The 135,737-nt window shown below is 53.9% G+C and overlaps 7 protein-coding genes, 5 long non-coding RNA genes and 3 other non-coding genes across 24 annotated transcripts; 5 read left to right on the top strand and 10 right to left on the bottom strand.

Moving 5' to 3' along the window:
• Positions 1-15,963: 15,963 nt before the first annotated feature.
• On the top strand, positions 15,964-27,658 carry LOC102159203 (uncharacterized). Of its 3 annotated transcripts, none has more exons than XR_014803270.1 (3): positions 15,964-16,438; positions 17,232-22,087; positions 27,360-27,658. It is a non-coding gene; the product is annotated as an uncharacterized LOC102159203 (long non-coding RNA). The 3 variants fall into 3 exon arrangements; XR_014803269.1 differs by having other exon boundaries at positions 26,226-27,658; XR_303394.4 differs by lacking the exon at positions 27,360-27,658 and having other exon boundaries at positions 17,232-22,343.
• Positions 27,659-41,026: 13,368 nt separating this feature from the next.
• HOXC4 (homeobox C4) lies at positions 41,027-44,206 on the bottom strand. Of its 2 annotated transcripts, none has more exons than XM_084955836.1 (3): positions 42,701-43,199; positions 42,537-42,585; positions 41,027-42,207 (listed from the first exon to the last, which is right to left on the bottom strand). In XM_084955836.1, exons 2-3 carry the CDS (start codon positions 42,538-42,540, stop codon positions 41,852-41,854), a joined length of 360 nt encoding a protein of 119 aa, XP_084811962.1. In that variant the 5' UTR covers positions 42,541-42,585; positions 42,701-43,199; the 3' UTR covers positions 41,027-41,851. The 2 variants fall into 2 exon arrangements, with proteins under 2 accessions (XP_084811962.1, XP_020947388.1); XM_021091729.2 differs by lacking the exon at positions 42,537-42,585 and adding an exon at positions 43,787-44,206 and having other exon boundaries at positions 41,709-42,207; positions 42,701-43,145.
• An 8,641-nt stretch (positions 44,207-52,847) lies between these two features.
• On the bottom strand, positions 52,848-58,391 carry LOC146403197 (uncharacterized). Its single transcript, XR_014803278.1, has 3 exons — positions 58,320-58,391; positions 55,074-56,656; positions 52,848-53,221 (listed from the first exon to the last, which is right to left on the bottom strand). It is a non-coding gene; the product is annotated as an uncharacterized LOC146403197 (long non-coding RNA).
• A 2,688-nt stretch (positions 58,392-61,079) lies between these two features.
• HOXC5 (homeobox C5) lies at positions 61,080-63,405 on the bottom strand. The gene is made up of 2 exons (XM_003126202.4): positions 62,878-63,405; positions 61,080-62,178 (listed from the first exon to the last, which is right to left on the bottom strand). The coding sequence occupies exons 1-2, from the start codon at positions 63,329-63,331 to the stop codon at positions 61,964-61,966; spliced, it is 669 nt and encodes a 222-aa protein (XP_003126250.1). The 5' UTR covers positions 63,332-63,405; the 3' UTR covers positions 61,080-61,963.
• Positions 62,416-62,503, bottom strand: MIR615 (microRNA mir-615). The gene has a single exon (NR_038610.1). It is a non-coding gene; the product is annotated as a microRNA mir-615 (primary transcript).
• A 2,343-nt stretch (positions 63,406-65,748) lies between the features above and the next one.
• On the bottom strand, positions 65,749-79,092 carry HOXC6 (homeobox C6). Of its 3 annotated transcripts, none has more exons than XM_021091735.2 (3): positions 78,912-79,092; positions 67,656-67,881; positions 65,749-66,927 (listed from the first exon to the last, which is right to left on the bottom strand). In XM_021091735.2, the coding sequence occupies exons 2-3, from the start codon at positions 67,807-67,809 to the stop codon at positions 66,620-66,622; spliced, it is 462 nt and encodes a 153-aa protein (XP_020947394.1). In that variant the 5' UTR covers positions 67,810-67,881; positions 78,912-79,092; the 3' UTR covers positions 65,749-66,619. The 3 variants fall into 3 exon arrangements, with proteins under 3 accessions (XP_020947394.1, XP_003355472.1, XP_020947393.1); XM_021091734.2 differs by lacking the exon at positions 78,912-79,092 and adding an exon at positions 76,854-77,035 and having other exon boundaries at positions 66,476-66,927; XM_003355424.6 differs by lacking the exon at positions 78,912-79,092 and having other exon boundaries at positions 67,656-68,109.
• Positions 79,093-83,392: 4,300 nt separating this feature from the next.
• Positions 83,393-87,273, bottom strand: HOXC8 (homeobox C8). Its single transcript, XM_021091732.2, has 2 exons — positions 86,566-87,273; positions 83,393-85,151 (listed from the first exon to the last, which is right to left on the bottom strand). Exons 1-2 carry the CDS (start codon positions 86,999-87,001, stop codon positions 84,859-84,861), a joined length of 729 nt encoding a protein of 242 aa, XP_020947391.1. The 5' UTR covers positions 87,002-87,273; the 3' UTR covers positions 83,393-84,858.
• LOC106510294 (uncharacterized) lies at positions 87,212-90,527 on the top strand. Of its 2 annotated transcripts, none has more exons than XR_014803271.1 (4): positions 87,212-87,260; positions 89,685-89,782; positions 89,874-89,972; positions 90,390-90,527. It is a non-coding gene; the product is annotated as an uncharacterized LOC106510294 (long non-coding RNA). The 2 variants fall into 2 exon arrangements; XR_014803272.1 differs by lacking the exon at positions 87,212-87,260 and adding an exon at positions 87,676-87,772.
• A 2,725-nt stretch (positions 90,528-93,252) lies between these two features.
• On the bottom strand, positions 93,253-101,655 carry HOXC9 (homeobox C9). The gene is made up of 2 exons (XM_021091731.2): positions 95,739-101,655; positions 93,253-93,976 (listed from the first exon to the last, which is right to left on the bottom strand). Exons 1-2 carry the CDS (start codon positions 96,274-96,276, stop codon positions 93,732-93,734), a joined length of 783 nt encoding a protein of 260 aa, XP_020947390.1. The 5' UTR covers positions 96,277-101,655; the 3' UTR covers positions 93,253-93,731.
• LOC102167757 (uncharacterized) lies at positions 100,552-102,712 on the top strand. Its single transcript, XR_014803276.1, has 2 exons — positions 100,552-100,666; positions 101,508-102,712. It is a non-coding gene; the product is annotated as an uncharacterized LOC102167757 (transcript).
• A 1,997-nt stretch (positions 102,713-104,709) lies between these two features.
• MIR196A-2 (microRNA mir-196a-2) lies at positions 104,710-104,816 on the bottom strand. The gene has a single exon (NR_049171.1). It is a non-coding gene; the product is annotated as a microRNA mir-196a-2 (primary transcript).
• Positions 104,817-106,276: 1,460 nt separating this feature from the next.
• HOXC10 (homeobox C10) lies at positions 106,277-111,418 on the bottom strand. 3 transcript variants are annotated; one of them, XM_021091726.2, is made up of 3 exons: positions 111,218-111,418; positions 110,555-111,080; positions 106,277-107,403 (listed from the first exon to the last, which is right to left on the bottom strand). In XM_021091726.2, the coding sequence occupies exons 1-3, from the start codon at positions 111,269-111,271 to the stop codon at positions 107,126-107,128; spliced, it is 858 nt and encodes a 285-aa protein (XP_020947385.1). In that variant the 5' UTR covers positions 111,272-111,418; the 3' UTR covers positions 106,277-107,125. The 3 variants fall into 3 exon arrangements, with proteins under 3 accessions (XP_020947385.1, XP_020947384.1, XP_084811953.1); XM_084955827.1 differs by adding an exon at positions 108,056-108,145 and having other exon boundaries at positions 106,291-107,406; positions 110,555-111,400; XM_021091725.2 differs by having other exon boundaries at positions 110,555-111,418.
• A 763-nt stretch (positions 111,419-112,181) lies between these two features.
• On the top strand, positions 112,182-115,102 carry LOC110260668 (uncharacterized). Its single transcript, XR_002343965.2, has 2 exons — positions 112,182-112,619; positions 112,697-115,102. It is a non-coding gene; the product is annotated as an uncharacterized LOC110260668 (long non-coding RNA).
• Positions 115,103-120,218: 5,116 nt separating this feature from the next.
• Positions 120,219-123,846, bottom strand: HOXC11 (homeobox C11). Its single transcript, XM_021091724.2, has 2 exons — positions 122,696-123,846; positions 120,219-121,472 (listed from the first exon to the last, which is right to left on the bottom strand). The coding sequence occupies exons 1-2, from the start codon at positions 123,375-123,377 to the stop codon at positions 121,240-121,242; spliced, it is 915 nt and encodes a 304-aa protein (XP_020947383.2). The 5' UTR covers positions 123,378-123,846; the 3' UTR covers positions 120,219-121,239.
• Positions 123,847-129,270: 5,424 nt separating this feature from the next.
• On the top strand, positions 129,271-134,853 carry LOC110260667 (uncharacterized). Of its 2 annotated transcripts, XR_014803277.1 has the most exons (3): positions 129,271-129,372; positions 130,634-130,790; positions 132,573-134,853. It is a non-coding gene; the product is annotated as an uncharacterized LOC110260667 (long non-coding RNA). The 2 variants fall into 2 exon arrangements; XR_002343964.2 differs by lacking the exon at positions 129,271-129,372 and having other exon boundaries at positions 130,545-130,790.
• The last annotated feature ends 884 nt before the right edge of the window (positions 134,854-135,737 follow it).

Raw genomic sequence — 135,737 nt, 5'->3', positions numbered from 1 at the left:
AATCAAACTCCTTAAAACAGCCTACAAGGACCCATGTCACCTGGCCCCTCATTGCCTCTCTGATATCATTCCTCCCACTCTACTCCTTGCTCACTCCATTCCAGCCGCATTGGCCTCCAGGTTCCACAAAATTGCCTGGCACACACCTGCCCCAGGACCTTCGCACTAGCTGTTCCTTCTGCTTTGAATTCTCTTCCCCAAGAGATCCATCGGGCTTACTTACTCCCTCACCTCTAGGTCTATGTTCAAATGCCATATGTTCTATGAGACTTCCTTGACTACCAAATTTATTTATTTTAGATTTTATTTTATTTTTGCTTTTTAGGGCCACACCCATGGCATCTGGAAGTTCCCAGGCTAGGGGTCAAATCAGAGCTACAGCTGCCGGCCTATGCCACAGCCACAGCAATGTGGGATCTGAGCTGTGTCTATGACCTACACCTCAGCTCATGGCAATGCCAGATCCTTAACCCACTGAGTGAGGCCAGGATTGAACCTGTGTCCTCATGGATACCATTTGGATTCATTACCACTGAACCACAATGGGAACTCCAACTACCATATATAAAATTACAGACTTTCCCTTCATCCGGATCCCTCTTTCTCTGATTTTTTTTCTATAATACTTTCTTCTAATATACAGTAGAATTTTCTTATTTAATACATGTTTATTAACTGTCACTCTCTTCTCAAATGTAAACTCCATGTGGGCAAGGCTCTGTCTCGGTTTTGTTCACCAAGGTATCCCAAGAACCTAGGAGAGTGCTCAATAATAATTGCTTAATGAGTAAATGCAGAGCATGAGGCTAATCTGGGCAGGGTTTTGGGAGGGACCCATCCAAGGCTTGGGGTTCCCTTGTCCCTTATCCCCCTGTAGGCCATGAAAAAGGTCTGGGGGGGGGTGAAGGTGATGGGCCCAAGTGTAAGAGTCGGACTAGGCCATCACCCAAAACGGGGAGATTCCATTGGCAAAGTGATGGGCCTCGATTTACCCCCTGGATCTGGTGGAAGACTTGGCTTTATATTGGGATTCCATCATCTCAGGGACCAAAGTGGACTTTGGGATGACAACACCAAAGGGATGCGCCAGTCATGATCAGAGTGCTTGGAAATGATGGTAGACAGGGATCCAGAGGCCTTCGAGGTGGGGTGGGGGGGGCCGATGCTCTGGTGTCTGTAAGCGGAGGAGGGAACCTAGTCACCATTTCAGAGAGGAGGTTCCACCTCCACGGAGGGCAGAAGCAAAACCCACGAGCTGCACCTAAATTAGAAAGAACTGGAGTTAGACATCAAGAAAGGCTTCCCAAAAGTGCAACAGGCAGTGAGGGAAGGCGTGGAGCCTTGTTCTGGGGAGAAGCTGAGCAGTGCCCGACTGGGTGACACCTCAGCCGGGTGAACACGGCATGCACTGTGCATCTGTGAGGCCCTGGAATGGCAGAGCTGGGGGCCTAGAGCCCTGGAGAGGATTCCTGCCTCTGCCTGGGCCCCTGATCCCTCACTCTCCCCTGCAAGCCTTCCAAGCTCCTAAGGTGTGCAGCCATCTCGCCAGGGTGAAATTCAAAGCATTTGATCCTTCAAGACTCTGTGGATCCAGGTGCATCCTTTTACCATCCCCCCAAAAAATCTTCCGTGCTCAGCTTTTTGGTGACATCAGGATACAAGGCAGGAGAGGTAAAAAATATCTTTGGAGGGGAGTTTCCATTGTGGCTCAGCTTTAATGAACCTGATGAGTATCCATGAGGACGTGGGTTCGATCCCTGGCCTCACTCAGTGGGTTAAGGATCTGACATTGCCATGAGCTGTGGTGTAGGTAGGTCACAGACACAACTCGGGTCTGGAGTGGCTGTGGCTGTGACCAGCAGCTGTAGCTCTGATTCGACCCCTAGCCTGGAACTTTCATGCTGCTGGTGTGGCCCTACAAAAAAAAAGGAAAGAAAGAAAATACCTTTGGAGGGTTCCCCAAGACAAGTGATTGCTGTGATTGGAATGGAGAGAGGACCTGGGCGGCCTGGTAGTCCTGAAGATAGGAGGGAGACTTACTTGCCACTGTATAACTTTTGGTGTCTTTTGAATTTTCAACCATGCATAAGTATTTCCTATTTTTTTTAAAAATAAGATAATTAAAATCAGACAAAAGCAATGACAACAATAAGAACAAAGAGTCAATCCAGGGAAGTGGGCACTTGATGCCCACAAATGCTACCCTAAGGACTATGACCCTTTCTGTCCACGTGTACCCGCCTCCTCATCCAGTATCTCCATTTTCTAGAGGCTCAGAAAGGGGTGTGGCTGGTCTGATGTCACACAGCATTTGGGGTGAGCAAAGATCTGGGGGTTAACATGTCCGGACTCTCAGTGCTGACTTTCTCTCTTGGTCGTCAATGGTCCAGTCTCCCCCTTGACCTCTCCATGTTATTTGCAGGGCTGTGGCTTTGCTACCAATCAATCTTCAATGAGCTATTTTTATTTTTATTTATGTATTTATTTATTTATTTTATTTTATTTAGGGCCGCACCTGTGGCATATGGAGGTTCCCAGGCTAGGGGTCGAATCAGAGCAGTAGCTCCAGCCTATACCACAGCCACAAGGGATCTGAGCCGCATCTTTGACCTACACCACAGCTCACGGCAACGCCAGATCCTTAACCCACTGAGCGAGGCCAGGAATCGAACCCGCATCCTCACGGATGCTAGTCAGATTCATTAACCACTGAGCCAAGATGGGAACTCCCAATGAGCTATTTTTAAAGCGGCATGATCTAAAATGTCATCTTGGAGTTCCCCTTGTGGTTCAGTGGTAATGAACTGACTAGTATTCAGGAGGACGTGGGTTCAATCCCTGGCCTCGCTCAGTGGGTTAAGGATCCAGTGTGGCCATGAGCTGTGGTGTAGGTCAAAGACGTGGCTCAGGGAGTTCCCGTGGTGGCGCAGTGGTTAACGAATTCGACTAGGAACCATGAGGTTGTGGGTTCGATCCCTGTCCTTGCTCAGTGGGTTAAGGATCCGGCGTTGCCGTGAGCTGTGGTGTAGGTTGCAAATGCGGCTCGGATCCCGCGTTGCTGTGGCTCTGGCGTAGGCCAGTGGCTACAGCTCCGATTCAACCCCTAGCCTGGGAACCTCCATATGCCGCGAGAGCGGCCCAAAGAAATAGCAAAAAGACAAAAAAAAAAAAAAAGACGTGGCTCATATCCCTTGTGGTTGTGGCACAGGCCAGCAGCTACTGCTCTGATTCGACCCCTAGCCTGGGAACCTCCATGTGCTGCAAGTATAGCACTGAAAAGACTAAATAAATAAGTAAATAAAATCTCATCTTTCCCAGGGAGCCGTCTCTTCATGGAGCTCTCCTCTGTCCTCTGGTCTGGTGTCTCCTCATTTATTCCTTCCCTTCCTGCCTCCCTCCTGCTCTCCAGCACCCTCGCCCACCAAAGCGGCTCTCCCCTGAAACTTGGCCCTGCCCCAATGAGCCACGTGACCTTGAGCAAGTCGTTTAACCTTTGCGTGCCTCTGTTTCTTCAACTATAATTGAGGATCGCGACCTTCCTCCCACGGCTCTTCATTCATCCATTCGTACAACAAGCATGTGTTCTGTGCCAGGCGCTGAACCCGGCCCTGAAGATCGCATGAGACTGTGTGTGTGGAGTTAGCACAGAGACAGAGAGTTATGGCCAAGGCCGCCTCCGTTGGATGCTTTTCTGGTCTGGGCGTTCCAAGAGCCAGGCATGTCCTTGGAAGAATTGTTTCACTGTCTACTCCCAACCTCTCAGCTTCCAGCGCTGCTCCTGGGGTGAGGCTGACATCTGCCTCTGGATAAAGTGTCAGCAGCTGCAGAAAGAGCCTCTTTCCCAGGCTTTTCCACCTGGCTAGGTCCTGAGGGCAATGCTTATGCCTACAAGAAGGAATAATGCTGAAATTCGTCTAGGGGTCTTTAGGCTGCAGCTTTAAGAATATCTACTTGTCTTGTCCTATGGGGGTCCTATCCCAGGCAGCTGGGGCTGGAAATGGGGGTCAGGGAATCTGATTGGGGGCCCAGCTCTGTTCATTTCTCTCTTGCCCTGAGGACCCCTCCATGCCTCTCTGGGGATGGGCACAAAGGCAGAGGCTGGGACTGGAAACTCCTTCACATCTCTCTTCCTCTAAATGTAACCTGGGCTGTAGAGGAAGATAACTCCTTCTTTCTTTCTTTTTGCTTTTTTTGGCGGGGGGGGGGAGGGCCAACTTTCTCACCCGCGGCTAGGGGTTAAATCAGAGCTGCAGTTGCCAGCCTATGCCAGAGCCACAGCAACACAGGACCTGAGCTGTGTCTGTGACCTACACCACAGCTCAGGGCAATGCCAGATCCTTAATCCACTGAGCGAGACCAGGGATCGAACCCACGTCCTCATGGATACTAGTCCAGTTTGTTACTGCTGAGCCAAAAGAGGAACTCCCAGATGACTCTTTCTTTTAAATGATGACCACCAGCAGCATGTAGGAGCTGGTTTCAGATAGAGGAAAGAGAAGTTTCCAGGGATCTCGAAGGGTGGCTGTCCCCACTCCCTGGCTGGCCACTGAGGATGGGGTATCACTGGCAAGGAGGGGTGTTTGTAGGAAGAATATGCCGCTTCAGCCCTGGTCATGACAAAATCCCATCAAAGGGATGGTGATAGACCATGGGAATGGAAGGATCAAGTTTAGACCTAAGGAGGCACTTCCTGATAGTGGGAAAAGAAGTTTAAGGAGCGAGGTTGGGGAGGGTGAGATGGAACCACTCAGACACAGTTCTCCCAGAGGCAGGAAGAAGGATGAGATGGTCTGGGGGTTGCCAAGGATTCAGGGGTTCCATGATGCTGTAGAGCGGGCAGGGACTGGGGGTTGGGGCGGGGAGGCCATGGAGATGTCAGTTCATCCATGTCTAGAGCACAGACCCCATTGGGACCAGGCTCTCTGGAACCAATATGCCCAAACCTGGCAGACTGGAGCATCTGACTGCAGAGGACAAGTCTTTCCCTGGCAGATGGTGCCTGCACCACCCTCAGGGAAGGACAGATGCTGTAGAGCCTCAGCTAAAAAAAAAAAAAAAAAAAAAAAAAAAAAGATTCCAGACTGTATCACCTAGAAGTACTTCTTTGTGTCTAACCTCGATCTGCTTTGCTTTGATCTCAGGGCAACCCATGGTGTTGGCCCATCCCTAGAGGGCAGACCAAGGGGGGACTCAAAGCCGTGTTTTGAGGCCAAGCCTGTTGGCTGCGGGAGGCAGGACAAGTTGGCCAAACTCTCAAGCTCCTGCCTCCACTTCCGGTAAGTCCCGTAGAAAGAGGAGGGGTTCTTCCACGGAACTGCCACACTCAAGGAGATGAGCAGAAGAGCAAGGGGAGCTGAGTTCAGGGAACCCCACCTGGCGGGGGGGGGGGGGGCGGCGGGGGGGGGAGCTCTTCCGGATGCTCTGCCCCTCTTGCTCCTGAGAAAAAGACTGCAGCTTCTGGAGAAGAACAGATTCTGCCTCATTTCAGCCGCCCCAGGGCCCGGTGCAGAGCAAATACTCACAACACAGTGTTGACTGAACAAATGCCACTGGGGGCCAAGCGCCAGCCCAGCCAGCAGCTGGAGTGGGTCTTTGGGTAAAGGAGTCTGCTCTCTGGACCCCATTTCTGCATCTGTAGAATGAGGGGGCCGCTCTAGGTTATGGCAAAGGTGTTTTCAGCCCTGCTTGCCTGCTGACTCATCTGTTCCTTCCCAATTCTCCCTACATCCTCGCTTTTCCTCCCCCTTTAAGTCCCTTTCTCACACTTAACCCACGTTCTCTGCCCTCCCCTTCTCAATCTCTCTCCTCCCCCAGACAACTTGCTCCTGGTTTTCCCTTTACAGGTGTTTTTCTCTCTCTGCGTCCCGGGAGTCCTCCCCACCCCGAGCCGGCCCCCCTCCCTGGAGCCCTCTGTGTTCTGGGCTCCCTTCTCCCACCGCTCCGGGTTCTAGCGCCCCCTTCCTGGACCTCAGATGCCCGAGCCGGGAGATGGGAAGGAGAGGGGCCTTCGGGCAGCCCCTGCCCTGCCCCTGCCGCGGCCCCCCGCGGTGCCCAGGTTCCCCCAGCCCCCCGCGCGGCCGGCCCGCCCCTCTCCCAGCAGCCGGTGCCGCCGCAGCGCGCCCTCGCCCCACGCTAATGCGATCTGGAGAGACCCGGGCGGGCGGCGGGCAGTCTGGCCGAGCGTCCCGGGCGGCGCTGATGGATGGTCCCCTGACAGTAATCGCAGAATGAGGACGCGCTGGCGACGCTCTCGCCCGAGGCCCCGCTGTTTGGCGAGCCCCGGAGTCCCTCCCGCCGCAGCGCCAGCTCCCAGGCGCTGTCCCCATCCCACTGCGCGTCCAGGTGAGGGCGGAGGTGGGGGGGGCTTTCCCCGCCAGGTCTCCCCCAAAGCGCTGGTGTCTATCTGAGATTCATCCTGGGATCCTACACGCAGGTCTGTGATTCTGAACGAGCTAGCCGTCTCCTGGAGCCTCAGTTTCCCCTTCTACATGAGGGGGAATGTGGCTTGCTTGTTTTTTGTTTTTTGTTTTTTTTGTTTTTTTGGTTTTAGTCTTTTCTAGGCCTGCTCCCACGGCCTATGGAGGTTCCCAGGCTAGGGGTCGAATCGGAGCTGTAGCCCCCGGCCTACACCACAGCCACAGCAACGCAGGATCCCAGCAGCGTCTGCGAACCTACACCACAGTTCACGGCCACGCCAGATCCTTAACCCACCGAGCAAGGCCAGGGATCGAACCCGCAACCTCATGGTTCCTAGTCGTAATTGTTAACCACGGAACCACTACAGGAACTCTGAAATGTGGTCTTTTTAAACTTGGATGGAGCATATTAGCAGCAAAGGAGAAAATACTGAGGAAAATGACCACTCTCCCACTCTCCCTTAAGTAGAAATGGATTTCGACATTTTAGTTCACAGCGCTCAGAATTACTTGGGCGGATGTATGAAGCTGAAGGAGAGCTGGGTGGATATATATTCTGGGTGGAGCAGAATATATATATGTTTATGCAAGTACTCGTGTCATAGTGTTTTGGGCTAACAAGTATTTCTGAACATAAAGGAAGACAATCTCAATATTGCGTGGATGTTTGGAAAAAGAATCGTGCCAGTGCAGGTAACCCTCCAGGGAGCTGACAGCCACAAGGCCCACCCACCCATCTAGGCCCCAGTCCCTCTCAGTCTTGGGATCCCCTTCGAGCCAGGGCTGGGCTGACTGAGGGCTGTGAGGAGGGGATCCCTCGGGGAAAAGTTCCTAGAGGGTTTCCTGACCCCTCACCACTTCCAGGTGACCTTGAATTTTAGGGCTCCTCCACTCCTCCGCCCCAGGGGAGCCCCCTCAGGCAAGGGCCCCTTGAAGGGCTGGGGGCAAGGACCCAGAAGCCATTACAATTCTGAGAGCGCACCCAGACGCCTCCTCACTCCCTTTTAACCTTTCCCTCTCATCGGAAGCCAAATTGAGTTAGTCTTGAGTTTTGATTTAATTCCCGAAATGGAGTCGTAATCTGTTTAGTGTCCTTTTTCCCAAGTCCTGGGTACTGAAGTGTGTGTGGGGAGAGGGGGGAAGTTAATGAGAGAGCAGCCCTGTGGCTTGTGGCGAACCCTCACACACACGTACCCTCCAAGCACCACCGAAGGGCAGGAGACAGACACCACGGCTGAGTTGCTGAGGGCCACTGGTGGGTTAATGGGGACCATAAGGACAACCACTAATAATTGTTGGGCACCTCCATGTGCCAGTACTGAGCCAGGCCCCGCCCATGCATGTCACACTTAGGTCTCACCATTACCTTCCAGAGAGGTACCATTCATATTCCCATTGTACAGATGAAGAAACTGAGACTTAGAGAGGTTAAGTAGCTTGCTCTGCAGCCTACAGCTATTATTAAATGACAGAGCGAAACTTGGACACAAACTCTCGTCAGCCCACAGAGCCTGTGCTCTTAAGCACTTCCTTGTGTGATCTGGGGCTAGATGCTTAACTGCTATTGTCTCCAGTTCCCCTATTAATAACAACCAGGGATAATACAGATAATAAACAGGGATAATCATACAGCCCCTTCACAGAGTTGGGTGTTGATTACATCAGGTGAGGTACTGGAGTTCCTGCCATGGGGCAGTGGGTTAAGGATCTGGCGTCGTCTCTGTGTTGGCACAGGTTCCATCCCCAGCCTGGCACAGTGGGTTAAGGATCCAGCAATGCTGCGGCTGTGGAGTAGGTCACAGCTGCGGCTCAGATTCGATCCCTGGCATTTGATCCCTGGCCTGGGAACTTCCATATGGTGCAGCCATTAAAAAAAAAAAAAAAAAAAAAAAAAAAAAAAAAGAGGTAAGGTATTCACTACATTCACAGGAAGCATTTAATTTTTTAAGTACCCTAAACACTGGGGTGTGTGGTTAGGCAGGGCAAGGGGTACAATGGGATGTGATCAATGGGGTGACTAATTATTATAAATTGTTACTGTTGATAGCAGTAGTTATCATGTATTACACTACTGGGCACAGCAACCCTACAAGGAAAAGATTCTCATACCTGTTTTACAGATGAAGAAACCGAGTTTCAGATAAATTAAGTAAATGGCTTCAAGCCAACCCGTTCATAAATGGCACAACCGAGCTTATATTCAAACACCAGGCCCTTGGACTCCAAAGCATGGGGCACCCCGTGCCCCAGAGTCATCAGAGACTGGCCTTCCGGGAGGTCACGGTTAAGGCCAAGAAGCCCAAGTCACAGCTTTATGACCTGGGACCCCGATTTTCTCAGGTGAGCAATGTCTCCTTAAAGGAACTCGAGGAAAGTAAATCGCAGCTGAGACATTTTCTCCTTCCCCTCCCCTCCCCTCGCTCCCTCTTCCCTGGTTTCCTCTGCGCTCAAGTTTGTGGCCATTAAATAGAAGAGGAGAAAGTTTGAACCAGGCATGAAATATTTATCAGTTAATTACAATATGCAGATTCTGTTCCCCGGGGGTGATTTATCTTTTTGGAAATATAGGAAAAGATCCTGGAAACTTGTATCCTAATTGCTCGGCCTATTATTGTAGCAACCAGGTAGAAAGTCCATTTACTATGTAGCTACAGACGTTCCCTACTAGCTGCCTCGGCTTCTGTCACTGGTGGTCTGGGGATTATAGACTTTTCTGATGGGGCAGGAGCCTCCAAGAGGTCAATCTGTCTATTCCCCTGTGTCCTCTTGGGGTGGCCCCTCTCTAAATCCCAATAGTTGTAGGAAATGAAAAGGATGAGGGTTGGCCATTCTGAGATCTCAAGAGAAGCCATGACAGCACCCGCCCCCCTCCCCCCGCCACCCGTCCCCTTGAAGCTGCTGAGGGGGCCCCATGTTGAGAAGAAGCTCTACCCTGAGCAACCTTCCTGCTCGGCTCCCAGTTCACACACAGGAAAAGGGCCACACACCAACTGTCCTAGCATCTCTCGTATCACCTCCTAGGAGCTATCACCTCCTCAACCCCTGGCTACAAGTTAGCGTTACCTGAGGAGTTCTTAAAAACCCGGAAGCCTGGATACTACTCCAGACCAACCAAATCCGAATCTCAGAAGGTGGGGACCCAAGCATCAGTATTTCTTAAAGCTCCCCAGGGGGTTCCACCGTGCAGCAAATGATGAGACTTTTGAAGACAGCTAGAAGAGAGTGGCTGCTGGTCCAGGGGCCATGTGCACCTGCAAGATTCTGTCATTGTTATCCCTCCCTCTCAGAGGCTGGAGGAGGCGATTCCTTCACTTTTACTGGAATCTGAAGCGCCTCCTTTTCTCTCCTTACAAGAAGCTTCTAATATTAATAACTGCTATTTATCAAGCTCCTGCTGAATGCTTGGATCTATGCAAATAAAATTTAATCTGATCTACACAACAGCTCCATGAGGTCAGTGGGTATGTCCACTTTAGGGGGGTCTCAGAGAGGGTAAGTCATTTGCCTGAGGTTGTACAACCAGCAAGGGACAGGGCTGGGATTTGAATCCCAAACCCATGCTTTTAGCCACGGGGCTTCTTCACAGCCTCTTGTTTCTCAAGGCTGGACGGGAAGGGCTTCAAAGCTAGTGTCTAAAGGGCCTAGGGACTATCTTGGAGGAGGAGAAGGGAAAAGTGTCATAAGAGCCTCCACGTGGCTGGGGCAGGAAGGAGAGCGCGGTGGTGGGGAGAAGAGACAGGGCATCGGATGTGGGGTTGTGATAAGGTACCCAAAGGGGTTGTGGTGATGGCATGGGGTCCAGGAGTGGGAGTTGGCCATGAGGACGTCGGGACGAGTGAGCAGTGCCCACTGGGACAGGGTGGCTGGAGAGGGGGCCGGACCTGGTGTCGGAGGAGGGGTCTTTGTAAGGCACGCAGCGCTGAGGAATGCCTGCCATGAATACTAAGGGCAAGAAGAAGAGAAAGGGCCAGAGGGGGCTGGGTGATGTTTAGCTGCTGGGGTGATTAATGGGGGTGAACTGAGGGTGAAACTCAAACCCTTCGAACGGAGATGGTGGGGAACGGTTGTCCAAGAACAACAGTGCACTGTTTCATGGAGAAAACCAACGTCCAGACGAGGGGCGGGCGGGGAGGACGCGGGGCACGGTTGCTCCTTCCCTTTTTTTTCCCAAGGTCTCTTTATTTGCCATCAAACAGTAAATTAAAATATACTCGCCAGCTCCAGGGGACTCTCTGGCTGGGCTTCCTACCTGCCTCCCGGCTTGGGGGAGACCCAGGGATGCTTCAGTGGCCCAGAGAAAGAGCACGTGAGCTTTGAGATGGCAGTTGAGATGACTCCATGGACCACTCCACGGGGGGCAGAAAGTGGCGATGTGCTGGCCGGGCCCCTGGCCTCCTTCTGGACCAGATGGGCACCAAGAGACGCATGGAGGTGGGGCCCCCAAATGTTCCAGGGAAGGGAGTGGTGTTCCTAGAGCAGCCTTTGCCTCAGAGGGGAGAGGGGAGCCAGGGCTCCTTTTCTATGAGAGAGAGCTGGGGGAGAGAGGAGGGAAGGCCCTGGTATCGGGGTGTTGAGGCGGGTTTGAGGGATGGAGGTAAAAGTCAAGGGAAGTAGGAGGTCCGAACCCCTCCCTCATTTCCTACTTCATTCCTCATTTCTAGGTGCCCCTGTAGGAGCTGCCTTGACCTCCCCCGGTGAACCTCTTCAAAGGACAGGAAAGGAGGGAAGAGGGGATGAAGAAATGTCTCAGCGCAGAGGCAGGTGAGCTGCAGGCAGGAATTTAAAAGGAAATTAGCTCACGGGATAGTTGCCTTCCTCTCCAGGCCATTGCAGATGTGAAACAACTGGCACATCCCCCTTCCTACAGCTGTCCCAGGGTGTGGTGTGTCTTAAAGCCTTTGCCTCTTACAGGGGAGCAGGATGGGGGAATGGGAAGTCAAGAGAAGGAGCCAAGTGTGTCTTCAGGGGTCCCCAGGGGCCAAGGGAGGCCAGCATCCCCTCAGGGCAGTGGAGGCAGAACACCCACCTCTGACCCCAGATCCCTTGAGCAGTGCACCTGGCGTTCCTGCCATCAGGCCTTAATCCCTGTTTCCACACAAAGCTTGTCCCAGCAGCTTCCCTTATCGGGGTCTTGCATCCCGTCCCCACTCTTTCTAAGAGCCAAGCCTACAAGACACTTTGAAATCTGAAGTCCATGAAAGGCAGCTTATGGAGTTCAAATACCCTCGGAGGTGCACATGACCTGACTGGAAACGAGGCAGCCCCTCCACATGGGGGCCGCATTCAAGGGGCTGGCCTCAGTTTGCTTGTTCTGAGGGTAAGGCCTAACGGAGGCTGCCCCGCGCTTCCCAGAGAAGGAAATCCATGAGTCCACTGGAGGGCAACGGTCACCATCAACCTCTTAATTATGCATTAATAATTCATAGTTATTCCACACTTGCAGCTAAGCACAGACCCACTGAAATTATTTCCCGGGGAGGGACATGGTTGGTGGGGGGGAAGGGGACTTGGTGCAGCCATTATTTCCAGAGGCCCTTAAGTTCATTCCCTCTCCCAACCCAAACCTGGAAGAGATGCATGTGCTTCCTTGGCCCATTCCTCCCAGCAGCTCCCTCCACCCCATCCCCAGGAGGCAGGAAAGTGGGGAAGAGGGCATGAAGAGACTGTCTCAGTGCAAGAGGGGAGCTGCAGACCGCTGAACACAGTGCCACACTGCCTCTTGGCTCTTCCTGAGGCCAGAGGGCTGTCCACGCCAAAGTGATCTTGGACCCCGGGCCTGACTTTCTGGGGTCTCTCGGTGCCACTGTTTATACATGGGGTGCAGGAGGGGCTGGTGTGGGTGTGGCCCTCTTCTGGCTCTTCTCCCTCTTCCTCTCCATCTCCCGGGGGTTGCGCCCTCAGATGGTGGCAGAAGACTGTCCAACTCCACATGGGAAGGGAAATAGGGAGCACGCCTTCTAGTGTGGATGCCCATGGTTCCAGGAGCTGGGTTCCCGGGGCTGAGTCTGACCTCCTGAGAAGACATCTACACTGCATCGATAATGGTGGTGGCGGTGGTGGTGGGTCAAACAGGACTGAGGAGACAAACCCAACACCAGGCCCAGTTCTCTGTGCTCCTCAACACCCACGGCCCTAAATTCCCACTTCAGAGTTTTTTCAGATTTTTGAAAAATCTCTCTCTCTCTTTTTTTTTTTTTTTTTTTTTTTGGCTTTTCTAGGGCCACACCCTCAGCATATGGAGGTTCCCAGGCTAGGGGTCCAATCAGAGCTGTAGCCACCAGCCGACGCCAGAGCCCCAGCAACTCGGGATCCGAGCCTCATCTGCAACCTACACCACAGCTCACGGCAACACCGGATCCTTAATCCACTGAGCAAGGCAAGGGATCAAACCTGCAACCTCATGGTTCCTAGTCAGATATGTTAACCACTGAGCCACGACGGGAACTCCCAGATTTTTGAAAAATCTTAAAGGAACCTCAAAGAGCCGCTCAGAAACTCTCAGTTCCAGAGACTCTCCTCTGACTCAGGGAATCTGAAAAGGAGGAGAGAGCCCTTAGACCACAAAGGAGCTTTATCGTCTGGCCATTAGGAGACTCTTGATCACCATCTCTGCCCTGGAACCACCTTTTTCAAAGTGCTGGAAGGAAGAAGGAGCAAGTGGTTGGGGGAGGGAGAGGCCAAGGGGATCAGGTATTAGAAAGGATTTCCAGTCCCAGTTCTGGAGTTTTCCCATCATCCTCATCATCCACATCAAATACGCATGTCAGGCTAAATTTACAGGATGAAGGGAGTTGGAACAACTGGGACCTAAAAGCACCCTTTTCCAAATCTGTGAGTATAAGGAAGCCCTTGAAAAGCTGCTACAGATAATGTGGATGGTCAGCCAAGCACACTGGGTGAGCATCTACTGCCATGGGGACCACACACCCGCCCTTCATCCCAAGCTCTCTCCTTCCTTGGCCCCACTTTTGGTCTCAAGAGGAGGCTCCGTTAGGTGTGATCCAAGTTATCCAGATAATTAACTGTGGAAGCATGAGTTGTGTTTTCAAAAATGCCACTCCTTCGGCCTCTAAAGATGAAAAAAAAAAAAAAAATCCCTTCCCTAGCTCCTCGTATTCTCTCCTCGCCTGCCAGCATATCCTCCCAAATCCTAGTTCCAAAAACGCCCTAAACGTGGGGGGGGGGGGGCAAACTTTCCTGATTTACCGTTTTCCCCACCTGCAACCCCTGTCCCCTCCCCCCCCCAATTTTTTTCTCTCTCTCCTGAGCCTCGGCTCTTCGCTTAAAAAAAAAAAAAAAAAAAACTGAAGAAGAAGGAATTTTCAATAGTCCCACTTGTCAAGCGAAGACCATCTTTTAACCTTCAACAGCAGCGAAAGCCGTGTGAACTCTCGGTGAACCAAGATTGAAGTCATAAATCACGCGTACAAAGGCGGCTGCGGAGGCTGGCGCGGGCTGCTGCACCTTTAACGCTTTCTGGGGCTGACAGGCGGCGGCCCAGCTAAAGTTCACAGCGCCCGGGGAGGGCCCGCCCCCGCCTCCCCTCCCCTCCCCCGCTTCCCCCCCCGCCTCCCCTCCCCCTCCCCTCGCGCCCCCCTCCTCGGCTCTTCCTCCCCCCCCCCACCCCGCCCGCCGGCCAGGCCTGCGCGCGGCCGCCGGAGCCCCGTCGCCTCTCTCGCAGAGGAAGTGGGGGGGTCGTTTTCTCTCCCGCCAGCCCCTCTCCATCCCGCTGGCCGCGTACCCTCCCCCGCCCCGCTTGCTTTATTTAAACAGGCCACTAGATCCACACGGACACGATAGTTTAGTTGGGTTTGTCTTTGGCATTTTCTCCGGGACCTCAAGACATGGACCTTCCATTCCCCACCCTCCCTCTAGAACTAGCATCCTTCACCTCCGTCTATACAGGCCAAATGACACGGATCCTTAGGTTTCCAACTGGATCCGAGTCGTCGGAACCAGGAACACCTGGCTGAAACATGCCCTGTAGTTGGAAAGGGTTTTCTTTTTCTTTACCTTTTCTTTCTTTTCCTTTTGTTTCCTGTCTTTCTTTTTTAAAAGAGAGCTGGAATGACCTTCCTTGACTAGGGCGGAGAAGCTGGGTGGGGAAAAGAAAGACGGTCCTACAAGGCCCAGCTTTCAGCCCCCCTTGCAGAGATCTCCCCGAGCTGGACTGGCTTCCTTTCCTCGGCCACTTGGCCTCAGCCTCCTCCTCCTCCTCCTTCTCCTCCTCCTCCGATCGGTCCCCCCACCCCAACCCCCGTCTTCTCTTTGGTTTAATTAAAGTTCAGCGACTCCACTTGCTTCTCTCGTTTCTCTCAGCGGAAACCAGACATCCCAGCGGCCACGAGCGGAGCGGTCCCAGCACAGCCCCGGGCAGCCGGCGGGGCCTCCCCTTGCCAGCCTCCCTCCACCGCGGCGCCAGCCTCCTGGACCCGGGTCTCTTGCCCATACACCGTCCAGCAGGTGTGCAGCTGCTGGCCCAGGAGAGGAGTGACTGGGGCTGGGGGTAGTTGTGTCCTGTGTTCCCCTAGACCCTCAGGTTGGACCTGAAAGTTTAGAGGGTGGGTACACCCCGATTCAGGCAACCCATTCCCCCAAACCCAAGGCTGCCTAATCTGATATGACAAAAGCCAGGTGATGGATTTGGTATATGTTAATTCACAATGCCCTTTCCTCCAGAATTTAACTATAAGTTAATACACACCGGAAACCGCGTGCAAACACGCTCGTTAATGGGCTTAGGTATTAGCGAGTCCTAACGATGCATACAAATGTGCTCTGCCTCCGTAGGCCCCTCAAGATTTATGGGCCTTGAGCTCTCTGAAGCTGTAAACAAGGAGGGAAAAAAAGAGAAAGAGAGAGAGAGACTGGGGTGGGGGAGAGACCCAGGCCTGACTCGCCCCTCCAGGTTGTGGGAGAGAAGGGAACCTCAGCCAGTGGGTTTTTACCTATTTTCCTTCCCTTACAAGTGCGTTGTGTGGGTTCTGGCATCAGTCTGGGGGTGGTGTTTGCGCCTGAATGCTGGTGTGCGTGGGCAGTGTGTTGTTTGTGTGCTGGGGTAGGAGGATGCCAGCCTCCTGTGTGAATCGCTGTTCAGGGGCCTGAATGTAGGAGGCGTTTGTGGGCATGTACCTGTGAGTGTTTGCCTCGATAGGGGTGTGTGGGTGTGTGTGTGTGTGTGTGTGTGCGCGTGCGCGCACACGAGCTCGCACACGTGTGACAAGCAGGCCTCCCTCTGGGCCTGGCTGCTGTCCCCTAAACCGGTAAACAAATCTCTAACAACAATCATAATAACAATAAATAATAAATAACAATAAAAACAGTAGTTAACAGTCCCTCCCTAGCAGAATAACAATAAAATGCAAGAGGGGCTATTTTGAGAAGGGCACAGGGGAAGGAGTCATGATCACAGCAACTGAGGAAAGACAGGAAAGGAAGTTAGCTTCTTCCTCTGCCCTTGAGGGGCTGGGTTTGGGAACCCCCTCTCCGATGAGGTCCTCCGGCCAGAGGAGGAGAGGGAGAGCCGGGAGGCCGCTCTGTCCTGCTTGTCTTTCTCAGCTTTTGCTTTGTGCGATCAGGGGAGGAACCCCACGCAGGGGAACGGTTAGTGGCTTTGGGGTCTCTTTGGTGGCCCTGTTTGAAGGAGGAGGCAGGCCAAGGGTGCAGGGTCAGGCCCAGGGGCAGAAAGGGATGAGGCGATGACCACAGTCGGGGATCCAGGCCCGGCAAGCGGCAGAGGTGCCGGAGAGGACCAGCCGCCGGGCAGAGATCGAAGCAGAAAAACATTTATGGCCGCGCGCCCGAAAGCGGGGAGCAAGGCCGGGGCTCTGGTAGCCCTGGGAAGGTTGCCTTCCTGAGGTCTTTAAAAAAGAGGAGAGAGAGCGAGAGAGAGAGAGAGAGAGAGAAGGGAGGGGTTGGGGCGCCTTGAATTTTCCTTCCCGGGCTTGGAGCGCAGCGCATTTCTGTAAAGGAAGAGAAGAGCACCGTCCTGGATCTTTCCACGTCCGCCTCATTCTATCCAGGTACAATTTTCTGATAACCGTATTAATTTATGTATTTGGGGGAGGATGGAGTCAGAGATGTAGAGCGTCGGACGCTCTCGCGGGGGAGGAAGCTGCCCTACAGTTTCCGGCTCTAACGAAATCCCCTCCCTTTAAAAATAATTGTATTTCCCCCCCCCAAAAAAAAATCAAAGAGGAAATATAAAAACACAAATTAGCCAACTTTTTAAAAGAGAAAGAAAAGACAATGATCAGCACAAATGGCCGTGAGAACTTTTAAAAATGTTAAGTCGTAAACCTTTTCAGAGGCATGGATTCTTTTTTAACAGCCGGTGACACATCTGGTCTAAAAAGAGTCGGAGACAGACACTTTCCGGGGCGAGTCACTTCTTGAAGGCGGGTACACATACAGAGATTCAAAGGAGACCCCTGGGCGTCCTCGCTCCTCGGGTGGAGAATACTGCGACAACCAATCGGGCAAAATAACAATAAAAAGAGCAGCGGTCCAAGCGCTGAGCGCGGGGCGCGCGGAGAGGGCCCGCGTTTGGGTTCCAGGCTGCCGCCGACGAGGCAGCTGCCCAGGGCGATAGGGCTCTGCGCCGGGCGGGCTGGGCATCGGCTGGCGACCTCGCTCGGTTTCAGCCTCCCGGGCCCGGCCTGCGGTCCCCTTCTCCCCAGCAGCCGCCGCGCCCTTTCTGCTCTCTCGGCGGCTCCGATGCCCGGCGGGCCGGGGGCTTCCCTGGTGCGAGGATTTGGGGCCTACGACGAGGGACAATGACTCAAGCCAGCTTCTGCTTCATTTTTTCTCCCCTAGGCCTCTCCCCTTGCCCGAGCTCTCAGCCGCCACCAGGAGACTGACACGGAAGGGGCTTCTGGGCCGCCCCCCACCAACTCCTGCCTGGTTTCCCAAACTTCAGCGACCTCCAGCCCTCTTTGGGTGGAAAATAGCAGGGCCCAGGCACCTCTTCTTCTTGTCATTTGTGACCCGTGCTCTCATCAGGAATATCTTACAAAGAAGGAGAGGAAGAAAGGTTGGCTAGAGCCCTGTTTATATCTAGTTCTGCAGATCCCTTCACATCTGGAGAGTTTATTTATAACTCCCACTATAACTCTCTCTGTTTGGAGGCACTGGTGGCTCTATTGACAGACTGATGTCTAGAAAATATTGCTCTATCTCTAACCATATCTAAATGTGCTGCGGTTGTATGTACAGATTTATGCTGGAGGGAAATATAATTATTTCCATTGTATTTGTGCATATACAATAGTTATAGGAGCAGATTTATATATGGGAAAATATATGACTCTCTTATAGCCATCCAGCTTTATGGACATTTGATATCCTGACAGATTTATAGCTCTGAGCAGCTATATAGATAAATGCATATCGTGGAAATTATGTATCAGGAGATATATACTTATTGATTGTGATATAGAGTAGTTAGAGCATTCACTTAGCGCCCTATATGGCTATGGAGTTGTTTCTATATTATTATCACTATATATAGGCATATCTATTTATAATGACATAGTTATAAAAATAGACATAAGTAATTATAGTCCTATATGTACATGCTGCTATCTTGCTAGAGTTATAGACCCTTGTGCGTATAACTCTGTAGGGATATCTGTATGTATATAAGGGTGTAATTATCTCATGATGTGTGTGTCCTGGGGCTTAGGCCAGTCTGTCTCTGTTCAGGCATATTTATATGCAGGGGCTGGGAGAGACTTGTTCACGGAAATGTTTTCAGAGGGCCACCTCAGAGGCTGTATCTGGCCATCTAGGAAACCAGAGTTCTTTGCTTCACGGAGGGCTGGAGTTACCAAGGGGTGAACAGAGCCTAGGAAGCCTCCCGGGAGAGGAGGCAGAAGGTAGGAGATGGGGACCGGGAACAGATAGTTAAGGGGGAAAGAGGTGAAAAACGTGGGGACCGCAGAAGGCAGAACCGGTTTTGTGAGAGGCTGCAGCTTAAGGAAGGGGAGGCAGTGAAAGTCTGAGAACCCAGATACACTCTCCACCCTCCACCGAGGGAGAGGGCAGACCTTAAAGGGCCTTCAGTGTGGCGTTTAGGACACCACAAGTCAGCTCTGGCCTATCCCACGCCTGGTGCAATTTCTCTTGAACCCTAATCTTGGGATCTCAAAGGGTGAGCTTTAGGGGTGAAGAAACATAGGAGGGACAGGGCAGGAAGAGGGGGGCACTTTCGCCACCTCTGCTCTCTGGTAACAGGGCCAGGAAATCGGGGTAACGTGACCCTACAAAGCTTGTTTTCGCCTGGGCTTCCTGTGCCCCCAGAAAGTCTGGTGGATTCAGGGGTGAATTTTCCAGTTTGGGGCCTATTCTGATGGGAGTTTGGGGAGAACCCCTCCTTCTCTTCTCGGAGGCCCGGGCTTCGAGGGTCTAATTCTGCAACTGGGCCACTTCCTCTCTGTTGTTTCCCAAATTGGGGTTTCCTGGAAGCCCCCTCCAGCTCCCTAAATGCCCTGCCTTGGGCTTTTAGGGGAGAATTGGACCTTAATGAGCAAGAATGTGAACCTGAACCTCTATCCCGCACTCCTCCCACTCCCATCAACTGGCTGTCCTGCTAGCCCCCTTCCAGGCGCCACTGAGTCCAGGCTCCACAACTGTCTCCAGCCATCAGCTACCCCCCCCCCTGGGGGGGGGCGGACATTGCAGGGGGAGAGAGAGACACCCTCAACCCCATTTCTTTTTTTCTTTTTCTTTTTTTTTTTTTAACCAGGGAGTCACAGGCATCTTTGCTGAACATTTTGCCAAGAGTTTCTCTGCTCTTAGTTTCAGAGGCCAGCTGGGCTTCCAGGATCTCTGGGATGCGGGAAAGGGAGTAGAGACCCCTCGGCTGGGGTTAAAAGCCAAACGCCAGCCCCCATACAACTCTGCTCTCTGGATTGGAGTGCCAGGGCAGGGACTCTATCTGCTGCCTGGCACAGAGGAGTTGCCCAATACATACTTGTTGCAGGAAACTGAATGGCAATCAATGCAAAAGCTTTTGGCAGAGGGAGCCTCACTCTTCATGGCCTGCCCAGGCTAGCAGGCATCTGAGTACCCAGGCTGGAGCTGGGCAGGGGGATCGCGTGGCTGGTGGCTGCAGTCAGCTCTGGTAGGAGAGTAGCCTGAGCCCAGAGGTGGGGGGTTAGAGGATGGAGCCAGGAAATGGGGGAGGGGGCAAAGCAGGCTCAAGTCCCCACCCTCAGTCTCCAGGCTCCCCAGACTCCCAAGGATAGGAAAACTAAACCAGAGCGGAGCCCTGGGATGGGATGAAGTTGCCTGTGGGCCTGAGGGGCTCAAAGAGGAAGCACCACTTGATCCATTAAGAAATACACAGATGAAACAAACATAAATCAGCGGAGGCAGCCAGCCTGGCTAAAGAAAGGCCTCTGTGCCTGAGCCCTGTTCTGGGGATGCTACCAAACTGATCAGAATTCATGTTTAGGGAAAAAAAATTTTTTTTTTTTGTTCAGCCCTCTGCATGCAGAAGTTCCCAGGCCAAGGATCAAACCCATGCCACAGCAGTTGATAATGCTGGACCCTTAACCCAGTGAGCCACCAGGGAACTCCTAGAAAAGATTTTTTTTTTTAAACTTTAAAAATCTCATCAATTTTCTGATCCAGTAATGCCCCCTAATCAGGTCATTTCACACAGTTATTTCTTGTCATCCTTCCCCCTGTTTTGGTCCCTGTAGAATAGTTCCTTCTGGGAGTCTGGGGACAGGTGGTTATAAACAGTGAATGAAGTGTGATAGGCAGGTTCAGCATTTCCCCGTCTAGTGAGGATCCAGGTCTGCAGGAAAGGGTTTACTTTCCCTTCTCCCATCAAGACTTGAACCCTCACAAATTTGGTTCCTTTTTTCCCTAAGGACCCATAGAGGCAATCTGCCCGGTGTCTGGGTGAGGGACTGAGGTCCGGAGAGGAGGTGAAGGTAAACCTGGAATCTCATTTCTAGGGCCTCAGTCTTTGATAGTTTCCTCCTCAGACACCCAGTCCCCCCTGCCCAACTTCCCAACTGGGATGGAGAATGCTTTTCCTAAGGACACGCAGAGAGGGAGCTAAGGGGCTGGTATTTACATACATTTGCCTAAACAGGACTTGGGCAGGTGCCTGGGCGCTGGCCAGGAGGTGGGGGCAGTTCGCTGTAAACCTCAGGACCTGCGGGTTCACGTAACAGTTGTCTTTGGCCAAAAGGCAGGAAATGAAGAGATGCTGGCCAAGCACTGTTGAGCCTGGAGAGTTTGGATTCCTTTACTTGGGCTGGAATGACTCTTAGCTGTTTCGGGGTCCCAGACCCTTTTGAGAAGCTGATACAAACAATCCACTCTCTCCCCAGCAAATGCACGAACACCGTGTTGACGGTCACCGGGATTATATGGACCCGGGAAGCTCTGGGTTGGGTGTCCCTAATCTGTATATGTATTTACCTTTTCTTTCTGTGACCCAGTCCCAGCTGTCTGCCTCTGCCTTCCCCCAGTCCCCTTGCCTGGGAGTCAGGAAATTCCTCCCCAGGTATAAGCCCTGCCATTCCTGGCATAGCTCTTCTCCTTCTTTCCTTCAAGAGCACAGGCATCAGGCAGAGGCGTTGCACGCTTCTGCCTCTGCCGAGCTCCTTATCTGCTCTCCTGCAGAAACCAGGCAAGTGGCTGTTAACAGAAGCCTGGTCTCCACTGCCCAATTACTCCACTAATTCCTGAGGGTGGGTGGGGGGGCGTCTGGGGGGGCATCTTGGCAGCCGTGGAAGCCTGGCTATAAGGGGACCAATTCTCATCTCTAGTGGAAACTTGGAAGCAAGGAGCAAGTTGCAATTGCTATAATAATAGTCATAATAATAACAATAATAATTTATTTAGCATATCATTAGATGTGTATTTACTGTCTTCCCTCTGCTTTTTTACAAGTGTCTCCTAAGGAATTCTCACAACACCCAGGGGAAACAATCAGAAGCTAATTACCACCCTTCAGCTCCTTCTCCCCCTCCCATCCACAAAGTCACCCTCTCAGAGATGGAGCGTTTACAGAACACCCCCCCCACCGTGTTTTCACCTGCTCAACACGGTCCCCCCCAGTTCCAATTCTCCTCTCCCATTCCCAGCTTTTCCCACTCCCATTAGGGAAGTTTCTCCATAATTAGGAGGAGGAAAGGCGAGGGAGGGAAGCAGCGGAAGCCCAGAGAGTTGTGGGTATTAATATTGTTTCTTCGACATCATAAGGATATTTCGGATAATGTGGGCGGCACCGAATTCTTACTTCTCTGATTGCTCTTTGGGGGCGGAAACTGCCTGCACAGGGTTTAGAAGCTGACCAGGTTCGAAAGAGATCTTGGGATGCCCCGATGCCAAAACATCTGAATCAAGTCTAAGAAGGGTGGCCCGTCCTGCGCATGTGACAGCTACAGCCATGGCCTTCAGATTGTTCAGGCCAGACCTGGGAGATGCCAGGCCCCACAGATCTATTAGCCTCTTTTGACAATGGAAAGAAAAGGAGGCAGGAAGGAAGGAAAGAAAGAAGGCATAGGTATATGCGCGCGCGCGCGTGCGTGTGTGTGTGTGTGTAAATGTATCTGTACATACATATTCATATACTTATTTTTCCTGAGTGAATAACCGTGACAATGGCTATACTTTTAAAGATATTCATTTCTGGAGTTCCTGTCGTGGTGCAGCAGAAACGAATCCAACTAGGAACCATGAGGTTGCGGGTTTGATTCCTGGCCTTGCTCAGTGGGTTAAGGATCTGGCGTTGCTGTGAGCTGTGGTGTAGGTCGCAGACACGGCTCAGAGGAGGGCTTGCTGTGGCTGTGACACAGGCTGGCAGCTGTAGCTCCAAACAGACCCCTAGCCTGGGAACCTCCATATGCCACGGGTGTGGCCCTCGAAAGCAAAAATAAAATAAAATAAAAAATAAAATAAAAACATTCGTTTCTTTGTACTTTCAAATATAAATTCCTATCTTCCCAGAGAGTATAATTAAAAACGCAAACCAGACACATGTGTTTGAAGGACAAATTCTGGGTGGACTCTTGGACTAACTGAAAGGTGGCCTGGTGTCGCTGTGGTCTGCAGAGCACACTGCATAGTCCCTCCTGCCTTGACCCCAACCCAGGGTGGAGAATGAAGCTTCTGTGGTGATTATCTTGGTTAGAGACACCCCTGCTTGGCCTGTCATTGAGATCTTGGCTGTTGCTACTCAGACAACCCAAATGCTAAGGCCAGCGCTTCACCTCTCTGCCCAAGTACGCAAGTGCTCCTGGAAAGAAGCCAGTCTGGGCTGGGGGGTACAAGAGCCAAGTCAAGTCAATATCAAGGTGACCTGGAAAAGTTATAATCGATTCTACTTCTTACCTCTCTAAACCGTGGGTGGCATCATTGACATTCTTGGCAGGTCCCATAGCCCATTTGATGTCTTTTCCTCTTTCTATTGTTCTCACGTCTTTCTGTGGCCTCCACTTTCCCCTGTATGCCTCTGGCCTTTCCATTTGCCCAACCCGGAGTTCCTGTCATGGCACAGCGGAAACGAATCCGACCAGTAAACATGAGGTTGCGGGTTCGATCCCTGGTCTTGCTCAGTGGGTTAAGGATCCAGCATTGCCATGAGCTGTGATATAGGTCACAGATGTGGCTTAGATCTGGCATTGCTCTGGGCATGGCATAGGCTGGCAGCTACAGTTCTGATTGGACCCCTAGCCTGGGAGCGTCCATATGCCGCAGGTGTGGCCCTAAAAAGCCAGGGGAAAAAAAAAAAAAAAAAAGAGTTTTCTTAAACCATGTCATGAAGGCAGCCACTCATCCTATCTGTGAGGAAGGCCGTCTTTTATCACTAGTCCTTCTTCTTTTTTTTTTTTTTTTTTCACAGCCACACTTACAGCATATGGACGTTCCTGGGCCAGGAGTTAAATCAGAGCTGCGGCTGCTGGCCTATGCCACAGCCACAGCCATGCTGGATCCAGGCGACACCTACAACCCATGTCACAGCTTGTGGCAACACCAGATCATTAACCTACTGAATGAGGCCAGGAATTAAACCTGCATCTTCATAGGCACTATGTCAGGTTCTTAACCTGCTGAGCCCCAGGGGGAACTCCTCTCACCAGTCAGTTCTTGCGAGGTCAAATTAAGTTGGGAAAAGACTGGACTCCATTCAGGTGAGAGGATTATGCATGAATTATCAGGGTCTGGGCCTCCGATTTGTTCAGATCATGGTGATCCTTCATTCCATGACTCAGTTCCAATTCATGGGTAGTGTCCAGAAGCCCCCTCAATACTCCTAACTCTAATCACTTCCATTTATAGGGCATCACTATATGCCAGGTGCTTTATACAGGATTTGATGAGAAATGTAATCTCAGAAAGGTTAAGTCACCTGCCCAAGGTCGCTTAGCCAGGTTTGAACCCTGGCTGTGCGTTTCCCCATCTGCTAGGCTTTAGCAGTTCCAAATCATGCCTCCTGGGTTAAATGAACAACAGATAACCATGGAAACAAACAAAAAAAATTTCTGAAATAGTTTCTCGTCCTCCAGATATAGCAGGGCCGCTCTGTGAGGCACTTCTGTCTACACCAGCTGATCCAGGGCATGTGCACTCAGTATTTTCAGCTCCCTGAATTCAGCTTTACTGGCAGCCCCTGTGATTTTTCAGCATAATGACCAGCCTCACCACCACGAGTCCAGCCCTTTCCCAAGGCTGAAAATACACCCAGAGTTCGGGCACCTGGTTCCGAGGGGAGTCTGTGAGTTCCCGCTTCCCCAGGCAGCGTCTGGCTATCTCATGTGGCTCGGCTAACACGGAACTGAGAAGTATCTAGAGATTAATCTTCAGAGCCCCTCCTCTCCCTGAGCAGCCCCCCTAAGCACTGCTTTTCTGGTTCTCTCCTGGTTTGATAAAGCATCCCAGCGGTGCTTTTGTGTTTTAAAAGATGTTATGTGCAGAGGACTGCGCTTAACACCATGTGCTCTAATGGTGGACTCGAGGCATTTCAGTGGCAGGATAATTGGGGAGGGGGAAAACAGAGCCTTCCCAGGGGCTTTAAAGTGCATCACTGCATAAGGCTGATCCTGCATCTCATTATCCATTCACTTCAGATGAAAGCTATAAATTTGGATCCCTTTATTCTGATATTTGAAGCTAAGCAGAGACTGGGCTGACTTCTCTATTTTTACCTGGCCGCTGGCCTCCTGCAGACACTCTCCCCGCCGCCACCCCCAGGAGCAGAGTCCTTAAGGGAGAGCGTTCCCCATGGTGTGCCTGCAGGGGCCCCGTGGGAAGGGTTGAGTTGTCAGATGAGGAGACACCCCAGCGAACACCCCTGCTCCTCCAACCCCCACCAACTCTGGAATGAAGATGGAGAGTTTTCTGTGCCTGGTTTGGTTCACAGAGACACATAGTCCATCATTTGATTTGCTACAAAGAGTATTCCTTCCCTGCCCCCCAGCATCCTCTGGTTTTTGCTTAGAGTCTCAGAGCTGGGGGGAATCTTAGTGATAACCTAATCACTTCTTCGTAAAGGAGGGGAAACTGAGGCTCAGACAGAGACCAGGACCCAGGCATGCTCAGACAGAGACCAGGACCCAGGCATTCACTTAGCAATCTGGCTGTCTTTGCATTTCAGCCGGACACTTGTGGAACTGCTTCCTCCAAAACCCAGCTTGCTTTCCATGGCAGAGAACATAGGTACCAACGATCATGGTAAATGATCATGCCTGGCAGTGCCTGCTTTTGGGTACAGGCCTTGTCACAGCCACACTATGCTCCATGATCCTCCTGGGGCCCACCTGTGATTTCTGTGAAATGAGAGGGCCTCTCTATTAAACCAGGGAAGACGCTATTTCTGTGCTGCATTACAGGTCACCTCACTTCAATCCACTCCCTAAAACTGGCCAAGACCTGGAGAGGGGCTGAAGATCTCAGGTAAGCACACCTTTTTTTTTTTTTTGCCTCTGACATCCTACCTCCAGCCACAGATGAGAGAAAGAGGCTAACTTTTTTGTTTTGGTTTAGTTTTTTAAGGTTGTTCCTGTAGCATATGGAAATTCCCAGGCTAGGGGCTGAATCGGAGCTACAGCAGCCGGTCTACACCACAACTCATGGCAACGCTGGATCTTTAACCCACTGAGTGAGGCCAGAGATCGAACCCGAGTTCTCATGGATACTGGTCGGGTCTGTTACCACTGAGCCATGACAGGAACTCCGGAGGCTGTCTTGAATAGAAAGTTTTCCTTAATATGTTATCAAGCCTTCCTCAAGCTTCAAGGGAAAAAAAGAAACCCTCTTCTGATCCATTTGTGAAGCTGGAGGTAAGGGGAGAGGCTCAAGCTTAGCATGAGGAATGCTGATTATACATAGAAAGAATTTGCCAGCCATGAAAGTTGTCAGACACCTGTGTTCTCCGAATACACCAGGTAAGTCCCTCCCCCTGAGACGGTCAAGTTAATCTCCAGGCTTCCTTACTGTCCAAAGAGTCTGCTTAGAAACTTCCTTTCCCAGTATTTGATGGTCTAATCCCAGGTTCCTCAGGCAGTGCTCACTCAGTTTCCCACAGGGCCCTGACTCCAGATAACATTGGGTTTTGTTTTTGGTTTTGGGGTTTTTTTGGTCTTTTTAGGGCCACATCCACAGCACATGGAGGTTCCCAGGCTAGGGGTCTAATCAGAGCTGTAGCCACCAGCCTACGTCAGAGCCACAGCAATGCCAGATCGGAGCCGGGTCTTTGACCTACACCACAGCTTTCGGCAAGGCTGGATCCCTAACCCACTGAGCCAGGCCAGGGATCGAACCTGCAACCTCATGGTTCCTAGTCAGATTCATTTCCACTGCCCCACGACGGAACTCCCATTTTTTTTTTTTTTAATTGTTTACAGCCATACCTGCAGAATATGGAAACTCCCAGGCCAGGGGTCGATTTGGAGCTGCAGCTGTCAGCCTAGCACAGTCACAGCAATACCAGATCTGAGCTGCGTCTGTGACCTACACCACGGAAGGCCAGATTCTCAACCCACTGAGAGAGGCCACGGATGGAACCCACATCCTCAAAGACACTATGTCAAGTTCTTAACCTGGTGAGCCACAGTGGGAACTCCTACAAAACATTTTTTAAAAATAAATTTTAAATTTTATAGGAGCATAGGCGACTTACAATGTTGTGTTAGTTTCAGGTGTACAGCAAACTGAATCAGTCATACAAACACATGTAGATCCATTCTTCTTCAGATTCTTTCCCCATATAGGCCATCACAGAGTAGTGAATAGATTTCCCCAAGCTAGGTAGCAGGTTCTTGTTACCGATTGATTTGGATGTAGTAGCGCGTATATGCCAATCCCAACCTCCCAGTCCATCTGTCACCTCGTGTTTCTGTTTTGGTAACCGTAAATTTGGCTTCAAAATCTTCCAGAAAACATTTTAAAATCTCATGTTGAATTGATAGACCCATGTAAATCAACTGTCATAGGAGAAATAAAAACCTTAAAAAAATAAATAAAAATTAAAATGAAATAAAATCTCACGTTGACCCCATCTCCAAGAAACAAAACAAAATTGAACCAATTTAGCAACAACGAAAATCTACCAGATTACTTCTCCATTTGACGTGGGGACAATAGCACTGGACTGGGGGGGCCAGAGCTTTTGTGTCTGTTTTAGGCTGAATTTTGTTCCCCAGAGCTCATGTGTTGACATCTTAACCCTCAGGGGCTGGAGAATGTGACTGTGTTTAGATAGAGGGTCTTTATTTTATTTTGTCTTTTTGCCATTTCTTGGGCCGCTCCTGCGGCATATGGAGGTCTATGGGGTCTAATCAGAGCTTTAGCCACTGACATACACCACAGCCACAGCAACTCGGGATCCAAGCCACATGTGCGACCTACACCACAGGCCACAGCAATGACGGATCCTTAACCCACTGAGCAAGGCCAGGCATCGAACCTGCAACCTCATAGTTCCTAGTCGGATCTGTAAACCACTGTGCCACGAGGGGAACTCCGATAGAGGGTCTTTAAAGAGGTAATTCGGGTAAAATGAGGACGTGGTGGTGGATGCTCATCCAACATGACTGGTGTCCTAAGAAGAGGAGATACACACAGACACAGAAAGACCATGTGAAGCCAGATCTATGTGCAAAAGACCATCTACCAGCAATGGAGAAAGGCCTCTAAAGAAATCAACGCTGCCAACACCTTGATCTTAGACATCGAGCCTCCAGAACTGTGAAAAAAATAAATGTCTGTTGTTTCAGCCACCTAGTCTGTTGTACTTTGTCATGACAGCCCCAGCATACTAACACGGTATCTAAATATGTCTCGGCCTTTCCCCCTGATGTGTGACCTTGGACAAGTCTTTTTCTTTTTTTGGTCTTTTAGGACCACACCCATGGCACGTGGAAGTTCCCGGGCTAGGGGTCACGTCTGAGCTGTAGCCGCCAGTCACACCACAGTCACAGCAATGTGGGATTCCAGCCTCATCTGTGACCTACACCACTGCTCACAGCAACGCCGGATCCTTAACCCATTGATCGAGGCCAGGGATTGAGCCCAAGTTATCATGGATACTAGTCAGGTTTGTTACTGCTGAACCACAATGGGAACTCTGGACAAGTCATTTAAAACTCTCTAAGCCTCAGTTTCCACACGAGTTCTCAGGTCCCTTCAACACCTAATGTTCTGTGATAATATGTGAAAGGAAAGCCCTGGTTACGCTCCACAATTTTTACTTTCTTGCCAGTGATGTTAGTTGTAAGCAGACATAGCTCCAGATGCACGTGCTCATGTGATCACACACACAGCCTTGTATCACCACTTCATTCTTGCAATGTACAGCCACGAAACAGCCCTTTCCTCTTCTAAATGCCTATGGAGATCCAGCTTTCAGTGCAAACATATTTGGGTTCCCTGACTCTCCCATGCTGCTGGTGCATCTTGCAAAAATTGGTTGCAGTGAGAACATTTTAGTCAGTTGACTGGTTTTGGTGAACGCAGTGCCAAATAGCCCCACTGGTTTACCTCTGCTTAATTGATGGATTTTGTTTTTAAACTGTCAGAGCCTGTCCATTGTTTGTGACTCAGAATCACTCTATGGCCATGGGAGGCCTAGTCAGCTACCTAGTCCACTCAGTTCCATCACCATTATTCTTTGAATTGATTGGTAAGTTCACTGAAAAAAAAAAAAAAATCAAACCCCAGACAACTGATAGCCTCACTCAGGCCCAGAGAAAGCACACTCAGGTCATGTCTATAAGATGCCAAAACACCCACTTGAATCAGTCAATTCAGTGACAAATCAGTCTAACCTACTGCTGTAACACAGTAAAGGCAAAGCAATGTTCCCTTATCAGCTTGAGATGACTTGCAGTCTGTATGTGGCCAGCATCCTTTCCCTTCTCACTGAGCTGGCTTGTCAGGACAACAAAACATGTGTTCATATGAACACACAAACACACACACCATGCCACACTACCCTTAGTCTTGTCTTTCTGGGAGAGGACTGAGAGATAGAAAACTTGTGCATCCAAGAGCAGTGGGAAGACCTTGGGGTGACTTCTGTTAGGTGTCTATTTGCATGAATGTGACTCAGATTGTAGCTTTGGCCAACATTTGATAAGATGAGAGAGAAGGAGCTGCCAGAATGGGGGCTTGGCCTTGTTAACTGGTCATGAGTAAAAATGGCCCAATGTGTGTTTGCACGCCTCTGGGCATCTGTATTTGGCTTTTTATATTTTTGTCCCAGGGACTTGCCTGTTTTTGTATCCCTGGATATTCACAAATGGGTTTGTATCTGTGTTTTCCCACATGAGTTTGCATCTGTCTCTGAGTGTTTGCGTGTGTTCATGATCTGTGTGTGAATGGGTGGATTTGTCTATGCCTCCGTGCACATCTCCTTCTGGGTTTCTGTATGAGGATGTTGTTACATGTGTCTGCACGCCTTTGGAGATCTGTAACTGCAATGAGACTTCAGACATCTCTCAAATGCCTGGCAAGCCAAAGGTGAAATCTGATGCTGGAGAATGGTTGGGCAGGCTCTCTACTCAGATTCCCTCTGGCTTAACAACTATTTTCTTCCAAGGTGAAATCTGCAGCAACTTCCAGGCACATATAGACCTCCAGGGTTCCCTCTCAGCCCGTTTTTATTTTTATTTTTTTTCCTTTTTCGGCCACCCCTGTGGCACATGAAAGCACCCAGGCCAGGGATAGAACTTGAGCCAGAGCTGTAACCCATGCCACAGCTGCAGCAGCACCAGAACCTTAACCCTCTGTACAGGACCGGGAATCGAACAGGTGCCTCCACAGAGACAAGCCCTATACCACAGCGGGAACACTTCGGCCCATTTTTAATGGACCTCCTGAGTAGAGGTGAGTTTCTGGAGGCAAACTGGGATTTTAAGAGGGAAATTTAAAAAGGAAATGTCATCCTTCCCTCCCCATTCTCCTCATTTTCCCTTACTGACCCTCATCAACCCTGAGCATGAGGCACAGGGAAGTCAGCTGCTCTGCCTGTTCAAGAACATTGTCATGCTTTAAAAGCTAAAACATGTCCTGAAAATTTTTAAGTATTATTGAAATGCTGAAGATTTTAGGTAGGTATGATAATTATATTGTAGTTATATAAAAATGTCTTGGAGATCCCGTTGTGGCTTAGTGGTTAACGAACCTAATTAGTATCCATGAGGACGCAGGTTCGATCCCTGGCCTTGCTTAGTGAGTTATGGATCCGGCGTTGCCATGAGCTGTGGTGTAGGTCGCAGATATGGCTCGGATCCCGCATTGCTGTGGCTGTGGTGTACGCTGGCAGCTGCAACTGTGATTCGGCCCCTAGCCTGGGAACCTCTGCATGCTGTGGGTGTGGCCCTAAAAAGACAAAAAAAAAAAAAAAAAAAAAAAGGCTTTATCTTTTAGAGATATTCATTGAATTGCTCACAGAAGAAATGATGTGACGTCTGGGATTGGCTTCAAAGTATACGAGGTAGTGTTGGGGTCAATCTAGATGAAACTAGATTGGCCATGGGTTGATCATGGGTCAAATGAGGCGATGGGTACATGAGTATTTGCTTTTCTTATTCTCTCTACAATTCTGTTTAAATTTTTTCCACAGTGGAAAAGAATCCCGTGCACGCAGGCATCTCCTACTTTTTCCCCACTAAGCGCCCCGTCTGGAGATGCGGCTGAAACTCTGATTATTTCCCCCCATTACATGGATGAGGAAGTGGAGGCCTCTCGCTGGGGAAGTGATTTGTTTAAGGCAACTAGGAGCAGAGAGCTCTGACAAGAATTCCGGCAGTCCGACTCCCACCCAGGGTTCTTCTCATTGGACCGTGCATAAACATGAACCTCATGCAGCCATAAAATAGAGAATTTGTGAATAAATACCTATCCGATTAATGAAATTACCGAGGCTCCAGTTGCACGTACATTTGCATGGTGCTTACCTAGACAAGGCTATGGACACCCAAGAGTTGCACATTTGCATCTGCGGAGACAAACACACACCTCAGTTCACACGGCTATGCTTCCCTTAGTTCTACACTTGTAGATCAGTTATTTTGAAAAGGTATGCTGCGCAGGATGTACAGGGGAAAAAAAAGAAGAAGGGGTTCGGATCGTTTCCTCCAGGTGTGCCTGTTCTGAGCGCTGCCGTGAAGAACTGGGCTATCGACATACCCCCGGTGAGAAGGTACCAACAGGACACTTGGAAGGAAGAGAGAGCCCTGAAATTAGGTATATGGAGCCCAGAACCATAAACACACAGAGAGTTTGGTGAGAAAGGTAAAACATGGGTGAGCTGTTGCCCTGTGCCTCTTAATAAACTGCAACTTTGCACACAGGGATACGCGATTTTTTTCTCGCTCTCATACATGGATATGCTCAGATAAAGCCATCACATATATTTCCATAAACAGTGTATGGCACCCGGCCACCTTCATATACATGTCATGCAGCCATGTCTTTAGGGAGAGGGATACCTGGGCACAGGTATAGGAATCAGAGAAACAGGACTTCTGGTCTCCTGTCCACCTCTTGCTGAGCATGTCACCTTCAGCAAGTCACATCACCCCTCTTTGGCTCAGTGACCCCTTTGGAAAAAAAAAAGATAGATATGAATAGCTAAGCTGCTCATGTCAAACTATGCTAAATATTAAAAAACTATTTTATCTATAAATCTATATTTTATTCTATGAATCACACTAAAATAATGAATACACACCTATAACATACACAGCATGTAAATATTTCTACGTATCTATCTATCTATATTTATCTATCTTTCTGTCAAATTTAATCTCTGAGATAGAGAAATTCAGTAACTTGCCCAAGATAACACAATTCAAATACAGCATGGACCAGTGAAACGATGATGCGTTTTGGAGGTAGAAGCAGCAGTAAAGAGCCAAAAAGATGTCCAATATAATTATTACAGAGTGAGTTCTGCTGGTTATCTCAGTTGATTAGATCAGTGGTTATTAAAGTGGGGTCCGAGGAGCCCTAAGGGTCCTGGAGACCCTTTCAGGAGCTCTGGGCAGTCCTTTCTCTCCCAACTATACACCCGCATGAGACTACGTACTTCATATACTTCAACCAAACAACATAGCGCAGCGAGGTGAATGCAGAAACAGATATGAGAATCCAATCATCTTCTATTAAGCTAGACATTAAAATGATATGCTTGAATGTAAAACAATGGCATTCTTCTTGCTAAATTGTTTTGGAAAACATTGTTATTTTTCATAAAATTTAGTTATGATAACATGCAATAGATTTATGATTGTTTTAAAAGACTTATTTTTTGGCCATGCCTGTAGCCCGCAGAAGTTCCCGGTCCAAGGATCAAAGCAGAGCCACAGCAGTAACTTGAGCCACAGCAGTGACAACACCGAGTCCTTAACTGCTAGGCCACCAGGGAACTCCCAAAAGATTTTTTCAAAGTTCCAGTTTTCTGAGTTCCCAGGTGGTGCACTGGGTTAAGGACCTAGTGTTATCACTGCTGTGGCTCAGGTTGCTGCTGTGGCTCGGGTCCGACCCCTGACTTGGGTACTCCTGCAGGCCATGGTTGTGGCCACAAAGATTTTTTTTAGAAGTTCCAGTTTTCCTTTCTAATAAGGTACATAGTGATAGATAAAACCCATGTAGCAACAACTCTGATATTTTAATGATTTTGAAGAGTGAAAATGAGTCATAGGACTAAAAAGTTTGTGAACAACTGGGTCAGCGCCTGTTCTGTTGTCAGAACCTGTCGACCCAAGACTAAGCCAAGTAGAAAACCCGGGTTACTCTAGGTTCCGCTTGTCCTCAGGCTGGTCCTGCCCCCAAACCTTCACCAGTGCTCCCTGCCAAATTCAGTCCTATCCTAACAGCCAGTGTCCAGGTCCATCATGAGCAAAGAATTGGTTCTGAGGGCCCACTCTGGGGCCAAGCCAGTCCGATTGGAATCCAGGGTCTGCCAGGTGGGCATATCATTAGCCTCCTGGGTCTCACTCAGCTTCCTCTGGTGTAAAGTGGAGCTGTTATTGTAAGGCTCAAATGAGATAACAAATTGAGCAAGTGCCTGGTACCCAGTAAACATTTAAGAAAATGCCCATTATGGTTCATGATAACAGATCGTACCTACTGAAAGCTTCCTATATGCCAAGTACTTATCTAAGTGCTTTTCGTACATTAATCCACTTAATCCCAAGGCAATTAAGAACCCTAGGAGATAGTTACCCCGTAGCTGCTGCTGCGATTGTGGTGGTGGTGGTTTCCGATGTCCTGCCTATGGGCAGAATAGTGTAGATCGGAGGGTTAGATAAACGTTTGTGGTTTTAATTTAACTTGGACACACAAGTGAGAGAATTAAGGGTGGAATCTGATATTCCAGCTGCCTCTGACATGTGCCTCCTTCTTATAGCGGCACTCTGGGCCTTTGGAGCCAAGTTGTAGGCTCAAGAGTGAATCCTCAGGCCACACGGTCTTCAGCAAACAGGCAGGCTTTTTAAAGCCGTGTCGGAGGGAACGGGGACAGCAAAAGCATCTGTCACCAGTGATAAGTCAATGAACCTACTTCAAAGGTGTTCTACTTGGAATAGAAATGATTTTCTGTTCCTCATAGTCTCTACACACACACACACACACACACACACACACACACACACACACACACGTCTTCAGCCAAGTCCCCGCCCATGTATACACGAACAGAAGAAATGAATATATTGGGGAACATGCATGTATGTGTCATGTATGTTTCGAGGGGGTACCGTACATGTATGCAGAGAGAAAGGACTGTATGAAATCATAGCCTGCAGGGAAGGACTCTCCCCAGTCTTCCCTCTTCCATCCTGACTAATTAGCAAAGATGCTGCAACAAAATACGGGCTCCCATCGCCTGTATTTTTCTTAGCTCATGTTCCCTCAGAAAACATCCTGGCTGGTCTACATCTATCCAACCAGTTGCGGGGTCGGGATGAGGAGTTCAGTTGCCTCTCATCGTCATGGAAACCGAGTGGCAGAGCCATGGGGAGCGTGAATCTGGGGCTCTTGGCCAACCACAGATCTTCAAGGAAAGAAGAAGGGACAGGATCCCAGGCAGGGCTGAATCTCAGTAGTGCTAGACGGAAGGGAGGGAGGAGGATTTATTCTTCTCTCCCAGTCTGCGCAAAGGCAAGGACTTTGGGATTATTCCAGGCTAGCGCTCTGGCCCATAGGGTGGGTTCTTCCCAAAGACAGGTCTACCAGACAGGGTTCAAGAGTCTTGGGTCTGAATTATCTGAACTGGGACCCAAGCGGATTGACTAAGAGAGGAAAAGGCGGACTACTCTCTACCCTGATTGGGTTCACTGCCCTTTCCACCAAGCTCTGGGGACCACATATTCCTGGACATGCGTGGAGGGAAGGAGGATGTGAAGGAGTCATTTTTTTGGTTTCTTTTTATTTTTTGGAAGACAGGGAAAAGAGGCCCTCTGATACATATGTACAGGGTGGACCCTGCCTTGGTCTCTCCAGCTTAGGTTCTGGCATGGATGGAGGGGCATTCGAACTGCTCAGAAAATGACTTTGCAACCAAGGGGCGGGACAGCAGAGGGTGATAAAGAATGAGCACATAGAGAGCTTAGGAAAGGCCATCTCCCCTCCATGGTCAGACTACGAAGACATGCTCAAAAGCTGGAGCCCCCAAAAGCCCAGCAGAGACCTGGGACAATTATCTAAATAATTCAGTGTCAAACCCTTCGACCTCAGATTCCTCGCTTTTACCTGAATTTAATGGATAACAGTCCCTGTGAGAGAAGAGACTGGTCCCTGGGCGCCCAGACTCAATTGCGCAATTCCAGGACCCTCTCTAGCTGGTAGGATGAAATGAAAGGAACTGGGGGTTGGGGAGGGGTCTCCAAGTTTGGCCTCAAAGGTCTCAGAACCGGCTAGAGGACAGAGGCCCTCCATTTGGGGGCTTCTTTGACTGCTAGAGGGGGAGGGAGGGGGGCGAGGAGAGGAGCAGGGGGGAGGGGGAGGGAGGGCAGGCAGGAACAGATGCTTCCAGATCTAAAGAAATAATTTGAGGGGGAAAGGCAGGATCAAACGGAGGAAGAGGAGGGGGAGGAGGGGAGAAAAGGAAAGAGAACAAAGGTATAGTGGGGATTGGAGCCTCTTTGGTGGAGGAGAGATAAAGGGGAATCCGGGTGAGGCGGCTACGCCAACATCTGCCCCAGGCTATAAAATCTTGTTCTAGTTGCTGCTGGCCCAGGGGACTCTGGAGCAGGCAGATCGGCCCCTGAGATGACCTGGACTGAAGGCTCCGCCAGGAAGCTTTGAACCTCAGCTGTCCCTCCCAGATTGCCACCCCCTACCTTTTGGTTCCGCTTGGGCTTTCTCAGTTGGAGGGGAGTTCTTTCGAGGAGGCGCTCTGGGGCTGGAGACTGTTCCAGAAGATTATTGTCCCAGAGATCAGAGGGGCAGAGGAGCAAGAATGCGAGCACAGAAAGCAGCAGAATGCTAGGCAGAAACCTGCAACTGCCGAGCAAGGACGGACAGACAGAGCTGGAGGCAGTCACATGCCAAAACAGTTCAAAATCATCAGAAACTGAGACCAAAAGAATCCAAGAAGAGAAGCCCACATGTCCCCACCTCACCTCTGAGGCCAGTCAGGCAGGATGGGGCGGGGGCAGCGGGCTAGAGGTACAGCTGCAGCAACTGAAGGCAGGAGCTAATGCACAAGGCAAAGACCCCATACCTCCCCCATCTTCTCCTCTCCCCAAACTGTCTGCCCTTTTTTTGGGGTCCTCCAGCCAGAACTCTATCCGTGTTCTGTAACCTGAATTTCCAAAGTCTGTTCCAGCTGAGTGGAAGGACTCCACGCGTACAAAGTTGCAAACACTGTGTCACCGCCCAAAGGGACAGAGTCATAAATAGGAGCCAGGAAATCAATGGAGTGGGGACACTTGGGAACAAGAACAAACTGGTTGGGGGATGGCTCCCAAGGGGCTCATCCCACCCCCCACCCTGTGGATAACCCAGCCCTGTCCCCATCCATCAGATTTGAGCAGGTGCCTCCCCTTTTATAAGAGCCCTGATCCTAACCTGGCCTCCGGAGACAAAGATCCAAGGAAGAGGGAGGCAATGCTTGCTCTGATTTGGGTGGAACTGGAGGGGGGACCCATTCTTGGCCTAGACTTCCTCTGATGGAGGAGACTGTTGGTTTGGATGGCTTGCCTGGGATTCTTCGGAGTCGCCAAGTCCCGCCTTGGGACTGTTTCTACTGTTAACTCCCTTTCCCCTCCGCACCGGCCCCACACCAGTCTTGAGAGGGTCCCATGTCCTGCGCTTGGGAACTCAGAGAAAACTGTCCTTTCATGAAATCTCCTTCTATGGTGGTGCTAGCGGTGGGGGATCGCTTGGTCGAGGAGCAGCTGAGAGTCTGCTCCATTTTCCACCAAGACGTGGAAGGCGGAAAAGGGGAAAGCGAAGGGAGCCTGGGCTCTAAAGGGCGAGCCCCCGGAGGTGGAGCGGAGTTCACCGCGCAGTGAACCCGCTCGGCCGGCCCCGCAGCCCGCAGCCCCCGCCCCGCGCCCTATTGTCCTCGGTGCGAGCCCGGGGTCGTGACCCAGCAGAAGGCGACACCGCGCCCCGGGAGCGGCCGCGCCGTGGAACCCGGAGGAGGAGCCGGGCCGCCGCCGGCCTCGCGCACCTCGCCTTTGCCGGGTCTGGCCCCCTCTCGCGATCCTCCAGACCCTGGCCCCTCGGAGGAGGGGCGCCCAGGACCCCCGAAAGAAGGCAGCCGCTTTGTGCCTGGTTCTCTTAGGCCCGGCTTCCTGGGAAGCCAGAGGCGGGGAGCGGGAACCTAGGGTTGGGCTCCTCGGCCCTGCCTCCGACACACGCTCTGTTTTAGGGTTTTTCCGCCCTGAAGTTCAAGTATACTTCCCTCTCTCAATCTCTGATGCTGGAAAGAGAGGGTCAGAACGGAGGAGGGAGTCGGGGTGACACTTCTTTGGGCCGGACCCCATATGCCATCATGGCTGGCAGAGTAGGTCCTAGGAGATCTTACATCTTAGGGAATCTGACAATTGCTGATGGGGACTGGAAATTAAAATAGTCCCTTTGCATGTATTAGACTATGTAGCCCTCTTCACACTCACACACACTTGCATACCCCCCCACCCACCCATCCCTATCTCCCCGGCCTCCTAGTTCATCAGCTGGCTGGGCCTGCAGGAAGCTGCAGACTGGAAGAGAGCTGCAGAGAACCTCACCCGGGCTTGCATGGATGTGGGCTTGGCTACTGCATGGACCCTGTGTACAGAGAAGCTACAGAGCTGACACCAGAGAGAGCAGGAAAATCCTGAGAGGAGGCGTAGAGGGAGGGCCAGATTCTGAGAGGAGGCTCTTGGTGGGGGGGGGGGGGCGCACTGAGCAGACCTTAGTTTCTCTCTGCTCCCCAAATCCAAAGGGGATCCGAGGTCCTGGAGCCGCACAGATTTTAAGGCTGCTGAGGGAGCCCTTCAGGTCTCAGGTTCAAACGGTGCTCTCAACCATTTTTAATTCTCAAGAGGCATCTAAGACTTGGATACTCACTGCAGGAGGAAAAATTAAAATGGGACTAGCGATAAGCGATGCAGAAAAAAGGTAGGCCGAAGCGGGTGGTCAGTTCTAGTAGAAAGATTGGTCACTGGCAAGACTTTTTTTTTTTTTTCCTGCTAAATCCCTCAAATGTTTATTTTGGGCCTCTACTCCCCCAGATAAATCAAGCTAACAGATTAGGAAGTTCATAAAATTGTATTCTTAGGTAATGACACCCAGAGAGGTAATAAATATTCCCTCTGCTCTGATGGCCACTGGAGTTGGGGCTTCTCCCATCTCCTTTTCCAAGCCTGAGAAGAATTTCTTGAAAGGGGAACATGTGAATAAGAATTAGCTCTCCAAAGGTGGGGTGCCAGATAGAAGCTGTGGAAAACCACGCAGGAGTCGTGGCTCTGTGAATCATGCTCCCCCAGGACTGGGCAAAAAGCAGAGAAAAAGATGGTGAAATTACCCCCAACGCGCTGCTGTTGCCCACCACAGCACCTTCCATCTCAAGGACCTCATTCAGAGTCAGTCTCCCTAACCTTAGGAAAGCAGACAAACCACGCCTAGCAGAGGGCACCCTCACCCCACACTCCAGAGAACCCCTTGTTTTCTCTTCCTTAGCACGCCCCCCAGTCCACACACAGACATACATCTAACAGCACGAAGGTGTCCCTGGATTGCAATCCGCCAAGTCCACGCTCCGGGCGGGGGGGGGGGGGAGAAGCTAGGCACAGATTGCAGAGAAAACTTTGTAGGAAACTTCACACAAGCGGCAGTGAGAGGCCTTCAGAAATCAAAGTTCCCCTTCCTTGCCCCCAGGCTCACTTTCTTGGCTCTCTCTCTCCTTTTTGTGCCAAGTTTCTTCACTCCCCAGGTACACAACTCGGCACAGAAACTGCATTTTTGTCCCAAGCAGAAGCCCTCCGTTCCTGATTGGGTTTCCCGCCTTCCCTCCCCAAGACCGGGAGTGGAGATGGAAAATTGAATGGCAAACAGAGATAGAGTTGAAACTGCTGCGCTCCTCGCCCCCAGAGCAGATCAGTGCTAACTACTTACATGTCAAGGGGATTTTGGACCTGTGGGGATCTCCTGGTGCTTGGAGAGAAGGACCTTGGAAGATTGGTGTCGCCGTTTTCACCCCATCTTCTTTTTACTTAGCCATCGGAGAGAAAGACACAATACGCTTGCAGGCATTCACGCGCCTCGCCTCTCTCATCACTGGGGGCAAGAAATCCCCAGCCCTACAAAAGCAGTGGCTTCCTATCTGGAGACCAGAGGCTGAGCAAGGACTGGCTTGGGAGGGTCGGAGATGGGGGTGGGGGAGAGGTCAGAGGCGCTGCCGAATATAAAAGCGATGGGAGAGAAAATGCTGTGTCCTCCCCGTGAACCTGGGCTGCGTCCTCCCCGCCCCCCAACCCCCAGCCTCTCCCCACTGCTCAACCCAACTTCAATAAATGCCCGGACCCTGGGATTCCCAGCGAGGCTGCAGCAGCGCGAGGGGCAGCAGCAGTGGCAGGGACCAAGACAGCTGGAGCTTGGCCCCCCCACCTCGCTTGACCCCCCACACCCGACAGCCCACTCCTCCCGGCGGCAGCCTGATCCCATTCTGGGTGGTCAGGTCCAAGGCAAAGGAGAGCTGTGGGGAAAGAAGAGAGAATGGAACCCACTGGAGGGAAGGCCAGAGGCCAACATGTCCAAAAACTCGAATGGAAGGGGGTTTAGTTTTGTTTCATTTGTCACAAACTATGGCTGTCTGAGGCTCCCCCTTTTCACACTAAGGGGGACAGAGAGCGACACACACAGAGTGACTCTGCGAGTTATGTGGGAGAAGAGGAAGGAAAAACAGAAGTCCCTAAAGAAAGAAAAATAAAAGAACTGCCCCAGTCCTCTTACGCTGCTGTTCCTGAGCAAGAGCGCATCCCTCCAGCAAGTTCAGAGAGAAGCTTAAGACATAAAAGATAGTGATTTTTCCCCTCCTTGCTTTCATCTCTTCCACTTTAGGGAGGAGAGGGAATAAATTCCCTGAAACCGAATGAGCAAAGTTCAGAATGGACTGTGGATGTTAATTTCCATCCCCCACCCCCTTTTCCATCTTAGCTTCCCTACAGGATTGGAAAGACACCCCAGTCCACCCCTCAGACCTTCCCTCCCTTTTCCCCAGGCACAGCTAGACCCCCTTCCTCTGCCCCAAAGACGCGCGCCTCAAGAGGATGGGAGCTACAGTCAGATTTGGCCCCTAGTTTACTTGATTACTTAAAATCACTCCAGATAAGTGTTGGCCCTGCTTCCTCACACTGTAGGCAGCATGCTTTGCTGTCCCCAGGGCATCATTGAGGGAGGAGAAAGTAGACCTCCAGGACCAAGGGATTCCCCCCAACACAAACACACACACACACACACACACACACACACACACAGGATCAGCCTGCAAATGGTTCAAGAGGAAATGACTCCAAAACACACCAAAGAAATTTTTAGAACTTGATTCCTCTGTTGCCTCTCACTCCAGAATTTGGGGGAGAGAGAAGAGCAGTATCCTGGGCTCCCCTCTCCCCCAGATCTCTTCTCCTTCTTCCTCCTACTTCTGATAGCTCTCCAGCCTGAAATTTGGATGAACTGTCCCCTTACCGTCTCTCAATAAACAAAAATTTGAGAAGGTCTTGCTTAGGGCCTGGGCCTCAGGACCAGACTTCTTTGGAGACATTGGCTTAAATGAATTATTCAGGTAACCCAGCTCAGTTGTTTGTTTGTTTTGGTCCCCAGGGAAACAATTTAAAAAATTTTTTTCCAACCAGGCACCCTTTTTCTGCCTATCCCCAAGCCTTGCAGGACCTGGGAGGCTGTAGGAAGAGGGCCTGCCTCTCCCTGTGTCTTTTCTCAATACCTGGCAGGTCTGTGATAAAAGTTAGAGGGAGAAAACATAAAAGTCCTTCGTTATCTCCAGGCATCGGGCTTTGAGGCCTACCCATGCAAGGGGGCCTCCCAGGCCTCTGGCCTCCACTTCACCCTTCTTTCCAAGTCTAAACAAACAGAGAAGCCATCCTGACAGGTCACTTTGCTGCTTCAGAATCACCAGCTCAAAATGTTTCTTCTTTTAAGGAGAACAGGCAGGTTGAGAGGGTTTCATCCTTCATCTCTCATCCCCAAAGAGCCCCCCAAAGTGAAACACTCTTCTGGCTCCCAACTCCCTCAACTTGCCTTCTAGTCTGCAAATTAGGCAGGCCTGCTCAGCAGAGAGAAGGGAGAGGAGAGGAAAACAGACAAAAGAGGCATTCTGCTTAACTACAGAAAAGTGAGGGTCCCCCCCCACACACATACACACCCCAGCTCCACTCCAAGGACCCTGGGGGAGAGTCTGGCCTCTGCAGACTCAGGAAGAAATCAGCCCTCATCTTCCGCATCCCCTCTTCCGAGATCCTCTGCCCCAAACCTTCAGCTGGGTCTTCTAAGGACATTGGGAAACTGGAGTTGAGAGTTAAGATTTGTGTGTTTGCTTAGAGTAAACTTAGGCAACTACACAGAGAAGGTGGGATGTTAGCAGGCCAGGAGGAGGAGGGGGCATAAAAAGAAACCATCAGACATTGACGTAAAACTAATTCACATCCACTGGTTTATTATTGATCACGGGGCATTTCACATCGACACTAAAATTCTTTATTGCAAGTTTTACAATAATCAAGTAAATTCAGTCCAAAAACACAATAACCACGATGGGAGGGGGGAGGGGGTACGCTACCTATAGACTGCCTCTCTGAACTAAAAGTTCATTTTTATTTTCTTTTGGCTCCTCAAACTGAACAGCTCTGAGAGGCTCTCCAGATGCATTTAGCTTTGTCTGCTCTCTTCCCCCCTCTCCTCCCAGCTCCCCCCAACAATAATACAAAAGAACTTCATAGCTTTGTTCTCCTTAAAATGACTTTCCCCTCACTAACCTCCCCTGGTGCATTTTCAATGCAAAAGGCCTAAGGAAAGGGGGGGGGGGAGGAGGAGGAGGAGAAGGAGGAGAATTTGCTTAAAAATCTCTTGCCTTTTTTCTTTTCCTCATTTCCCCTGAAATGCACCCAAACCAGACCAACGCACCTTGCAATATATAATTTTTGCAGCTTTTTTTTTTCCTTAAAAAATAAATAACCCCCCAAAGTGGCCTTAAAAAAAAAAAAAAAAAATCCCAGCAGGTACCATGCTAAGACAACATCACATGCTTAAAAGGGTCCTTAACAGTGGAAAGGAGAGAAGGGCAGGGGGCCTGTTTATCTGTTTTTGTCTGTTTGGAATTGACAAGGGATAAGGTGGGAGGAAGAGCGAAAAGAACCAAAATATATATATATATATTAAATTCTATAAATAAGAGTCAATTTGTGTGTGAGGGGAGGATGGGGGGCCTGGGGTGGGGGCAGGGTGTGAGTTATGTTTTATAACCTGGTAATGTCCTCTGCCCGTTGCTGCTCCGGCGGCGTGGCGCTCTGGGAGTGGTCCTCAGAAGTGCCCGGGGTGGCTGCCGAGAGGGTGCTGGGTGCAGCGCCGGCCGGGGGCGCTGACCTGACTTTGGTGTTGGGGAGTCGGTGGTCCTTCTTCCATTTCATGCGACGGTTTTGGAACCAGATTTTGATCTGCCTCTCAGAGAGGCACAGCGAGTGGGCGATCTCGATCCTTCTCCTTCGGGTCAGGTAGCGATTGTAATGAAACTCTTTCTCTAATTCCAGGACCTGCTGCCGGGTGTAGGCTGTCCTCGAGCGCTTGGGTTCCCCTCCGTTATAATTGGGGTTCACTGGGGGGGAGGGGGAGGGGAAAAGCAAATAGTGGGGTTCAAAGGCAGCAGGCTCCCCGCCCCCCACCCTCACCCCATCCTCAGCTCTGTGGAACAGGAGGAGGGGGTGGTGGAAATAAAGTCATCAAGCTAAATGGGTTATAAAGAAGTTGAAGGAAGCTGGAGACTTTGTAGTGTAATAAGAGGGGAATCCTCATTGTAACGACACTGAATTATTTATGCGCCCTTAGAAAGCGAGCATAGTTTTCACACATACATAACAGATCGTAGCACATGGCTCGGACTGCCCAGAGTAGCTAAGCCATAAAATTTATGGGGGATGTAATTACCCATTCTCGCTCGTAAATCCAGTTCAATTGTGCTAACCCAGAGTCGCTCCTGGAGAGAGAGGGGGAAGGAGAGAAAGGAGGACGGGGCCGGAGGGGGCCCAGGAGGGTGGGGAGCACTGGGGAAGGGGAGAGGGAGGGGGAGAGCAAAAAGCAAAGTTGCCTACCCGTGCTAACGTGGATTTTTTTCATCCATGGGTAGACTATGGGTTGCTTGCTGGCGGCGCTGGAGGGATGGTCAGGGGCTGGCTGGCTGCAGGCTGGCGGGGCTGGGGACGGGGAGGCGGAGGCGCCTGAGAGAGGCGCCGGCTCGCAGAGCGGCTGTGATTTCTCGGGGTGGTGGTGGCCCGCCTGGGCCGGCCCGTGGCCTCGCGAATTGCCCGGCCCCTGGAGACTGGTGCAGCTATACTGGCGCTCAGGGTAGCTAGGGCGCGGAGGCGGTGGTGGGTACAGCTCCTGGTGGTGATGCTGGAATCCCGATTCCCTGGTCCGGCCGTAATATTCCGGACTGTGTTCAGGGATGTAGCTATTTTGCGAATATTCTTCGCATGGAGGAAATTTCGGATCGATGTAGTTAGAGTCCATCAAATACGAGCTCATGATCATTAATTTCTGGAGTGGAAAATAATTTTTCTCGCTTTGTCGTTTTTCTGCTCCATAAAGCCCTCCTACTAGCTAGCGACCCTGTAAAGTTACTTTCACCATGTGACTCCGCCGGCCAATCACACGGAGCAACCCAGTCCCCGGATAAGGAACCGAATCGCTTTATTCAAAATGTATCCAATTTTTTTGTGTGTGTGTGCGGTGGTGCTGCTGCTGCTGGGGCGGGGGGTGGTGATGGGGGGTTAACTGGCAGGGGCTGGGGTGCCCCCAGCGCACACCCCCGCCGACTGACAGCCCTCCCCTGCCAAAGGAGATGGGAAGCCCCCAGCTCCCTTCCAAAGCCTGGGCGTTGGGGGGCTGTCGGGAGGCTGCGATTCGGCCCCCTCCCAGGGTCTCCCCTTGGGCCTCCGGCGGGCCCCTCGGGCCTCGGCTCCCGAGCTTTTCCAGACGTCTCCATTCATGGCGATTCTCTCTCAGTCTGTGTAGGTCACCGGGCAGCGCCCCTCTTTCGCAGGAAGAGGAAGTTGAATGAGGACTGGAGTGGAGGTTGGATGGGGAGGGGCCCAGGCCGAGCCCAGGAGGCTGGTGAGCCTGGGGTGCCTCCCCTCCAAGGAGACCAGCGTCCAGCCCCCTTCCCCAGACACACTCACCCAACCCTCTGGCCATGGGGCCGGCGAGGCAGGGTCCCAGCTGGACCGGGCAGGTAGAGGCAGCGGGATGCAAATGATTCTGACGTCATTTCTGGAGGTCTGGGGGTTGAGCCCCCGCTGAAGAGAGACAGGAAGTGGTTGGCAAAAGCAGAGTTCAGAAGCCTTGCCCTCCCCGAGTACCCACTGACCCTCCCTGCCCAGCCCAGCCCAGAGGATCTCTCCTGCTGGCCGCTGTTTCCGCTCTCCATTCCGTCTGGCCTGCTGCTTCCTGACAACTAGCTCCAAGGCTGGTTCCCTAGGAGCTGGGGCAGCGAGGACGGCGATCTGCCAGGGGTCAGTGCCCTGTGATGGTGCCCAGCCAAGGCCCTGGGAGCTCTTCTTTCTCCATCCCTACAGAGGGCAGACCTAGCTAAGAGGGAGGCCTGTGTGGGTAGATCCTGCTTCCGGCCAGGGATTGTATCCATGTAACACATGTGTTTACATGTAAACACGCATCCCCCAGGGCCAGCTCTAGGCTGCTTTCCAAAAGCTGAGGGGTGAGCTCACCAAGCCGGGGAGGCTGGGTGAGCCTTGGGGGGGGTCTCCAGTCCATTCCTGCCCCCTCCCCTCGCTCTGCCACCACCCACAAGAACACCCTGATGGTGGGGTGGCAGGGCCATGGAGGAGGGAGGGGGCAAGGAAGAGCAGCTTTCCACCCACCCCCCCCCAGTTAGGGTGGCCACGTCAGGCCACCAATTCCAATTAACTGATCCCATAAGTCAGAGTTGGGGGGAGGTGGCAGAAGGGAGAGCCCAGGGAGGGAGCCGGGTCCCCTTGTTGTACTTGATAACAATTATAGTTTAAAATCATAGCTTGCCGGGGCTCGGCTATATTTTACTTGATAACAATAAAAGTGACACATAAAGTTAACTGTTTATGTTTTATTTATTAGACTAAATCTGCCAGCGGTGGTAGGAGCGCTTGCCTCGTCGCTACAGCTTTTATAGGGCTGTAAAACGTCATAAATCAGTCTCGCGGAATCGCCCGCACTCTTTGTGTCGGCGGCGGCGCAGGGCTGGCGGCCGCTGGCTGCCTGCTCCCTCCTTTCCACGAAAAGTCGTAATGTGATTTTTTTCCCTCTGATTTTATTATTATGATCGCCGCTGTGATTAGTCAATCTACCTTTAATTCGCCGCCCTACGCTGCCTCCTCCCAGCCCAGCCTGGTTGACACTTGAATAAGTACCTTTTAAAACGGCATAACAACTATTTGAGGGTTTAATTAGAACATCTGCAATTAAGGGAATGAGGAGGGGAAAGGGAAAAAAAAATAAAACCCTTGTGAGAGGGAGACCGACGGCAGGAGCTTTCCAACCTGTCTCTCACCACCTTGGGGATGCCAGAGAGGGTCCCCGCTTCCAAATTAGGGCTCACCCTGAGGGCTGGAATGAGAGCTGGGCCAGGGCTGATGCCCAAAGGGACTGAATCCCCCTGCCTGGGCCCCTGGCCGCCTTCCCTCCCACCAGGCTCAGGCTCCCCACACTTACCAACCAGGCTCACCAGGAGCGGGTGCTTGGGGTGGGGGGGTTCCCTGGATACCCTCTCCCCAAGATTACAGTGCCTGCCCCCTGCCACCAGGTGGGTGAGAGAACCGAATCCCCTCCAGGCTGACCATCTCCTCGAGGCGATTCTCACGTTTCTAAAGTTGGTTGAGAACTCCTGCCCACTCCTTGTCCAGGACCCTGTGCGTGTGTGCGGACTGGCTGGTCTGGTTGGAAGAGGAACTTGAGACCGTGAGAAAGGGAAGGCTGCTGTTTGGTTGGTAGTGGCTTGGAGTGTGTGAGGGTCTTGTTTTTTGTAATTATTGGTGGTGGGGGTGGGTTCACTATAAGCTGCTGGACGTGGCAAAGGGAAGCCCATGCTGACTGCTGGCCTCCATAAAAAGTCTGAACCCAGCCCCAGGCTGCCCCAGGCTGCCCCGTGAGGACAGTCAAAGTTCCAGGGAGCTCAGGTAGGGTGGGGGGTGGGGTGGGGAAGGTTACAGAAGAAGGAAGCCTTCCAGCCCCACTCCCACCCTCCCTTCTAGGCCTGCACCTGGATCTGGCTGCTCCACCCCATCCTGGCCCAGAATGTTCTTTTCTCCACCTGGCTTCCCTCCTCCCAACCCATAGCGTTCACCTACTACCAGCCCTGCCCCCGCCTCAACCGGCTTTTCTTCTATCTCTTCACCCTCCTGGGCTTGTTAGGGAAGCCTTCCCAAGGCTTTGCCCACCTTACATCTCACCCCCCGCCCCCAGGATTCTGAGCGCCTGCAGGTGGGTCCAGGGAACGGGAGCAGGAAACCCACTTCGGGCCAGAGTGTGTGGGTAGATCCAGAGAGTTCAGATGCCTCCAACCGAATGTCAAATCTGTCTTTGGTTATGACTGCTAACAAATACATATGCATTCATACTATTAATATTTATTAGTGTATTAAATGTCTCCTTATGCCGCCATAAATAGATGGAGTTTTCCTTCCAGGTTTGCACAGCAAATTCAACACGCGCATCCAGAAAGTGAAGTCTGAGAGATTCCCCCAAATATGCCCACATTCATCTACATCATTTACCAAAAAAACTCTCTTTGGACTCCTATATCTTAATAGCCAGAAAGTCGCCTATCACATGGGGAAAATAGCAAGCCAGATAGCAACCACACACATCCATCCAAGCATTTTCATCTGGATATTACTGCAAGCACAGACATAAGATCCCTTCGGAGGGTGCTTGGTTCTTGGGTTTAATGGGGGTGGGGGGCACTAAAGCAGCTCTTGACTGGGATGAATCCGTGGATCAGCTTTTGTGCTTCACCCTCCTGCCTCACCAGCCCAAGGATCTCCAACCCCCGCTCTGCCCGCCATCTCTCGCTGCCCCAATTTTATTTTTTCTTTTTTCTGATCACCTTTCGCCAGCCTCCAAACGTGATCGCTCTCCAAATGCCGCCCCCCACCACCATATCCTTTCTAAATCTCGATCTGGTTTCTCTTTCGGAAACATGTTTCAGTACAAAGCGCTTTCCTTCTGACACTGCTGAAGAAAAATATGTGTCCATTGTGTGCGAGGCCTTATTGTGCCCGGATTACCATACTGACCGTTGGATAACCCATATTCCTCCCCTCCCCAGTAACAAGCTGCCGGCTGAGAGACCTCAGCGGCTCCGCAGATTCTGTGCTGCATTAAAATCTCACCTCTCAGACGCCCTGGATTTTCCTAGGGAGAAAAATAAGTGGGAGAACCAACTCAGGATTTGGAGGGCAAAGAGAAGGAAAATGAGGGTCATTCCTTTCCCTGCTCTCAAAGTGCAGGAGGGGTGTGTGTGTGTGTGTGTGTGTGTGTGTGTGTGTGGTTTTTGTTTTAGAGATTAAAACTGCTACATGTCTCTTTCCTCTTCCTCAAATAAATTGACTTTTAGATGGTATACAATCAAGTAATTCATTTCATTTTTATTTTTTTTCTCCAAGCAACTTGAAAATCCCAAACTAAAGCAAGACTCTTATCCCATTTTCCCCCTGTGTGTGTGTACGTATGTACACATGTGTGTTTTTGTCCCTTTCTAATGCCAGCAGGCAGGGCTAATGTATGCAAAAGAATATGCAAATGCTTAATTGATTTTTTCTTAAATCTCTTGTCAGTAAAAGTAATGAATTGGTCTAAAATGATTTTAATAACCCAGACGTGTCACCAGAAAATACTCAACCTTTTTTTTTTCCCTCCTGGAATCGCTTATAGTCTCAAAAAAAAAAAAAAAAGCAATCATGGAATGTTAATTTGCCCCCCTTTAAAATATTAAAGATGAATTTCTCTTGTTTGTTCGGAGACCATAGGCAAGGTCTTCTCGTGATTTCCCCCTCCTTGCCTTGCTTTCCTTGGAATTCAATTTTCCTCAAATCTCGTTTAAAGTGGCTTTTTAAAAAGTGGCCGCATTTTAATATTGGTTAGACAGAGTGACCTGCATTTCACCTCGGGTGTTTGACTTGTTCCAATAGGTCACTGCCATGGGGTTATTGATGGGGAAACTCCATTGAAATTTGTCTCTTCGCAAATGGCCTTTAGATCTTCCAGCGAGTTCAATAACTAGTTATAATGTGGAAAGGGAAAAATGAAGGCCCTGGGCTAACGAATTTGATGTTTCATTTTTATGCTGGAGAAATTGTTAGTTAGAGGTTGGGTTCCCCACCCCCTTCCTTGCTCATCCTGGCCTCACTGACTGCTCACCGCCACCCCCCCCACGCCGGGAACAAGGCTGCTGGATTGTATGCCCTTTAAAATTGGGGTTGGGGTGTCCCTGTCTCCCTTTGATGCAAGCTTTAATTGTTGTTGTTGTTGTTGTGTTGTTGAAAACTCTGACAAGGAGGCTTGCGCTGCTGGAGATTTGTAACCTGAACCTTCCTGTTGGAAGGGGAAAGGTCTTTTACTTTTAAAGGAGTCTAAATGTGCTTTTGAAAGATCCAGGAATTAGGCTGACTTAGGGTAGCTTACGGAGAGCTCCTTGACCTGGTGCTCAAAGAATTAAGAAGCCGATGCGAAGCTGGGATCCCTTTGGGGGGCTGATGAGGGCATCTCATGCCCTCATCTGTTCTTGGCCTCTGAGCTGCCAGAGACTCCTGGAATCAGGCACTCAGCACCAAAAAAGGTAGAGACTGGAGAAGACTAAGTATAGAGCAGGCAAGAGAATCTTGGGTCTCCTCCAGGGTCAGAAACAGAATTCAGGGGGGACTTGGTCAGGTAACTGCTTACTGAACTTACTGCACTGAAGAGCACCTGGCAAAAGCCCAGTGCCCAAAGATGATGCATTTTGTGAACTGGAAAAAGCAGAGGAAAATGGGGGGGGGGGGTGGAGGATGAGGGTTTTGTTGTTGTTTTTTAAGGTTTCTCCTTTTTTCCTAGAGTTTTTAAGGAGGGGAAAGGGAGGGAAGGTCATTATCTCATTCTCCCCGACCACAGCCAAGTTGGGGAGCCCCTGACTTCTCCAGAGACGCCTCGCTGAGAAAGGGCTGTGGCGGGCTCACCCTCTCCAGGCGGACCCAGCCATTGCCCATCATTAGCAGCATTAACCTCAATAATCACAAAAACGTCGGTCGCTCGCAAACTGAGCTCCCCGTGTGCCTTATTTTCTTCTTCCAGGAACTGTTCCTTCGCCTTCCCTGCCCAAAGGGGTCCAAGCTTAGTTCAGGCTCAAGCTGGCCCTTAATAAGCCCACCCTCCTCCCTTTCGACCCTCGGCTCAAAGATGGGAGTCATTCCAAAAGCAAACCTAGACTCCTGGCTTGGCGGAATAGAGACCCAGGGCAACTTGTAAGTGCCTGAAACTAGGGTGTCACCTCCCTCTATCCCCTCAAACCCAGAGGCGATGTCTTGGTGCCACCTGAGCTGTCAGACAAACTTGCCTGGACAGATCAGGGTACCACTGGGATGGGGGGAGCGGCCTTTCATCACACGCCACAACCCCATAAAAATGGGGCAGCCGGAGAAGAAGCCATTGGGCGGCCTCAGGACCCGGCCTGGGGGAGGACACACTGCCTGCTTCCCAGTCAAGCAGGAATCAATAGCGATCTGTTTAAAAACTTCCCCGCAGCCCCTCCGCGCTACGGCCCGCGGCGGGCGAGCCCCATCCCCGGGCCGATTGCCCACCTCGGCCCGCACCTTGGCTGCCTCCTCCGAATCCGGGACCCCCAGCCTCGGGCCTCGCGCTCTCCCCGTTTTAATTACGTGATTGATTTTCGCTTTGACCGCGTCGGGACGCCTCTGCCTCCGACCGTTTAAATCTTTCGGCTCCCTTTTTTTTTTTTTTTTTTTTTTTTTTTTTTTTTGCATTTCCGAGTCCTGCTGAAGGGCTGTAATTTAGCGACTGGCCCTCGGGCGGCTGGTTCCGGGTCCGGGGCTGCGGCCTCGCCCTACACTCCAACGAAATGGTCCTCCCGGGCTCTGCGGCACGGGCCGCTCAGCAGCCGCCCCACCGCGCGGGGCTCCCACACGGTGCTCCTGCCCACTCGCCTTGCTGAATTATTTTGTGCTCCATTATTCTCTGATAGAAAAATGTTCCGTGTTGGGGTTAGCACTCCATGCCTGGGCTTGGAGCCGAGCTGCTCCGCGTTTTCATCTTTTTCTTCACCCGAATAAGGTGTGTCTGTAGGGGAAGCTCTGCACTGAGACCCGAGGAAGCACCATGCCCGGCTCCAGGCTCAGCGGGAAGCTCCAGCCGCTTCCCCCAAAGACCCGGGCCCCGCCGGCAGCCCAGAAGCTCCGGGAGAAGCAAATTTGGCCGCAACTTTTCACCACTCCCATAGGGCTGGCGGCCCCCAGCCCGCAGTGGGCCATCGGGTCTGATTTTGCTCCCCCAGCCCCAGACGGAGGCCCCATCACCTCGGCAACCCCAGCGGGCACCCCGAGCAGCCTCCTGGAGGTGACCGCGGGGCATCGGGGTCCAGGAACACGCTGGCCACCCCCAGGCCGGAGGGATCGAAGGTGAGGCCAAGGGAGGAAGGGGAGGTATTTCCAAAGACTAGAAAACCCGATTGGGGTGGGGAGAGGAAGGGGAAAGACGTGAAATTTTAAGAAGGAGCCCCTTCTCCTACAGTGGCTGACTTTCCCTTTCTCGCCTCCAAAAGAATACACCTCTTTTTCCTCCTTAAACCGCTGGTTTCCCGCCTAAATCGCTCATCTATTTACAGCTAATAAACACTTTTCTGATTATTCTCCCATGTCCTGTTCATTCTTTGATCCTTTCCTACAGGCAAGCTGTGAGTTACTATTAGCAGTATTTTATGATTCTATTTTTCCCTCTGGGAGAGGAGTGAGTTGCGAATGTCTTTCTCATTGGGGAAGAAGTTCAGTGAAACTTGAGTTTCATAACCTTCTCCCTGTCCGCCCCCACACCCCAGACCTGCAACACCCCACGCTCTGCTTCCCTAGCCCCTTCCCCACCCACCCGCCCCCGCAGCAATGTTGCCGGGTAAATAAGAGTCCGCCTGCCTGGCTATTAGGATTCTGGAGACGTTGGCATCTGTAACAATCATTAGTCAAAGCCGCGGAAGCCAAAGGAGCCGAGGAGTTGGACAGAAAAAATCTTGGAAATGATATACAGGAGCCGCGGAGGCATCAATCCCGCCCGATAAGAGCTTGGCTGCTGGGAGTGAGGCTGCCGCTTAATTGGGCCCAGGGCACCAAGAACAATTGGGAAGGAGGCATGTATGGGTCAAGTAGTGACCCTGGCACTCTTTGGGCACCCTATAAAAATAGTGGGAGACTTGAACATCCTTTTCCCCAAATTTCAAAGGCCCAGTTGGGGCTGCCTCTGTCAGCCTCTCCACCCTGGGAGCCAAGAGGAGCGGAGCCAGAGGACTCTTCCCTTCTCTCCCGCTTCTCAGTGGCTGTCTTGGGAGATACTGCAGGTTGGGGGGCCTGGGCTGGGATTTCAGGTCCCAGGGACAGCCTGGAGAGAGGCTGTGGTTCCTAGAGTGGGTTTTTAGGGGGCAGATGACTCATTTGGCTTCTATTTAGAGATTGCCATGGAGATAACTACAGAATCACCCTCTTTAATAAGCAAAACAGCCAAAAGATATTTGTTCCCTATCCCCACTCACCTGATGTCTTTATTGACACACACACACACACACACACAGAGGTGCAGTAAGTGTAAATCCTTCTACGAGGAGATCTATGCCCCCTACCTCGAGATATATGCATTATGGAACCATCTCTAAACATACTTTCAAATATTTAAGTTTGCAGCAACGACTCTAAAGATCTCCAAAAAATGTAGCTTCAATATATGCCTATTTTATGAGCTGGGACTTTTGCATAAATCTAGATAAAAATTTCAAAAGAGACATTGAGCAAACATATGCATAGTTCTTTCCAACCGAGGAGGGAAAAAAAAACCCACCAAATATTCATCCAGCTATTTAGAGAGAGCTGTACCAGTAACATCCCAGCCTATACATCCAGCACCATAGAGAGATTGGTAATGTGCACACAGGAATTTGACAGGATTGTTATGTTCACTGTGGATCTATAAATCTAAAGACCTATAAATCTGCATTTAAATGTGGAGTAGAGAGGGGTGTAAAACATACATCCTGTTACACACACAGCCATCTATAAATACATGGTCACATATACAGCTATAGGATCGCTTAGCTCTCTATAAGGACACGTGTATTTGCATCCAGTCTTAAGAACGAGGGAGAGTCTCGGATGCTTGTGGGTTTGGGATGCTCCAGCCCAGACTTCTCCAAAGTAAACAGGAGCTTGTACAAGCGAGGGCTCAGAGGGCCCAGGAACTTGCATACTCTATGGCCTCATTTCCAGCATATGGGGAATTTCTCTGGCAATGGATCGGAGCCCTGACACCTGGGCCTGAAAGTGTCCTAACTTGAAATAGCCTGAACGGAGACAGAGGTAGCAGCGGGCTCTTGACGTCTCTTCCCTTCAGCTCCCCAGCCCAAGGCTGGGGGAGGGACCTGCGGGAAGGTGGGGTGTTTTTAGGAGGAGAAGCCTCATTGACATTACAAAATGGAGCCATTCAGGTAACGTTGGATTTTGTTTCCTGACGTCTGGGTTACAGAGAGTTGGGAGAAGGCCGTGGGTGGTCGCACACAGCCCTGCACCTACCTTAATTACCTAAAACCCAGTCACAGGCTCTGCAGGGAGTTTCCTGCATTCCTACGACCCTAGAGGCTTCGATAGGTCTCAATCCTATGCCTCTCTTCACAAGCTCACTCTTATACACCTGAAGTCCTACCTTGTCATAAGGGGTTTGGGGCTCAGGAAAGGGGTCACAGGGAGACAGCAGCCCCAGAAGAAGGGAGAGCCCCTGGGAGTCACAGTACCCACCCTCAGGCTTAGGGGCTGACTGCCTTTTTAGTTCCTTTTCAACGGAGGGGTTGGAGGACCAAGATCTGTGCAGGCAAAAGAAAATGAAAGGGGACATGATATTTCCATCTGGAATTTTGAGGGAGAAGACTCACCAATGAGCCCTTTTCTTGGTGGAGACAGAGGATTTGGGGTGGGGTAGGGGGGACTGAACTTCTTTTGATTTTTCTCCTTTGCTTTCCTGGGGAAAGGGAGGTAAGGAAGGCCCCAGGTGGGCTTGGGGAAGTGCAATCCAATCTAGCTGGCTAGCTTGGGGGAGAGTGATTTACAAAGCAAAAGCTCAGATGCTACTTCCTGAGAAGTCACCAGATCAAAACAGCCTCCTCTAGGCTTTTATGACCCCGTCTCTACTCCCAACAGGAAAAGCACCCTCAATAAAACCTCAGCTCACGCCCCCATCCTCCACCCTGGGCGGGGGGGGGGGGGGGGGGGGGGGAGATACAATCTAAAACGAGGGACCTGACCCTTACTCCTTCATTCCACACACACACACACACACACACTGGATTTTCCACCCAGAAAGTTGACTTTTTAAAGAAATATTAGCTAGACGAGATTTTTCTCCACTATCTGAGTGAAGCAGCAGCCCTGAGACGTGTGTGGTTTGAGCCTGGAGAGCTGGTCAAGGGAGATTTGACCAGCTAAGGGTCTGGCCTCTGAGGCCCACATTGCCCTCCAAACCCCTACAACCCAACAGGCCAATAGGACACTAAAGGTCACCACGAGCCTAGCTGCCACCATCTGTAGGGGCTGCTCCAGGGGTCTGGTTTTCCAGGGAGGCAGAAGGAAGGAAACTCAACAGTTGCCCAGGGCCTGAGGACAGGAATAGGGAGGGGAGGATGAATGGTCTCCAGGCTGGGCTGATGGCAAGAATGGGGCAGGACAAGGACTGGGAAGTTGGCTTAAGGCTGGTTTATTGTGTCCAGCCTGGGCTTCTCACTGCTTTCATACCCCACCACGGGCACATACCTATACTGTTGTGTGTTCAGAGGTGGTGTTCCAGGCCTGGGAGACACAGGGATCTTTCAAGGGCAGAACCCAGCCCACTCCACCCACTCTGAGAGCTGTGGCCCATGCAGTGCTGGCGGGATCCCAGGCAACCGAGCCCACACATTCCACCCCACTCATATGGGGCTGCAGTTCATGGTGGAACTTTCTCTGCACTGGTGTCACGTGTACAAAAGCAGCCTCGTTCCTGCACCGGCTCCCCAGCATGCCCAGAGCCTTCTATTCAGACTCTCATTGTGGCTTCTAAGGCCTGGTCATCAGAGGCTGAACAGAGTTCAGGATAACCTAGCCCAACGTTCTTAAGTCCAAAGTTTCATCTTCCTCCCGCCCTCACCCCCACCCCCATCCCCACACAGAGACTCTTCCTAGGAATGGGAGAAGGAAATGGACCCCAGGGTTCCTCTCTAGGACACAAGGACAAAGATATCTCCATCACCTCAGTTCCTCAGTCCAGACTCCTTGGGCTCCTGGAGGCCCATCAAAGCCGCGAAGGGAAATATCAGAACAGACACACCATTCTGGATTACAAGAACCCAATAAAAGGGATGTGGTTTTCTAGGCCCTCTAGCAGCTGGCCTCTTCTTTAAATTGAATCTCAAAAAGCCTCAAAGCCCTAGCTGGGGGTCTTGAATGCAGATTCTCTCCCTTCTCCACCTCTAAGGCCTTCAGTCCCAGGAGGAGGAGGCTCAAAGCAGTGCTTGTCTCTCCAGGAGAAGAACACACAGAATTAAAGCCCAGGACAAGGATGTTTCAGCTCAGAAACTCAGCCCAAGGCAATTACAAAGAGGAGGAGTGTCAAAGAGACAGAGAAAATCTACCTGGCTATTAGAAGGGGCAAGGCAAAACAAAACAAAACAAAAATCTCTCTTGTCAGTGCCTGCTTAATTACAGCCAATCCCCCCTGCGTTTCCACCCTTACTTTCAGGGGCTCTGCAACCTCCAGTAAGAGATACCCATTCGGAGTTGGATGAGAGAGGTGAGAATTGGCCTCACACAAGACTTCCACACCATCTCCCAGGGAAAAATAAGTTTGCGTGCTCCAATTCTAACTCCTGAAGGAAGTCAGTGGAGCAGTGGGGTTGAAGATGACGTGGGAAGTGGGGGTGCGATGGTTTCTGAGAAGGACTGCCTTCCCTCTGGCTTCTCATTCTAATCCTTTCCATTTGGCCTGTGGCATCATCCCCAGATCAGCCCCACTCAGAAGACAAACTAGCAGGAGGGTGCTGACAAAGCCTGGCTCAAACTGGGCTATCCCTCCCACTCTGGCACCCCTGACACACAGCCCCCAGGAGGCCTCAGGTGTCTGGGTGGCCCAAGCTATCAGAACTCCTGCTCATCAGTCAGCTCAAGGAGGACATGAGATAGAAGGAGGAGGGAAGGGAAGGGGAACTCAATCAGAAAATTAACCCTGGAACGAAGACTTGAAGACTAGGGGGTGGGGGAAGAAGTGCCTGGGTCTGGCCCCGCAAGTGGGTTGGCTCAGGGCTCAGCCCAAGCATTCAGGAGACACATGAGCATGTGCTGGGCCATCAGATGCTCTTGCTCAGAAATAGTTTATCACCCATTGCTTGTTCCGACCTGACCTATGTAAGCGTGAACATCACAATCCACACTTTCAGTGGCTGTGTCCTTTGATAGCCATTGGCCAGGACAAAGGCTCATCACATCACTATCATCATTATCATCATCACCTTTAGATCTTGTCAAAAGAATGGAAAGGAAGGGGACTTAAATCTATCAACTGTTTCATATGGGGATGAGAAAGGGGAAGAGTTCTGGTTTTCTGGGCTCATTCCCTTTTCCAGAACCATTCTTTCAACTGGCTTGAAGTTATTGAACAAACTAAAGGTACCAAACACAGCTTTCAAAGTCTTCGCTTTTGCTCACTTCCTCAACCATGCCAGAGGCAGTTGGTTAAAGCTAATTAATGTCTTCTGGGACATGTCCAGAAAGATAAATCAAGAGGTCTCTTCCACCTGCCCCCAAGAGGATCCAGAGGATGAAAATGTGTGCAAGGTAAATGTCTAAGAACTAATCAGAGAATTTGAATTCAGGGCTGCAGTCCACGTGTAGCCTAATGTAAAGTGCATATCTACAAAGTCCGGGGTGTTGGGTAGGAACACAGGGGAGACCATGGGAATGATGCAGAGAATGCCCCCATAACCTCAGATCCCTGTACAATTGAGATTGACCTGGAGGTACAACTTTCTTAGAACTAGAGGACACAACCCAAAGACTCCCCAGAGCTGGGTCAGGGACAGAGGGAGGGGGCTAAAATATTCTCACCCTCACTTAAACTCTTCAAATCAGAGACAGGGCAGATGCAGGAACTATAGAAGGTGGTGGGGAGGGAGGAAGAGGACTCCAGGGGAAGGGCGAGACAGAGACCCCAGTACTTTTTGGCTGATTGGTTGGTGGAGGCCATGTGACCCTGCTTAGCGCCTTTCTGATTGGTCGCTTGACCTCTTCTAGGGTTAAAGACCTAGGAACAAAATTAAAAGCTTTCCGGGTTAGTTGGGGCGCCTTGACACCTGATGGACCGCCCATTCCGCTCCCCCACCCCCAAATTCGGCCTTTAGGGGAGGGGAAAACCGAGAATCTCGGGGCCGGTTTGTATTACTTCCATTTGTATTTGTCCTACAAAAGAGCAATAAAACTGGCTGAGGCCAATTATTTGAGAAGAAGGACGATCTATGATTACTAGGGTGGGAAGAAGGGGTGATATTTAAATGGAATTTTGAGCTAAGAAACAGAGAAGGGGACAAGAAAGTCATAGAACACCCCATCCCCCAAGAGACGCCCGGTTAAATCTGTAAAACAGAAACACACTCACTCACCTCGCTACGCAGAGCAGAGGGGAGGGGGCTGAGATTTGGCCCGGAGTCAGGGAAGGCGATGCGTCTTGCCTGGGTGTGGGACTGCAGCCCTGGCTAAATTCTTCGTTGAAGACTCTTAAACTCGCTCCCCGAGACCCTGGGGAGGCCGGAGGGAGGGGAAGAGTCAAGTTATAGAAGGGAAATTCCCATCTTCCTGCTGTTTGGCTGGAAAGTTTCCAGAAACCCTCAAAATCAGACTGGCGGGGAGGGGAGGATTGAGGAGAGCGGGTGCAAGGAAGGGAGACTCTGGGTTAACTTCTCCCAAGGCTACTGCGGAGAATCTGCTCTGATCCCAACGCTTCGCTTCCCCGGGAATAAAGCGGTGGAAGGCTCGGGGGTCGGGGGCAGCTGGTGAAGGACTGAGACCTCGAGAGGAGGGAAGGCTTTTTCGGGGAGTTCTCCACCTGGGCACTGGCACGCCTCAGCTCCTCGTGCAGACAGTGCCCTAGAGCGGTGGGGCTCTGCCCCTTGGATCTGGTCTCTGCCCCCCTTCATCCTGCGAGAGTCTGCCTGGGTGCTCCGCCTCTGCTTGATTCCTGCTTCTTCCTCAGTCCCTTGGGCGGCAGGGGCATGCCACCCGCGTCCTTCCCCAGTGACACCTCTCCACTCTGGGGACTCCTCTCGCCCCTAAGGCGGTGCCTCCCCCTGCGCAGAAGAGCTGCAGACCTGCTCGCCCCTCCCTCCTCTCCCCTTTCTCAAGGCCTGGACGAGAAGCTACCCTGTTTGGAATTCCTGGCAATTTGGGCTGGTCCCCTCAGGGACCCTGAGTTCCCATGAAGCCCTGACTTAGCTCCCGGTGGTGGTGGTGGCGCATGGGGAGGGTACACACTCGCAGGTGGGGAGGACCTGTGCCTCTGCGCCTGAAGCCTCTACAGTGCCTTCCTAGAAACCTGAAGGGAGCCCCCTCTGAGTCTGGCCCCAGGGCACCATCCCCCAGAGACCACTCTCCTCAGGGCTGGGGGGCTTTCTTGGCCAGCCCAGAAAAGATGTTGCCTCCACTCTCACACCCATTTGTACTCCACTCACAGCAGGAGTCTCTAGGCCTCCAGGGGGGCCTCATTTCATCTCAGGCCATCACCAGGGAACGCCAGGAAAACCCCCGACAGCTACAGGGAGGGGGAGACATGAGACCACACTGGCCCCAGACAGACTAAGACCCCAGACTGTTGCGGCTGGGACAGCTGCCCACCCAGGCCTGGTGGTAAGGGGAGAGAGAGGGAGGCTGTTTAGGGACCCCTGGGCTCCACTGGCCACCTTTAAGATGCTCTGCCATTTCCGGTTGCAGCCTGTGGGCTCAGAAGACCCAAAACCCTCTTTCCCTGCTTCCCTCCCCAGCTGCCGGCCCTGCCTGGACTCTGGGCCACTGGCCAAGGGCTGCATTGGCCCCTGCCCAGAACAAGGGCCCCAGAGGCCCTTTGCGCTTGCGCCTGGAGTTTACACACTCCTACAAGCACCAAACATCCCTGTGTCTGCCGCTGGCTGTCTTTCTTCCCAACTGAGAAGGGAGAAGGGGGGGTCAGGCAAAGCTCTGAAGAACCCAGGCCTCTCTTTACCCCAGTTGACTTGCAGTTGGAGGGCCTGGGGGTGGGGAGGACGGCTCCCCCATCCTCCTACCTCCCAGCGGCTTCTCCTCTTCTTCTCCCAGCCTGGTCTGGGGAGGGCCGCTTCCCCTCCCCTTAATGAGTGGGCACTGCCTCCTATCTGGGGGGGTGGGGGTTAGGTAAATGGGAGAAAGGGTCAGAGAGAGAAAATGAACTTACAGCGTTCGCCTGGGATTCATTTGCGAAGATGTAACCTCTCTCACCATCATCCCCAGCGCCGTAATCCCCTCTAACTGCCAGGCCCTCTGTCCTAGCATTAAACCTCACCAGCAGCTGCGTGGCTGGACAGTTAAGATTATATATGATGTAAATATATTGTGGGTTTGTCAGCTCTCCCTACACCATAAAACTTGGTTTAATGACATCACGTGGTCCCCCAAGAGCCACTCACGGGCTTGCCTTCGGGCCATTCACATAAATAACCTCCAAAAGTTTCAAACTCCTAAATTCACATAGAAGCTGTGCCTATTTCTCTAATGCTCAGTTACACTAAAAAGCCCTTGTGCTGGTCCTTTGCCCCACCCCCACCCCCCCTTGCAGGGTGGGGAGGGGGGAGAGGGTGGATCCTTATTTATTTATTTATTTACTTACTTACTTATTTCCATAAGGACCTGTCGCCTCCGAGAGAGGTCGCGTTGATATTTTTTTTCCTCCTATTTTTTTTTTCCTCCTCTCTCCTCTAATTGCTCAGAGGAGTGGGCCGTGTCCCCCTCTTCCCACTCCCCCGGGAAGGTAAGTCACGCTTCTTCCCCTTCTTTCTCGCTGCCAGAGAGGGTGGGTTCCAGGGCAAAGTGGAGAAGGAGGCTCCACGGTCTCTTTTTGGGACCCAGAAGCCCCTCCACTGTCCCCTTCAGTAAAGCCAAACCCTGGTACTTGAAGGCTGTTCCAGGAGGCTGGCTGGTGGGAGAACCACCCCAGACTCCAAAGCAGAAGCCCTCTGCTCAGGGAGAAAGCAAGGGTCTGGGCCGCACCCACTCCCACTGCAGGGGAGTCGGTCTGTGGCCTCTGCCTAGGTTGTGGCCGCTGATGCCGCTGAAGCAGAGCCCGGGGCCTGAGCACAGGCCTGCAGGCTGTGACAGTGGCCGAAACCTGGCAGGGCTGCATCTACCCGGGGCTGGCTGACGCATCAGTCCTCCAGCTCCTCCAGGGAAAGAGAGGCCCAAGCCTGCAGGGGAAGGAAGCAGTCAGGTACGGGGGCTGATGCGCCCTGCCCAGGCGGGTCCAAGCCACACTGCCCCCACCCCTGGCCAAACTCTGGGTTCTCCCCCAACCCCCCGCCGCCGCCGGGGGCAATGGGTCCCCTGGGGCCAGAAGCGCGGGGCCTTGGCAGCAAGGGAGGCTGGGGCGGGTGATGGTGGGCGCCACGGCCTCTTTCTTAGTTAACTGTTACCCATTGGAGACGCCAGTGCTTCTCCACGCTTCACCACTCACCCAATAGTTTTACTCAGCATGGAGAAAAAATTAAAATAACTCCCTGAAGAAAATTACACATTTTATTTGAGAGAGGGGGGGCTCGAGAGAGGAGATGCGTTGGTGCTGGGCTGGGCTGACTGCTGTGCGTTAGGGGAGGAGAGACGTTACGAGCAAGCGCCCTAACCTGGCCTGAGTGCAGTGGGAAGGGGAAGGGCGTAGCCATGGGTGCATTTCAATAAACACGTGCTGGGACCTCCAGTGATGGGGTGAGACCAGGCCCTTAGGTCTTTCAAAAAAAAAAAAAAAAAAAAAAAAAAAAGGCAGACTGGCAGCTTAGGCGGTGGGATGCAGGAAAGTCAGTCCTTATAATAAATCCAAGGAGCATCAGCATTAATAATCATAAATATTCCCCTTGCCCCTCCCCAGAGCCTCTCTGCTCTCTTTCCCTCTCGGCTGCTGGAACAGCCTTCACGCTCAACTCCTGAACTGCCCCCAGTGTGGGGGGCCTAGGCTTGGCTCCAGGAACTCACCCTGTGGGAGGCAGGAGAGGAAATGCAGTAAAGTTTTATGGACCCTTCCCACATTTGTTTCTCCTGTAAAGTACTTCCTCCCCCAGCCCAGGGCAGGAGCTGGGAGCAGCGCAGAGAGGGCCTCGACCAGCCTCAGGCACTACCTGAATTATCTGCTTCCCCCCCCTTTCCCTTTTAGCCCACCCTCCCCCTCCACACAAAATCCCAGAGACGGAGATAAATGATGTCAAACAGACGCAACTCGGGCACTGGTCTATGCAACTCCTTTCCCAGATAATTGTCCCGCATAGCCCTGGGCCCTAGGAGGTGGGAAAGACAGTCTGAACATTTCCAGCCAGGCAGGTACACACTGCGGATTGCCCCGCTGCTCCCCTCTCCCTTGGTAACTTAGAAAGCTCACACACCTCCTCCAGCATCCCCCAGTGCCCCTCTTCCAAGCGGTACCAACTCTTACTGAGATGCTTTGGGGACCCAATGGACCCCTAAGCTGAGGATTCAGCTCTCCCTCTCTGGACAGTGAGTCCCCCCACCTCCCAAGGACCACCTAGCCCAGGGAGAGATCTTCATAGGCCTAGAAGGGCCTGAGTCTGAGCACCACCGCTGAGCCACCAGTCCCTGGTCCCAGCAGATTAGCCCTGGCATGCAGTGGCGGCTGCTGCCAGGCTAGAGGCCTCGGATCCACCCAGCCAAGATGGGAGTGGGTGCAGAGGCCTGGATGCCTTGGACAGCCACAACACGGGAAAAGTCAGTACAGGTGGTCTGCGTGCCCTCCCCTTTCCCCAGAGGTCCTCCTTGGAGCTAGTGATCAGGAAAGGAGCTATTTCACCTCCCTCTTCTCCATACTCCTAGAGGCTCCTAAAAAGTCTTGTAAAGGAGAGGCTTAAAGCCTGTGGGCCTCCCCCAGCACCCCACAGCCCAGCCCATTTAGACACTGTTACCCAATGCACGCCCCCAAACAGAGAGGAACCACTGCATCTTTAGTCCTGTTCTCTCTTTGTCTTTATTTGATATGACAAAATATAGTTTCAGGAAAGACCTGGAGTCAATAAATAGTTGGACAACAGCGATGGGCAGAAGGGCACAGAAACTCGTGGCAGGGATTACTGGGCAGCCAGGAGCCTCTAGGGGCTTTGCTGGGGTCCAGTAGCAGAGAACCCCAATAGTTGAGCTAGCTAGCGGCCTGAGGCTGGGGGCCTGAGAGATCATGCAGAGAGTGCAGGCTGGAGAGGTTCCCCGGGCTTTGGGGTGGGGGAGCAGGTTTGAAGAGCATAGGGCAATGGAGGGGGCCCTAGGCAGAGGTTCAGTCATCTCCCCCTTTCATATGCAAATCATTTTTAAAAATGAACATCAGTTTAGTCGCTACAAGGAAGCACCCCGAGTCTGGTGCCAGATTCGGCCAGGCACACCCGTTCTCTCACCAAGCCCGCAGCCGCCTGGTCGGCCTAAACCGGGAACAAAGGAGAGGGCGAGGCCAGAGGGTCCGGGCGCAGGGGCCTGAGGCCCCCGCAGGGCCCACCTGAACTCGGGCGGGCCAGGCTGAGGCAGGGATCCCGAGGCGGCCCAGGCCGGGTTCGCTCGGCACCAGCCCCTGCGCCGCAAGCCCTCTGGGGAACCACTGCGGAGCCTGCCCTAGGACCTCGGCGCGGAGCAGAACCGAGGGAGTCCGGGCAGCCCCGCGGGAGCCTGGGGTCGGTGGGGATGCGGAATGCCAGGGGGAAAGAGCTTTTGTCTGAGAGGCCCGGGAGCCGGTGCTCCAGCCGCCGCCCTTCGCCCCAAAATATCGAAAGAGGAAAACGGAAAAGGAAAAGCGCGGGGACCGAAGCGGGCTCGGGGTGCTCTCGGCGGGCCTCCCCGCGGCCTCTAGAGAGCCTCTTTGCTTTTCATTTTGGAATCTTTCTTCCACTTCATCCTGCGGTTCTGGAACCAGATCTTGATCTGTCTCTCGTTGAGACACAAGTTGTTGGCGATTTCTATGCGCCTGCGGCGAGTGAGGTAGCGGTTAAAGTGGAATTCTTTTTCCAGTTCCAGAGTCTGGTAGCGCGTGTAACTGGTTCGGGACCGCTTGCCGTCCGTCTCTGGAACATAAACCCCCCAAGCCAGGAAGGGGTGAATAGCGTGCAGCGCCCCAGCGTCCCGGTCCCAGCCCAGGCCCCCACCCGCGGCCAGAGGGAGACGAGGCGAGCAGGGCAGGACAGGCCCGGCGGGCCGCAGGCGGGCCCGGCCCAGCCCAGCCTGGCCCGGGGAGAGGCGCCTCCGCCCAGGCAGGAAACTTTCCGCCGCAGCCTTCACTCAGCAGCCGGAGGGGCTGAGGGGGTGGGGGGGAGAGGGAGACCCAGGCTCGGACCGAACAATAAGCACCCTCGAGATCCGAGCACCGGGGAGCCCCCTCCCGCCCCTCCCGAGTCGCTGGAATCCTCCGGAGCGGCAAGCGGCGGCCGAGCCGGCTCCGCAGGGGAGGGAGGAGGGACCGCGGGGGGATCCCCGCTCTGGAGCCCCGCGCTCCTCACCCTTCAGATCCCTCTATTTTTTTAACTCCCTCCCTCTCCCCCAAAAATTGAATATTGCCTTTTATACACGTTTTGTTCCTATGATCCAATTATGTCGTCGTAAATTTGGGCGCACACAGCCTCTAAGCCTTTTAGTGGACAGTTTTACGAGCCATTGATGCCTGGATCGTAAAATTTATGGCCGCAGGTTTTTTTTCTTTATTTGCCCCGCATGGCCTATAAAACCCAGGCGGACCCGAGCGCGCAAAATGAAGTCCTAAAGTTTACCGTGGCTCATGTGCAGTTTGGTCATCCACGGGTAAATCTGTGGCGGGGCCGGTGGCTGGCTCAGTCCGGCGGGCTGCCCTGTCTGCGCCTGCTCCTCTTTGATCTCCCCACTGCTCTTAGCTCGCTCCTCCAGCGCTGGGCGAGCCGCCTTCTGACTGTACATCCCGGGGTTCAGAGGAGCCGCTTCATCTCTGCCCAGAGCGTGTCCCGGAGCGGCCGCGGCGCTGCAGGCGGGGCGGTCGGGGTGAGCCCGGGGGTTGGCAGCCATGTCTACCCCGTGGAGAGAGTTGGAAGGCGCAGGCGGTGGGAAAGTGATGCTTAAGTCCAATCCGCCGTAGCAGTACCTGGATGCCTGCACCTCTGAGGCCGATCCATAGTTCCCACAAGTTTGCATGTTATAGGCAGGGATATTGGGGCTCTGCTTATAGAATGAATTGGCTACGTAGGAGCTCATGGCGGGGAGGGCCCAAAAAAAATTTCTGCACCCTTTTTGATTAAGGGTGATTTGTGACTCTTTGAAGTTGAGGGGTTTTTTGTTCTCCAAAGTGCACAATTTATAGGTGGAGATATCTCTTTCTTTATCCTATGCGCTCTTCCCAAATAAGGGAGCCTTAAATAGAGTCACGTGACTCGAGCGGCCACTCATAAATTTGGCTTGATGACCTCCGGGAGGTTAGTGATGGAAGCCGGCGAAACGCATCTTGATATGTTGGCAAAGCCCAACCAAGGGGGTGAGGGAGTGAGAGTGAGAGAGAGAGAGAGAGAGAGAGAGAGAGAGAGAGAGAAAGGGAGAGAAGGGGGAGGAAAAAAAAAATGGTTCTTGGAATTGGGGGGTAGCCGGGACAACGAGCCCACAGCGACACCTGGTGCCTACTTCGAGGAATTGCAGCCTGGCTCTCTGGCTGGCCTTCAGGCCTTGGCTTTTTCTCCTGTGAAGAGGCTGGGTGTTGATGCAACAAACCCCTGAAATGGCCTTTTAAATTATATTTAATTTTAAGGGGAGATGAAGCTTCACTAGGATGTACAGAGAGGTTTTTTTGGTAACAGATAGCCCTGTCCTCCAGAACCTCAAGGTCTTTCAGTGTTCAAAATGGCTGAAGGAAGGGGTTTGGGGTAGGGAGGCCCCCCTGCCCTGGCTGGAGGGGGTTTATCTCAGGTTTGCTAAACCAAGGGTGGGGATCCCTTCCCTTGGAGGCCCCAGGGCCCTGTTACTGCTGAAGGGGTTGCCTGTCAGCTTGGGAAAGTGAACCCAGCCTCTGGAGTGGTAGACAGGATCCCCAGGAGGAGGGGTCCTGGGTAGGCAGAACTAGAGAGGACAAGAGTGCTGGGGCCTCTGGGATGAGCCTGGAGGTGAGGAGCCAGGGGAAGATGACTAGGCCTCCTCATCAAGCCAGGGAGTCCAGAGTGGCAACAAGGCAATTTTCAATTTGGGTGGGTGGCAGGGGTGGGTGGCAGAGGTAGCTGGGTGGCTAAAGAAACAGAGACACCATGGGCTGGGGAACTGCTCTGCATCCCTGTGTATGACCCTCATGTGGTACCTATGCCAGGTATTTTGCATGGAAAATAGATGTTAACTGACAGCCTGGAGAAGCAAAATCCAGGCCTCCACAAATGTGACAAGAACAGGACAGAGGAAGAGGCCTGTTTTGTGCCTTTGGGGGAAAAGGCCTCTGAACCAGGCTTTCTAGGGACCTGGACCCAGAAGGGTGTCACAGGAGAGCAATTTCTGAGCTCTTTGGAGGTGCAGAAAGGACCTGGCTAGGGCCGACAGGGCTGGGGGTGGGCAGGGCAGGAGCCTGGGCCACCTTTACAGGCTGCGACAAGGGGCTCCCACAGCCTTTCTGACCCCTTCCCTAGCCCCAAGTCTGATTCTTTCCTGCCTGCTTCTCCCCAGGAAATCTCCGCCCCTGCCAGGAGAAGCCCCCCCCTCCGGCACCCCCACCCCGCCCCCGTGCTGGGGGAGGCGCTGGAGGGGGCGCTGGCGGGGATCTGGAAGGTCTGGAAAACTCTGGCGGATTTTTTTCCCTCCGGGAGACCCCCCTCGCTACCTCACTCCTAGGTCCGCTCAGGTTTCTCTGGCTGGGCTTAGGGGGGAAGGCCTGAGCTGGGGAAGGGATAGGATCTGGCTGCGCTCCTCCCCGGCCGAGTTTGGGGGGAAAAGAAAGAGGAAAGAACCAGACTGGGGCCGGGGCTGTAACGAAAAAGACATTTGGTCCCCGCCACGTCAGGAGCCCCAGAGCAGGCGAGAGCTCAGTTTCCAGGCTTTCTTTTCCGAGATGGCCTTGAATCGCTCACTCCCTGCGGAAGGGCTCAGATCCCGCGGTCTCTTCTTTCCCCTCCGCGGTTCTCCGCCTCCGCCACATTTCGCAAGAGTCGGCCTGGCGGCCTGGCGCGGGCCTGGGGGCTGCCCTGCTCACTCCGGCGCCTCCCTCCCCACTCCGGGGAGTGGGCGGGCGTGACCTGGGGCCTGGGTGATGCGTCCTTTCTGGCCTTTGGGGGCTCGGGGTTCAGAAGCCGAGGACCCCAGACTGTCAAAGGCAGGAAGAAAGGCCTGCGTGGGGCTGGAGACCAATGCGACCAACCCCGGCTCCCCCTCTACCCACAGTCAAACCCCTCGCGGCCTTTTCTGCGGGGTGAGTGCGTTGCTCTGCGTGAGGAGCCGGGAGAGGCCTCCCAGCGCCCCCCTCCTCGCCCCCAGCGCGATCCCTGCGAGAACCGCGAGGCAGGGCTCGGCGCTCGGGCGGGCCAGGCGCGTGCAGGGGGCCGGGGGGGCTCGCAGGCGGCGGACAGACATGGGAGCGCTCGGAGCCTGCTCCAACTTTCACCCCGAGGCCGGCGGGCGAGCGAAGTAACAGAAATCCCGATATAAACTTTTAAAAATAATATCAGTTTTATTAAATATTCGAGAACGGATCCAGAGGTCGGATTTATACAGGAGGGTAACACGAGGGGCTTTTTTTTTTTAATTATTTTTTTTCTCCTACTGGCTAAACAGACGTCATTCACTTTTTTTCTGTCGTTTTGCAGTTTTCCCTCTTTTTTTTTTTTTTTTCCTTTTAAAGATGGGATTGGAACACGGACGATGCTAAACATAAATATAAATACAGAGACCACAAATACAGCTAAAAATATTCACACAGAGACGGTCACAGTTTGTAATATGCCATATGACCCCCAGGATTCTTTAAATACAATTCGCCCGTGCTGGGCATTTGCTGGGGCAGAGGGGCCAGGCGGGGGCTGCGGGGAGGCCCTGGGGGTTGCTGTGGGGCCACGACGCGCCCTCCTTGGGCCTCCCGCCCTCCCCGGCTGCCAGGCCGGGCCCTGAGGCCCCGGAGCAGAGCCCCCCGGGGCCCCGGGAGCCGGCTTTCTGGGCAGGGGTGGGGGTGGGGGGCGCCGAGGGGGTGGGAGGCCAAGTCCTCGTTTGGAGGGAGATCTGTGGAGTCTGAAGCGAGGTTCAGGGACGAGCCCCAAGGCCTGGGCGGGGGAAGGGGCCTGCAGACAAGCCGAGAACGAGCTAGCACGGGAGCGAAGAGGAGGAGGCGCCTGGTGAAAGAGAGTTTGTACGGTGGGGGGGGGGGGTCCAGAGTTGACTTTTTAGGTCCATATTTGACTCCCTAATTTTGTCTCAGGGAGTCCAAACACATCATTTGTGCCAGTGATAAATACAGAGTGTGTGATTAGGAGGGAGCTGGGGGGAGCGAGGGAGCAGGAGAGAGAGGGGTGGCAGGGACAGTCCTGGTCACTCTTTCTGCTTCTCCTCTTCTGTCTCTTCCCGCTTTTCCTCTTTTCCGCCCAGGCTGTCGGCCGCGGCCCCTCCGCCGCCCCCTGAGAGCGTGGACGTGAGATTAGACTCTTTTTTCCACTTCATCCGGCGGTTCTGGAACCAGATTTTGATCTGTCGCTCGGTCAGGCACAGCGCGTTGGCGATCTCGATGCGCCGGCGCCGCGTTAGGTAGCGGTTGAAGTGAAATTCTTTCTCCAGTTCCAGGGTCTGGTACCGCGAGTAGATCTGGCGGCCGCGCCTCCGGTCCGCTCCATAGCCGACCCCTACAGATCCGGGCACAAAACACACTAAAAACAATCAGCAAGGCATCCTGCGCAGACGATTTAGCCTAGCCTAGTCCTGACCCTCCCAACTTGGCCAGCAACTCACGGGCCCCCTCCGGCTCCAGCTTTCTCGCCTCTGTCCTGTCCCCACCCCCACTGGGGGTACAGCCAGGATCCCAACTTCACTGAGTGCCCCCTTGGGTGGGTAGGTGTGTCCCAAAGAAAGGTGTGTGGGGGGTGGGTCGGAGCCAGAACGAGGCAGAAAGCTGTTTGTGTCTAAAAGCTGATTTTTGAAAAATCCCCAACCCTGGGGGTGAGGGCCCCATTTCTCTAAGACTGGGCACCCCCACTTCCCTGAGCACCCTGGCTGCTCGGAAACTTCTCCCCACTTCACTGTCCCCTCCTCTCCCCCTCCCTTCTCCTCAGCCTTGACTCGACTTTGGGGGGCTCCCCCACCCCCTCCCCTCATCCCCTGCCCTGTTCCTGCCCCCTCAGCTCGCCTTGGAGCCCTCCAATCCGTCAGGGGCCGAGGGGGCCAGGCCCCTGCGAGCAAGCGGGAGGCGAGCAGAGGGGGCAGAAGAGGGGGCCCTGTCTCGGCGTCGGCGAGGAGACGAGCGTGATTGTTTTTATGGGGCCATAAAAAACTCTCTCCGCCCGTTCTTCTAGGGAAGCCGGTCATAAAGCCAGTTCAGTTTATTTAATTTATATCTCGGAGCTGTAAAACTCACCACTGTGCGAATTCATTCGCTGCATCCAGGGGTAAATCTGGATACTGGCTTTCTGGTCCTGGGGCGCAGTCCTGCCCTGCTCAGAACTAAAATCCTGAGCGATTGAGGTCTGTGTGTTATGTCCTAAGGTGTTTTGTCTGCAGTTAGAGAGCATGTCTTTCTCCTGGTAAAAGGAATTAGATCCATAGTCATACGGCCCCCGGCTGGAACTGAACACGACATTCTCCTGTGGCGAATAAAAGGGAGTCGAGTAGATCCGGTTCTGGGCAACGGCTGCTCCATAGGTCGAGAAATGCCTCACTGGATCATAGGCGGTGGAATTGAGGGCGACGTTGGGGAGGACGTCCTGGCCCCCGGCGAGGTGGCAGGATAAGGAAGGGTTGGTGAAGTAGGAATTCATCCCTTTGCCTTTACCTGGTCGGGCTATGATTTCTTTAATATTTATTTCTGTCTCCAGTTTGTACTCGGAACTAGATGGTTATAGGGACGGCTCCAATCCAGGACAGACAAAATGACAAAGTCAGCTGACCCTCTTCCAGCCAATCGCAAGCCAGATGTCAAGAAGGGGGAAAAAAATCGCTTCTGCTTCTGTTGATTCCCTAGTTGAGACTAAGTGTGTGCTTTGAAAGTAAGACTTGGATTTCTTTTAAAAATATATATGTAAGGGAACTGATTTGAAGGTGAAGGAAGGGTGAACGTCCGTGAGCAGGGCCTTGGGGCCCGGAAAAGGCAAACTGCACTCCCAGGAAATCCCTCAGCCCCCTGCTAACTTTGCTGTGCTGTGGCCAGAACCAGGGCTGGAGAAGTCCCTGTATTTCCAATCTGATTTCATCTTTTATATCTGCCCCCTTCTAAAATTACATTCTGAGTTCTCCATGGGAGGAGCTCTCTCCCAGCTCAGGGGGATCCCCAGAAATCCTCCAGGAAATCCTGGTCTGACACTCCATGGAGGGAGTCCTTATCACTAAACCAGTGTGGTTTTTTCTTTCCCCCAGTAGTTTGGTTTTTTTGAACCCAAAGTGGAAAGAAATTGCATAAAACATGGTGCTCCAAGGAAGGAAAGTGAGTGTATCTGAGAGTCTGGGATGGAGGGGGGCACGTGGGGGTGCCTCTAAGTCTAAAGAGGGAAGGGTGAGACTTCAGGGGGCAGTGGCAGAGCTGAGGTGTGCAAAAGAGCCATGCATTTGCCTCCTAGGTCCCCCCCCTACCTCCTCCTCAGGACCCCCTTTTCGGGGAAACCCTTGCAGCATTTTTGCCTAAAAGGGAAAAATTATTTAAATACAATAGGCAAAGAAGAGATGGAAGTATAAAGTGGGAGAGAGCGAGAATGGAAGAAAGGAAGAAGAAAGAACTCTGAGAGTCTTTCTAGACACATCAACTCCTGTTTATGTTGGTGAGAATTTATGATTTGGAGCCAGCCAGGGCCGCTGGGGTAATTCGCATAGGATCCAGCCAGAAAGAGAAGGCTGGTGGAGCTCTGATGGACAGTGAGCCTCTTGCAGGCTCAGGCCCCTGCCCAGGTCAGAAGCCCCTGCCCCCTCGGACTTTCTGCTCTGCCTAGGGAGATGCCCCTGGTCCTGAGCCCTGTGGCTTGGAGATTCCAGCCATGCCTTCCTGGGGCCTCTCACCCAAGGCTCAGCCACACCTGGTGGGGCCGGGCAGAGGCCCCCTACTCCCGGTTTCTTCCCACCTTGGGACAGAGAAAAAGGAAGAGAAGGTGAGGAAAAGGCAGCTGAGTCCGAGGCTTCTGAGGGAGCCGCAGTGGGCGAAGGGAAACGGCGGAAGGTGTGCAGATGGGTTTCTTTCCTCCTGATTAATCCAAACTACTTAATTTGATATCGTAAGAGGCCAAATACGCTTTGAATTGACAAAGAGGGGGGTGGTGGGGGGGCAAGGGAAGGGGAGCAGTTGAAGCTCATATTTTCCCCTCACCATTTTTTTTTGGGGGGGGGATGGCTATAACAAGAACCCGGATGTCGCCGGATTTTATGATCTTTTCCTTCTGTGTAACAAAGCGGAGTAATCAATGGGTAGCAATAAAGCCATAAACGGACTATGCTGGGAAAAAAACTCGTTTATCCATCTTCTGTAACGTTAAGGTTTCCCTGGAGTGTCGCTAGGGGGGAAAAATAAAGTTTCGAACCCCAAAGCAGACAGTGTGTAGGAGCTGATGGAGACGACATGTTAGTTAATACATGGTCCTCCTCGCAGGATGGGACAGCCTTCCTGCGAGAGACAGTTTGTGTTGGCTTTTTAACACAGAGCCCCAGTCCTTCAGAAAGAAGGGGAATTTCTTGGTATTTAGAAGAGCAGGGGGAAAGCCCCCTAGAATTGTAAAGGTTCCCCCCTCTTGGACCATACTTTCCTCTCCCCAAGGAGATGAAGGTGAAAGTGGAGAGGGGGGCTCTTAAATGAAGAAAGAAATTTCGAGATGGCTTGTCTCCTTTGGGGGTGCCATGGCAGGTACACAAACAGACACCAGCGTGAGCTGCTGTTCGCTCTACAATCCAGCTGTCCTCGAATTTGTGGCGTGTCTGGGCAGAGGTTTCCAACAGCTGGCTGGGGCTTCAGGCCCCCTGGAGGGCAAGAGGGAGAGGGAGAGAGAACCGGGGAGGAGGGGTGGAAAACCGAGGAGGGGCTGAGCTAAGAAACTGGTCAGTGCACCCCTGGACAAGAGTAGCCACTCAGACTTCCCAGGCTCACTTCGGGGCCCCAAGGCTAGCAGTGGAACAGGCAGAACAGGCCAGAAGGGAGGAGGGTACATGCCCCCCTCCCCCATTTCAGAAAGAGATTGCTAGAGGGATAAATCATGTCAGTGATATTTCCTTCAAGATATTAAATTGTTGCAATGTACAACAAATTGAATGATGGAAGATAGGATGTCTTAATGAGGTTTCGCTTTCAATGAGTGTTGATTTTCTATGTATTTTAAAATCTCTTTTATGGGTGGGTGGGGGAAGGAAAGACCTTAGAAGAAAGAAGGGGCTTCTGGGGAGGCCTGGGCTATCGTTAGCCCAGGAAGGGATGCCTGGGTTTCCTTGAGCCCCTCCTAAACCACGTCTGGAGGGGAAAGGGGCCCCAAAGGAGGCGAGAGACTCCTTTGGGGCCTGAAGGTGGTGGGCGCAGGGGTGGGCGACCTGAGGAGCAGAATGGAAGTCTCAGCCCCGGAAAGTTAAGTGTTTTATTACGTCCCTAAACAGAGGGCAGAGACTGAAAGGTCTTGCCGATTTATAATGAACAGGAACCAGCTGCTGGGGGTGGGGGGGAGACAGAAATGCTGGAAGGGGGAGAGAAGGGGAAGCAGAAATACAAATAAATTCCCCCACTGCTTAAAGACTTTTGGCAAAATTAATTTCCAAGACACTTTCTCCCCATCACCTTTTCCTGAGGAAAGAAGCCTCCTCTTTCAGTTAGATCTTTAATTATGCAGCTGAAATGTGTTGGAGGGATTCGCTCCAAGGGGGGAGAGCAGGTCAGAGGAACAGGATCTTCCCTCTATTGGATATTTTCCTTTTTTCATTTCGGGTTCATTTTATGTTTTTGGCAAAAGAACGACTGTCTGTGGGGGGAAAGCTGGGACGTGGGTTTTTCTAAATATATTTATATTTTCCTGTTAAATTTGTCTGAAAACAATTATGGAAACTCATCAGCAGAAGCAAGAACAGATGTTTTATTAAAACTGCAGTTGAGCTCTGTAAATATGCACAAGTCCTGGGAAGGAGGGGGGGGAGAACTTGTTCTTTGTTTCTATAAAACAAGCCTAGAGAAATTAGAGAAATCAGAGAACACCCCCCCCCCCATCAGGCCCGCAGGTCTCCCTGCCCCTTCCGCCTCTGGAGTCAGGCAGTCCGAGGGGGTTTGGCGGCAAGAAACGAACGGATTTTCGCTTTCAGGGCTGGAATCAGTAGATGCAAAACCAGAAATCAAAAAACACAGAAGCGAAATAAAGGGGGAAACTGGCCGCTCCCTGTTTCACTGCACCCCCATCCCAAACACAGGCTTTTAGGAGCACTAATTATGGGAGAGGAACTTAGTGCAGGCGCCCTGGGCCCGAGTGGGAGACAGTCACTGGCCTGGAGTCCCCAAAGTTAAGGATTGCATTGGAGGCTGGGTTCTTGAGGGTTTGTTTCCCAGGGCGAGTGAGAGGCTCATTCTCCAGCCTTATCCCTCTCCAGGGCCCAGGGGGGGCTATGCAGCTCTGCACAGGGGAGAGGGTGGCTGAGACTGGACTCTGGCCCAGGAGGGGGTCATGGGCAGGCCCACGTTGCCTGCCTCTGCTTTCTATTCTGCTCTGGGAAATACCTTCATTTCTTGGCGAAGGGTATCTGAAGTGAGAGGGCTGAGACCTGGACTTATTGGGGGACAGTCTTCTCCAGAGGTCAGTGTGTGTCCCACCGCGTCTTCTCTCTCTCCCCAGATGCCCCAACTCTGCGCGGATGTCTGGGACTCACCCAGCCTCGCCACAGATACGCACGCTCCATTCCTGGCTGCCGGCGCCACCAACTATAGCTCGGCGCCTCCGGAGGCTGCTCAGGGGACAGGAGCGAGCCTTGGAGCCGCAGGACTCAGCGCTCGGCCTGAGCGCCTGGCTGCCAGGAAGCCACTGCAGCTGCCCTACCCACCCCCTCAATCCTGGATTTCCAGAGCCGGAGAGGAACGATTGCCCCCAACGGCCCCTTTTGTGCCACTGGGTGTGGGCTGAAATCCCTCTTGCAGAGAAAGCTGACTTTCAATAACTGTTGAGCTCACCTCACAATTGCACTGTTTGGTTAGGGCTTTGCTGTCCTAGAGTGACTTCTCCTTCTCAGTTGGTCCGACTGGCTTATGATTGGATTTTTTTTTTTAAATTTAAAAAATAAATCCTACTCCCAACACCTAGTGTTTTGTGCATGAGCTCCTTTGATCTCCACAGAATCTGGAGTAAAAGGATTGCAAAGAGAGTCTCCTGGTCCACCAGAGAACCTGAACACGAGGAACTAGGTCTGCCTGGGGACACCACAGCACAGCTGACCCGAGGAGCCCCCAGCATCTCACTGTGGGGAAGTTGCCCCGAGCCCACAGCTCCCGGGACACACACTGCACTCCCCAAAAGAATGCTCTTGCTCCTTTCAAAGTTCAGACATGGAGTCACTTGGCGAAAAGTGAAATTTGACACATCCAACCCGGAAATGGATCCCATTTGGGGGTGCTGAAATTCTGGGGACTGGGCCCAGGCTGGCCAGCTGAATGGAGTTGGGGATCAGGGTGGGGGGATGAAAGCAAAGGCCAGATGGGGCATGTTGAGTGCCTGAGAACTGCCCCAAACCCCTCAGAGGCCTGGGCTGAGGGGTTGAGAGGCCGCTGGAGCTGCTTTTGCTTTATTTGCAATGAAACAGAGAGGAGGGCACTGGAGGAGCTCTGCTAACTCGCCTCCTATTTTCTCCTCTCCCTCTCTCGCTCTCTCCAGATTTCTGCCTGGCCTTTCTTTACCACCTCTCCACTTAATGCTGCTGCTGTCCACAGACCCAAACTCCCACGCCGGTGTTTGGCTCCCCAGTTCACTTCTCTGGCTGAAGGTTAAAAAGTAAAATAGGTCCTAGGCATCTCTGTCCCATCACACTCAGCCCTGAGCCCCTTTCGGGCTCCCTCTGGAAGAAATCACTTCTGGCTTTTGGGGCCTGGCCCCCAAGCCTCCCAACTCTATCCCAAGCAGCTGAGAAGGGGGGACAAAGACAGCCTCCTTGGGACCCAGTATCTCATCCCCATTGGGAATGGGCAGGGAACTCAGACCCTGACTGGCATTTCAGGGAGGCAAAGCAAGTGGCCCGGCTTGGCCCAGGAGGGAAAATGAAAATCCAGACTATTCACACTATTTTTAACCTCCAGAACAAGGCCAGAGGATCCCCAACTTCCTGGCTTCTCTTATACCCGCACGCCCTGGCACCGCTTGGACCCATTTTTGGAGGCTTAGGAGAATCGTAAAATTCAAGAACGCAGCATGTATGACGTCACAGTGAGTTGTCATGAGGAAATTGTAAATGTTATGAAAGTTATATGCCGCAGGAGCTGTGGGTGGGGGTACCCTGCCTCCCCTCACTTTCCCGGCTTTCCCTCTTCTCCTCCCTCTGGTCTGAGTTCTCCCATTTGAAAATAAAATGTTATTATGTTCTGGAACAATAAGCCAACAATGAAACATCGTCTTATTTCCCTATAAATAATTTTATCCTTTATTGTTTGCAGATCTGAAAGAGCCATTTAATCTGCGCTGGCGAAAATAGGGAGAGAGATGGGGAGGGGGAAATTAATTTCAGAAACGAGAATATTACTTACTTCGATGATACTCTTTTAGATTTGATAGCCAGGAGCAAAATTAGAGGCGAAGAGCGGCCTCGCCGACTCTACACCTGGCGGGATTGGAGATTTATAGGGTCTTTAGCGAAGGGGCAATTTAATTTTGTAGGATTTGCTTAAATTCACTGCTATTTTGGGGGGCTGAGGAGAAGGGAGGGTGAGAGCGAGAGCGACATGCTTTATCTAGCTTTATGAATCCGCCAACGTTACCCTGATTTAAAACCCAACAACCTGTGTCTCAGGGAGAACTCCTGCTGAAAGAAGTGGGGTGAGGGGGACTCAACTTCCTCAATGAGCGGAGCCCCCTTAACCAGGCAGCCGCCAGGAGGAAGGAAGAAAAGCTGCAGGGCCGCTCTGACCCTCCACCACCAGGACACCCACCCGGAGGTTTATGGTGTCCCCATCATTCCCCCGACCCTAGAAACAGCTGCCTTATTTTAGGACGGCTTCTGCTTCCTCCCCTCGGAAGGGAGAGTGAGGAAGGGGGTGGTGGCGGGAGCGGGGTGCCAGGAAGGGGAGGGAGTTGGGGAGAGCGCAGCACTTTGTTCTCCTGGGTGAGTTTGCTGGTTTGGCGGGTTTCTGACGCAGGGTGGCAGCAGACAAAACAAGTAAACAACTCACAGACACAATAAACAGGGGCGGCTGCGGCGCCGTGGCAGAGGCCGTGGGCCTGGTGAGGGGCACACTTTGGGGGTAACATCGCCCCAACGCTTGGAGGGGTTCGGTGGGGGGGAGCGCCGAGGCCCCAAAGCCCAAGGCTGCCTTTGGCCGGCAGCGGAGAGAATGTGCGAGCCAGCTGCACGCCTGGGCGCCTGCAGCGAGTCAGGACAGGAGACTCTTGGGAGGAACCTGATCACCTAGGGAGTGGAGAAAAACCCCGCCAGCCCCTCTCCTGTCCTTAATTTCTTTCCTGGGGGTTGATGGACCTTTATTTCCCCCTACCCACCGTCTGCAGCCGGGAGAAAGATGGGAAACGGAGGCTGGTTGATTCCCAGCCCAGGCCCACACTCTGGGCTCTAGGCCCACAGGCGGCCAGACCAGCTTCTTCTGCCCCATCAGCCTCACCCTGGCTCAAGTTGCAGATCGGATTAAAATGAAGTCCCACCAGTAACCAGATCTGGGCATTTGGGGGACCTTAGAGAGCCCCAATCTGCCCCACAAATGACACAGACATAGAAACGGGGCAAGCAGCGGCAGGGGGGGGAGGCGGACAGATGTTCACCGCACACTCCTACCCGGCTGGCTCGCCTTCTCCAGCGGCCACTCCAGGCACCCTAACCCGCAGCAGCTACCCAGAGGCCACCTTACTGAGCACTCAGCAAGGCTTCAAGCGCCAGGGCCCAATGACCGCTCAGAACTGCTCAGAGGCCTACCTCACCCACGAAAGTTGCCTAAAGAACTCACTTTCAGCACAAGAGCATTCTCCTGGTAAAAGAGTCCTGAGCTGGGGAAGTTTTGGGGGAGGTGTGGGAGAGGGCAGAAGGGAGTCCACAGTCTTTCCTCAGCCCAGCTGCTTGGACAGCGAAGGCAGTGAGGTCTAGAGAAAGCTTTTGTGGCAGCCCCTGGTTACTGAAACCCGCATAGTCCGATTCCAGCAAGAACACATTTTCCCGTAGAGCACACACAGCACAGAGAGCACCCAGTGCCTTTCTAAACCCACGGCCATCTAGTGAGGACTAACAAAATTTCGCATGCACATAAAACGGTGTTTGAGCGAATATAGGCATGGTAATATACAATTAACCACTGAGGAAATATGAGTCTGTATCTATTCATGCAGAAGTCTGCGCCTGTACATTTGAGCCTCTATATAATAAATGTATAAAGCTACCAAGCCTGCTTTATGAACACAACAGCCAAGCCAACAAGGCCGCCTTCTCCAAACAAGGTCGCATTCTTCGTGGAGATCACAACTGTCAGATCTGGGAGAGAAAGGGTTTGCTCTGCCCATTTCTCCTTAGCTAGGAGCTGGCGCATGAAATACAGCCTGTGGCAGGACTGACAAAGCCCCGTAAGGGGCAGGCCTGGGGTGCCCAAAGCATGGGCTCAGAGGAGGATTCTGGGGGCCCAGGGCTTCAGGGAGTGTCACCAGACCCTAACCCACAGATTGGAGGATTCTGCCCGACCTTAGCCCTGGGCGTGCAGAGTCCTTGAGCCTGATTCTCTTCTCAGTCGACTGCGCTGGCTATTATTAGATAATCACAGCAGCTCTCTTGCTCTAAGGACCATGCCTACAGGGAATCTGGCCTGCAGGGAGGCTGAGAGTTGTCACTGGTGGCCCCTCTTGTGCTTCTGTTTGAGTGCCAGCGCCAGCCAGGGAGAGAGAGGAGGGAAGGAAAATCGAAAGTAAGGAGGGAGGGAAGGGGCTGGCATTTGGGGCTGGCCTTTTCCCCTAGCCAAACTGGAAGGTGGAAAACCTGGGCCAGCCGCTGCTGCTATGCTTTCTCTGTATCCCTCTGTCTCCTAAGGAAAAGTCTAGGGGTGAAGGGAGTGTGGGCCTGCAGGACCCTAGTCAGGAAGGGACAGAAAATCAATTGATAAAAACATTATATAAGGACATCAAAGGATAGTGCTATTAAGCCGACAGCCAGGAACCCTAGCACGAACTGAAATCTCACCAGCCACCTTCGTTTAGATCTCTTTAGGTGGACAGAAATACCCCAGCCTTGCCCAGGCCCACCCCTCCAAAGGGAGGGGGGTCCCTCTAGTATCCCAGGTGAATCCCCACTGGCCTGAGTGGCCTTCTCCGGAAACTGTCGTCCTCGGGGGCAAACAAAGGAGACCTGCCCCCCCCCCAACCAAGTCAGTGCGGCCATCTGCAGGGGCGGGGGCGGACAAAATACAGCGAAAGAGAAATAGAGGCCTCACCGATCGGCGGTTCCCACAGTACACCAGGAGAAAGGCTCCCATTTTCAGGCCTCCGGGGCCCCTCCACTGGCCCACTGTGCTCCCCTTGCCCTTTGCAGAGCGCAAGGAACTCGGGGTTCGGCGGCCGAGGCCTGGCTCCCCGGGGCGTCAGCCCCCGGGCCGCGCTGGAGCTGCGGGAGAGCGCGCAGCAGCCTGAGCAGGCGGCGGGCTGGGCCCATTTGGGGAGAGCCAAGCGCTTTTCTCGAGATCGTAAACAAGGAACGCGAAATTAGCCCCTCGGCAGACGCCTCTGCCGACACACACAAGTCCTATTGGGGGGGGGGTGGAAGGGGGAGAGAAAATGCCATTTCTTCCCCCGGGAGAATACCTCCGAGGCCTTTATGTCGGCTGCGAAAGGGAAATTTTGGGGGGGCAGGAGAGGAAGGGAAAGGGATTGTGGGGGGAGGGGAGGGAAGATTCACCCTCAACCCGGGCCCAAGGGGTTTGATTTGAATGCAGCCGAACTACATTTTTAAGAATTTAATAAAAACAGGTTATCCCCCCGCCCCACCACCACCAAGGCGACTGGTCAGGGTTTAAACAGGAAATCGAGGAGCAATCCCCTCCCCCACTCAGGCTCGGCGGCGAAGTCCAGTCACGGCTTGGGAGAGGATTGGGGGGCGGGGGGGGGGGCGTGCTCTTGGTTCGGACCGAAGGTGACTCTGGACTGTCAGACCTCTCCAGGAATATGCGGGCCCCCACCCCAGGTTTGGGTGTGTCTGTCTGGGTGTGCAAGCGATTATGTATACATCGCCCTTTATAAACAGAAGCTCACACATATAGGGGCCGCCTCGGACCCAGGCCAGGGAGCAGGGCAGGGTCATATATCAAGCTGCAACACATTCAGGGCCACGTACATTTGGAAGAAATTAAGCCACTATGTTATGAAACCATATGTGTTGGGTTAAGACTATACAACACGCCATTAGCACCAATTATTAGGAAGATCCCGAGCGCCCAGGACCCTCCGGGCTGCCCAATTCTGACGTCCCTACCCCACGAGCCAGCCGCGCCTTGAGTCCTCACTGCCTCCGCTCACCCAGCAGGCCCCCGCAACGAGGCCTGGGCCCGTCCCTACCCAGTCCGGGGGCCTCCCCAAGTCCCACCTCCGCCTCAGACTGGGCAGATCCCAGCCCAGAGCAGCCAGGCCAGGCGGGTGAAGCAGCCCAGTGGGTATCCTGGGTAGGGTGGCCGCGGTTGGAAGTGGAGAACGCCAGGCCGGGGGAGAGAAGGCAGATTGGCCCCCTTTCTCCAAGCACAAGATGGCTTTTGAGTACCGAGTCCCCCACCCCCACCCATTCACCCGCAGTACTAGGCACCTCCCATCTTTCCATCCGCTCGAGTGGGGGGTGGGAGCAGGGGGTGGGCAGACGCTCTCCCCTCCGCTGACGCGCACCAGCCACCAGCCTCCCCCCTAATTGCCAATTAACAGGCCCCACCGCCCGCCTAGCTGCGCTCTCTTCCTGCTCCGCGGCCCGGCCCTGGGCCCGCACTGCGCATGTGTGAGCTCTTGCGGTCGCGCGCTCCGGGAGGGAGGGGGCAGCGGGGCAGGGAGGGGCGGCTGGAAAGTTTGTTTGGGGGTTGGGGGGCTGACTTTGCTCCTCGAGCAATGGTTCTCTCAGCCCAAGATTCTCTCTTCTGCCTGGGGTTTGAGCTCCCGGCCCCCTCTGTCCCAGTCTCATTAGCCAAGAGGCCGCATATCTCTAACAGGTAAGAACACGCTCCGCGCACTAGACCCCGGCCTTGAGCCCCGCAGGCGCAGTCCTCTGGTCCCCCCGACCCCCAACTTCAGCGCACAGTGACAAAAGGACAACACACTTCCCCCACTACCATGTTCCAGCTTAACCCAATTTCTTCTCCCCCCCCCACTTTTCCTCCCCATAATTGCCCACGCGCCCACCCTCTCGCCAGCCCCCTCTCCTCTCCTAACCGAGACAAGCCGCTGCTGTCCTTATCTTGAAACCGCCACCCAGCTACGGACCATTAGTTACATATTTGAACCAATAAGGAAACACTTACCGAGCGCTGCTGTCACTCTCCCTCTCCCTCTCTCTGTCTGCCTCTCTCTCTCTCCCACTCTCTGTCTTTCTCGTCTTCCCTCATTCTGTGCCGCTGCCGAGCCTGTCTCAGCTCCACATACATATATACACTTTATATAAATTTAAAAATAAAAAAGAATAGTCCCAATAATCAAAAAGCCAAATAAAATTGAGAGTTGCGGGGGGGGGGCAGGAGGGAGAGCTTGGGAAGAGGGGAGGGGCGGAGGCATCTGCAGCTCCCTATCTCAACTCCTGCTCCCGCATTCCTCCTGCCCCTTGGGGGGCTAGAGGGTCGGGATGGGAGAGAGGGGTGCCCTCTACTCCTGCCTCTCCCCCCCTCCCCCCTCCCCAGGTGCCCCCAGCTTCCGGCAACTCCATCTGGGAGGAAAAAAAAATAAATGAGAGGAGAAAAGAATTATTAATCAGATTAATAAAAAAAAAAATACTGGTAATGAAGGGAGCGCCCAACGCAGGTTTCCCTGGCAATGGTTAGGCTCTTACAGGGAGGACTGTTCTGCGGAGCGCTCCGAACGGACAAACCACAATAAAAAGTTCACGTTCATGGATGGAATCCACATGACTTCTTGTGGCCAATCCAACTTGTGAGTCGATCGTAAACTTTTATTACTCAGCTGTAAATTTTCTGCAAACAACCGGGAATGCGATGCATTTGTGTAGCGTGTGCAAATGGGCGCCGCGGTCGCCATGTTTACCCAATTCTCTCGGAGAGGGAGCATCCCCCGACCCCCACCCCACCCCCACACGCCGCCCACTCCCCACGGGCCGAGCTTCTCCTGGCTAGCGCAGAAAGGGCAAAGGGGGGACGCGACAGCAGAGAAGGAAGGATTCTGGCTTTGAGTCGGCTGCCTCCCTTTGCCATGCCGAATTTCACAGATTTTCCTTAATAAATGGGGTATTAAGGTTGGCTCTGGGGGAACCAAGGCTTTGCAGAGGTTTGTGGCATTGGGGTAGGGACGGCCAGCAGAGGCATGAAGGGGCTGAAATGGGATGCACTCCCTGCCCCTGCCAATTTTCTTTTCCTAGGAAAAGAACAACATCCTTCCCAATGGGGCGTCTGGGCAGCCCCCCACTCCACCCCACACGGGAATGGGAGGGGCAGGCCGCTGGCAGCCTCATAACCAAGCCTGACCTGGCCGTGGTCTGAAGAGCGGAGAGGGTTTAAACCAACCTTGGGCAGTCCTGTGAAGGAGGGCTGAGAATGTGTGTGAGTATGGGGGGGGGCAGCTTCCAGAACCCCCCAAGTGCCCATCATCCCCAGGTTCCTTTCTCAGAGAAAATGGCATATTTTCCCCAAGGCCATTCCTTGTGTCAGGTCTCCTCAACTCCTAGGTTCAAATGGCAGCTTTTTAGAATTAAAAATAAAATTAAGGCCCAAGAGCTTGGCTCCCACTTCTTTTTCCATTGGGTGCATGGCAGTGTGAAGCCTTTCTGTCTTGCCAGGTAGCCCACACCTGCCTGCCTTTTTCCAGAAAAATTCCAGTGTCTGGGCAGCTGGGACACACCTTGGAGGCCCTGAAAAAAGAACCTATTCTTCTCTAAATTCCACCTTCCATGTGAGCCCCCAAGCCTCCAGACCCCTGATTTTGACAATGGGACCAGTGTGGGGGAGCCCAGAAGAGAGTCCCTCACAGAGGCTATTGGCCAACCAGTTGCAGCCCAGCCACTCTCTCCACCAGCTGGAAATTCGAAGGCCCACAGCCCTTCCCCTGGTCCTGAATCTAGCTGGCATGGGGACTTCCATAGCTGGGTGCCCCACCCCAACCAACAGGGGGTCCCTCATCCCCTCCACAAACTTCCTGCACAGTAAGCAAAGCAGTTCCCTCAGCCGGATGCAGGGACCTCGTTTCTTTTACAAACCCACCCATAAATTTTATAACAGGTAGTTAAAAATTACGACAAGGAAGCGCTGGCCCAGCTTTTCACAATGGGCTGCGGGGAGAATGGGACAGCGCCGCGGGCAGTTCACCGGAAATTTTACTTCTCGTCTGTGGCACAACCTGTCCTGAGTTCGCTCTAACTGGGGCGGGGGTAACGTTCTCCAGCCTGCAAGCAGCGTCTCACTAGGGGACGAAGAGGCTGGAGAGGCCAATCCGTTCTCCCATCCTAGGGTCCCCCAAGGAACCCTTTAGGGCACTCCCTCCCTGCCTCACCCCCCCCTCCAGATTCCCTGCAGGCCCACAACTCCCTTGTTCTCTGCAACCAAGTGGGAAGGGAGAAAAAATGCCGAGACTTTTTTTTTTTAATTCAGAGAAACGAATTTGCCCCCCAACTTAATAGCTGCATTATCCCGTCACTACAGTTGAGATTAGAATAATAAATTCAAGGCGAAATGAGCGAGATGCTTCAACTCAGCATTTTGAAAGATACTGTTTTTCACAAATCACAAATAGCTTTCGGAAGCCACTTTGATTGGCTAATAAAAAAGTAAAGAATGGGAGAAAGTCCTATCTGCTGCAGCCGAATGATCCCCATTCCGGTAATGGGACGGCGGGAGCATTTGGGAGGACGCGTTTCTAAAGAGAGCGCATCCCCGCTTGCAATTAAGTTCCCCCATAAAACGGGTTTTGCCTCCTTTTCTCTCCAAACGAGAAAAGAGGCAAGAAGGGTACCAGGGGTGGAGGTGGGGGGGGCAGGTGCTGCATGAGGGGGCGGCGGAAGCTCACTTGGTCTGGCCCACCCCATGCTTAGCATCTCAAGCGATGCCCAGTCGCCAGACGCACCCCGCCCTCCGACGCCGGGCTTGGGGCCACGGGCATTGCTGATCAGGGCCGGGATGAATGGGACACTGGTTGTGGGGAAAATTCGGCGAAGTCATTAGAAGTCACTTAGTGTAGGGTCAACCTTTTCGGCTACTGGGCCAGCGATTTTTCTTACTCGCAATCATAATTCCACATTTAAAAATGAAACGGCCCTCGCCCGCCCTTGGCGTTTGGACGCCGGCGGGAAGGCCTGAGGTCGGAGTGAAATGCTCTCTTTTTGAGCCTCCTTCCGCGGGTAGCTGGTGTTGCCCGCAGCCATTGGGGTTACCTGGATGGCCCCCCGCGGCTGGCAGCAGGGACCCCATGTTCCGAAAGATTTCCCCCAGAGCTGCTCACAGCTGTTCCCGGCTGCCCGCAGCCTGCGCTTCCAATCCGCCGCCTCTCTCAGGCCGCAGGAGTCCCCCTATTAACGACGCCAGATCCAATCCCATATTCAGGACCACTTTGCGTGAAAGCCAGGGACCCGGACGCGGGTGAAATGACACAGAACAAGAGTTGACCTGGGCCCAAGTCTGGGAAAATCATTGAGTGGTGGGGAGAGAGATCTGGCCTCCAAAATATTTTAGTCTTTGGGGGTCTGTTTTTTAAGACCAGAAGACCCCATTCCCTCCCCTTTCCCCCCTCTCTTGACTGAATCAGACGACGCGTATCTCTGGAATTTGGCATTATTTGCCCAGAGTCTTACTGGCTTAAACAGATTTCTCTACCCGGAACCCTCCAGGGAGGAATGACAGACCCCTTGCCCCCCGAGTCCCTTAGCCTTCGACCCTTTATTTTGAGGAATGAGGAATCCAGTGAAGATTGTCCTTGCCCTGCTGGGGCTGGGGTGGGGGGCTCTCCCCTCTGCAGGCCCTCCCCACCCCCAGGCCAATGACCCGCATTGTGAGGGCAGGGCAGGCTGCCCAATTGCCAAGGTGAAACTGAGAGTGGGCTTGAAAACAGCCAGAACAGCGGCTAGAGTAGTGCAAATGGGCTGGGTGACAGTGATGGCTCTGTGCTGGCCGAAATTTCTGAATGTGGACCCAGGCTGCTTGGGGTGCCAGCCTGCCCACCTTCCCCTTTCCCCTCTCTGCTTTCCCCCAGGCTTAAGCTTCTTCACCCCCCCACCCTCAGGCATCTTCCAGCCCAGTGTTCCAGGCTACCTTGAGCCTCGCATCCTTCCCACTCTGTTCACATTCTAGTGCTGGGTGCTGGGTACCAAGGGTTGGCCATAAGGGGCATGTGGAGATCAGAGAGAACCCCATTGCCTCATCCTCATCTTCAGCCCCAGCCTCTGGAAAAAAAGGCCTAGATGTGGGAGGGGCATGGGGGCAGATTTTTGGTCTGGGCCCAGGCCAGGGCCAGGGCCAGGAGGAAGAAGGTGGATATACATGGGGAGAAGATACTTTTCTTCCCAGTGGGATCCTGGCATTCAGAAACCCACTTTGTTGGGAGCCAAGATTCTCCCAAGAGCAAGCTGCTCTTCTTCCTCCTCCTCCTCACCTCCTCCTTTTCCCTCGCCCTCCCAGCCCAGCCCAGCCCACCCTCTCAACTCCTCCGGCTCCGCTCCACGTGAGTTCTCCCCAACCCCAAGCTCAATCAGGAGGAAACCTTTACTAGAGTGTTTGAAAAAGAAGGATGAGAAGAGGAGAGAGGAGGGGGAGTTTTGGGGGAAAAGCAAGTCAGTCATTCCAGCTTCAGATATTTTTTTCTCCTTTTTTTAATTATGACTCACATAATACAATACAAAGTACTTGGACCAGAAACAGGGCTGCCGGGACACAAAATCTACATTCATAGCTGGACATAAAGACAAATGACCCCAAATTATTATTATAGATATATTTTTAACGTTTTTTTTTCTTTCGAGCACATTGCATAAACAGAGAATTCAAGACAGAGTTAACTATACATTCAGTGCAATTTAGTTCTACTCTACTGGGGTTAGAAGCACAATAAAAGCGCACAGGACCGGCGGGCTAGGCAGTCTCAGTTGTTGGGTTTTTCTTAGTGAAATAAGCAGCAACAAACGACAACAAAACCGCATTACAAATACTCTCAAAGCAGGATTTCTTTCTATAGGTAGTGATAAAATACGTTGGAGGTTTCTTTCTTTTTTTTTATTTTAATTTTTTCTCTTTTTTTCTCCCGTATTAGGATTTTTTTTTTAATTTCTCTCTTTTTTATTTTTTTCAAGATTATTGCAGGTTCCCTTTAGGTAGTATGTTAAAGATTTATTATCAGTATTATTATTATCAGCATCATCATTATGATCATTTTCATGATTATGGTGATTTCTGAGCACTAGCACTAATGCAGCTCAGAGGACTCTGGGCCCAACAACAGAAATCAGACAGCAAAGGGGAGGAAGGCATGGGCCCAAGTGACCATGGGATGGGCTAGGTAGCATCTTAGCGACGACTGCAGCAGGCTCCTATCTACCCCTTGGAAAGGGAGGGGGAGGGGGAGACCCCCATCTCCTTCAGGCTTCCATCAGGTTCCTAGAAAAAGTCAAAGGGGTCTTTCTAAGCAGGGAGCCCCAGGGAGGGTGAGGGGATAGTCCTTGCTATCATTTAAAACATTTCTTTAAACATCTTCTTCCCTTTTTTTTTTTTCCTTCCTTCACTTTTTCTTTCCTTTGGGGAAAAAAAAAAAAAAAAAAAAGAAGTCAATCTAACACACTAGTCCTAGCATGAACACAAAGCCACGAGTCTTCTTCCGCATTTTGAGGGGGGAGGGCTCCCCTCTAAAATAAATACCAGAGAAGCAGGGAGGTGGGGGGATGGCAAGAAGGGGGCCGGGAGAAGGGCCAAGAGCCCAGGTCTCAGACCTTAAAATCCAGGGAGGACTCAGAAGGGGTGGGGGTGGGGGCTGGGGGGAGGGACAAGTGTGTGTGTATTGGGGCCACGACTGAGACGGAGACTCGGAGGAACTTTCTGCTGTGTCTTCCGTCTCCCCCCTGCTCCAGCCCCCAAACAAATAAAGATGGGGGAAGTCCAAAGGTAATAAAACCAGAGCTGCAAGTATCTGACAGGTAGTTAGAGTTGTGAGTGTCATTCTATTCTCTATAAAAGCAAATGACAGTCGTAAACTTCTCAATTTATCCGCTACCATAAAACGAAACTTCAAGGGAGTTGCTAAAGGGGGGGGGTCTCTCTCTCTTTTTGCTCAGTCCTTGTTTTCTTCCTTTTCCTCCTCTTCTTTCTCCTCTTCCTCGTTTCCTTCTTCCTCTACCTTCTCCTCATCTCGGGCTCCGGGCAGTTTATCCTTGTTGTTTTCCTTTTTCCACTTCATCCTTCGGTTCTGGAACCAGATCTTCACTTGTCTCTCAGTCAGTCCCAGGGCGTGAGAGACTTCAATCCGGCGCTTTCGTGTCAAATAAGGATTAAAGAGAAACTCCTTTTCTAGTTCCAAGGTCTGATACCGGCTGTAAGTTTGCCTTCCGCTGCGCCGCCCCGGAGCTGGACAGAACAGAAGCCCAGTCTGGTTACGTTTGGGTGGGTGGGGGGCTTGGCTTTTCCCTGTCACTCTTCCTCCCCTAAAGTCCCCCCCTCGATCTCCCCAGTTCCCCCTCCCTCCCTCCCTCAGAAAAGATGAGAGCGGAAAGCAGGCTAGAGCAGGAAAGTTTGGGGGTTTGTTTTGGTTTGGCTTCACCTTGGGAGGTGGGGTGGGGGTGGGGGCTAGGACTGGGGTCTGTGTGGAAACGGGGTTGGCAGGGGCCAGGGGAGCAGTGCAGAGCTCCCCCCTCCCAGGCCTGCAGTCCCAGGAAGCTGGCCCTTTGCAGCTTTGTTTACAAGTGCAGAGGGGCACTGGGTGAGCAGGGCTGGGGACAGAATCTGTTGCCAAAAGGAAGGCAAAGGGGCTGGGGGTGAAGAAGAGGGGGTCTGCTCACTGCTCCTCCTCGGGTCTCTCTGCCTCGTGCTTTGCCAGGAAGAAAAATAATTGATCTCCTGGAATGTATCACTGCTTGGCCTGATTGCTAACTGGAGACCAGCAAATAAATCACGGGCCATCCCCGCTGGAACTTGTCGCTTTCTGGCTTCCCCTTTTACTTCGAAATTGGACTATGAGGGGCCACCCTTGGAGGGGCTCATGACCTGAGCTGCCCTGAGGGTCTCAGGGAGACCCCACAAGCCTTTGATTGGGGGCAGCTTGGTGAGGGTCCTCTGGATCTCAGAGCCTTCTAATCTGCATGGCCTCCCCCCCCCCTTTCCTGCACTCTGGTTTTGGGGTTTTTTTTTTTTCCCCCTCTCTGACTCCCTCTCTTTTCTCCAACTGAGGGAAGTGAAGCAAAGTTGGGATAGTGGCTCTAAGGCTGGTCCTCTGAGAGGCGGTGGTGGGTACCCCAGTGAGCCAGAGCACCTGTCCTTGGGGTCCCGCCACCCTGTGACCCAGCCAGGGGAGGGAGGGAGGGGTCTCCCTTCACCCCCAAGACAGCCTGGCCACTGTCCTCAGCTGAGGCTGTCTGCCTTATGGAGAAACTGGCTTGCTCCAAAGGCTGATCTAGGGTCCTCCTCGGGCCCCTTCTCTGCCACCTCCTCAACTTTGACTAGAGATGATGAGAGAGGGAGAGAGAGAGAGACACAGACAGACAGACTGACTGACAGAGGTGGAGAAGAAGGTTTTTAACCCTTTGCACCCAGACACCACCTTTCCCCCTACCTTCACCCCAATCCCCCCAATCTCCCAGGCGAGCCCCGCGCCCCACCCCCAGCCGAACCTCCCAACCTCCAGCAGAAACCCACTCAGGCACGGGGGTGGGGCCCGAGAGAGATCCCCAAGCCGGGAGGGAAAGCGAGGGCAGACAAAAAGGGGGGGGGGCGGGAAGACCCCGGAGCGCGGGAGACCAAGGGGGAAAGAGAAAAGGCTTCTCACCGTGGGGTCTCATCCATGGAAACATGAGGCTGGGAGACGAGTTTTGATTTAAGTGGCCTTGTCCTTCGCTACTGTTAGTGTTGGCAGAGGATTTACAGTCGGGATATTGCACCACGCTCGCCTCTTGCTGAGCCCCATAAAGGGACTGTCTGGGGAGCGCCTCGTAGCCATAGAATTTGGAGGCGTCTCCGTGGCAGCTCAGCGAGCACGGGTTCTGCTGGTAGCCCGAGTTGGAGATGCCCGAGGTGCCGTGGTGGAAGAAGTCTTGGACGTGGTGCGAGGCGTGCTGGAAGCCGGGCGCCGAGCCGCCGGGCCCGTACACCAGCGCATGGCTCCGGCCCACGCTCTGCGGGAAGCGGCAGTCGTAATAGGCCGGCTCCAGGGACTCGCCGCCTTTGTACTTGGAGAACAGGGGGTTGACGAAGTAGGAGCTCATGCTGGGCACATGAAAACCCGCCGCCCCCTCCCCTCTGGCTCGCGACTCCCCCGCCCGGGACCCCCGAAACTGCCCTCCCCCCCGGGAGCGAACCCCAGGCCGGCCGGCTCCCCGCGGCGGCGGGCCGGGCTGGGCAGGTGGGGGGCGCCTGGGTGCCGGCGGGGCGGCGGGGCGGCGCAGCTCCCGGGCTGGGCGCGGGCGGCGGCGGGCGAGCGGGCGGCGGCGGCGGCGGCGGCGGCGGCGGCTCTCTTCACTGTCGGTAGGTAGAGCTCGCGCTCTCGCACTTAGCTCTTTCCTTTAACAGCCCAGGCGAATTCCTCAGACTCCCGGCGGTGGCGGCGCTTACACGCGATTCGCGTTCATCAATCCACGACATGAAGACAGGCGAGAGGGAGAGGGAGAGAGAGGGAGAGAGAGAGGGAGAGAGAGAGGGAGAGAGAGAGAGAGAGAGAGAGAAGGAAGGGATAGAGGGCGGGGGGGTAGAGGGGTTCAGGGCTGGGGGGGGACCTGGAAGAAGGGGAGGGGAGGAAGGGGGAGGGATGGGGGTGTGGTATATGTGCGTGGTGGGGGGGGGAGAGCCAGCCCCAGCTAATGGCAAGGGCCAGCTTTTCCAAGGTGCGCATTCAGATTTGAAGGTGCCTCTCCCCCCCTTCTCTTTTCCTTCCTCGGAGCCAGAGAGCACGAGGGATCCCTGAGCAAGCAGGTCAACTCAGGTTACCTCAACAGGTATAAGACCCCCGAGGGGGTCTGGATGTCAACAAGAGAGAGCAGGTATCCTAACCCCCAAAAGATGGGCTCCCCAGGGGGGTCCTTACATCCGGGGACTTTGAGGAGGAACAAGCACAGTGTCTCCCCAAACACTTGAGGCAGCACAGCCCCCCTGTCTCCTGCCCCTCCCCAGGTGGGAAGCTGCCAGATCTTCCCTAGGCCATTACGGTTCCCCTGCCTGCCTGCTGTGGACAGTGGTGAGGGCCAGGGGCTGGGGGCACTCCTTAGACCCAGTCAGGCTTCACTGCCCCTTCAGACACCAGCTCCTGCCTGAGACAGGAAGCCCAGGCAATAGTCACGAGCTTGCCTGGAGGCTCTGAGAGCAAAGCTGCTTGTGGGGACAGAGAAGGAGAGGGCAGCTGGTGGGTTCCTGGCCTTCTGTTTGGGCTGCTCCCGGAGGTTTCTTCTTAGGAGACAACGGGTATCTGGGTTGGAGGAGACCAGAGCAGGCCTCTGACTTGTCCCTGCATACCCTAACCCCATAGGAAATGCCAGTTTGGCCTGGAGGGGCTCTCTGGCTTCACCGCACCCCCTCCACTTCCCCAGGCAGACTGCCCAGGCCAGGATGTGGATGGGAACTGTCAACAGACACTCTTTAAATATTTACACACACTTTCTCTGGGGGTTTTCCCCCATCCTAGAGCCTGGGTAAATTCAAGTTAATTCTAAGGCATAAAAGAACCTTATTCCATCAGCACCCTTCTCTGGCCACAACTGTGTACAGTTGTGTGGACTTAACACAGAGAGAAAAGGGAGAAGGTCAGAGAGCTGTGGATATGTGTGCTGTGTGCAGATGAATGAAGAAGAGGAGTAAGAATGATTTTTCCAGTCCTCCGCTCCACAGTGGAGTGAGGTTGCTACACTCAGGGCAACACAGGAGCACACTCGGGATCCATACATGCCGTGCTACCTTCCACGCTGAGAAACATTCAGTGCACGCTCAGGAAACTGTCATGCATGCTGGAAGCACCCCTGTCACCTCACAGACACTGTACACACCCAAGCACATGCAAAAATAAAATGCGATAAACACATATGCATCTTTAGATCTTTGCATCAGGAGAAAAAAAAATGTGCTCCCTATTTCCCTGCCACATCCTGGGGTTTCGGGGTTGGATGAGGAAGGAGGCGGTCAGAAAACCAGATCTTTTTCTTCCCCCTCCAGAGCCCAGCTCTGGGGATGGAGAAAGAAATGAAAGTGCAGGGGTGGATGCTGTAGAGAGAACAAGCCCCCTCCTCTCTATTAACTAAGTCATTGCTGGTGAAATGTCCAATCTCAGCCAAATTCCCAAAGGAGAGTTACTGATGCCCCAGCAGGAGACATTTCCAGGATCCCCTGAATTTGGAGGGAACCCCCCCACCCCCGTGACACCCAGAACTCTGGCCCTGGAGCAGCAGGAGGGGGAGGTCAACGGAGGGCTGTGCCAGGGCTGAGGCCTCCCCAGGGTCCAGGACAGTGGGGGGCATGACAGAGGTCTCCTCCGCTGCCGCACATGCCCCAGCCTTGGTTCCAGCCCTGCCTCCTCTGAGCCAGTTCTGCGGGTACGGAGCTGAAGGAGACAGACTCTGGGCTCCCAGCATCTAGGTCACTGGGGACTGTCATAAATACTTTCCCTTCCCCTCCTGGAAAGAGGAGGCTGGGCAGGCCGGATCCGCTCTGGGGCCTGCGCCTTATCTTTTAGGGGGTGGGGGGATATCTTGACATTTTATGGTCCAGCGAAAACCCTGCCACAGAGCTATTCTTCCGGGCCTTTGTGTCTTGGAATGCGACTGTCCCGAGTGTGCCGCCAGCACCGCCTGCTCCCACCAGTTCCGAAACCCCAGGCTGGACTTGGTTTCCCCTTTTGCGGGTGGGGTCCCTCGCCTTTTCTTTCTTTCGTTCATTTGATTGTTTTTTCTTTTACACGTATCTGAGTGATTTCGCTCCCGGAGCCTGGAAATAAAGGAACGCAAGCAGCCATCGTTGCTGGGGTGTCTCTGTCCCTCGCCCCGAGGCCCGCACCGCCCTCCTAGGTACCACGGATTTATGTTCGTTTGTCCGGGTCACTCTGCCTTTTCGTGTTAATTACGCGCCGCCTGCTTCGTGCTTATCTCCTCCGCAAAGCGATTATTTTCGACGCCCGCCCTCCTGAGCCTCCTGAGTCGGCTGCCAGAGCGAGGGCCCGTCTCCCGCCGCCACTCGCGATTTATTTACACCTCGCAGGTGAGAGGATTGATTTGCTCAGTGCCAGGGGGGCCGGGCTGGGCCGGGGCGCGGGGCCTGCTCATCGCTGCTGCTCGGGCCGGGCCTCAAATGTCAGTGCGGCCAGGCCGGCCGGGGGCACCGCCGCCGCCTCTAACATTGAGCAACAGCGCCACCTCGCGTCCACTTGCTCCAATGCAGGCCGACCAGGAAAAAGCCAACAGCTAGAGCAAGCAGGTCCCCAAGGCTTGACCCAAAGGTGGGAAGTGGGAAGAAGGAGTTTCCAACAGCGTGCGCGCACGAGAGGGGTCCCTGGAAGGGGTTCCCTCCGCCTCCGGCCGCTGTACTTTTGTTTTCTAAATTCTCGAAAGAAACCTTGTCAAAGGCTTCACACTATTTTCTCTTTTTGTCACCCTCCCTCCCCGCACTGTGCAAAAGAACTGCCGCGATTTCCCCCGCATTCAGGCGCATTTCTGGCCTCGGAACACCTCCGCGCCCGCAGATGCACGCTCCGAAGCTCCCACGACCGCCTGCCCCCGGCGCGCACTCTAAAACTCCTCGGCCCTCTTACCCTGCTGCTGGCTCCGCATCGCCTATTCCGCCGCCGCCCGCAGGACTTTGGGGTGGGACTCTGACTTCTCCCGGCTGTTTGCCCCCTGGTTTGTAGCCCATCCCTCTCTCTCACGCGCGCTCTCTCGCCACCTCTCCCTCCCAGCCAGTGAGGTCCTGTTCTCCGTGGGCCATAGACAAAACATTCCTATAATCCGATTTCAAAGGAAAGAGTGTCCACCTTATTTAAACCATAAAACAATTAAGCCCAGACGTCTAGCCAGCTCCGCGCTGCTGTTTTGTTCTGCCCCATTCAGAATCCAGCGCAGGGAGACAAACAGCGCCATAAAAGTGGCATTTCGGGACCGCGGAAATGTACCTATCCTCTGCCTTCCCAAGTGGAACAACCTTTAGGGTTTTGTGATTCTGACAAAGGAGCAGAGGAGAGGTGGGAGGGGAAGATTAGGGCGGGGTGGGGGGCGTTTGCCGGCCCCTCTCCCCCCGCCTCTTCCCCGGGCTTTCGCTGCTTTCCCCAGATGTGTGTTGTGCTGTCGTGGCTTGGAGTCACAAATGACAATAAATAAAAATCGAATCCAATCCTGACCTGCAGGCTGGAGGCTGAGCTGGTACTGAACAGTGGGCTGGGCCGGGTGGGCCTGCTCTGGATCCCACGCTCCGGCCAGGGCCCTCCTTTCAGATCGGAGTAAGGCCGGCTTGGGCGGGCTGCAGGAAGCAGGCCGCGCTGACGGACCGACGAGGGGAGGCGACAGGGCCTCTGAGCAGGGGCGGGGTGGAGGCCCGGAAACGCCGCTGAGCCCGGCAGGGAGAACAGCCTGAGTACCGGCCGTCAGCACGGAGGGAGAGGGTGCCTTGTCCTCCGCCTGGTGCGGAACTGAGGCCTGGGTCCCAGAGCAGCAAAATGGCCAAGGGGCGGAGTGAAGAAGCGAGAAAAGAGAGAAAACTACCGGCAAAGCACCTCTCAAAAGGACGGAGCGCAAACAATCGCTTGTGGATTGGGGCCGTTTCCTAAGCGGGAAAGAGGAAAGGGTGCTTCGGCAGCTGGGAAAACCAAACCATTGCTTGCGACTTGTGATTGTCCCCCTCAAAGTATCATCGACACAAAATAGTCGCCCCTTCCCACCTTCCTCCTGCCCCCGAAACTGGAGTCTGTAATAGAAGGAGGGGTAGGAGATTCAAATGATGGGGAAGGGGCTGGTCCTGACAAGTGCCTCACCAATCCCGTAAGGTGATGCGATGAGGGGAGCTGCACGGGTACTGGGGTCCCCAATTCTTTTCTTCTACAGTGGTATTCCCCAAGTATTCAGAGCAACACCCTGCACCCTCGCCAGAATGGGCAGCCTGAGATATTAAAGGGCTATATTTCAAGCAGTCTGAGTTTAATAGTTTCCAGATTGGGGGATTTCCGAGAAAGGGGGCGCCGGGCTGAGGCATACCCGGCAGCTCGAGTCTGCTTCTGATTAGCAGATGAAAACTGCCCGTTCTGGGGAAGGTGCTCTGGGGTGCTAGGCAGCTGCCCAGCCCCATCGGGGCTGATCCACAGCACACCCCACATCCTTGCTCCTGAGGTCCCACCACCATCAGAGAGCACCCCACTCCTGGCTAGTTCCTGACCAGCTTCCTTGGGTCCCAACTACACTACTCCCCCCCAAATGCTGCAGCCGCTCAGCATAACCCCAGTCACCCCCAGATCAACATTCAAAGTAAACACCAGAGAGAGAGAAAGATGGAATAGAAAAGAGAGAACTAGGCGATGGGGAAGGGAGGAGGATCTGAGAATCCACTGAGAGGTAGAAATGAAATCTAATTCTGATCATATTGGTTTTGCCATCTTCCTCCTCCCTCCCTCCCCCTCTCCCTTCCTTCCTGCCTCCTTTCTTCCCTCCCCACTTTCTCTCTCCCTGTCCCTCTCTCTGCATCTTGCTTCTTTTACTCTCGCTGCAGTCCCCAGGGCCTGACCCGCTCCCTGAGGCCTGCTGGGCCTTCCTCCTCACTGTTCACCCCCCACCCTCCCTAGCACCACCCCCTCCACACACATGCACCAAGCCATCCCACGAAGCCCCTATGCAGCCAGGCAGGACTCCAGCCCGGGCCCTCACCCAGCACCCAACTTTCATCTTCACCTATCTCTCCCCTGCGATCTCGTGTACTCATAAATTATTACAATTAATTACAGCCAGGGAAAACCATTCATGCCGTGCCCCCACCTCCCTCCCCGGCACCCCCTCCCGGGGGGGACTCCATCCAGCTACCCGGAGACACACACAGGAGGCAGCCAGCCTGGGCAGGCACGAGCTGGAGCTGGACCCTGGACCCGGGCCTCAGCGGCCTCTACCGCACCCCAGAACCCTCACCCCAGTGACAGCCTGCCTGGAGAGCAGCAGTGGGCACTTGCCCTTCCGATGTCCAGGGAGCCCCTTGCGGGGCTCCAGCCTCCCCCAAAGGATCTGAGCACTTGCCTCCTCCATGGACAGGAGCCACAGGGAGGAGAAATAACGAGAACTGGATGCAGTTGGGTTTCTGGTTTTTTAAGTGACTTCGATATATTAACACAGAGCTGTTCTACCATAACAAACAGAAGCACGTTACAGGACGGACTCTGGGGATGAGAGGAGACACTGCTATGTACACGCCCGAGGCGCCGGCCTGCGCCGCCGGACCCAGCCTGCGGCACGGTCCCCGGCCCTCGCCCCTCAGCTCCTGGGCTGGGAAGCATTCTTGTGTATGTATGTGTGTCTTTTTTTTTTTTTTTTTTGTACAAAATCTGCACGCAGAGCACCCCAGGCCTGGGGAGGGATGGCCCGGGCCAAATACGATACAGGAAAAAAAAAATAGAAATATAGCGATTCAAGTACTGGCTTCTCTGAAGAAAGGAGAAAAAAATCACATTTGTGTGTGTCATTTATTTCAGTTGCGCTGGGAGAAGAGAACGCGGTTTCTCTCCCCGCCTCCTCCTCCTCCTCCTCCTCCTCGCCGGGTAGAACTAACTCTAAAACACCAATTTCTCAACACTGAACCCTCCCAAATCGCAAGAGTTTTCCTTTTCCCCTTCCCCTTTTTTTTTTCTTTTTAAGCTGATTGGCTTTTCTCTATCTTGCTCTTTCCTTTTCTTTTTCGTGCTGTCTCCCTCCTGGGTTGGGGTATTTTTGTGGGTTTTTTTGTTTTGTTGTGTTTTTCCCTTGGCTGTGCCGAGGCAGCAGGCCGGGGCAGGGTTTAGGATTGCTCCTTGTCGGTTTTCTCTTTATTCATCTTTTTCATCTTCATCCTTCGGTTCTGAAACCAGATTTTGACCTGCCGCTCGGTGAGGTTGAGAACCCGGGCCACCTCGTACCGACGGTCCCTGGTTAAATACATATTGAAGAGAAATTCCTTCTCCAGTTCCAGCGTCTGGTACTTGGTGTAGGGGCAGCGCTTCTTCCTTGTGGAGCGGGCGTGGATCCAGTTGGCCACGGGGTTGCCTGGAGGGCCAAACACAGGCAGGGGTCAATGGAGCCCCTTTCCAGCCTAGGACCCCTGCCACCCCAACCCCCAGGCTCAGCCAGTTTCCCCAAACCTAACAATTGAACCTGAATTTGGACACGTTTTGATTTAGGAATCCCCCCCCCAACTCCTTTTGCATTCCCCCCCACCTTCCCCGTCTCTCCCCTCCTCAGTTTCCAGCACCTAAAACTATAGGAAATCGAAGCTATCAAAGCCTCTACAGTCTGGTCCTCAGCTTCAAGAGTAGTAATTCGAGAATATCCTCATAAAAAGTCCAAATTCCCAACCGTTTCATAGGCCCATAAACGCTTCTCTCTCTTGTTTTTTATTTTTACAGCGAGGTCTCTCTCCTCCCCAGTTCCCTCCTCCTCTGCCCCCTCCCATCCTCCTAGCCCACGACCAAGTCCTGAAATTTCAGCACTTCTGCTTCCTGACCCTGAGAGTCCCCAAGCCCCTCACTGCCCTCTCCAGCGCCCCGTCTCCGCTCTCTCGGAGTTGAACCCTGCTGAGGCGAATTCTCAGGGTGATGATGCCGGCCGGGGAAAGCTTTGCCTTGCTCCTCTCCCCCAGGGAGCTGCTGGCCTTGGGGACAGGCTCCCCTATATCTTAGCTTCCCTCTTTGACTTCCAGTGTCCCCCTCCTCCTGCCAGCCCCAGGGACAGGCTCTGCAGGAGCCAAGCCTCCAATTTCAGGTTTATGGGAGTAGCTGAGGGCAAGAAGGGAAGCCTTCAGAGGGGTATAATTAGGCCCTGGCCCCTTATGGGGCTTCAGGAAAGGATTTCCTGCAGCCCCCTCCAGGGACTCCCCCAGACACTTCCTCACACCCAGGGGCTGCACTCCCTCCCCTGCTGTTTCCCCTTCTTTCCTCTTTCTCTGGCCCTGCAGCTCTCACCTGTCCCCCAGCCCCCAACCCCTGGCTTTCTTTGCAATACTCAGAAGGCTCCTGTTTCCCTGATTGGAGTGTGTGTGTGTGTGTGTGTGTGTGTGCATGTGTGTGTATGTGTGTGTGTGTGTGTGTAATTCTCTAATCTGGGGAGATGCCTTTCCCCACTCCTCTTCCCTGACTCCCATCCACACCCCTCTCTCCTGCAGACCCTCAGAAGAGGGCTCTCAAGTTTAAGGAGACTGGGACCCCACTTGTCTCCCCCAACTCTGGAAGTCCTTATCTCTCCCAGTTCCCAGCCTGGGAAAGCACCCAGATCCCTCACCCAGGGTTCCAGGGAGAGAAGCCCATGGACCTCCTGTTTTATGAATCTCTAGTGGGGTGAGGACCCCCATGCTGCCTGGGAGGTAAAGGTGGCTTTTCTCCCTGGGGTTATTTCCTCTCTGCCCCTAGTGTCCTCATCTCTCCCCCATCCCACCCCAAACCATAAAACGAACCTCGCCCCCACCCCATCCCCTGGCCCTGTCTGCATTTCTTCGAAAGTAGAGAGCGAGCCAAAAAGCCTGGGCCGGGGGTGTGTGTGGGTGGGGTGGGGGGGCTCTCATCAAAGCCAGCTCCTAAGAGAGGAGCCCCCTCAGCCCTCTCCCAACCTGGCTCCCTGGGCCCCCTTCTCAGACCTTCCTGCCCCTGAAAGCTCCCCAAGGTAATTCGCTTTTATTGAGTCCTCGCCCCCTCGCCCTCGCCCCTCTCCCGCGCTCCCTGCACCGCTCCGAGGGGCTGTAATCCGGCTCCCCCCTCCCGCCCGTCCTCTCCTCCCCTCCCGCGCGGGTTGTAAAGGAAAATTGCTCCCAACTTACTGGGGTCCAGGTCGGCCTTCTCCTCTTTGTGCTTGCTGCCGGCGAGGGCGTCCGCCTCGGGCGAGGGCAGGGTCTGCGGGGCGCGGTCGCGCAGCTCCCCGGGCGAGCCGTACATGTAGTCCGGGTAGCTGCGGCCGTCGCCCGGGCCGCAGTCGGCGCGGCGCCCGGGGTAGGCGTCCGGCTTGAGGGCGTAGTGACGGCCCCCGGCCGGGAAGCTGGGGAAGGAGACGGCGCCGGACAGCGGCTCGAGCCAAGTCCGCATGTAGCGCGTGTCGGCGCCGAGGTGGGGCTGGGGGCCGTACGGGTGGTAGACCACGGACGACTGCGAGGGCACGGGCGCCCACGACGTGCTGAACACGGCCGGCTTGGGCGCGAAGCTACAGGACGGAAAATCGCTACAGTCCGGCACCAAACCGCTGGGTCTGGCGGCGGCGGGGTGAGCCCCCGTGGCCGGAAACCTGGACGCTAGGAGGTCTTCATTGTCGTGAGAGATGAGCGAGTCCACGTAATAGTTACTGATGGGCCCCGTCGCCGACATCGTAACAGGGTTTTACATACATAAGATTATTGTATGAACTGTATATGTACTTTTTATCTGCTCACAGAACAATCAAGGCAGGTAATTATTTTTCCAGCCTTTTCCCCGCAGCTCATTGGCTCCCCGGCCCCCACGTGATCGTATTTACCCAAAAATACGGCGCGGATCAATGCGCAGGGGCTTTTTTTCCTGGCTTTTTTTTTTTTTTTTTCCCTCCCTTCTCCCACCCCCTTCTCTCTGCTGATCCCCGCGACCTGCGTTTTCCTGGGGGTCCGCAACTCTGGACCCAAGGACCCGGCCACCCCCTCAGGACAACTCGCATCTCAGCAGAGCAGCCCCTGGCCCAGGTCCACCCATAGGCAGATGTCCTCCGCCCCCACCCCCGGGAGGATTTCTTAATGGGGTGAAAATGCCAGTCCCCGAAGCCAGGGTTCCGGGACCCCCGGGGCCGAGCTGGGCGCGGGAGCCCCGCAGGGGCGGAGAGACCCGGCGAGGTAGGTGGAGGAACTATTTCTTGACGTAATCCGTCTCTGTCGGCCCCGACGCTCCCGCAGTCTCTGCGCGAGCCGAGATCAGCGATTGTCAGTTCGGAACGTGGCTTTTAAAAATGCGTTTTTAAATAGTGTGTATGTATGTATTTCTTTCAGGAGCTGCAGCAGCAGCGAGGGAGGGAGAGTGGGAGGGGACTGGGGAAGCTGGGGTGGAGGGAGGGAAGGAGGGAAGGGGAGCGTCCTTCTGCCACTGGCCAACTCAGCCCCCCAAATCTGGGGCAGGGGAAGCTTGGGGAAGGTGGTCCACGGGTGGGAGGGGTAGGACCTTGGGACCTCATCCACCTTTGTCACCAGAAGTCCTCTCTTTGCTTTGGCACAGACATGCAAACGCCTGTATTTTAAATTTATTGTCTATATCTATTTATCTTTCTTTGCCAGCCTGAAGAAGTGGAGGAGAGATCTACACAACTTCAGTGGGGCGTACCCATCCTGTCTTCCTGTTCACCCTCCTCTGCCCCCAACTCCATCTCTGAGACCTCCTGCCCCCCCCACTTGAAAAAAGAAGTCGCTCGCGGGCTCTGTCTGCAGAGAGCCAGGGTGAGAGCGGGCAAGGCGAAAGAGCGACCTCGGTCGTGGGCAAGTAGCTTGTTTTTACGTCCTTCAATAAAAATTTTATGAGGATCATTTGATTGTTCATAAATGTGTCTTTCATTAAATAAAATTGTAGGCTGTTTTTGGAACGGGAAAAAAGCTACAGAGGAATGGGAGAGAGCAATTTCTTTGGAGTCAGATGCAGGAATTCTGGAGGGGGCAGTGTGATTGTGGGGACGATCACACAACTTGGATTCCTCCCCCCAATAAGTTGGTTGCTACCCTCCTCCTTGAATTTGGGGTTCGCTGCCCAGCCCTCTGCTTTCTAGCAGACTGTCCCGTGGTGGTTTAGCAAAGGTGGGCTTTGGGCAAGCAGGACATTCTCAGTGTAGGTGCAAGAGAGGGGTCAGGGAAGTTGGCTGGGGGCGGGGGAGAAGGGCAGGTGATGTCCCCAGAGACAGATGCGCCCTGGGCATGGTGGAGGGAGTTTGAAGGAGGGGTGCAATTTCAGGGTCAGCAGGGAAGAGTCTAATTTGCGCTAGGGGAAAGAGGCAGGCGCTGAGGCTTAGACACAGGCTCTGAGGCAGCAGGGAAGGGCAAGTCTTCCCAGACCCGAGATGCCTGCCTGCCCTTCTTTCCCACTCCTGTCCCCAGGAGGGGACCAAACGCCAGGGGTGGGGGTGGAGGCTGCTTTTTTTTTCCTGCATCTCTGTCAACTTGTCTCCTCTGGGGAGAAGAAGGGCTAGAGAGAGGTGTCCCAGAGATTGTAGGATATGTGTTGGGGGGGGGGAGTTGAGGGGGAAGGGTAGATCTGCAGCCTGCAGCACTGACCCCAGCCTGCCAGGCCCCCTCCCCAGTGCCTGCTCCTCCCCTTCTCTGGTTCCTTCCTTTTCGGTCTAGCGGGGCTGGGATTTTGACGCATGGGGGTGGGGGGGGACGTGAGAAGTGCCCGGCTGGGGAGAGGCAGCCAGGGGCCTCAACCTCTTCACCCCAGGCCGTGATTGCCTTCCCCTCCCCAGGACTGGACGGGTCTGGGAAATCCAAATTACAGCAAGAAACAGAATATCTCTTTGGCCTTGATGGAGTTGGGTTAGCTGTCAATCAAAAATTTTCCCTCACTAGTTCAAGGAAAAGACAGGAGGTTCCCGTCCCCCTGCCGTGGCTTTCTCCAAATCCCCAGTGCCACCATCAGCACGTCCCCCAGGTGCAGGCTGGGGGACCCTGCCTGGCTCTGGGGTGGCTGCTGGCAGCGCAGAGCAGAGACGTGTCGCCTTCAGAGGGCCCGGGGCCAGACTGCGACCAAGAGGACATCAGGGGACAGAGCCTGAGAGAGACAGCCCGAGACAGCCTGAGAGAGTACGACCGAAGCACGGCGCCAGGCCCATAGAGAGGAAGGGAGGAAGGAAGGAGGGCAGGAAAGAAGAAAACGAAGGATTAGGATACAAGGCAGAGGGAGGGGAGGATTACAGAAGAGAGGGGATGCAGGAGGAAGAGCGAGAGGAGAGCAGGGAAAGGAAGGCATGCAGAGAGCGAGCCGGAGGAAGGGCGGCGACAGGCAGGCAGACGGGGCAGGGCGCGGGCTGGCCGAGCAGCCGTGGCATTGTGCAGCCGGGCCTTTGCTGCGGGACCGGCTCCGCGCCTCCGGACACAAAGGAGGAAGAGGCCTCCTCTCCTGCCCCTCCCTGGCGACCTGCTGGGGTGGGTACACCAGGCCTCCGGGGATATCGAACCCTATCTCGGCCCAGACAGCCGCCCAGGCAGCTGGGGACTGAGCCACACTCTCGTCAAGGAGCAAAGCTATGACCAAGGAGGTTTTCACGCTCGCTCCTCCTTGGAGTCTTCACCAGGCAACAGGGCCCATCTACCCCAACCTCAGTTTTCCTAGAAGAAAGACGCCCCTAAAGCCCCTCTCCATGGGCCTCCACTATTTGGGAGAGCCCCCCAGGCATAGTGGCTGTAAACAGATGCCCCTTTCTCTCCTACCCCCTTCGGCCACTGCCTTCTTTTCAACTCTTGAGCAGCCTGCCCACCCTCCCTGCCCACCCGGAGGCAGAGGCGGCAGCCACGGGGCAGCCGAGATCACCAGGCCCAGCTCTCTGCTGCATGCCTTCAAATTCTCTGTGAAACTGAGGGGAGATTGTCACCTCCGGTTCAGAGCGTGAACTCAGACCCTCCCCACTCAGGCGCAGACACAGCTGTGGATCAGGAAGCAGGCCTCGCCCACAGCCCCCTCCCCACCAACGCCGCCCCGTTTTGCCTAGGCCTTTGCAGGGAGAGGCAGCCTGAAGGAGGGGGGCTGGAAGGGGCTGGGAGTCCCTGAGTTCACCAGGCCACCAGGCTGAAGTCCCTCGGGTTCCACCACTGCGTGTGTGGGTTGTACCACCGGTTCCCTGCGTCTGGTGGCGGGGTGGCAGGTCAGGGCTCTGAAGCAGACCTTCAGGCTTCCCCCAAATCCAGGCCTGTAGATGTGGGGGGCACAAAGGATGTGGGGGCACCAAGAAGGAGGGGGTTGTCTTCCCAGGTTCAGTGATGCCTGCTGGGTCTCCTGCCAGATCCCCAGACTCCTCTCACCCCCGCCACTCCCTTCAATTTTCCCCAGCACCAATGGAGCAAGCCAAGGGACTGGAGGCCACTGGGAATCCCTGTAGGGGATGGGGGGGGGGGAACCCCAGCTGTAGCTAGCAGCTCTGCATTCAGTCTGGTTCTTAGAGCTCTCCTCTGACCCCAAAAGAGTGCACTGAGCGCAGGAGAGCCCCCTCAGGGGGAGGGGCGCCTTTACTGCAGCACCTCAGACCTGGACAGCTGAGACCACAATCAAGCTAGCACCACCGTGGGAAAGACTGACAGACAGAAAGACGGACAGGTTAGAGTCATCCCCTCCCCTGGCCCTGCGCCTCCCTTTCAGCGATTTCAATTCCCTCCGGTTCAATCCACACCGTCAAGTTCGGATTAAATTTAAGACAGGCTTTTCCCGGTCCCCCAGCGGGGCCATCCCCGCCGCCGCAGGCAGGGCGCCCGCTCCCGGCTCGCCAGCACCCGCCTGCGCGGAGGAGGCCGGGCGTGCTCCATTTGCTTTCATTTTCCTTCTCCCCCTGAAATGGGCTCAGTTCACCTCTCGGCTGCCCTCTCCTCCTCCCCGCCCCCTCCTTGGTTCCCCTCTACTTTCCCCCCTTTTCTCTCCTGATCCCTCTTTGTTGGGAAAAACACACCCACACGCACAACTCCTCCTAGCAAAGGCCTGCGCTGGAAGCAGACGCTGAATTCTCCTGGCCTGCCGCGAGGAGACCCGCGTCCTGCCCCCACCCCAGGTGGGTATTCGGGATCCCTACACACCAGGAGTCCGGCTCCTGAGCCCAGCAGGAGCAAAACCCCTAGGGCCTGTGAACGTGGCCCTCTCAACGCCACGGCCTGCATTCCCGCCGGCCCCCTGCCCTGCCGCCCCGCAGCAAACGGGGCTATTTCCGGCTCCCCCAACACGGTCTGGTTTCCCAGCCTGAGGAGTGGCTGGAGGGGGAGCGGCCCCAGAGCTAGGGGTGCTCTCCGCCGGGAGCCTCCCTTGGCCCTGGGCGCCTGGTTACCTGATCTTTGTGTGCTGTGGTGTGTGTCGCAAGAAAATTTGCAGTGACTTTGGAGCCCAGACTGAGGGAGCCAGCCGAGGTGGCGAAAGGAGAGACAATACGGGTCCGAAGTACAATTAAGGGGCCAGAGCCGCTAGTCTCTCCCCCGCCCTCCCTGCCAGACTAGGAGCTGTCTGGCCTCAAACCTCAGGGCAACCGGCGAACCTGGAGCCGGAAACTCGGCCCATGGCGGAGCGAACTAGAGGAAGATCTGGCATCCAGAAAGCAGGAGGAAAGCTCCCTTCCAACTTGGGGGCGCAGCAACCAGCCCCACTGAGGTGCAGAGAATCCAATGAATGAAAGTGCACATTCCGACAAATTTTCCCGATTTTTTCAGCCTTTGGAAGGACAGCCTAGGGTTTGAGACGTCTCAGACGGACAGACAGACACAGACAGGCAACCCGCATCTCCGGAGGCAGACAGACTCACAACATGAGTGTGAGCCTGAAATCAAATACAGGTTCAACATTCCCCCGAGGCCTCTCTGCCAGGCCAGGCAGGCGCTGATCTCCCTACCTTCTCTCCCCTCCAGGGCGTTGGGCAGAGACCCCGGAAGCCTCGGTCCCTCTGGCTTGGTCCAATCCCGCCTCAGGAAGCGCCTTCGTTACCTGCTCCTCGGCTTCCCACGGCCACAGATGCAGGGCAGCCGCCTCCGCCCGGGGAGGGAAGCCCCGGCCACCGCAGCCGCCGCTGCCCGCCCTCCTTCCCTCCCTCCCTCTTCCTCGCCCTCCCTCCCTCTCTCCCTCCCTCGCGCGCTGCCGCTCGCGGGGCCCTCCCGCGGGCAACCTGTTCTGGACCAAATCCAGGTATCTCCGAAAGAGAGAAAAAAAGAAAGGCCCTCTCATGTGGAAAAGAAAGAAAGAAAGACCCTTAACTGCATTTATTTTCCATGCTCTGACCATTGGTCGGCCTCAGTTCGGACATCCTGGACCCAGCCCTGCAGCGGCGGAGGTGTGCCGGGCCTGCTGCCTCGCCCACGCTGGCCGCCGCGCCCCGCGCACTGCACGCTCCACACTCTGGGCCGCCGCACCCCGGCTGCCCCAACACCAAACAGACCTCAAGGTCCTTCCTACAGACTCAACATCTGGTGGCCCGCCTCGCCGCGGGCCTCTGCCCGGGAGCCCGCTCTGCTCCATCTGCGGCCAAAGTCCACACACAAGCCACCTTGTCCGTGCTCTCGCGCCCGGCCTGCCGGACACCCCTCCAGACCAAGGCGCCCGCTGGCCACTCTTGGGCCGAGGCCCTGCCCGGGCTGCAAACCTCCTCCCCTGCACGGGCACCCACACAAAGCCCGGTGTCCTCACGCTCCCACCCGCAGCCCCCTGTCCCCAGCCCCTGCTGCCCTTCACCTGTTCCCGGGAAGGGCTGCATCTCCGAGCGCGCTGAGGCAAGGCGATGGGCCCGGGCGGTGGGTGCTGGGGAGTCCCAGGGAGGCCACAGAGGATCGGCAGGCTAAGCCCGAGCCCCGGCAGATGGAGAGAGATCTCAGAGACCAAGGCTCTCCTTGGCGAGCTCTTGCCTTTTCCTCCGTCTCCCGCAAGTCTTAAACACTCACACGCCGAGAGTTCAGCTCTATAAATCCTGCTCCTCTTTCCCATATCATAATTAAAAAAAACCAGTAGGGGAGGTTTTAACTTTTATTGCGATTTCTGGAGTTGGGCTGCGGAGCATATATTAAGTTTACGCTTATGCGCTCTCGGCGGGGAGGGTCCTTTAAGAAATAAAAATCCATCTTAATATCCGCAGACGAGAGAGATAATTTTTTCCCTCCTCTTCACGCTGTTTCTTTTGAAGACTCCCTTCCAGCGAAGCGAATAAATAATCACCATCGCCTTAGCCATGATCCACGGCCCCAGGGCCCCAGGGTGGACTCTGTCCACCAGACTGGACCTCACCTTGGCCCTGGAGAACACATCCCATTCCCCAGGATATAGGGGGGGTACCCAGACCCATGGCTCTGTGGCCACCCCACCCCCCCATAAGCCCACCAGCTCTGAAACAGAAATTAGGGCAGAGAGACCCAAAACGCAGAAGTCGTTCATTGGTGAATTTCGGCCCATCAGGGACACTGTCTCCAAGCCAGGCACTCCTGAGCACCCCGCCCCTGTCTGGGACTCCCTTCACTCCAGCTGGCCCCAGGCTTCTGACAGCCTGAAGACTCAGAGACTGCTAGGGGCTCCCAAACCCGGGAAGCCTTTGCCTGCCTAGCACCAGCTGGCCTTCCTCTCTGAAAGCCTCCCCATTTCTCTGGGAGCCATAGGGAAATGATAGATTTGAGCACTTCCTTGCAAGGGAAGAGATATTTCCCCCCCTACAAAGGGCTGGAGGACAGACAGAAAGACACATGGACAATTTCAGCTGGGGGAGAAGGACCGCTCTATTCCCATGTTCTCTTCTAGCCTCCTTGGGGGTCTCTTTGTATAAGAGAGAAAAATATATGAGTCTGCACAAAAATATATACAGGGGCTCTGAGAGAGCCTGGAGGAGACAGAAGTGTAGAAAGCGAGACCCACACTCCTCCAGGGTTACACATATCCCCCCAGCAGCCAAGTGCGCCCACACAGACCTCCATGCACACACTGTGTTACAAGGACATGCTACTGTCCCCCTGTCTGAAAGTTTACAATGTTTTAATAATCATAATAATACCAAAGTAAGAGAATCAAGAACCTGTCCTTCTCCTTTTGACTTTCTCTTCCCCAGGCTCTCTGAGAACAGAGGTGTATCTTCCCCTGCCTCCCTGACCCTCCCCATTTTTCTCTGCAGGCAGAGAAACCTCTTTGGAGAGCCTCCTCTCCAGCAACCAGGGCCAGGATGGAGGAACCAGAGGGAGAAAGGAGGGCGAGAAGCTTTGCAAAGTTGCACGCTGCCCAGACGCTCCCTCGCCCCCGTCCTCCCCTCCTCCCCCTGGCATCAGCCAACAACCTCCTCAACAATATGGTAATGGTGGCCGCTGGCAGCCTCTGCTCACCCAGACATTTCCACACAGCGCAAAGACAAGCAGCTGCCTGACAGGCACAGACACAACAGACCAAGGCCTACAGGCAACAGACAGCTAGAAAGAGACCAGAGCCAGATTCTTGCCCTGATGTTTCCCAGTAGGATGTGTGTGTGTGTGTGGGGGGGTTCTACTTGGACTTGATGGCTTTCCCCTAGCCTACTAACACCCTACACATGCCCTTCTCCTGAGGATGGAGCTATAGAAAGGGGAAGGGGAGGTGGTTAAGCTGGTGCTCAGAGTCCCCCAACTCTGGGCACCCCAGGCACCCCACTTTTCTAAGGAGAAGCTCCGGCCCCAGCCGACTGGAGGCAGATTTTTTTCCCCCCCTTGGAGGTGGCAGGTGGGAGAAGCTAAGCCTCCCAGAGACTCTTTTCTCTTTCTGTGCTCTCCTCTCTCCTCATTGCCCTGCCCCACCCTGCTACCCAACTGAGCTGGCCCGCCAGGCCACCTCTTACTCAAATTCCTGAATTTCCTTGGAATTGGTTAGACCTTCTTTGTCTGTCTCCATCAGCTGGGCCCAGGGAACAATAGCTGCAGGAAAAACTCCTCTCTCTCAATCACGGGGATTGGGACAGGCCGAGGAGTGGATGGTACAAAGCGGGGGTTCTCCAGACTTGCCCTGCGGCCCCACTCACAGCTTGCCCTCCTCGGTCTGGATACACTTTGCCCTATCTTGGTGGGGCTGGGGGGCAGTCCCACCGGGGAAGGAAGGAGCGGGGATAGGTGGGTTGGGGCCCTCGACGATAACCGACTGATGTAACTCAGGCAGTTTCTTGTTGCCGAGTTCAAAACTCAATCCCAACAACATGAAACTACCTAAGCCACAGATCAGCTGAGCAAGCAGGGCGGGAGATTCAGCTTTGCATCTATCGGGAGGAGAAGGGAAGGGGGTTGGGGAAGGAAGAAATTCAGCCCCGTCCCCCTTTCCGCCCCCACAACCTCCCTAAGGACTAGAGAGCAGACTTTGGGTGGCTGGGTGGGTAGGGGGTCTGACTGCCTCATCCGCTTCTGGTCTAAGCAAATTGCTCAGGGGGATTCTGGTGAAATGGGACCTCTAGCCGCCAAACCCCTGCCCCGCCCCCAGCCCTGCAGTGGGGCTATCCCCCTGCCTCTGGCCCTGGCCCTGGGGGAAGCTGGAGTGTCCTTCCACTCTCGAGCTGGGTCCCCTGTCTTGCCCTTCGGGCTCCCTGTGCGCTCCTCCTAGCTTCCCTCTGATCCTCTCCGTCTCCCAGCTGGACTCCGGCTTCCCTTCCTCTACGTGTGGCCGAAACCGCTCCAGAGCCTCTTCCCATCAGGCCACTTGCCCATGGCCAGAGAGAGTGGGGACCAAAAGCCTGGCTCAGGCTCACATCCAAACCAGCAGAAAGCAGGAAAACCTAAGCTTCAAGCGCCAACCTTCTCTAGCCCACCCACCCCCTGCTCTCCCCCCACCCCAGCAGACGACCAGACTGTGCGACATCTAGACCCATGTGTCGACCTCGAGGCGACCCTAAGTGCCCGAGTAGAGAAAGAAGCCAAAAACCACCAATTTACCCCTTTAACCATCGACCCCCACGGCAACGGGGCCAGGGAGGGGGAGCTCGTGGCCACTGCCCTCGCTGCGAGCCGCCACACGGCACGCCTGGGCTCTCAGCAAGCACGGATGCCCGAAACACCTTCCTCCCTGCTCTGCCCGCCGCGCGCCGGGCACCTGGGGACGCCGCTAGTCCCCACTCCGCCGCCAAGAGAAGAACAAGAAACCGCTTCTCTTACCTTGTCGCTGCCTCCTCCTCCTCCTGCTGCTGCCCGCGCTTCTGCTGCTGCTGTCGAGGGGGGGTGGTGGCTGAGCTCCTCGTCCCCCTCCGGCGGTTAAGTTTATTCCTCTCCTTGGATAGGTGGGGGGCTCTTGGGGTTCCCCCCAGCAGCGGTGGGGTGCGCCTGGCCCAGCACCCCAGGCAATCAGATCCGTCTGCTCCTCAAGATTGCAGTTTGCTCTCTGCCTCTTTCCCTCCTCCAGTCACCTTTAAATGCATCTTTTACTGCAGCACCACATTATATTTGCAGATCATAAAATCCACCTCTCGCGCGCACCAAGACCGTCCTGACATTACTGTTTTATGACCTTGACTTATTGTGGTCACCTGGATAATATTTAAATCAACGTTATGGTCTCTCACTTACATTAAACCCGCCAAGAGACGTTCTAGAAAGGCTCTAGGAGATGAGTCAAACACAAAACACACACATCCACACACTCAGCCTCTTTGGGGGGAGGGTGTCGCTAAAAAAAAAAAAAAACACTAAAAACAAAAAACCACCCATTTGAGGATTACGATTCTGGAAATTTATTAGGATTTTTTTTCTCCATTAAGGAAGCTACATGCAAAAGATACAACGTACAGAATATCTTTAAATAACACAACTCCCAGACAGGGACAGGGCGATATTTGGGGGAGGGGCATTCTGTCTTCGCTTCACTATGTCCTATTTTTAATTTTTAAAAATTTTTTGTTCCTCTGGATGGAATTTCTGAGATGGCAGTTGGATGGGGGATGTGGGGGTGCAGGGAGGATGGGAGAAAAGCAGAAAGCAGTACAAATACGAGACTTCAAGCAGATTCTCAGAGCGACTGGGAGGTAAAGACACGGAGAGGGTTTGGTGGAGGCGCTGGACGCTACGACAAACACACAAACACTAGCCGAACTTTCCAAAACGTCTATTATTCTAAGGAGGAAATGCAGCAAGGAAGGAGCGAGTCTGACTGTGCTCTGCGAGATTACAGACCTTCTCTGGTTAATTTTTTTTTCCCTCTCTTTTTTCCCTTACAATCGGGTGGATTCGACCTTAACTTTGCCTGGAGAACAGGATGCTATGTGTGAGTGCGTGGGTGAGTGAGGGGTTGACACACACACCAGCCACACTCCCACCCTCGTCTATGCGGGCACACCACACCCCACACCCCCGAACCCCACTGCTCATGCTTTAGGTGGAGGCATCTTCGCAGCACGAACCATAGGTCCCTTGGATGGAGAGTCTGAGGTCTTTGCCTTTTTTGCGGGCGTGTTGCATTTATACTCAGGGAGGGGAAAAAAAATATACCACCAGGCACAAAGGGAGGAGGGGCGGGGAGAGGAAAGGGGGGGAGGGGCGGGGGGGGGGAGGCCGCGCGCTCAGGTGAAATTAAAATTGGAGGTCAGTTCCCGGATCCGATTCTCTCGGTTCATTTTCTTGAGTTTCATTCTGCGATTTTGAAACCAGATTTTGACTTGTCTGTCTGTAAGGTTAATGGTCTTGCTAATCTCCAGGCGGCGCTCTCGCGTCAAATACATATTGAACAGAAATTCTTTCTCCAATTCCAGCGTCTGGTGTTTAGTATAGGGGCACCTCTTCTTCCTTCCGCTCTTTGCTGTCAGCCAATTTCCTGTGGTGTTTTCTGCCTTTATCTCCTCTGTTAAAAATAACATTATTTACATAAGTATCCCTCGAAGACGCAAACCCTCGCAGGCAGCGTGGCCAGCCCGGCCAGCTTGCTGTGGGGGCAGCTGAGGGAGTGAGGGCAGGGGAGCTGTTGTCGCCCCACAGGCCTGGTGGGTGGGGTCTTCTCAGGCTTGGGGGCTCTTAGAATTTCTTTGGGGTCTAGACTTACAGGGGAGAAGGACAGAAGGTACTTGCATCCAACACATCTACTAAATTTAAACCACCTCCATCCACCTGGACCTCGCAGGTTCTGAGTTACCCCCGGCTCTCCCTCAGCTTGCGGACCCTGGTGGGCGCTCTAAGCCTCACCAGACCCTTCCTCGTCTCTGCTCCTTTCCAGTTCTGGAAAAACCCAACCAGCGGGAAGAGTGTTCTCCAGGCCTCAGACCCGGTGACAGAGGCCACCCCGCTGCCCAGAGCAATTCCTGGAGAGCTTTGGCCCCTTTCAACTCCATGCTGGGCTGGGGCCTCAGTCTCTGCCACCGGAGGCCACTGCAGCCGTCTCTGCATCAGAACCCCACCCCTGGCTGGCTCCCACCTGACGTGCCACAGAGCCACTCTGCCCCAGTGGAGCTCCCACTGCCAGCTCTTCCTCTCCTGGCCATTTCCCCCAGGAGGAGCTGAGGCAGGGAGCTTGTGCAGGCAGTAGAGGTCAGGGGTAACAGCTCTGGGGCATGCTGAGGGGCCTTCAGACAACTGCCCTGGCCAGAGACCTAAGGTCAAGGGAGAGCGAGATCCTGAGGAAAGGCAGCCTCCTGGAAATCTCCTGCTAGTCTATGTAGATATGCATGCATGCGTGTGCATGTGTGTTTCTGCAGAGTTACACACGCCTACACATATGTACACCCAGACACAGAGACGTACCCATGTGTCTGTTTATATAAGGAGACAGTGTAAATACAGGGTGTATTTCCCACTCTCTTATCCACAGCTTCTCTCCCTGGCACACGATCTTGCTGAAATGGACCAGCCCGGCTCCTTGAGCAGCAGAAGAGTCCTTGGCCATCTTTTCTAGGGAAAAACCCAGAGTCCGGAGACCCAGGAGGGACACCCAGCAAAGGACTCTGCTGATGGCTCAGGGCTCTGTCTGCCTCCCCCTGTGCCAAATGAAACTGCCAGGTTCCCAGATCTTATCCTGATGGGGAGTGGGTTGAGGGCCTTGGGAGAAGCAGGAGCCACCAGGAAAATGCAAACTTGAGGCTGCAGTTTAAAACACTTGAACGTCCTTAATTCTGCTCCCACTTCTGCACCTGCAGCTTCCTGCCAAATTGTATAAGACTCTCCACCTCTCACTCTGTGCCATTAATTTCCTTATTGAGGTTGTTGGGTTTGGGGAAGGGGAGAAATAACAAATGGGGAAGTCTGGCCCAAAGCCCTCTTGCCTCTGGCCTGGTGGAGATGCCAAAATGGGTGTGTGGGGGGTGAGAGGCAAGAAGGGCGCAAAGGCAGAGTGCAGAGTGAGAGGGATTAGTTGTCATGGGAGGGTTTAGATCCTTGTGGGGAGGGCGGGAGAGTGAGGAAGCCTGCGGGAATGGGGGCTGTTTAAGCTAGGAGGTGGGCTTGTTAACCTTGACTTTGCTTTTGGTGGAGCTAGAACACAGCTTCTCCTACCCTAAATCTGTACTCCCATCAAGCTCAGAGTGTGGGGAGAGGGTATAAAATTAAACTTTTGTGCTGCACACGTGCCACAAGGAAGGCTCCCTGGGTGTGTGTGCCCCTCTCCACCTCGCTCACCCTCGTGAACACACGGGTGCCCCTCTTCTGGCCAGGGTCTCCATGGGCTGATCTGCCAAGACCACCATTGGTTTGCAGAGAAGACCCAAGAGGGTGAGGGTGCGTGTGTGAGAGGGCATGCGTGAGTGTGTGTGAGTGTGACATAGGTCGCCGCCAGGCATGCGTGTGCACCGCATCCATATACAAAGCACCACAAGACCCAGGCTGCCCCCAGGCTGCTCAGTTCTCCCTGTTTTATCTGCCTCTGCACCCAAAGAGCTCCTCTTACACGCAGCCTCCAGTAGTCAAGGCCAGGGGGGAGCAGGTTTATCTGCCCCCCCCACCGCCTCCTGCCAGTTGGGCCTTTACTGATGCTTTTTGCTCCAACTTTTCAGGAAAAGTCCCCTCAGCCTTCCTCTGCTGCTCCCGTTTCCTCCACCTTTTCTCCAGGTGTCAGAGAAAGGTCCTGTAGGCCCCAATTCCTGCAGCAGAAATGAATCTTGAACCCTGAGCTTGAACTCTGACCAGGCTTTGCCTCGCCAAACAAAATCACAATGAAATCCAATCAAAGCCACACTGCCTTTCAGGAGAAAACCGCTTACCATGCACACAGAAATTCCCAACCACTCATTTATAAGCTGCTTTTGGAAACCCACAGGGGAAAAAAATTTTTTTTAATGTAACTAGAAAAAGAAAAAAGGAAAGAAAAAAATGCAAAGGGAAGACAAAAAACTTACAACATTCCCAGTGCCCTGTTCCAACGCCATTCGCAGGCTAGGCATCTGGGGGAGGGAGGGACCGCAGGCAGCCCTTCACCTCCACCTCTTCCGGCCCCAGCCCGGCTGCCCGAAGCCCCCGGCCGAGCCCCAAACCGCAGGAGCCCAAACCGCAGGCACAAACCAGACCCACGAACAACAAATCGCGCTTCGCAGGAAACAGTTTTCAACTGGGAAAATGCAGTAAAGCGAAATCCCCCTTTTCCCAAGCCTTCCCTGGTCCATGGCCCAAGATCGCCATTTTAAGCTTTTTGCAAGCTTCTGACCTAAGCAGAGGGGACATCAGCCCCCCAGGACACCAGCGTAGAGCAAGCAAACCAAAGCCAGCACGCACCTGGAGCAGTCACCCGGCCTGGGCAGCCCGAGGCGCCAGCAGGCTGCCCGCGGTGCGCACCACCCCGGTCTCAGCGCCCATGGCCGCTGCCGGCCCGGCACCTCCACTTCGCCGCTTACCTTCCCTAGCCAAATGACGCGCCACCCGCCTGGCGTTCAGCAGACACCAGTCGCAAGCCGGGGTCGCATTCCCAGTACCATCCAAGGCCTCCTCGGCCCAACCCTCTCTCTGCCCCCGCCCCAGCCACGAAGACCAAGTGCCCGAGCGTCCCAGCCGGGCCACGGCCCAGGCGGCCTTACCTTTAGCTTCGTTATCCGAAGTGTCTGGGCTGGAGTCGGCAGTTTTGGCCCGATCCTTTTCGCTCTCCAGAGGGCTGCCTTTTGGGCCCGCCAGGCTCTGCTCGGTCTTGATCTCATTGGGGCTGGGGGTCTGGCTGTCGGACTTGGGGGTCTCAGGGAAACTCACTTTGCCCCCCAGCTGGGAAGACTCCAGATGTTCGGCGCGAGGGTTGAGACTGGCCCGCTGCTCAAAAGGGGCTTCGAAGTCGTTGGCCCCGGCACAGTGGGGCGGCTTGTCCAGCGCGGAGTAGCTCGGGCTGGCGCGGTAGTAGCTGGGCACGGGCACCTCATGCTCCCCGAGGCAGGACTCCTGCAGGGGGTGGGAGTAGAGAGCTGCCTCGGGGCCACTTTTCGCCCGCTTCTCTGCGCTGTACATGCAGCATACATTCTCCTCCTTGACACTAGGTGGGTAGGAGCAGGAGGACAGCGGCCTGCCAACAGGTTGTTCCAGGCGGTAGGCGGCTTTGGGGTCGCCCCAGGAGTCCAGCTGCGAGAGGTAGGACGGGTAGGTGTTGAGGGCGAGGTTGGGGCTGCCGCCCTCGTCCCTCTTGGAGAGCGAGGGCGCGAGCCCGCAGCCCCTCATCACCCCGCAGTTGAAGTCACTCCCAGATTGCATATACATGCCTGCGCTCCGGCTATAGCGCTCTCCTCCGCCCGGCGCAGCCAAGGGCTCCGCATACGAGTTCGGAGTTACATTGCGAGGGCATGTCATTTTCAGAGAGAGGGGTTTTTAAGGAGCAATACTACAGCGGAGGAGCTGACATCTTTTTTTTTTCCCCATCCGGGAGGGGGGGCGGTTGGAAGGGCGGGAGGGAAAAGAAGGGGAGGGGGGGAAATATCAGCTCCATAATTATCCGCGCATTCGGTCCTCACCATGTGACGGCTAGACCAATGGGATTTGAAAATGGCCTTGATGATTCAGACGGCCGTGACGTCAGCGGGGTCAAGTTGTCGGCAGGCGGAGCGCTCAGCGTGGAGTAACAGCGCCACCTAGCAGCCGCCTCGGGGTAGGAGCGCCCGAGCCCTTCCCCGCGAACAAAGGAAGGGCCCCCGGGGCGACAGGGGCAGGAGGGGGGTGGAGGGGGATGGGGGGGTCCTAGAGAGAATGGGGTTTGTTTACCCGGGAACCAGCCTGTAACTCCTGGGGAGAGGGGGGCGGAGAGGGGGAAAATGCGGGAGCGAGTGAGAGAGGGAGACAACTCGGGGCTCAAAACAGTCAAATTCAAATTAAAAGGTCAAGACACGATTCAGGTACCTCTCCTCTCCTCACCTCCCCTCTACCTCGCCCTGGCCCCCGCCCCCGCTTCTTCCCGTGGGATGGGAGTGGGGTGAGGTTTGGGGGAGGGCTCCTGCGGGCAGAGAAAGAGCGAGAAAAAGTTAAGGAAGCCCAAACAGAACTAAAGTTTCTGCTCTCCTGCGTCCTCCTCCGTCGGGCTTGGCCCTTGGGGCTGGGACCTCAGCTCGGGACCGCCCGTCACGGAAGTTGGCTGAGTTGCAAGTTCCCTCTGGGGACTGACGGGGAATCACCAGTGTCTGGGGCGGGCCAGGGAGGAGGTCACCATGACTTTGGGGCTGCTTGGGAGAAGGAGGTTCCGAGGAGATTAGGGGTCGCGGGAGGAGGCAGCTGGTAACCAAAGGCGCTCGGCTCCCTGACCAGGGAGTGCGGCCTGGGCCTGGCTGGGTGGGCGGCTCCTGGGTTATCAACTCAAGGGCTGCAAGGCTTTGGCCTTGGAGCCGGTTCGACTGCTTTGCTCCAGGCCCTGGTGGCCCTCGCTTGCCAGTTGACCTTGCCCCCACGAAAACAGGGAAAATTCTCAGAGAGAAAGCGGGAACCCGCTGGCCCACGGCGGTTTGGGGGAGTCGCGCATCAACCGGGAAACCAGGACAACAGACGTGCCAAAATCCGACCCAGGGAAGTGTCCTTTACAGGGCGAATGAACCGGGGGCATTTTTGAGAGGAGACGAGGGACCCGTCTATGTTTTAGTTATGATTTTTAATACAGGGAAGCGAGAAATAAGGCACAAGGTATGTTTCAAACAGTTCTTTCCGTTTCTCCATCGCCTTTCTTCCAAAGCGAACTAAACTCTCCACCCCTTCCTCAGGAAACGGAATCTGCAGAATAACTTGTCTTTCCGGTCGCCCCGCATTTTCCCCTGGACCGAACCTCGGGTTTTGACTTTGCGAAGGGCTGGAGCCTGGCCGGGAAAGGACCTGAGCTCCGGCCGCCCTGGCGTGGAGGAGTGAGAAGGCTGGATCTCGCTTCTAGGGAGGCCCAAGCCGCGGCTGCTAGAAGGCGACTTCGGCGAGAAATCTGCCGAATTCTCTCATCCAGAGGGCGAGAGAGAAGGCGCGGGGGGTCCCTGAACCCCGGGAAAACTGGAAGAGAAAGGTGTAACGTGTGCCTCGCGGCCCGGGCAGCCAGGGGAGATTTGAAATGGTTTCGTGTTTTCCTTTGCAGGGGTCGCCATGGGCTCGGCACGGGGCTTGGCCCGGGCAAGGTTAGGCTGTTTAGGCCCCAGACGAGACTTGGGACGGCCTGGGCGGCAGTCAATCCAGGAGCCATTTGTCCCACCGCCCACCCCTCGGGAAACGCGGAGACTTTATGGCCACTCTGTTTGTATTATCTGCATAAGTCTTTCCCTACCAGTTTGATCGAAACTGTTCGCTTTTACGAGGACCCAACGAAAATTCCCCGTCATATTTATCAGCCGGGGATAAAAATTTAGTATGGGAACTGATATTTCCTCATTTATGGGGCGATGAAATTAAAGACCAAAGCAATTGAGAATTATATGGCTTTGGGGGGTTCCCTCCCCCCTCTTTCACATCTCCTTTCTTTTCCTGCCTGCTGTGCCTGTTCCTGCAGTTTGGCGTCCCAGTCCCTAGCCCTTGCCCCCCATTTTGGGGTCTGCTGAGCCCTCTCCCCCACACCCAGGTGCCGCTGCTTGTTCACCTCAGCTTTTCCTGGTTTTTCTCTCGGTGTTGGTAGCCGGAGGCCCGGACAGCGCTCCCTGAGCCTCTGCCCAGGCCAGGCTGGGATCAGCTGGGGCTGCGGAAGGTTTCGAAGAGCCTCGAAAGGGAAGGGTCTGAGCCCAGCCTGGGAGGGGGTGAGGGAGGCAGCAGAGTAGAGGGAGACAAACTCCAGATAACCTCTCAAAAACATCAAGCCCCACAGGCTTAACCTGGGGAACCAGCGGGAGAGAAGCAGAGCCACTCCGCCTGCCTGGAGACCTGTCTCCTGTACCAGCCCGACCCTCATCCCTGACTCACTCAGCCCTGGGAGGGGATGGAGTTGCTTTCAGAATCCTTGCCCTTATTAGTGGAAATAATCCCCCCCCCCAGATGGAGCTTCCCGCCTCCACTCCCACCTTCTCACAAGAACGAATAGTGTTTAAAGTTGAAATAATTAGAAGTATGATAAACACGGCCCATTAATGAAAAAAGAAATCAAATTCATCAGCCTAAGTGGGACCCCCGGTGGGACAAATGTTTGCCTCTAATTATGCAGGATAAACGCAAACCCGGAGCTGTTCAACAAGAACCCAAAGACGCAGACTCGCAGACTCCAATAACTTGTTGGGTTTTTTGCAGACTTGGGGTCTGCCCCCATGGAGGCGAAAGGAAAGAAGACGTGAGGGTGAGGACTGGGAGAAGGGTTCCCTGGAAAGCACACTCGGGTGTGGGTCCCAGCTCTGACCCCCTTGGGCTCTGTCTTTCCGAGGCCAGGAGCAAAGGCCGCTTCTGTCCTATTGTCCGTCCGGGGCCTGGCGTTCAAAGGCACTCAGGCTGCCATGGCCATCGGCCATCCTGCCTGCAGCCGCTGCCGGGCGCCCACTGGCCCTGCCTACGGGGCCAAGACCCCCAGGCCTGCACCCCTAGGGAACTGGATGGGGGTCCAGGAGACCTCTGCCTTGCTAGAGCCACCCCGTTCAGCCATTTCCCCAACTTTCCGGGGAGTGCTGTGTCTATGCCTGACTCCGGAGCTCCCTCTTCTTGCCTCAACTTGGGGATGTGAACAACTAGGAGCTTCAAGCCAGAGCTGCACCTACATTTTGACAACCCCTCCCCACCCTCAGAGCCCTGGCCCCCTGTGCCCTTCTTCCCAGTCCCTGGACCCTGGAAGGGCCGCAGGGCTGGGGAGTTGGGCCTCCTGCCGCCCGCCAGTAGGACTGTGATCCAGAGAGGTGAGGGTGCTCCTTGCAGACTAAGTTAGGATGGTTGGCGGGTCCCAATAGGGCTGGGGCTGAGGGCTGGGGCGCTAGGGGTCCCCATGTGAAAACAGAAGAAGGAAAACATAGGGCTCAAGGAACAGAAAGGAACCTCGGCTATTCTCCGGACTCTAGCCCTCAAAGCGCCCCAGAGCCACCCTGATTTCTCCAAGGAAAATTAGCAGAGTTTCCCCTTGAGGTTAAGGAAGTCATCTAGGAAATTCCAGAGGTGAAGTGGAAAAAAAGGAAGGGTGTCTCTCCCTTTGGGGTGAAATAATAAAATAAAATAATTAGACAGTGTGCGTGTTGAAATCTCTTCCAGTGAAATGGAAAACAAAATCAGACCGGTGGTTAAAAATTGCAGGGTTTTTTTTCCCCTCTTATTTTGAAGGCACAGGTAACTCCTTCTCTTCTCAAAACTTGAAGGAAGGATTTGCTTTCTTCTTCGCTAACACTGGGCTCTGCCCCCGGCTGAATTGGGAGCAGAGAAATCCCAAGCAAAAGACAGAATACTCAGAAACTGTCCCCCCAAAAGAGATTTTTCACACAGATACAAGAGGAAAGGGAAGGCCGAGGACAGTTGGAGGGGCCTCTGGTCTCTGGATCTCCCACCACCCCACTCCGGATCTCCACCACCCCAGCAGCCCTGCCATCAGAGTCACTCTCACACCTGGACAATGTACACTTTTGCACCCAGATGCTCTGGAGGTTCCCACCTATACACATGTCTGACTTGGCGCTTAATTGTAGATACGCGGCCACAAATATTCACTTTTACCCCAAAATGTATTCCCTGTGATCCCAGCATCCTGAAGTCTGAGAGTCAGCATGACTGCTTTCTTGCCCCGCCGAAACCAGCCCGTTGTTTAACTTTGCCTCCTGAACTGAAAACAGACGGCAAACACATCCATGAGAAGCTGTGGAGGAGGATAGGGGGATGCCTTGGGGGGGGATGATTGGCTCCCCACTTTGTGGTTTGCTCCCAAGTTGCCCAGTAGGTTGGGTTTCCAGCCGGAGGCAGGGCTGTGGTCGCCGGCTTACTCCAGAGAAAATCCCGCTTCTCTCTTACCGGCTAAATTCCTTTTAGAAGATCTTTCTTTTCCATCTTTTTTTTTTCCTCCTCTTTCTTTTTACCTCTTCCTCCTTTCTCTGTATTTGCTTCCGTCTCTTTTGCTTTGCCATTCATTTGTTTCCTTCTGCTTTTCTGATTCTTTCTCTTATCTTCCTCATTTCTCTCTTCTTCCTTCCTTTCTTTATTCTGCAAAGTATTTCTTTCCTCCTCAGTGCCTACCTTCCCCTCGGCTTTCGCCCCTAGCCTTCTTGTTTTTCTCTGTCGTGCTGGACTCAGTGAGAGAGAGAACCAGGCTCTGCAGCATCCCTCCCCAGCCCCGCTGCTGCTCAAGCTTGGAGTTGACCTTCTCCCGCCTTCAGCCTTAACTCGACTCCTCACAAGGCGAAGTGTAGGGCTGGCTGGCGGCGGGCGGGCAGGGCGGCCAGGCCTCAGCAGTCGCCATTAGAGGGAAGGAGAAGCAGGCGCTGGGTCACATCCTGACCACGGACTCCGATGGCTCCCCCGATGTGCCCAGCTTCAGGGCTTTGGTATCCTCAAGTCCTTCACCCTGACGGAGCTGCATCCATCAGGCCAGTCTTTGGAGAAGTTACTCCATCGTTGTTCTGACTTGAAGAGCTGAACATTAAAATAGCCCCCCGTTTGAGCCCACTTGATGTCCCGAGGAGGCTGCAATTAGGGGAAATGGAGGAGGGTGGGTATGTCAATCCAAGGTGGGGGGCAGGTCCGGGGGTCACTCGCAGGCTTGGCGGCCCAAGGCCACGTCCCAACACAGGCACCTTTGTTTGCAGGCTCCTGGGCTGCGGTCTGGCAGCTTTCCTTCTCTCTCTCGGTCCTACAACAGCTGCAACCTCTGGCCAGGCATGTTTTGAATTCTGTCTTTCATCGGACCCTTTGTGGAGTTTACAGGAGGCAGGGATGCAGGGCTGTGTGTGCAGTCTCTCCCAACTTGGTGGTCTGAGTCAAGGTTATGGGTCTCCACTTCGTGCAGCGGTTGAGGGTGTGTGCAGGGCTGTGAGTGAGTGTGTGTGTGTGTGTGTGTAAGGAGGAGGGGAGAGAGAATGATGCCTGCAGGAGAACAAGAGCATGTGATGGGGAAGATCTGCCTGGTCCTGTTGACACTGTCCAAACTTTGGGGGTCTGTAAGGTTGTGTCTCAACAGCAGAGTGTCCAGGACTTTCCTAGCAGCCCCCAAAGCTGGGTCCAAGGTGAGCCTCAGAAAGGATTAATCCCATCCTTTAAGCCTTGTTTTGCAGCTCCAGACACCACCACCCCCACCCCCCGCCCCCCACCGCCCGCCGCCACCACTGGGGCCCCAGGGTCTCTCTCTCCCCAGCCTCCCAAAGATCCTGAGATTTCATTCCCATGGCAAGACCAAAACTTTAAGTTTTTCAGAAAGGGAGGAGGCATCTTGTAAAACTTTTATGCCAAACAAAGTTATAAAAACTTCCCCCGCGCTGCCTTTTCCAAAGGTTTATATGAATAATAAAGAGTGCAGTCGCGTGCACAGAGTTCTGGCAGGCTCTAAGCTGGGAAGTTTCAGTAAACAGCACTATCCAGCTCTGGGGCACCAGGCAACCCCAGGGGCTGCCCCCTTGAGGGAATATTGGTCCAGAAAGGAATTGCCCTACAGATTCCGGAGAGGGGCGGGGAGAGGGAAGGGGTGGCGCCCTTGACTTCCTTGAAGTTCAAAGTTCTTCTTTGCCCTGGTGAGAAAAACCCCTTCTCCCTTCAACCCACTCGAGAAGTTAGACCCGGGTACTATCTCCTCCTCTGACTGGGAAAGGGCTCCAGGTACTCCCAGCTCCAGTCACCTTTCAGACACCTGGTCTGCAACTTTCTGGCTTCCCCAGAGTTGAGCTCCCCATCCTCTCCGTCTGGGACGCCTGGGACCTGCAGGCTTTTGCTCAGAGGCGCTCAGCGGGGCTTTGTCAACCTTCTCCCAAGACACCCTCATTTTGCCATCCCCCAGCAACCTGGAGGCCTTAGTGACAAAGAAACCCCAAACCCAAGGCTGGCCCCAGCCACGCCTCCTTTCAAGCCCCCCAGGTTCCTGCTGCACCCCCAAAGCCCATAGTGGGAGGGGGAGGGGCCCAGAGTGCTCTCTCAGCCCACACCACTTAATACCCTTGTAAACTCCCACGTGCGCTATAAACTTGGATTTTTACAACCAACATTCCTCCTTAGCTCCGGGAAACTTTGAACTCGGCCTCGGGTTTATTTACTGGGAGGGGGGAGGGGATGGGGGTGCTGAGAACCGAGAAAGGCAGGAGGGGAAGAGGGGGGACATGTGGGCAAGGGGGTAATGGAGCAGGGGTCTGGGTGGGTTGGGGGAGCCAGGACTGTCCGCTGCGGATTTGTTTACTATTTAGGGCGGAAGCGTTTTCTAACACAGGCCAGACTGGGTCGTTAAGAGCGAAATGAAACTGGGTTTAGAGGCGCGGGGGGGGGCGGGGGGGGGAGCCAGGGGTGCGCTTTATGGCGGCGTCTAGACGAGGCTCTTTTGTTCCCAGGCAGCGCCACGGCTGGAGGGGATTACCCGAAGAGCTTGAGCCCCAAGTGCCCCAGACCGGCGGTGTGGGGGGGGTGGACATCCGGGGGCGGGGGCAAAGGTGAGTTTGTTTGGGGGACAGAGACCTCTTCCACACCCCCCCCCAAGTTTTATAGGGTCGCCAAGGACTGGCAGGTTCTTGGGCCTGGCTCATGGGAGCTTTTGTTTTTCTTTCACTTAGGACACACACCCCCTTCCTTCAGAAACCCCTTCTAGAGCGGGGGATCTTTTCTGGGCTGCACATTGCAGGGCAAGTGGTAGCTTCGGGTTTTCAATCTTTTCCTCCAAAATCAGGAGCCTTTTGGAGATGAGTATTTTGCTTTATAAACAAATTTGTTCTATGTAGTATTGCCAGCCTATTTGCTTGAAAACACGGCCAGCAGGCCAACATTCCTTATTATGACTAAACGCCATACCTGGAGAAATCTCTCTCGTGCACTCGCGAACACACATGCACATGTGTGCCCGCACAGGCGTGCGCGCACACACACACAGGACCCTCAGTTGCATTCCTGCTGGCACTCACTAAAGGCTGCCAGTGGTTGCACCCCTCGGAGGACCCTAGAGGTGCATGAGGTCAATTTTATTCCATACTCCAGGCAAAAGCGTACACATAATACTCATTTTCATGGGCATCCATAGACATCCCGATTCAAATTCTTGTGCGTGGCACAGAAGGGAATCGTGGGTCTGCATATGTACACCCCACTTGGCAAATTTTGTCTCAAGACCTATGTTTACAAATTAGAGCTTCAGCTATCCCTGTCATCAATAAGGACAGACAGACCCTAGAAGCAATAGTCCATAGTCATGGTGCTTTTTCCTTTCATTCTACGAAATTGAATTGGCAAAAACATTTTCTTTGACTGACAGAAGAGCAGTTCCAAAGAGAGGGGAAGAATGGAAGAAAGAATTGGTTCCAAATCTCTTCCCCCAAATAACGAACTTGGAGCAGACAGCTAGAGTGCCCTCACGGAACGGAACGCACTTAAAGGACTAGGGTTATCTTTATGCAGAAGACACATGCAGCCAATATAGATGGGTGTGGCAACCCGACGGTCCTCCCGGGGTCACCTCCTTCCCCAGTGCCACACCCCAAGCCAGCATCTTACAAAAGAAATCTCTGGAGCTCTCTACTCTGGACGACCAAAGTATACACATCAGGGTGGCCCCAGCCTAGGGTCTTGTTGTGTCTGGAGGAGCTTGGCCATTTGTGCTTGAGGGGAAGGGACTCAGCTCCAACCTCCCACCCTCAGGAGCCAGCGCGGTGAGGAAAGGGAGGGGGCTGGTTTCTCCCCTCCAACTGTATATAAAAATTCCAATAGCGTCTTCTCATACAGGAAAAAAAAAAAAAGAAAAAGAAAAAAACCGAAAGCCCTACCCTCAACCCTACACACATAACTGCGACAGACGGAGACATCTGGCAGGAGGGCGGTGGAGCCAAGAAAATTCCTATAAATTTAAATTCGATGATGGTTACAATTAACTCCACAACAAACGTGTGCTTAAACAGAATGCGTTGCTGGGCGTTGGGAGGCAGCTCGAGCTGCACATGAGGAAGGAGAGCTTTAAGAGTAGCCCTGCAATGTCCTCAGCCTGAGAGCAGGAGGAAGCTTTCCCCGCACTCTTGCCCCTGCCCTCAGAGAGGGGGTGCAGGCCCGCCAGCTCTGGCCTTCACCCCACATGCCCCCTCCTCTTCGGCTGGGCTCTGCCCGCCTGCCTCCTCCTCCGCCTTGGGAGCACTGAGGGTTTTAAGAGGAGAGGGGCTAATAAAAGGGTCAAATAAAATCATAATATTGAACAGAATGAAATATCTTTATTTGCCACAAAAAAAAAATTCACAGCAATCCCTCTGGGACGAGAGCACGGTGGGGATTGCACACGTACACACGCACTCACGCACATGGAGACGGGTGATTCGAATCTCATTCCAGGCGAGTCCACCCCACATCCCCTCCGGGTAGAAAGAAACGCTTGTGAAATTTATTTACAAAAATTCAGGCCCCAGCATGGAGGAGGTGTCCAATCCCTATCTCCCTACTGCCTCTTCCACCCCAACCTTTTTTTTTTTTTTTTTTTGCCTTAACAAAAGTGGTAACAAATGCATAGACTATAGCTATAAATTCATGGAGTGGGGCACAGCTTGGAAAAAGGTTAGGAAACCTCAATGCACCAGTTAAGACATTTCAAAGGAGGGCTCTACACGCTCAAGGGGAGAACAACTTTAGGCTCGGGCGGGGCCTGGGCGCAGACGGAGGTAGGACATGGACGTGGCACACCTAACACCAGGTCAAAGGAACAGAAATTTCACAGCAAGGCGGGATCACATTTAGCTGCCCCCTAGCAGTGGGGCGAGGTGGGATAGGGGCGGGGAGCCCCGGGCGGTCTCCCCTGGAAGACGCGGTGTCCTAGCAGATCTTCCCACTTGGGCAAGGCTTTTAGTTCAAGGATTGTTCGCTTCTGGCCGCCACTACTCTCGCCCCTCCCCCGCCCAATCCGAGCAGCAAGACGTTGTCGCGAGGTGTGTTTTCTTTTAAATAAAGAGTCTTGGCCTCGGCGCCAACGGTGTCCACTCGCCGTGGGTCAGACACTTTCCTTCACCCCCCTTTCCAGGCCCGGTCCCTGTCCCACATGGAGTCAGACCAAGGTGAAGGAGGTTCCAGAAAGAAGTGCGGGCAAACGGCAGTGGGGGCCAGCCCTGGCCACAGTCCAGTTTTCCACCCGCGGAAAGGAGGCGAGTTAGAAAATAAAAACTTAAAATAAAATAAAATAATCTCCCCCTTCCCTCCCCCCTCCCCGAAAGGGCCCGGTCTGCGGTTACAGCAGAGGATTTCCCGAGAAATACTGCAGCCGGTCTCTGCTTAGTTTTTTTTCTTTCATCCTTCTGTTCTGAAACCAAATTTTCACTTGTCGGTCCGTCAGGTTCAGCATCCGGGACAGCTGCAGCCGCTTCTCTTTGTTGATATACACGTTGAAGAAAAACTCTCGCTCCAGTTCCCGGATCTGGAATTTCGAATAAGGGCAGCGCTTCTTGCGGGTGCGGGGGGCGTCTGGAGGGGAGGGGAGGGGGCAAGTGCGAGGAGAGGGGAGAGAGACACGTGAGACCCGGGCGACCCCAGCCCGCGGAGCGCTCGGCGGCCCCTCTCCCAGCCCCACCACCGGGCAGCCCTCCCGCCAGGCCGGCCGGCTCTCCTCCGGGGGGACGCGGCAGCGCGGGGGCCCAGCCGCGACCCCCCCGCCAGGGCTAGCCGTGGCGGAGGGAGTCTGGGGGAGATGGAAGCCAGCCCGGGCCAAGGGCGTCCCCGTGACCCCCCCTCCCCGCCCCCAGGCGCGCTCCTGGGCCCTGTCCTGCGCTGCCCTCCTAGGGGGCTCTGAAAACCCACCCCCCTTCCCCCAGAAATCCGGGGGGAACCGCGGAGAACAGGCGCAAAGAAGTGAGACCGAGCGACAGTCGTGGGGAGGCGGGGAGGAAGCGAGCGAGCAGGCACCAAAGACACCCGAGAACCGCTTCCGGGGGCCCTGGCGCCCCGGGACGCCCGGCCGGTCGCGCCTACCCCGCGGCCCGGCCAGGCCAGCGCCGAGGCCGCGGGCCCCAGCGAAACGCTGAGCCCCAGGCCCGGAGCAGAGAGCAGAGTGGAGCCCTGAGCCGCCTCGCCCCCACCCGCTGTCGCCGCTGACCCCCGGGTTGCTCCGGGTTCTGCTCAGGGACCCGCGCACGCAGAGTTTGAACATTTCAAAAATAGTTTTTAAAAGAAGCAGAGCAGCCCCGGCTGGCCTCCCCGGCCTCAGGTTCTGCTCCATTGCCTCTCTCCCCCACCACTCCCCCTCGCGGAGTTTCTCCCTGTCTTTCCCTTGCCCTCCCCCTTCTCCCCCTCCACCCCTCCCCTCCCTCCCACCCCCGGCGGCCCGGCTCCCCATCCTTCCTTAAATGCTCCTCTAAGTTCACGATCAAAGTTAATATCGCCCGCGATGGTGGCGCTTTTAAAAATTTCACAGACCGAGGGAGATAACGGGGAGGGGGTTCACCCGGCTTTTCCAAAGAGCCCTTTTCCCTCCCTCCCCACCCCTTCTCCATCGTAAAAAGTCGAGTCGTTGGGAGAGAGGGCTTTGTAGGTTATAATAAAATCCTTTGAATGCTTATAAAACTCCACATAAAATCGGACTGACCCAAAACACGAGGCCGTCCCCGCTCCCCTCGCCTCCCCCCTACCCTCGCCCTCCCTCCCTGGCTCCCTCCCTCCTGCCCGCCTGTTTCCCGGCCGCTGCTACCTACTGGGGGCGGCTCCCTTGGCCGGCTCCTTGGCCGCCGAGTGGGCTGAACCGGACGAGCTGGGATTCATGTGTTCCTCCTCGGCCTCGGCCTCGGCCCCTGCCTCAGCCCGGGCCGCCAGTCCCGAGGCCGGGGGCGCCTCGGGCTCCCCCTTGGCCTCCCCCTTGCCCGGGCAGGGGGGCTCGGCCGGCGCGTCGCCGCCGCCGCAGTAGGCGTTGTCGAAGAAACGGTCGAAGGCTTGAGGCAGGACGCTGTTCTTATTGACCGAGGAGTAGAAGCCGGCCGGGGCGGCGTGCGGGGCGCTGGGGTGGTGGTGGCCGCCGTAGGAGCCTTCGTTTTTCATGAGGATCTCGGTGACGGTGGAAGGAGGCAGGCACTCCCGGTGCATGAGCTCGTCGGCCGCCGCATAGCAGGAGGAGTAGCTGTTCCGGTGGTGCCACTTGCCGGAGGGCTCCAGGCCGTAGGAGACCTCCCGGACCGGGGGCACTTGGGCCGGGTAGGGATAGGAGATCTGACGAGAGGGGGCCTGGGGCAGGAAGGAGGAGACCGTGGAGAACTCGGGCACGTAGTAAGTGCAACTGGGCAGATAGAGGTTGGAGGCGCAGCTCCCTCGCTCGCCGAAATCAGCGCCCCTCTCCTTGCGCGACGGCGAGCAGAAGTTGCCCAGGTTGACCGAGTTAAACATCGTTCTCTTCTCCTGCCGGCTCCAGATGGAGGTTTTGGACCCGGTCTAGCGAGGGGGGAAAATTTGGGAAGGCGAGATGACGCGTTATCCGTCTTAGTCTCTCTCCCCGAGCACGTGATCCAAAGTAGATATTGTCATATATCAGTTCGGAGCACTTCGCAGGCGTAGGAGGGGTTCTCTCTTAGGTAAGATGGGGACGTTCAGGCGATTGGTTTGCAAACACCGCAGAAACATTATGAAAATCAATTGCAGATTTGTATTCGTTTTTCTCTCGACACTCCCCTCCTCTCCATTCCACAGAGCGAGCAAAGGAGGAGAGAGAGGATTGGGGTGGGGTGGGCGGTGGGATGGGCGGGGGCGGTGGCTAGGAGGGGGTAATTGTATTTTTTTTCTAGCTGCTGCTCTTTTTTTTTTTTTTTTCTTTCCCCAGGATTGGGAGAAGGAGGAGGGTTCTCGCATATGGGGGGTCTTGCCTCCTCCCTGTGATCAGCCCAAGACTGGGCTAGGGATAAGGACCTCTTTCTCCACTGCCTGACTCTGCCAGAGATGCGAATCCTTTCCCCTCAGCTCTCAGGGACTCTTACCCCACCAGCCCGAAGGGGTCCAGTGCCCGTTTGCAAGAGTTTGAAGAAGTCGATTCTTCTTCCGTCCAGGGCTGGGTATGGAGACTCCCTTCCCCCTTTGGAGAGACTCCCCGGAAGAGTATCAGAAGTTTCCCAAAGGTGAGGCAGCCCAGCAGCAAGCCAGTGTCCCAACTTTGTCTGGCTTGCTGTGCTGCCGGCGGCAAGGGACTCAGATTAGTCATAAACAGTGGTAAGCAGTGAGCCAGCCGCCCAGCCGGTGCCTGGCGAAGTCTGGGAAAAACCTTCTCTAATGTTGTGTTAAATATTTAGTATGAGAGAGTGGCCCTGGGTGAATATTTCATGCCTGCCTTTATTGTCAATCAATGCGCAGAAAGCTACATCCACTGTGGATTTTTAAATCTCAAACCTCCAAGAAAAAGGTTGGAATGAGAGCTCTGTATCTTCTCTGTTTGGGGGGGGGGGCTTTGGGTTGAGGGCTCAGCCTCCGCTTGTGCGCTGACAAGAAGCCCAGTGACTTGGAAGGTCATTGGGGGGGGGCTGGGTTTGGGGCTCATGTCCTTGGATGATTTGGGGGCCGTAAGGTGGACAGTGGGGTCAGGTATAGGTCTCTGAGATAGACCAGCAGGGCAGTGAAAGGAAGCTAAGGACCTTGGACAGGCAGGGCTGGGCCAGGGGCCACTCCCTAGTGGAAACCCCCAGCCCCTATCCCCACTCCCCAGGGGCTGCAGCCAGGCCTTGGGGCCTCATTTCTTCTTCTCAGCGCTGCTCTTCCCTCCCCTACCTCTGCCAGCCTCCTGGGTGGCTGAGACCCAGAGGGGGGACTCAGTGGTTCTGCCCTCCTTTGTCTCCCATCCCTCTGGGCACCACAGAACACATCTGGGCAGCTGAAAATCAGTTTATTGAAAGGTTCTGGACTGGGTACCAGAGCAAATGCTCGGGAGCAGAAAGCAAACTTGCATCCACGGAGGAGCCATCAGGGCATGATCTGTGATCTGTACTATTCCAGTTGGCGGGAGGAACTGAAGCTCTCAAGGACTCAGCCCATTGCGCTCTTAGGAAAAGCCAGAAATGGCTCAAACCTCTTCTTACCCCTCACTCTTGGTTCGAAATGGTTTCACTTTAACAACATTCTTTGTATTCCATTTTCCTTGCTGAACTTGATGAGGTACTGAGGTCCCGTCCCCAGATGGGGAAGACACAAAAAATGGTACCTTGCCCCCCAAATACGCCCCCCCAAAATCACTCTTTCTCAACCCTCCTGACACCTCAGATTTGCTTTAGAGCAACACCTGTGTTGGCGCCACCTTGGCCATGGACCCCATTCTTGAGGTGGCTCTGGCTTACCCAGGGATAGGCCTCCAGCACCCCTCTAACCATTCACTGCTGGGTGCTGTTTCCCAGGCCCTCCTTTGGTCCTGGCCAGATCTTAACTAGGGGCAAAGAGGATGTAGATTGGGGCCTTGCTAAAGAGTGGGCTTCAAGAAAAAAAAAAATCTGTTGCTTTTCCTCTTTTCTCTACCCCTTTTTATAGGGTGAGCTGGGGCCAGCGTTTTTAATTATAATGATGAAGAACTATGGACTATGGCTTTTATGGGGTTCGTGCTCTCCTCATTAAACTCCAGTTTATTGGAGGCAAAATGTTCCCCAAACAGTGATAGGAACCCCTACGCCTTGCAGAGGTGTGGATGAGAGTTCTGTCTCAGCTCTGGCTTTCCCCACCTCCCTCCAGGGCCCGGCTTCCTCCTCGATCCTGGCCTCCAGGGCCTTGTGGGGCCCAAGCCCCCAGGGCAAATTCTGCACCAGCCAGGGCCGACAGTGGGGAGGGGGTGCGCTTCCTGTGAGGAGACAGCTGTGGGCCTGAGCACTTGAATTTGACCACCAAAGTTTATTCCAGGGCCACCATAAAAGTGAGCCAGGCGGCTGCAAGGAGCTGCTGGCGGCTCTATTTCCTTGAAACAAAAAAGAAAGGCAAGAAAAAAAAAATGTCGAAGGAATCAATGTTCAGGAACCTCTAGGGTCTCCCAACAGAGGCTTCTGAACATTAATATTTTTCTCCCCAAAGTAAGACACAAAGTTCAAGAAATTTTTTTTTCTAGTTTGGGTCTGAGTTTTAATTTTTCAACAACATTAAAAAAAAAAAAATCCCAGGAACGTTGCTGCTGGGGTCAAGGAGAAAAGGCTGGGCTCCTGAGGTCAGGGAGGCACTGATTGGCAAAAATGCCCCCAGCTTGGGGGAGCAGCCTCCCTGCCCAGCCCCAGATCCGGGCCACTTTGAAGCATAGGTTGAGCTGTCTGGCCCAGCTTGCCCTCCTCGGGTATCAGTGCCACCCTCCCAAAGATGTGAGCTCCAAAATCAGTTCCCCAGAGTCCCGGCAAGCCCTATTCCATGGCGTGCAGGTGGCTTTTCCCCCTCATCTCACAGGGGCCTAGTGGCCTCTCTACCTACTACAATCCCAGCTTTCACCTGAAATCCTCCTGGGCAGGGCCATCCTGCCAGCCCCACTGGCTCTGGGTGGCCTCAGTCAGCATCGCCTGCCTGCCTGGCAGCCAGGTTGCGGGCTGGGTAGCTGCCCCAGTACTTTGGCCAGGGCGGCGGCAGGCAGCACCATTCCCTTCCACACAGAGACACCAGGGGCTGCTTCAGAAGGGGGTTCGTATTGTCCAGATTCCACTCAGCAACCCCCCCCCCCCAGTACTGGGCTTCCTTGCAGCTTGTCCACCTCGTGCGGCTGCTCTGGAAAGAGTAGCTTATTGTAGGGAAAGGGGCTCCATCCACAGACCTAAAACTGGGAGGAAACCCAGATTGGAGAAAGGGGGCCCTTAGAGCGCTCTGGTCTATAAGTCCAGTCCCCAGTGCAGTCAATAAAAAGATAAGCAGTCAGCGGGTGGATACCCTCAGCGGTTCAAGGCTGAGCCGGCAAGGATTGCTCTTTTTTGCACAAATCTCTCCCTTAGAGCAATGCCGCTGAGTTTAATAATCCCTTTAATATGCTTGGGGATTTTCAGGCCAGTGGTTTATTCTGCATCCCGGGACAACTCCCATCCCCAGCCAGGGAACTAGAAGGAAAAAGCACTGTCAGTTCTCAGCCCCCATTTCTCCTCAGCCCCCAAAGCCCTAGGTCCCAGGTCAGGCCACCTAAGAGGAAGATGCCCTGAGGTTCCTCTGGCCCCTGGACAGGATGGGGAGGGACAAGGGCAGCCCCTCTGCCCCCCGCAGCCCCACCCTCCTTCCTCCACGGAGGGATTGTCCCTGGAGGCTAGCAACGAGACCCCATTTCTCCCCATAAAAGCCCCATTTTACGAGCCAGTTTCACTGGACCCCTCACCAAGTGCTCTAAAATGAAGGAAATGTCTTAAAAGCAGTCTGGAAATGGAGCCGCTACCACTGGACCTTGGTTTCCAAACCCAGTTGCAGCAGCACAGAAAATGCCTCTTCCGGGCAGGACTGCCCTGCTGGGCCACCCGGATCTCCGACCTCTCGGCCCAGCAGAGGCCCAGTTGGCCCAAGCCGCCATTCTCCAGCTTTAGCGCCTACTTAGGCTCGGACCCAGTCCGCGCAGATCAAAGTGAGCTCGCGGCATTTTTATGAGATCAACTTCAGTGGCTCTTTACTTGTAATCAGACGCCTGGGCCGAAAATGCAAAAGGGAACAGCCCAGCAATCCAAAAAGGAATAAGGGAGAGAGAGAGAGAGAGAGAGAGAGAGAGAGAAAGAAGGACAGAGAGAGACGGGGGGGGGGGGGGGTGCGTGAAAAAATTCAGGTGACACATAATAAGAAGATTCTGGTCATCAACCAAAAAGACCCTTTGCCTGTGTCAAGAATGGTTTGTGGGTCTGTCCCTGTCTTCAGGCCCTACCATTTGCCTACAGATTTCTCCCCCGATTTGGGGGGCCCGGGAAGCCTGACTCGGCTGTGTGCTGAAGCTTGATCCAAAAGCTTCCACAGTGTGGACCTGCCATGTGGGGTGAGTGTGGCCGCCTGCACTCACTTGCCCCAGCGGGAAATTCGCCTTCTGCTCATGATTTAAAAGTCTCCCATTTTGCTGCTCTCCTCTCTGCGGTCTCCGTGCTTCTCCCATCACACTACAGCCAGAAGTTGAGTTACAGGAAGATTCGCCAGAGATTTATCGCCTGGCCCCAAACTTGGAGAGCCTCATTGTCATAAACAGCCGTCTATTGTCTAGACTTTTATCTCCGGGTATGGATCGTGCATTACTGAGGCTCAGGAGACCCAGGCCTGGCTCTGTGGGGTGTGTGCCTGGCTCTGTGTGGTGTGTGCGAAGCTCAGTGCTTGCTCCCCCCACCTCCACCAGCCCCCAGGGGTTTCTGTAGGTAGGTTTAGGAGGGGACACAAAAGTGTGTGTGCTCTTGGAGCTGGGCAGGTACACCTGAGTGTCCAAGGATGGGGGCTGGAAATGGGGACGCGTCTTCTATGCCTGGGAACATTCTGGTGCATGTACTTATGTATTGGGTGAGAATTTGTCACGGTATGCTTTGTTTCTGGGGCATTTTAAGTGTTCCTGTCTGGGGCTTTTGCGGGTTTTATTAACCTGCATCCGCTTGGCTTGTTTATGTTCCTTCGAAGTGGATCATCTGGTGTTTTTCAATATTGGGCCCATTGTGTGTGTGTGTGTGTGTGTGTGTGTGTGTGTGTGTGCGCGTGCATGCGTGCGCTCGCCCACGTGCATGTCTTTGGCTTTTCTGAGAAAATGGGTTTGGATGATACCTTTCCAGTGTCCTCAGATTCCTTCACCCTCCCTAAATCACACCTCAGCTTCTGCCTTCAGGACAGCAGCCTCTGGCCCTGCTCCACTCGCTGCAAGTCCCTAAATCTCCCACGTGGCTACCAATTTTCTGTCACAGACACAAAAACACATTTTTTCAGGATGAGGTCTGGCTATCTCTGTCTCTCCCACACCAGGGGGAAATGTCCCCGCTTGTAAACTCCCTCCATTCCTGGGACTCCCCCTCCCAGAGCCAAGGGGGACCTCAGAAAGGGCTTCCCCAGTCCATTCTGACCTTTAAAAATATTTTCCTCAGAACTCTAGATAATGCCAGAGAGGGCCTGCCACTCTCTCCCTGGGGCTTGGTGACAGCAAACATCCTCATCCTGGCCACAGTCTCAGCCCCTTGAGCCCAGGCAGCAGGACACTGGCCCAGCTTAAATGTCCCTGGGAGAGACACTTAGCACCTTAGATCTCGGGGTCAGAGGCTGTTTTGGAAAGCCAGGATCCTTTAACACCAGCAGAAATAATCAAATCCTCCCCCTTTGTTTTTCATTATCACAACACTGTGTGGGAGGGCTGCAGGCTGGAGGTCTGAGAGCTCCCTGACCACCCTCACTGCTCCTGGCGGCTGCTCCCACCTGGGCCCCAGGCCCCGCTTCAGAGCCCTGAGGCTTCCTCAGCCAGGTAGGTCAAGTGGGAGGGGACTGATCCCAGACAGCTGGTTTTCCAGTGGAGAAGGGTGTAGGTGACAACCAGGAGGGAGTTATGGGGTGGAGGGGGGCCCATCAGATTTAACCAGAGGTCCCCCACCGGTGTTTTCTGAGCCTCCCTCCCTTCCCCTGCCATGAGCATTCCTATTTAAAAAGCAATGATTGGGCCTAAACAGGGCTTCGTGGGCGCAGAGCAGGCGAAAGCGAGCTGCGAGGTCTCCTCGGAAAGAGGAGAGCCCTTCGCAGACACCCCCACGGCCATATTCATTATCTCGCGCGCTTTCACTCCCCCCACCTCGCCTCCCCCTCCTCGCTAGTGCTACCCTGGTACCCCCGAGGGAGTGGGTCAAGGATTCCACTGCAGGCTCCTTTCTCCGCCGCCTTCCTTAGGCCGAGCCCGCCCGATGCCCGTAGCCCGGGCCGCGGCGGCCGCCGCCGCCGCTCCGGAACTCCTTGTCCCTCCGGCGGGCGGGCGGCGGCGCCGCTTTAACTCCGTCTGTCTCTCCCTGCCTCCCCCCATCCCTGCTTTTCTCCCACCTCCCAGAGCGACAAATACCTAAATACTCGTTCCTCCGCACCCAAGGCCTAGGCTGAGCCGGCTCAACGCTCCCGGGGGTCGCAGCTGCGGTCCCGGGTCCGTGCGCGGCGCTCTTCGCTCCCGTCCCCCACCCCCGGCGGCAGCCTCCTTCTTCGCTAGTTGCCGGGTTCAACCGCTTCTCTCTCGCTTTCCCGCTTCTCCCCCTTTCTTTCCGCCTCTGGATCTGAGAAATAAATAAATCCACGTCTCCTACCGCCTCCGCCCTCCCCACTCGTGCTGCCTCACTTCCCCTCCTCCTTACCGAGTGTAACCGCCTCGTTTTCGAAGGAAATCTTAACAGTCAGACATCTAAGCTGTAAATGAACTTTTCTTTGTGATGGCTAATTTTCTCTCCACTGCTTACGTCCTGCTCCGCTTCGTGGAATGGAATGGATTTAGAGTCTGCGGTAGGGGAGGGGGGGCGGAGTGGGGAAACGGAGCCCAGAGTTACAGACAGTGGCGAGAGATACGGAAGACGGAGAGATACCGAGAGAAAAAGAGGCGTTGGGGTGGGAAGAGGAGGGCGAGAGGGAGGGAGGGAGGGAGGGGGGAGGGAGGGGGCCCCAGCTGGCGGGAGCGGAGCCAGAGGGAGAGAAAAGGAGAGAAAAGTTTCCCGGAGTCTTCATTAGTTGACTTCTCTGTCCACTGCTTCCCCCAGCCGGCCGAACTCACCCCCAATAAAGGAAGGAGGGGGGCTTTTTTTTTTTTTTTTTTTAAGGCCCCAAAGACTCCAGTGTTTACAAGACCAGAAATGCCACGGCCACGTCCCGGCAGAAAGAAAGGCTGAAATGGAGGACCGACGCCTTCCTTATAAGGTACGATGCTAACTTGACCTTCACTTTGTCATGGCGCCCCCCGCCCACCCAGACCGCTGCAGGCAGCCAGGCAGAGCCCAGGCGACCCTGGCCTCTGCCTCCCGGCTTCCTCTCTTTGTCAAACTGCTCTCTTCTTTCCTTTTTTTTTTTTTTTTTTTTTTCCATTCCTCCTTTTCCTTTCTGCCCCTTTCTTTCCTTTTCCTACCTTTTAAACTTCTTTCTTTTTTTCCCCTGCTGTTCTTTCTGCCCCTTTCCTTGCACTCATTCCTTTGATTTCTGCCTGCTCAGGGTTTGCCTTGATTCTCTCTTGCTGGACTCTCTATCACAATCTTTTTTTTCTCTCTCCTACAGTGTCCCGATCTTTTGAATCCTGGAAACAAGAACAAATATTTTCAATACTCTCCCATCCCCATCCCAACTGACCTCCACAGCCCTAGCCTGGCTTCTACCCCTATGTAGGTATCCCTGGGGAAGAGGGTCCCAGAAAGAAGGCCAATTTGGGGTCAAAGGGGGCTTCATTCTGGGCCCAGGGCCCACTTGAATGGCAGTGAACTTGTTCTGGGTGAGACCCTGTCTTCCTCTCACTGGCCTCACCTGCCAAGTCTCTAGTGGTTTTGAACTGAGAGTGAAAGCCTTGGCTGTTGGGTGCCTGGGAAGAGCAGAAACCACTGTTTTTGAGACTAAGAGGAAGGCTTAAGTACCGAAAAGTTGTTTGCCCGTCTCCGAGCTGTCAGCCCCTAAAATCCTAGACATTTTACTTAAGACATCTGGAGAGGGAATTTAGAGAAGTGGGGATTTCTGAAGAGTTCCCCCCCACACACACACACACAAATAGGAAAGAAATAGATTATCCAGGCCTCTCTACCTTGCCTCTTGCTGCCTCCCAGGCTTCAACAAAGCCTCCGACATTAATCCTAATCATATCTTGTGTGGCTATAAAATAAAGGATATTATGGACACCCCTATAATTATCTATTATTCGCTTACTTGTGATAATTACAATACTGGGTGAGGCAGGTCTATGCAGACAAAGGAGAGCCAAGCAAATATCTGGAAAATGAAACTGAATCTCCATCCCTTCTTGAGTATGTTCCAGAAGCTGTTAGCGCTTCCTTCTTGGTTTAGGTATAGCGTCTTGGAGGGGATAGGGTGATAATGAGAGACCCTACCACCTCCTCTTCTCCTGAACACCTCCTTCTCCTCCCCCTCTGCACAGACACCAGTAAGGATCAGACAATCAAAGGAAAATGCCCTTTCTCTCGCCCTACAATTATCTGGATAATTGCATGAATTCTTCCTTGAACACTGCTGTGGAGTCAGGGTTGGGATTTCAGCAGGAAGTTCAAGGGACAGGATTCCAAATGGAGGAAGCTGAGCGGAGTCCTGCGTTCTTACATTCCCAGACTTTATAGTGCTGTCTAGTGTTACACTGCTTCTTCAGGCAAAGATCTTTGTTCGCCTTCAGTCATATTTCTCCATTCCCCCTCCCTTTCTTTCTCTCTCCCTCCCCCTTTTTTAGACCCTTTAAAGGAGACTCAGATCATCTCTGCTCTTAATAGATGACTATAAAAATAAAATTAATTCCCCCCGCCTTTTAATATCAATATCTTTCCGGTAAGTATGCACATTGGTGAGAATAAACAGAATTAAATGCTGCAACCCAAACCAGCAATTACAACGAAGGGTTCTTTTTTGTTTTGTTTTGTTTTCCACTGGGCTTATCTCGGGGTGTTTACTCTGCCGAGAGATAACCAGGGGATATTTGATTGTTGTTTTTACAAGCTCACTGGGGCCTGAGCCAGTACCAACCTGGTAGAAAAAGCAACCATGAAGCCAGAGAGAGAGCCAGAAGAGGGAGGAGAGCGAGCGCACCAGACCGAGATGAAAAGGAACCACGCAGAGAAATGCAAGGAAAAGAGGCAGCAGGTTCCTGAACGAATGTGGCAAAGGGCAAGACAGGCACTTATGGACAGAGGTCTATGTAATTGTATTTACAAATTTTTTTTCTTTTTAGGGCTACACTCGCGGCAAATGGAAGCTCCCAGGCTATGCCGCAGCCACAGCAACTCGAGATCTGAGCCGCATCTGCGACCCACCCCGCAGCTTGCTGCTTGCGGCAATGCTGGATTCATAACCCACTGAGCAAGACTAGGGGATCGAACCAGCATCCCCCGGACACTATGTTGGGTTCTTAACTCACTGAGCCACAGCATGAATTCCTAAAAAAGAATTTTTTTTTTTTAATTTGGGGCTTGATGAAGAAAAGGGGACACTAAGCAAAAGGGGAGGGGAGAGGGAATTACTTGAGCCACAGCATGACCACCCCAGAAGGGGAGAACACTGCATAAACCTGACCGGGGGCTCTCACACCAGCTCTGACTTGCCACTACCCCACAGACCGTTGGGCTGGGCCCTCCAACCCACCCCCCTTGCGGCCACCCGGGCTTGGGCTTCCCTCGCTCTCCTCTCCTTATCATCTCCATCTTTATGACAAGGCTTGTTAACAAGACCAGTGAGCTGGCCACGCACATCTATCTCAGCCTCTCACGCTCAGCCAAGCAGCAGCCGGCGGCGGGGGGGGGAAGGTGAGGCACTAATTAATTGATTCCTTTGGACAGTAAAATATGGCAACATCTACACAGAACCCATCAACTCATAAACAATATCTCTGTTGGGTGTGAGTGTCTTTCAAATAATTTTTCCATAGGTGTGTGTCAGATCAGTCCTGGATTTTTAGCTGCTAAAAAAAAAAAAAGACCCAAGTCTAAATTTGAGGGCCAAAACGGAGTTAGCTTGGCACCAGAAACTTCTTTAAGTTATTACTGTCTCTGGAAAAGCATTGGGAGTGGGTTTTGTTCTAAAAAACTTGAGTTATGGCGTAAACTTTCTGGATTGCTTGTATAGACCTGGCCAAGGTTAAGGATGAGAACTGGAGCTGAGGAGCTGGGCAGGCCAGAATCCTCTTCCTGGTTGGCTGGGAGCAAGTGGGGCTGCTCTGGGATTTGAGAAGGGGCATAGAAGACACGGTCCAGTCTTTGCTTCATACTTCTCCCTGGACTTGAGCTTTAGAAAGTAACTTTAAAAAATTTTAAACAAACCTTAGCTTTCAAGGAGCCTTTGCATGCCCGTCACACACCTGGAAACTGCCTGGTAAACACCCTGCCTGGCTGCTTCATTTCCCTCTTTTTCCCTTTCCTAAGTGGCAGCTCAGAGTAACTCAATATTTATCCCAGGTCTAGAAGAGCACATTCGGAGATGGAAGGGGTAATGTAATGGTACAAAACTAATTCCATACAGGTGTGGTTGTGATTATGCAGTCAGATCCTTCTGCAAACAGGGCTGAAGGCTCTCAATATACATCCTGGCTTCAGACAAGAGATACAACAGGAAAATAGAGCCAGGAGACCACTCATATAAATAATCCACCCCGAGCGGACATAGAAGGGGTTTTGAAAACCAGAAATATAGGACAGAAGAGAGGTTCAGCTGATGAAGAATGTCATTGCCAATGCCTGAACTTCCTCCTGCTACTGTTTTTAAGATTGCTAGAGAAATGTGTGTTATAAATACAATAACGTGTGAATCCAGAGTATGTACTTCAATATAGTTGGTATGCAGACACCATGTATGCTAACATAATCCACAGAATATATTTGTCATACTCTGGGATGATATGCACTTTGTGTCTATAAAATAACGTGATGTCTTTTCCATGCAGTTTTTAAAATGTGGCTATATTAATATCTGGATGCATTTTCCATGTAATGATTTCATATGTCCTTTGGCGTGTACATACCCATGTAGCTAAGTGGATGCAGGATTGTATCTTCCCTGTGTAGGGTATATGCAAGTGTACTGTTTATATATGTAAATGAATTTTTACATGTGATGGGTATGCATGCCATGTGCAATCTTTTCTCAGGAAGCTGCTTTCTCATACAATAGACAAAAGTGTCTCCGTATGTATATTTTCTAGAGAAATGTATTTTCCATGTCCAGAATGTATATGTAATATCAATCTCTGTGCATTTTAGACTGTTTCAATATATTGGTTATATCGGCAGTATGGCCAAGCGTGTATTTTGGGGCACATTTTTTCCATGCTCCGAATGTGGACTATACATCTTTCACAGGGAGCTTTTCTGGCAAGAACTGCTGGTGTGTTCCATCCACACAGATGGGTCCCTGAAGGAAGTTCTCCACTCCAGGTCAGGGCAACCAACGAACTGAAGGCTTATCTCGGAGTCCCCTGGAAGTGACTCCCGCTCAGAGAGGCAAAATCACCTCCAGACAACCGGCTGGGTCACACTGGCTAAAGGTCCGCAGCGTTTGGTCTGGTCTCGACCAAGCCCAGTTCCTCGGCTCCGGTGCCAGGCTCCTTCGGGCGGCACCGGCGTTAGGAGCCTGGGACAGAGCCGCTGGCGGTGAGGAGCCCGGCGAGAGAGCGGCCGAGCGCTGTGGGGACGTCGCGTGCCCAGCAGTGGGAGGGCGCTTAGGAGAAAGGCCTGATTCCCGCAGCCCGGCTGTGTCTCCGACTCGGGCCGTTCTTCGAGGTCACCCACAAACCCACGGGGCGTCCCCCAGGGCTGGGACTCAAGGCGGAGCGGCTGGGCGGGTCCAGGTCTCGGCAGCCTCCGCGGCTCCGGCCAGCAGGGGTCATCCGGTCCTTCGCGGGGGCCGGCAGCCCTCGGGCGGCGACCTAGAGCTGCTGGCGCCTTTGGGCAGGCGACTACGCGGGGCGGCGGGGCCGGGGCTGGGAGGGGCGCCGGGTTTCCTCTCCCCAGGACCCTGGAGCACCGGAGCGAGGACCGGACCGGGCGGGCGGGAAAGTGGACCGAGGCCCCGGAACCCTGTCCACCCGGCCCGGGCACGGAGCGCTCCAGGCGCGGGTGCTCGGGGAGGGAGCGGACAGGCGTCGGCTTCGCCACCAGCGGCCAGCGGGCCTTT

The sequence above is a fragment of the Sus scrofa genome, chromosome 5 (assembly GCF_054392235.1).
Source record: "Sus scrofa isolate SSC_HxYL_T2T_F1_AM1 chromosome 5, Sscrofa_HxYL_maternal_Yorkshire_Landrace_v2.0, whole genome shotgun sequence".
Lineage (NCBI taxonomy): Eukaryota > Metazoa > Chordata > Mammalia > Artiodactyla > Suidae > Sus > Sus scrofa.
The sequence above is the reverse complement of the archived record's forward strand: the minus strand, read 5'-3'. Positions and strand labels throughout refer to the sequence as shown.

What these genes read in the sequence shown, in the direction of transcription:
- HOXC4 (XM_021091729.2), bottom strand. Translation starts at nt 43,139, where the DNA reads ATGATCATGAGCTCGTATTTGATGGACTCTAACTACATCGATCCGAAA. An exon ending in AAAAATCCACGTTAGCACGG is followed by an intron (nt 42,208 to 42,700) that starts GTAGGCAACTTT and finishes CCTCCCCCCCAG; the next exon opens with TGAACCCCAATTATAACGGA.
- HOXC5 (XM_003126202.4), bottom strand. Translation starts at nt 63,331, where the DNA reads ATGAGCTCCTACGTAGCCAATTCATTCTATAAGCAGAGCCCCAATATC. An exon ending in CAAACTGCACATGAGCCACG is followed by an intron (nt 62,179 to 62,877) that starts GTAAACTTTAGG and finishes TTTATGTTCCAG; the next exon opens with AGACGGACGGCAAGCGGTCC.
- HOXC6 (XM_003355424.6), bottom strand. Translation starts at nt 68,055, where the DNA reads ATGAATTCCTACTTCACCAACCCTTCCTTATCCTGCCACCTCGCCGGG. An exon ending in GCGAATGAATTCGCACAGTG is followed by an intron (nt 66,928 to 67,655) that starts GTGAGTTTTACA and finishes CCGGATCTGTAG; the next exon opens with GGGTCGGCTATGGAGCGGAC.
- HOXC8 (XM_021091732.2), bottom strand. Translation starts at nt 87,001, where the DNA reads ATGAGCTCCTACTTCGTCAACCCCCTGTTCTCCAAGTACAAAGGCGGC. An exon ending in TCCATGGATGAGACCCCACG is followed by an intron (nt 85,152 to 86,565) that starts GTGAGAAGCCTT and finishes TGTTCTGTCCAG; the next exon opens with CTCCGGGGCGGCGCAGCGGA.
- HOXC9 (XM_021091731.2), bottom strand. Translation starts at nt 96,276, where the DNA reads ATGTCGGCGACGGGGCCCATCAGTAACTATTACGTGGACTCGCTCATC. An exon ending in GAAGGCCGACCTGGACCCCA is followed by an intron (nt 93,977 to 95,738) that starts GTAAGTTGGGAG and finishes TTGGCCCTCCAG; the next exon opens with GCAACCCCGTGGCCAACTGG.
- HOXC10 (XM_084955827.1), bottom strand. Translation starts at nt 111,305, where the DNA reads ATGACATGCCCTCGCAATGTAACTCCGAACTCGTATGCGGAGCCCTTG. An exon ending in TTCGGATAACGAAGCTAAAG is followed by an intron (nt 108,146 to 110,554) that starts GTAAGGCCGCCT and finishes CCTTGACCTTAG; the next exon opens with GTCTCTGGCCAGGGCAGTTG. An exon ending in CCTGCACAAGCTCCCTGCCT is followed by an intron (nt 107,407 to 108,055) that starts CAGCTCCTCCTG and finishes TGTTATTTTTAA; the next exon opens with CAGAGGAGATAAAGGCAGAA.
- HOXC11 (XM_021091724.2), bottom strand. Translation starts at nt 123,377, where the DNA reads ATGTTTAACTCGGTCAACCTGGGCAACTTCTGCTCGCCGTCGCGCAAG. An exon ending in GGCCAAGGGAGCCGCCCCCA is followed by an intron (nt 121,473 to 122,695) that starts GTAGGTAGCAGC and finishes CCTCCCCTCCAG; the next exon opens with ACGCCCCCCGCACCCGCAAG.